Raw genomic sequence first — 113,212 nt, 5'->3', positions numbered from 1 at the left:
TTTATTTCTGACCCTTTTACTCATTCGGACCTCAAATAAAGAAATATTCTATTTGAAAATAACTTTGAGCAGTTGAGTTAATCAAATCAAAGGTTTTATGCAAAATAATCCTTGTGTCTTAGAATAATAGAAGAAACATTATGTTGAAGTTGTTGTTACGCTATAAAATTGGATGTATAACATTAGGAAATCCATGAAATATTCTTGGTGACATGAAATAGAATGAATTTACCAATGATACACATCCAATTTTATAGTATAACAACAACTTCAATAGAACTTTTCTTCTATTCACTAAAACAGAAAGACTGGAGGATTATTTTGCATAAAACCTTTGATTGGAGTAACTCAACTGTTCAAAGTTATTTTCAAATAGAATGTTTCTTTATTTAAAGTCCGAATGAGTAAAAGGGTCGGAATAAATTGTCAAGTTTGAATCACTATAAGAGTTACTCAATATTGTTGTTTAAAACCAACTAATTGCATCAAAATCTACTCTATTCAAGCTTCCTTTCGATGTATAATTTGGATGAGAACGGCTCTAGAACGATACTTAAAAGAAGGATTGAGTGCTGCAACGTCACCAAAGGGGATATTTTTTTGGGGGCTCGTTTATTTTTCACACCACTGTACATTGTCATTTAGAGTGGTCTTTAACTCGAGGGTTTCGAAGGCCTCACTCGCAGCCCTGTGCTATGTTTCTCTTTTGTAGCTGTCACACAGATTGTTTTAACTTGGTGCAACCTGATTTGTCATTGACAAGTGTAACAGTAAATTAGAAACCTTGTCAAATGCCGAACAACCATCCACAATGTAAACCAACTTGTTATAAAATTTCACTTGGTTTAAATGCAGCCAGCCGATGTAACCACCCTGCTCAGTTGAGTTTCGCCTTGAAATTATCCCCCATACCTATTTTCCTTTTCAAATTCCATTAAATCTATTTCATATGATGTATGTATCTGTACTACGTATGTACTTAATATAATTGCAGTACTCGTGCTATTATATTGACCCTTTTGACCGATCAAAATCTCCCATAAGCGTCCAAAACCTGAGTAAACTTTTTTGAAAATTTAGTAATCTAAATTTATTTGTACACGCAAGCTTTTTTGTACATAACCATCCATTTACATGCATATTACAACGACTGTCTATGTATGGTATGTCTATGTATGGTATGTCTATGTATGATATGTCTATGTATGGTATGTCTCTGTATGGTATGTCTATGTATGGTATGTCTATGTATGGTATGTCTATGTATGGTATGTCTATGTATGGTATGTCTCTGTATGGTATGTCTATGTATGGTATGTCTATGTATGGTATGTCTATGTATGGTATGTCTCTGTATGGTATGTCTATGTATGGTATGTCTATGTATATGTCTATGTATGGTATGTCTATGTATGATATGTCTATGTATGGTATGTCTATGTATGATATGTCTATGTATGGTATGTCTATGTATGATATGTCTATGTATGATATGTCTATGTATGGTATGTCTATGTATGATATGTCTATGTATGGTATGTCTATGTATGATATGTCTATGTATGGTATGTCTATGTATGATATGCCTATATATGGTATGTCTATGTATGGTATGTCTATGTATGGTATGCTTTGAAATATTCTTTTCAGTAGAGACCATAACACAGTTCTTACACCATGTTATTATGCCTGCTCCTTTATCATCGTCGGAGCTACTATAGTCATCACTTTTCTCATTGTATGTGAAATCTTCAGTTATATCACTATCATCATCTGAATTATTTTCATATCGATCAATCAAAAAATCGTTGATGCCTGCATGGGCAAAGAAAGTTTTAGATTTTCATTTCAACTTCTACCAAAAACAACCTGTCTTTTTACAGCTTAATGAGCAAACGACATTTACCAATAAAAGACATTTACATGTATGTCATTTTCCCAGCAAAATGATTTATATATTATAATTAATAACCTTATGCCGATAACTCAAGAAAACCTGAGCACTGGTAAAAGTTTCAACACTCCTCAGGTAATTGGAACAGAAACAAAGTAAATGTTCAAATTAGCACAAAACTGGTCACTCATCCGAACATATGACTATGTACACACAGTTGGAAGCCTTGTTCTTTATCAAGCAGTCATATAACTTGGGAACATGATCAGGCTGTTCAACACCTTATATAAGGTTAAGAAGGAATAATAACTATCAGGTCATCAGAAAAGCATCAAAAACCATGGATAGTTGTATGCAGTACAGCCGTTTAAATTGGTGTAGCATGTCATGGCTCACTCGACTGGTAAGCTCTGAACTGATAAACCCCACAAGACTTATTGCTCGTTCAATATATTGTTAAATTATTAATTTATTTCAAGTTTTAGAGTTGTTTTGACATTACGGCGAGTCTACGAACGACGACTTTATAGGGTTTCAAATTTACAAATATTTGTTAGTGTATTGGCACACTTCGGCTGCCCACTGCGTAAGACCCTCACATCCTATCCTATAATCTGGTTATGCAATTACCTCACGCACAAAGAAACTCAAATACTCAACCTAAACAATAATACTCAGGTTTGATATGAAACAATGCAATTGCTAATGATAGATGTATGTATATTGGTATTAAGAATGATAAATGCCAGCATCGGGCGCATTCTCCTGGTAGCTAACAATTGGTGCTCTAGACTTTCCGATCACTCATTTTCTTCAAAACATCTGGTCTGGCTGCGAATATATTGCTGATGCTTTGAAATTTTATGTTTCAAGTCTCCCTTTTAAAATATTTTGCGTTTATGACATCACATGCCAATACCTTCTCATTTAAGATTTATTCTTGTGGTACCATATGTGAAACATTTCTTTTATAAAAATGATTACAGGCTGCCCAATAAAAGTATATATTTACGGTATACATGTTTCAGGTTTGTAAAGTTATTTCGGAAAAAAGTGATAATGCTGCAAAAAAATCCTAGTTTTTAAACCTAGATTAAAAATGCTATTCTAACAACATTGTGCATAGCAGTTATTAGCACAATAAATTACTGCTTTGATTTGATAATTTGATGAGCAATGTGGCTTTTGCTTGTCCTGCTGATGTTATTTTTAACATTTAGTGATTGCTTAAAATAGTTCTATCATAGCAAGTTTCTGCCCAATCAACTGTCTTACGGTATCTTGTTGTTTTATTATTGTGAAATACCATGCATTACAAGTTCGTGAGAAATTGTTCTTGCCTGGCAGGAATCTCAACAGCAAGTGATCTGACAAACTTAGCTGCCATCAGGAGAGTCTGAAATATTTGCGGTGTAAACAATAAATCAAAAAATAACTTCATCGATACAAAACCAAGTTGTGACACTTTTTCCTTAGGGTCTACAAGCACTATGCCAGATCTGTCATCTACGGTTTCTCACCAAATGAACTGATGGCAGCGGCATGCTGCCGTACAGTCTGTTAAAGGTTTTCAAGTAGACCTATTCATTTTGTGCATCACTCATAAAACATGTAGAGGCTGGGAGACGTCAGGTTAATAGATAGCCTGTCCTTGGGGATTCGAGATGGAGAGACCCCTTTTACTGTCACGCTATCTCATTGTGACCATTGTGTCTTTAGAAGCATACGCAATTCAGCCATAGGTAGAAATGAAATATTTCAGGGGCCTACGCAAGGAGAATTTTGTGCTATAAACAAAATATTTATTTCTTTAGTGATGCAATGCTCACAAATAACATTTATTTATCACATTTCTTTAGACAGCCATGACAGATCTGCTTAAGGAAGTAGAAGCCAATCAAGTTTGATTACGTCTTCTTAATCTGCGCATTTTACAGACCCTAATTAAAACTTTCACTTTCTTCCACATTTTAAATTTAAGTTTTAAGCTGACCCATAATTAAAAACTACATTACACTTTGTATCTTTCCGTTTTGGTACCAAAATTACTAACATAGCTGGAGTTATGGCATCATGATTAGAAGTCCTCTCCCTGCATGGGCCCCGCTTAGTCATCTGGAATATAATTGACACATTCAATAATTGAACTTTTGTATAAATTGTTGTTCAACTTGCGCTCATGTAACATTTGTCACCAGAAGAGGCATGCTACCAACATATCAACCAGACCGCGGAATACTGCCATCGGCCATGGCTGCCAAGTTCAGCACGTACAACGTTTACCCTCAACACGCTCACACTTCCCATCTCCAGACTCACCAGGTCAGTGTCTTTTATACTTACTGGCTTCTTCTCATTTCCTATTCTATTTACTAATTACTTATTTATTCTTTCGGTCATCTTGGGGGTCATGAAACATTTAGAGGTCTTAACCTGTCAAATTATTTATAGCAATTCTTGCAATTTTGTGGGAACTTTGTATCATGAATGCATTTTTATTAAACCACGGAGTATTTTTAGCGATACATTGGCTTAACGCAACTGCATGAATGTGCCATGTCTTAGTAAAAAGTTCTGCAGAATTCTTGGAATCTTCTAGTGGTTTAGTCAAATTTATATCATGGTTCACCATAAAGCAGATCTCACAAACAACTAAGTTAGCTTATGAAGTAAAGCTATTTCAAGTTTAAAGTAATTGCTCATATTTAAAAGAAAATCATGTAAGAATAAATTTAATTCTTTTATTAAGTTCTTCGCTTCATTAGTTCTTTACTTTAGAGAAAGATAGTCTACGCTCTATCAACAAAGTAATTTGAAAATCAAAGAACAAACTCACCAAAATTGGTTGAGCAAAAACTCAGTAGGCTTCATAGACATCTCAGCGTAAATATATAAGCTATAAATATATATATGCTATATTTGTTCTGTGGTCAAAGAAAAGATGTTAATAAATGAAACAGAACATTGCCCCAAAATAACATTGCATCAAAGTAACAGCCCAGCAATCTCCTGCAAGAAACCACTTGCTAGTAACTTATTGTATTTACTGACTACACTGGCTAATACTTTAGTCTTCTAATTCATGTTTTATTTTAAGCTATAAACTATCTATCACGACACAGCAATTATTCAGTAATCAACTGCATGGGTTTACATCAAACTAAACTTCAGCAAAACAATTAAAACTGTAATAAACACTTTTTTGTTAACCGACTGCTGTAGACAGGTTTACACCGTATGAGTGTGACATCCTGCTCTGTTCCGCTGTTTAATAGAGACTTTGTACGTTGCACTGCAGTGAGCATCAGCATTAATAAATAAAAGTTATTAAGTGATGAGCTTATGCAATTTAAAAAGCAAATATTTTTAAAAACCGCAAAGTATTAGTCAATTTAATTTTAGAGATCGTTGTTTGAGGTGGTTTAAAAAAAAGAAATATAAGCTAATCCAGCCATAACTGACAGCTCAATTTTTATTAGTTTCCAATTGCTTAAATTGCTTTTGTTGTTCAAATAATTAATAGATTTATAGATTTGATTTAGGATTATCAACTCTGCGATGTTAGGATTTTCTCACCTTATATATTGAACAAACACATTGAAAATATTTGGAGTTGTCGTTTTTGCAATTCACAAAGTGCAGACAACTTTTGTTATGTAAGTATCTTAAAACTGTTACCTCAAATATTTGGTAGTGTTATTTATCTGTTAGCTTAAATGCTAAAAGTGTGTTAAACACGTTAATTTGGTATTACAAATTTAGGAAACTAATTTAATAACTAGGTTTTTTACGACTTTAGCATATGTTTTAAGGTTAATATGCAAACATCTTGAATGGACAATATATCGAGTTCAGAAGGGTTTGTAAAAACCATGCTACGTTTTGCTAATAAAAATGATTATCTTTAAAGCAAAGGTTTTCTTCAAATTATCTCATAATAAATACAGCTTCCAAATGTAAGTTAACAACACTAGGCAGAGTTTTTATACTATCATATGAACAACCAATCAAAATAGCTAAAATCTCTGTCAAACAAACGTATCTAAAACAGGCGAGATGAGGTAAGCAGAGATGAGTGTTATTTTTTATTTAAGCTAGATTATAAATGATCCAAAGGCAAAGATGAGGCGCCTCTCAGTGGCCCTGACTATTTCATGTTATTCAAAACAGTAGCTACCAGAAATTGAAATGAAAATATGTACATAGCATTTGAATTATTACTACAGTGCTTGAGAACAGCGTTTGAAATAAAATGACCGTTTCAACTCTGAAAGCTGCATGACCGTTTTCTTAAACCAACAATGTGTATCGGCATTTCGTGTTATGAATAGTCTCGAGATGTTATGAATGCAGGCTTGGTAAACATTGAAAGCGCGCCTTTGTTTACTTTTCTAGGCTTCATTATGTCAGCTCAAATAACAAGACTTCAAACTGCATCTTTCACACTTTTAAGCGTTTCTAGAAGATATTCGTCAAACACATGAAGGCTTTTTTTATTTTTCTGGTAGCGCCGAAAAGTCGATTGATTAGGGTGAAAGCGATATTCACTAATTAATGGATTCTACTCGGTCTCAAGTCTTGACTGGAGGTATTAGCATAACTCAAGTATTGGCTGGCATTAGTCTTAAGACAATAGAAGTATTGAACTGGTCTTCTGACTAGAAGCACAGGTGACCCGATACAAGCTTTTCCCAGCAGAAGAATCAATGTTTAGACGCAGTGTCCCTCCCTTCATTCTTCATTTCATCTAGGCCTCTTCTCGTAGGCACATTAAAATTTTAGCAATAAAATTTGAGTTAAAATGATTACCGGGCACAATTCTCGGGTGTCACATGGTTTTAGCGGGCCGTATACTCCGACCGGTGGCTATAGGCCTGATCCTCGCCAGACGCAGGTGGGTTACAATAACTGTCATCAATTATTCTTATACACGCGTATGAAGAGTCATTAAATATACATGTCCGTATTGTGCCAGTTATTCCGAGTGAATTTTTGATGGGACCACGAATAATACGAACAGAGAATGTGTTATTATGTCTGAGAGTGCTATAGTGTGTGCTTGCATTGGCTTCTAATCTTTTTTATTATATAACAAAGCATATGCACATTCCCTAATTACTCCTTTTCTGTATCAGCAGCCTTCTGCTGCTACACAATACGATAAATGTTGCTGGCAAAATGCCGAGTGACGGAAAAACTTACAAAAATATTTTACACGAAAATTGATAATTAATTATTTTATATGCATATGTATTCGCAAACGAAATCTGTATTTCATAAGTAAAAAATAATTATGCTGCCGTTGATCTTGTGGTTTTATTACTCATTGAATGCTTAAGTCATTTTAACAAATGTTTTTAAACATTTGTGACGACTATTCAAGGTTTTTCGAACTTTGACAACAGACTTCTTTTCAGCACATTTCTGAATTCAGAGAATCTACAGAAAATAATTTTTTTCTATTTGTTGATCTTGATTAGTAATAATTGATATGTAATGCTGCTGACAAATAAGAATAAATCAGCACATGCAAAGTATCACATCTAAAAATAACCTTTTTTAAATGGTGCGAAGTATTCTTACAGTTGAAATGAGCCTCCTTCATGACACCAGCTTTATTTAAATTTAAAAGTTACCTGACCATCCTTGTGAAAAATGTAGCAAGTCTTTGCTTCTTATTTTAGGCTAACATGTTTCATCCTATGGATGAGACAATGCTAGCAAGAGTTGAAGCATCTCTGGCAGCTGCTGCCGATATAAAAACACACCAGTTGCAGCCTCACCCCAGTCAGCAGTTTAAACACGACATGTACACACCAGCAGAAAGCATGGCATATATGAACCCTGTGAAACCACAGTTTGGCTTCAATGGTAAGCGTGAGCAGAGCTGCATGTTTATCTAGCCGTTTGTTTGTCACATGATTTCATTCTTTGTAAAACAAAACTGCAAATTTCTGATCTTTTAAAAATACAATCGTCACTCTGATGTTGCCTATGATGCTATCACATTTTGGTAGACATGTGATACTTCTACCGCAAGAAGGTATAATTAAAAAATACACATTTTCATATTACTTAAACTAATTTGAGAGGGACTTCAACTCACAAGATGTTACAATGCTATGATGATGCAACTTAGACTTGATTGCACACATCAAACTCTGGATTAAAAGAAGTCAACTTAGAATGAATCAATGCTAACGGTTATGTCCTACCATCCTTCTTTGACACCTATGACAAGCACCTGTAATACAAGCACATGCAATGCTTTCATGCATTTGTAATATATTTATAGCGGGTGATCATAGCATGGCAAGCATGAGCAATCCGGGGCCAAGTGGCCTGATGGCAGCCCCTAGCAGCCAGTTTGTCTCCCCTCTGACCCAACTCACCAACATTTCTTCTCAGTATAGTCCGACATCAGTAGAGCCTCCTCACAGCAGTTACCCTATGTACTCCCATAGCAGCACTGCCGCCAGCATGCTGCCACAAATGACCATGTCTCACCCGGTCATGCACAACCTACAAGAAGTATGCTTTAAAATTTGAATTTGGGACATTTGTTGAACACAGTGCAGCTTATAGACTTTATAGAAATCATTAATTCACGTGAACAGGTTTTTGATAAAAGTATTAGAAAAAAATTACATTTTGGTTTTCTTTTTGAAAAAAATCTTTTGTTTAACATAGTAACTACTAATAGAAATTTTCTTGTGTGAAAGATCTACAGCTACAAAACTCTCTTTTTATAACTGCTTATAAGAGAAAGCTGATGAATTGCATATAGGCCTACCTATATAGGCTGACTTTCAAAGTATCTTGTAAGAAACTTATATAAATATCTTTACTCACACATAGATTGACTGTGATCCAAGAGAACTGGAGGGCTTTGCTGAAAGGTTTAAGCAGAGAAGAATTAAGCTCGGGGTCACTCAGGCTGATGTAGGTGAGTGCTAACAAAATAAAATCTACAGCTTTTTTGCCAGAATAGATAGAGGTGAGTGACAATACTTGAAAGGAGAATTTTATAAATACTCAATGAAATCAAAACCTAACTTTATTACAACCACCCATATTACCGCCAAACAGCTCAAATTAAAGTGATCAATTGCTCATACAACACCTATAACCTGCTATGATAATATTTTTAGGGAAGGCTCTAGGAAACCTGAAGCTACCAGGAGTCGGGTCACTGAGCCAGAGTACAATCTGTAGATTTGAGTCTCTCACTCTCTCTCACAACAATATGGTCGCCTTGAAACCTGTTTTGTCCGCTTGGTTAGACGATGCGGAGAGAGTCGCGAGAGAAAAGCAAAATAGCCTGATGATCGACGGTCTGGCATTAGACAAGAAGAGGAAGCGTACTAGCATAGCCGCCCCAGAGAAAAGGAGTCTAGAAGCATACTTCGGTATTCAACCTCGACCTTCGGGTGAAAAGATTGCTCAAATTGCCGACAAACTTGATCTGAGAAAAAACGTTGTTCGAGTTTGGTTTTGTAATCAGAGACAAAAACAGAAAAGAATGAAATTCGCTGCCACCGGTCAGCAACATTAGCCTTTTGAAAAAAAGAATGTATTTTATTCGCTGACCTATTTTTCTACTGTAATTTATTGAGCACGAAAGCTTAAACTTTCTGAGACCTCGAATGCACAAGGAATGTAAAATTCCAGCATAATGATATTACTTCCAAAAAGTTGAATCAAAATTATTTCTTTCTATTTAATTGTTAAACTGCAATATTTATGTTTAATAATATTATATAGGCATATTAACTATTATAATTTCAGTTTTCCTGTCGATCTCCCTCCAGACTTACCTAAATGTATATAATGTAGTTTTTGTCATTTTGTTCCATTTGGAACATTTCATATGTAATTACGGACCGATCTAGTCACTTTGGCAATATCATTATTTCACGTAATATATAAATACTACTTGAATATCTCATCTGAATAATTATTATAAAGTATTTTCACCAAATAAATAGCGTAATAATCATGTACACTAAATATTCATTGCTTTTGTTTAATGGTGAGTATTTGAGAATTGTATAGAAAAACATTTGAGATAATTTAGAATGTTTTAATTGAATTAGAATAAACCTACGTAGAATTCTATGTAAGATGTAATCTTCAAAAGCAAACAATATTAAAACTTCATCTTTCAAGTTTCCTTTTATGTCTTCTTCAAACTGTTCAAAGCATATTCATCACCAAGCATGTCAAAATGACTAAAAAGATTCTATGGTGTGAATTACAAATGATTCAGCTCATCTAAAAAGCTTATTGTGATTGTCACACCCGTGACGCTTCCAGCTTGGCAATTGAGGAGTGGTTGTAGCGGGAATCAAGCTATAAGCGGGCTGCTATTGGATGTAAACTTTTGTACTCATCATCTGCCGTTGGTAACGCTTGATTACTATATTAGAACGTGTCATTATTATATTAAAAAGCACAAAGTTGCTAAATGCACTAGCTAATAACACCTGGTTCAAGGTCACCAATTGCTAGTGGTTTTAGGCAGTACCTTCGCTAACACTCGTAAGGCCAATAACTCATTGCTGCTTCAAATAGTTAAAATGTCATTTCTTGTTCTCACATTATTTCTGATTCTTAATTCTTATATTAGGAATGTAACAGATGCTAAGAGGTGATCATGATCTTTTACCAAGCACATTGCTTTCTTACCAATTGTAGACCCATTCTAAACACCTCTACTGCTTGGTCTTCTTATCTCACTAACAATATAAATCAATAGAACTTATTATTAGAAAGGCTTTTCGTTGAAGCGATAATCTCTCAAAATACTCAAAGATTACAGACATCACGTCACAGCAATGCTAGCTTTTTTACCAGAATGACGGAGAAATGCTAATGTAAGTTTTTTGACTAAATTAATTGATGGAAGGGTTAAAATTGTGGAGGGATTGTCAAGTACAAAATTAAAACACCACATAATACACAATGGTGGTACCCAAATAGAACACATAATGGTGCCACAAAAGAACATGTAACAACAGATATTGAAAAGAACCCATTCTTTTATCGAACACCAAACAACGTTAGGCAATTGTGATCCAAGTGATCTATTTTTAAATATATTTTCTTGTAAAGCTTTATTAACACATTTGCTTATCACTATAATGCGCCTTAGATGCGAATATTTAGCATGGATATAGATATGCGCTAATCGCAAGAAAAGAAACCGATTCACAATAGATGTCATATTTTTTCCTAGACATCTGCCATGTTTGCTTAGGCCATTGTTTGATGAGTGTTGGAGCGTGAAAGGCATGCCAGCCTCTACATTATTCCACAGCCGCTAGGTGTGCACATCGTATTATGCATTCGCGCAATCAATACTTTATACAAGACATTGACATCCTGTCTCAAACAACAACCGCTTAGCTGACTACTGTTGCGAATCCGGCCTCAACTTTATGACAATTTAAATTAATTTAATTACTTCCCGACTCCTTTCAGCTTCGACTATCAGCGCAGATAACCCAATAGTGATTGATGACATTATCGATAATTGGAAGATGATAAAGAATGGAAGATATTTATTATTAATGGCATTCATCTAGCCATTATTCTTGTGGTCATGCATATTTTATAAGAATTGTTAGCAGTTTTCTTTCGCTATATAAAAAGAAGTTTGGAGGCAAGAACAATCACTTGCAGTGGAACGTCAGAAGGGGCGCTTAGTTTGCTCGGCTTAAACCAAGAGTGAGTTACATTTCGTGTCTGTTCATGCATGTATGTACCGCTTTACTAAAAGGCATCTTCATCAAATGCAGCTCAGCAATAATAACCGCACTCATCTCTTGTTGAAGCTGCAAGCGTTATACAGAGAAATTGTGCATTTGACATTTATTTTAGAACCAATTTTTTGTTGAAATACAAATTTTCTTTATTTATAATCGATTAGTTTGGATTTGAAAATTTTTATAGAGTAAAATGAGGAGAAAATGCTGCCTAGCTCTGGCTAGAAACAGAAGCGTAAAAACGAATATAAAGATTGCGAGTTAAAGCCGAAGAAGCAGACGATTAAAAAGGCTCCTTGTCGACTCAGGAAGGATATTGATTCAAGGTATCGAGTTATGAGCAAACAACTATAGATTGAGGATGGAATTACCAGCTATACTCTTGTGGCAGCAAAATACTGCCTTATGATTGGATAAGAAGGTCAGCTATGACAGCACCACAGAGTCAGCAAACTATCTGACATCCTTTCTTACCTCGGCTGCTGCCTCATCATGTCAATCGCTGAGCAAACAGATGAACTTCTCTAGAGAGCCTCAAGAGCTGGATCATGGCTCTATTCAAATTTGCTGAATCATTTGCAAATGATCAATAGCTTGACATGGAAATCATTGGCTTAATGCAATTAAATTTTAGTTTTTGAGTTTATGTTTCTCTTATCTGGAGCATCTGAAAGCTGATTGCTAATAATTGTCTACTAGGCAGTGATGTACCGATGACACCGTCAGCGAGAAATGCTCTTCTCAATGTCATCAAAACTACCTATTCTACTTACACAGGCAACCTATGTCATTCCTATATAAAAAAAGTGTATTATGGCTTTAAAAAAACATCTGGTGTTGCTATATGGTCCTGGTAATGCTATGATGCTTTCAAAAATTAATGATTTTCACATCCGTGCAGACGGTGGCAACATGCGGAATATCCTGACCATGTACAGGCTATGGGCCATCTATAAAGGGCAAACCTTTCGTTGTTTGCACCTCTTCTGAGGAAAAAAGGTTTGTAAATATTGCCTTTGAAAGAGCGCTGCTGCTGTTATTAAACTGGCTAGCATAAAACATCGAATCAACCAGAATGTCTCTCGTTGCTTAGTGACTAAATGCTGAGCACCTGAAAGAATTGCTAATATACAAATCAACATCTTGCTGCAAAGTACAACAGGCGATTTTCTCTATAAACTTTCAACTTTCCTAGATTTTTATAATAGGATTTAGTTTCAATTAATAAAAACCAGCATCTTTAACATAAGCAACTTTATTTAAAAGCATCTTTGAGCTTAACCACTTACAAATCCTTACTTCAATAATCCTTCAATAATCCTCACTTAAATAAAAACTCAAGTCTTACCAGCTCTATGGAAAAGTATTAACTGTCAACTAGAAACCAAATTATAACATAGACAAATAATGCCTACAATAGCTTGTGCAACTACATATGCTAGAGTCAGGCTGAGCTAACAATTATTCTTAAGCCAAAAAAACCCAGTCTTATCAATCATCTTAGGAGTTTTCTTCCCAACTAGACTATGAATTCGAATGGAGAATGAAAAGCAAGCTTACACTCTTTGAACAATGACAGAGAGAGAGAGAGGGAGAAAGAAAGAGAGAGAGAGAGAGAGAGAGAGGGAGAGAGAGAGAGAGGGAGAGAGGGAGAGAGAGAGAGAGGGAGAAAGAGAGAGAGGGAGGGGGAGAGAGAGAGAGAGAGAGAGAGAGAGAGAGAGAGAGAGAGAGAGAGAGAGAGAGAGAGAGAGAGAGAGAGATATAACTGTCACTGAGAGAACATGTGTGGGTCTATTTGCGATCGGTTGAACTATGTCCTTTCGATGTACCTTGCTTTGACCTAAAATACATGTGCGTAAATAACAAACATACATTTGCAGCTTGAGATGGAGTTGTTTAAGATTAATCTGATAGCTAGTCTCTAAAGTATATATATTTTTATGTAGTTTAATTAATAATACTTTAATTTTGTTACAATTCATTTGTATCTCACCGGGTAACGTATGGAGTGAGTAATGTCACCGAAAGTTTAAAAGTTCTCAGATAGGTTCTATTCTCATGGAACGGTGGTGTCCTTTGGTGGTATTATTCATTCCTAGGTGGCATTGACTGATAAATACCCTTATATCTATTCTTATTAAATGTAGACAACTTGATTAGATTATAGATTGTGTGACATTTTTAGTTTTCTCAAATTAACAATTATTGCTTATAACTAGTGAAATGAGTTGGTCTTTAACTCATCATCTGACCGCCTCGTTAACTTAAAAATATTTATGCTGCAAGTTTTTAACTTAAATCCAAAATATGATTTATTTTGAGTTGAAACATTTTTGCTTCAAATTATGAAATGTTCAAGAGAAAGACAACTCCAAAACATAAGCATTAAGTATTAGGAAGAGTGCCTGAAGCTGAGTGCAAACTTCTAACTGGAATTTGAAAATTTTATTAACAGATAAATACTGCCATGCTAATGAGATATATGTGAGTGATAATATTACGAATGAGGTAAGTTGAATGTTGCCAGTTATGAAGTCAAGTACTTTTACCTGTTATCAGATAGCCATGAAGACCGATACAGCCCTCATCATGGCTAATATAAACTGGCACCACCCGCTCTAAGCTAGGGTAAGTCTAGGCATCCTTTTGGAAGGAAGTAAAATAACCAACAAAGAGTGACTAGACTTTCTAGAAATGATACCATTGCTATACTCAAGGCGGGAATATATAAACTTATCCTCCGGCTAACTGCTACAGCGGACTAACAATGCGAGCATGTCTGAACCTGTCCCTGTTCAATGAATTACATATCTGTACTGCCGAAAAAGATACTCCAGTAATGCAGAAGCTGGGGTTCCTTTATACCTTTTTTCATGATGCTTCATGAAGAGAGGAGCGACCCCAATTATGGATGGCTTTACTTACCTTTACTTACCCTTGTTAAAAAGTAATACTTACAGTAAGGTTGCTATTGCACCAGACCAGTGCTTCTTAATCTTGATGGCTATACTGAACCTATTATTATATGTGCTTTCACCGAACCCTTGCTATATTGAAAACTAAAATGAAATTTTCTTCACATTTAAGACAGGTATATGTCTTACTGGTGCACAAAATGGCCTGTGCATTAATATCACCGTTTTCAAAAAACAAAACCAATACAATACAAACTCACAACAAATTACATCTGTATATATAAATTTCAGTGTTTGTCTTTTTGTTGAACCCTGTGTCCAGTTATAGCAATTAAAATATAGCAATGAAAAATCAGCATGGCACTGGATTTGATCTCAGGATTTCTAGATCTAGAGGCGGCGACCTTTACCATTAAGCTACAAAAAAAAACAATAGTTTCATCGGGCAAATAGTCATTACATTGGTTAAGATACTCACGCTTGAGGAGCTTTCTCAATGCTATATATTAGCACTGTTCACCGTTACATGTAACAGTTGTTAAGCTGGCCTAAAATGTGAGTATAGTTTAGTATAAATTTTAGTAAAAATATAGTTTTCCAGGTGAGTTATTCAAACTCATTAAGTAATTATTCTATTACCCATGCATTTGGCTAGTTGTTTCATAAAGACATGATCGTGCAAATCAGTGTGACTTCCGCTATTGCCTCTGAGAGACCTCTATCAAACACTAAGCCTCTGGAACTGAATGCTTGGAGTTTGATCTAACCCAATAAAGTCAGATCAAACACTAAGATTCTAACTTACAATATTATGTTACAAAATGTTACAATAAAATTGTAACGTTTTTAAAATAAAGTTTTTAATTATTTCAATAAAAGTTACAAACAACAATTATTTGGAATTATTTTGTTTTGCTATAGAATAATCATATTACTGATTTAAATCAAATGATTTTTTTCCTGCAGGGTTTTGAATTCATGTGTAGAGCAAAGTTGCTTGAAGTTGTATAGCTAACCCTGACAAAGTGGCAAAGCAAAAGAACTTTTTACTGTTAAATACACAAAGAGATAAATTAATCAGACTCCTAGGATTGGATCAAACCCTATTGATCAAACCTTAGGCATTCCCCCAGAATATAATCAGAGAGTGACAGCATTGAACCAGTTTCTTGTCATCAGCCGAGACAATGAAGAGCTAAATGATGTTGAAAATGATCGACTTTTCAAACATCTAATAATTAAAAGACCACAGAGATATCAATTTGACAACTTTTGGCCGATATATCGTACCAGCCTAACAGCATAATATTGTGTATTAACTTAACAAAACACCAGTTTTCACCCAAAATGATCAACAGCTTTGAACAAAAACTAGTGAAAGGTAGGCAAAAATATCAAAATTGTATAGCTAACGGTGATAAACGATAAAAGCTGGCAATTTTTCCAAATAAATCTAAAAAAGAGATAATAAAAAATCCATAAAAAATTGAACAACTAAACAATCAATAACGGTTGGTATAGACAATCACACAGAAACAGTTTTTTAAAACATAGATTCATAACAACATAATACATAAAGTACTGAGTATGTGAGTAGTAGAACTGTTCACTTTGAATGCATGACGTATTTATTTTTTATATGAATCTGTTCCTCGTGCTCTACGCTGTCTTACACGCTGCCTCAGTTTTACTCCAATCTCAACAATTACCAAAGCATCAATGTTCCTGGCAACTATATATGTTCTTATCCTCAGCATAGCAACAGACTAGCAAAAGGCTTTCACAAATGTTGAAAGATGATTAGCTTTATAGCCTTATTTAGCTTATAAATGCTATGCAATAATTTGGAGTTGTAGACACACGATATGCCAGAAGACAACTCTGCATTTTTACAATATTTTATTTAATCTAGTTTGTTGATTTTCGCGACTTGATCTGCAATACCATATAAACTATCAAAGCTTGCAATTATATGTAGCTTTATCTGAGCACATCAAAGACAATTAAAGTGCACCGATTTTTTTAGGTGTTATATAAGGATTAAAATAAAATTGTAATATTTTTAAAATAAAGTTTTTAATTATTTCAATAAAAGTCAAAAACAACAATTATTTAGAATTTTATTGTTTTGTTATATAGTAATCATATTACTGATTTAAATTGAATGGTTTTCTTCTTGCGCGATTTTGAATTCATTTGTAGAGCAAAGTTGCTTGAAGTTGTAAAGCTAACCCTGCCAAAGCTAACCCTGACAAAGTGGCAAAGCAAAAGGACTTTTTACTGTTAAATACACAAAGAGATAAACGAATTCAACACGGGCCATCTGTATACTTGGTGAAGCTAGTTTAGTGGGAGTAGTGAATGAGTGTTAGATTTTTTATACTAAGCCGCTTTATTTGTCCAATCAAGTTTTGAACACAAACGAGAAAATTTTGACAGGATGGATACAATAAGTTACGATGAGTGGCTGATAATCTACTGCAGAATCTTTGGACAACTTTAATTGATGTTTTTGTTATTACATTTTAACAAACCTGTTATATCTGCTAAAAGCTTGGTTTGACTTATGCTCAATTTTTCCTCTAAAATTGATAACCTAGGACACAGGTGTCAATCACCTGGCCCGCGGGCCACATGTGGCCCGCCAAGCTATTTTATGTGGCCCGCGAGAGCTTAGCCATCTGAACCCTAACGGCCCATTTTGCGGCATTGCGTAAGGTGTGTCAGAAACTCTAGTGGCCTCAAAAGCGGCAATGGCACGACTCTGTTTACAAAAGCTGTATCTAAGTAACAGCGTAAACCAATCAAATTAATTCTTGGACAGGATGTTAAACTCGAAACCTTACTTCCATTTGTACCATTTATCAAATATATTTATTGACTTCCTTCGTTATAATGCCAAATCTTTATTAGGGCGCTATCGCAAAAAATTCGATACTAATTCGTTGGCAGGTAATAAATGATTGTGATAGAAAGAAACAATTTTATGATATTAGCTATAATTTTTTAGTATACTTTGAGACATGAAATGAGGATGAACATGTGCTCATTGGATATGATACGACTGTAATGTTTTACGAGTTTTATAAAAATTTTCGAACTTTTTAGTTTTAGCCCAAATAATGATGAAGTACTGTTTTTTTCTGTTCGATGACATTTTCTGTAGTTGGCTCAATTTTATCACAAGTGTTTGACCAGTTATAATTGTATTATCGGCACATTTATACTCGTATATATAAATTTAATAAAAGTTTAACAACTTCGGATCGTTTGACAAACTGCCCAGAGTTACTGACACGCATTGCCAAAAATAGCCAGGGTTAAAATGTCTGATTGTGTAAAAATAAATAGGTTACACGAGTGATTTAGCCATAAACTACAAGTCCCACAATGCCTTTCGATGCTGATACCCCGGATTGATGGTTTAGCGCCACTGGGCGGTAGTGTTTCTCTGCTGCTAAATGCTGATGAGTGGAAGTGCGATCTCAAAATGTCAAGAAAAAGAAAAGTTGATGCTGATGGAAGACTGTTTCAAGATAGATGGGAAGGTGAGTACTTGTTTGTGCTTCAAGGAGAAAGACCGGTGTGTCTTTTGTGTTATGAGGCGGTGTCGGTTGTCAAAGAGTACAATCTGCGTCGGCATTTTGACACCAAACACGGAGTGAAGTACGGAAAAGCTAGCCTGCAAGAAAAACAAGAAATTGCCCACAAATTAAAAAGCAAACTGCGGTTGCAACAGAGTGTGTTCACAAAATCCACAGCCAAAAACAACGCTGCAGTGAAAGCTAGTTTTATTGTGGCTGAAGAAATCGCTCGCGCTTCCAAGTGTTTTTCAGAAGGAGCATTTTTGAAGCAGTGCATGCTGAAGGTGTGTGAGCAAGTGTGTCCTGACCAGTTGGAGACATTTAAAATTATCAGCTTGTCAAGAAATACCATCGTGAGCCGAGTTAAAGAACTAGCAGACAGTCTTGAAGCACAATTGGCTGAGGAGACGCGCAGTTATATTGCCTTTTCCTTAGCTGTTGATGAAAGCACAGATAACACGGATACGGCGCAGTTATCTATTTTTATTAGAGGCGTGAAGCCGGATCTCACTATTACTGAAGAGCTGTTTGATGTAACTGCAATGCACGGGACCACAACGGGGCAGGACATTTTTGATGCGGTAGAGAAGTCTGCACGTAAAAATGGATTGCCCTGGGAAAAGTTGGTGGGATTAACCACAGATGGTGCACCGGCAATGTGTGGAGGAAAAGTCGGCTTGGTTGGACTAATCAAATGTAAAATGCAACAAATGAACTGTCACACGCCCTTGATAACGTATCATTGCATTATCCATCAAGAAGCTTTGTGTGGAAAAGTACTAGGGATGGATGGCATAATGACCACAGTAACGAAAACAGTAAACTTTATTCGGGCACGAGCCCTGAATCATCGTCAGTTCCAGCTGTTTTTGCAGGAGATAGGCTCGGAGACCGGGGATGTGCCGTACCACACAGAAGTGCGGTGGCTGAGCAGAAGCAGAGTCCTCAAGCGATTTTTTGAGCTCAGAGAGGACATAGCTCTTTTTATGCAGAGTAAAGGTAAACCCTTGTCTGAACTGTCAGATCCAAAGTGGCTGTGTGACTTCGCGGTGTTGTGTGACATAACCGAGCATCTCGCCCAGCTGAATCAGAGGCTTCAGGGACGCAAACAAGTTATCACACAGATGTCCGCCACTATTACGGCTTTCCAGCGTAAAATAGACTTATGGATGCACCAAGTGAGACAGGAAAATCTTGCCCACTTTCCTGTTTGTCAGAGTATGTCAGCTTCATTTCACGAAACTTTCTCATGTGCCCAGTTGGCTGCCAAACTGAGCCGGTTACAGACTGAGTTTGAGCGACGCTTTTCCGACTTCAGAGCGCAGCAGGCTGTCTTTGACATATTTGACAATCCTTTCACCACCGATGTATTAACTGCACCCCAACACCTTCAGATGGAGTTAATTGAGCTTCAAAGTGACAATGGCCTAAGAGCAAAATTCCGGGAAAATCCAATCCAGGACTTTTATCGTTTGCTGCCCTCTAGTTTAATGCCACAGCTTCGACTTCATGCTGCCGGTGTTCTGTCCATGTTTGGGAGCACTTATCTGTGCGAACAGATGTTTTCCACAATGAATCTGAACAAAAATAAGCACAGATCACGCCTCACTGATGACAACCTCCATGCCATCCTAAGGATTGCCTCAGCCCAGGACCTAAAGCCAGATATTGACACACTGGTAACAGGAAAACGGTGTCAGACATCAGTCATAAAACACAAAGGTGAGCATTTATCAACTTAATTAGAATATAGTTAAATTTTATTCAAACAAAAAAAAACAATGTAATGTTTGTGCTAGCATTTTGTTTTATGTTATTTTTAGAACATGATCAATGAATGCTAGTGAGGAGATCCACTTGGTGTGTTCAAGGACAGGCAGCATCTCCTCTTAAACCTGATTTGAACAATGTAGCTCTGACCTGAGTCAACCTTTTTGTTTTTTGTTTTTAGCTGATTCATATTGATTTTGTGTAGTTGCTGTTATTTAGTGTTTACTAAAAGTATGCCCATGTTAATGGGTATTGTGTTATTTTTCTGTTTCTTTTCCGAAAAAAAGTGTTCTGCATGTTTTGCTGTGCAACTGTTCTGTTTGCGACTTTAAGTAATGAAGTCAGAGTTATTTAACGTCAAAGAGTAGTTAAATTCATTTTACATTATTCGATTACATTTCGTTACCACTATAAGTTACATCTGGCCCTTTGATGACAGCCATTACGCTGATGTGGCCCTCGACGAAAATGAGTTTGACACCCCTGACCTAGGACATTTTTATTTTGTTAGTATTTAGTTTCGTGAGTAGCACACAGAGTAAAATTTAGCTGCAACTTAATTTCGCGGCTCCGATGAGTGCGAAAATATAGTGATATGAAAATAAATGCGGTGGAACAAACAGATTAGATTCCTCAAGTCCAGTTTGCTAGTGAGAAAATCTTTCAATTTGGGACTAGTTTGTATTTGTAAGCCGCAGATAAAAATGTTTTGGTGAGATAGATAATCCAATTTGGTCGCTTGCTGCCATTTGTTTCTTGAACTATCAATGACGTCTATATCCCTCTCATCGTGACTTTTACATGTCTTTCACACTCAAGTCCCAAGACGAAGAAAATAGATAACAACCAACTTCACAACCAGAACTGTATAACATGGTTGGTCCTGGTGAGGGTTGCTATTGTTTTTGGTTGGTAATAAAATTCATCACTACAATGATTATTATTCAATTTTATGACTTCACCTACCAGACTTTCATCCTCATCAGTTACAAATTCGGTGACTAAACTGATATCATCATCTTCTTCATTTGCCTTGGCTTTTCCAAAAAAACTTGTTATCTTAATTTGCTTTGCCATGCTGTTCATTCGGTGTATTAGCTATAACGAGTTTACCAAAATTTTCCCAATGAGCCCAACCACACACGACAATGACCTGCATTTCTAATATGACGATTTTATTGTGAATATCAATGAACAAAGTTATTTAATTTCGCGTTTTCGCTCGTTCGTTATGATAGTTTAGTTTTGCTCATGAAACTTTCGCGAGAGGATGACTCCGCGAAAGTGCGAAAGTTAGATGACACGAATACATAAGTGTCCTAGGGTAGAAGGCATGTCAGTTTAGTCACTCTCATCCCTAACCTTGACACAGTTAGTACTATAGTTAGTACTAGCTCATATGGCCACTGGCACCTGTTTTAGGAATTATTGAGCACTGGAACAGCTATTTCATTCTCATCAATCCAATTATGCCCTACTACAGAAGACAGAGACAACATCAGCTGATATTCAGAACGCACCTGACATCTATACAAAGTCACTTTTAACAATTTGTGAAAAATATATAATCAAAAACAAAACCTTCTCCTAGCAGACAATGAGAAAAAATGTAAAGCGTATGTCATAGAACTGCTCAGTAAAAGGTAAGTACAATTGCTGGTGTAGAACCATTAAAAATAGCCAAATAGTATTTCTGAGGCAGTGCAAGCCCAACCCTTGGAGTGGTGCTTATTACTTAAAAAGCTACCGCAATAGATTTAGCCCTATCACAATGTTATAATTTTTGTGATAGTCTGAGATGAGGCTACAGAGCACTATGGGAGTTATTAAATAGCGGACTTGTTGCGATTGGTTGAGCCACGATTGGTCTAATACCAATTAGTCTAAAGACAGAAATATGAAAACTGAAACGGAGACTTGTATTTGATGTGCATGAGTTAAAATAGCAAAAATTTCGTTGGATTACAGGTAAATTCAAGTAATTGTTGTGTCAAAACAAAAACTTTTAAAAATACAAAAGAGGTAAAAATTAAACATGATAAGTATTATTCTAATTATAATGTTAGTTCTAAATTTGAGATTATGTGTCAATGCTTGTAGAAACTCTAAAACTTGGTTATTGTACTTGACACAGTCAGGATTCTCTTTTCGACTTCAATATATTTTTTTGGAGCTTAGCATTAAATTTTCTTTTAATAATGGATTCAATCTGCTCCTCAACATCGTTTATTCTTTTTTCAATTTGGAAATTAGCCTAAAAAGTTCCAACAAACGCAGAGTCTACTAACATCTCTATCTGTCGGTGCCATGATTTCACTTTATTTTGTGTCGCACTAGCAAATTTACATTACCTAAACAAAATTACAAATTACAATGTATTGAAGAAATTTATTAAAATGTCTTGTATTATGTACAACAGGCTCTAGCCTAAGTGTAATTTCTTTCATGTAAAGGTTGGGGTATGGAGCTGGACACGCAACTAACTATCAGACAAAAGAGGTTTTATTCCTTCCCTACTCTTCTAAAGGTGCATGCAGTTAGTAACAAGCAGCCAGGTACTGGTAGAGTGCTATATTTCATGCCTTACTACTGTGTGTCGTTATACTAAAGTTGGTTTCCTCTTATACGTAGTTACATCCATGACATGTGTCACTTTAAAACCTGGTTGACAAGTATTAGCAATTGCTTCGAGGGCGTTATCAATATAAGCCCTAGAAAGATGTCTAGTGTTATTTTCTATGCCTGACGCTTTTATGGTAGTTATACTTGAGGGTTCAAAGCATGACACATGGTCTGGGAGAGGCTGAGTCTTGAAGGAGAGGGAGAGTCTTGAAGGAGTGCAGGGCATGCAGTAAAACACTGTATAGGCTATATTGGCCAAAGAAGATTCTTCAAATACATGTTTACAAGCAATTGATTTCTGAATGAATGAATGAGCCTCACAAAGAATCTACTAGACGAAAGATTTTATACAATCACGGGTAAGTTAATTTGTTATACTGATTTCATAAAAAAGAACGATATTGTTTCTTTTGCTCCTTACTAGTCTTTAAAGTTTAAAAGAAAACTAAATAGATGATAGAAATATTAAAAAAAATTAACAATTGATCGAGCATTTAGCTAATTACGGATGCTCACTAAACCTGCAAGACTCAAGTACCTCAACCCATACACCTGGAAATTGAAAACTGAAGAAAGTACATGAAGCCATTTACAATGGAAGTTTAAATGAGATAGCGGTATTTAATTACAGCTTCTTAGTTTTTTAATATTCAACAAGAAGTTGCACCTGCATGAATATTTTAACATTTAACAAAAAATTGAAAATAAGGTTTTCAGCCCCAATATAAATGTGCACGTTTTCAAAATGCTAATCCATGTCATACTGTGGTATAAAAAATGATTCTTCGAATAAAAAGTCAAGCTTACATTTTATAAATACACGACAGAATGCCCAGCGTTGCATGGTTAATAAAAAGTTTTAATACATAAATCTGGTTTATATTCAACATATACAGCATTTAGAATTTTTACTTTTAAATAATAGTGTTGGTTTATTTCTGTGTGGATCTGGCTAATGCATTATTTAAATATTTAAAAGCCCGAAGCATAGCTAAAACTGATTGTTGAAAACTATTTTTTACTTCTTATGCTACACATTTACTCAGGATTTGAAACGGCTTAAAAACAAGCCGAGTGGTGCAAGGGTTGGAGTGAACGATTGCAAAATGGTTGTTTCTGAGTTCAATTCCAGTGCAAAGTGTTTTTTTTGTTTATATAACTTTACCGCTATAACTGGACATATGACAGACAAACCAGCAAAAATGTGGATTTATAGATAAAGATAACTTAGTAGTTTGACTTTTGGTCTTAACCTTTGAACTCTACTGTTTGCATTATGCCAAGTTGTGTTTGATATCAAAGACCTTGAGCTCAGTTACTTGGGAGTTGAAACAAGAGGAAAACTTTCTTTTCGAAGAAAATATGATCAAAGAAAACATGGCGCTTTTGTGCTTCTTCATTAAGAAGCCATTAATTTTTCCATAAGTTTGTCTATAGACATGCCATGATTGCACCAGAGTTGACTGCCATGTAAATCGCTACTCAAATATTGAATAGGGATGAAAATTTTAGTAATTGCTTACTAAAGGGCTGTGCTGGGTAATCTACCAGACGCTGCTTTAGTGACACTCTAAGTTTAGGGATACATCTATGTGTCCCTCACGCTCAGAGTTTAGGAATTCTCTTAGGAGTCTCACAGCTATTTATAAAAAAGAGATTATATAGAGAACTTTAATAAAACTTCAAAATGTTCCTAAACTTCATTAGGTTTTTTGCGGCAAATGTCTACAGCGACTGTCGCCTTACCACAATTTATATCATACTACTACCCTAGTAGTCCGATGAGCTATGAGAAACTGTCAGGTGTAATAACTCTATGTACAATTAATTCATAATGTATCAATGTGGTTGATTGGTGGAGCTAATGTATCAATGTGGTTGATTGGTGGAGCTAACGTATCAATGTGGTTGATTGGTGGAAATTCTGCTGAGAGCATTTTATTTTCCTAACCTCTAAGCATGGTTTTAGACATACGAATGCATATAGCTCTTATTATAGCAGAGATTACCGCCCATGACACACGGAAAGTGTGTATAGCTCCGGAATGTCGAGAGTTGTGTTCTGTTGAAATTTTACTTTTCTCTCATTATAGTACTTACGAAACTGCAGTGCAAAAGGTTTCAACGACTTCTCTGGCGTAACTAGCTTGATCAATTAAACTGTAATCGGTCACAAAAAGATCATGGTTTCTTGCATTGCCGTTGTTTCTATGGCAACGTATGAAATCATCTGATTGTGAGAGCATTCACACTAGTAATTACACACAGTTCATGGAAGCAATAGCGTTGCGCACTTGTAGGTGACGCACGAGTCATACAGTTTCTGGTTCCGTTCAGTGTTCGGTTGAAGGTGCACTGGCACAGATTGGTACAATATCTTGATGGTGCTCACCAGAACTAGTCTGGTAAGCGAAAGATTGAAATAATACTAATTATCAAAGGCATTAAAGTGAGCTGAACGAGAATTAACTACGAAAGACAAAGGTGAGATACTTACTAGGATTTTGTTATTCTAAAAAGTGATGCAAACTTAACTAGATAACATAAAACAGTTGAGCCTCATCATTCCTACTGGTGATAAGTTATCAATGACAGTAACAAAGGCAACTGCTTTTGTACCAGGTTGTTTGTAATAAGCTTCCAACATTAGTCGGAGGGAATCAGATTTCATGCAGCTAACTAGCATCAGCTTTGAAACACCCGATGCGATGCGTAAAGCCAGCTAACAATAGACAAGAAATGCCATTTCAATTTACAGTTGTTTAGGTCTGTCTCACTATTTTTTACGCTATTATTCTTTACAAATCTGTATGGCATTAGGCAGGATGTGTTTCAGATCTCGCGCAGAGATTAAACACTGTCAGTTAGTACTAGTAGGTGTACAGGAAACAGTCTGCTGTCTATTATGTCATCAAACTATTATCTCTACTGACAGGTATTTACATTCTTACCTTTGTACTCAGTAGCTGATCTAGGCAAGGTGATACAATATTAGTCACCTAATTCAGCAAAAAACAAGTTTTTTATGTTTCCGCAACCATGATTTATCTCCTCGTGTTTGTTTGCGTAATACGTATTGATCATAACCAATCTGAGGTTAGTAATAATGAAGAAAAAAATACATATGTAAATATTTTATCAATTATCAGCCATGAAAGTAGTGAGGCAGGCCCGATGCATGATAGCATGGCTAATCAAGGTGCTGGGCCTGAAAGTCAGCTAGCAAGCCCCACGGTGGGCTATGTTACATAATCTAACAGACACTGCTTCAGTGCCACTAAATTTAACAATATATCAATGTGACCCTCATGTCTAGAGATTAGGAACTATTTTATTGGTAGTATAAAGAAGGGACAGAAAAACAGGAGAAGTGTGGAAGATCACGAGCCACAGCATTGGCTTGTGACTACTTACCTCTATTCATATTTCACTGGAATATGTTCAAGTTATACAACAGAGAATCAAAAGCAATTGGCAGGCAAAGCTATGTTACGAAGTAGTAATTTTTGCATTAGCTATTCATCAAAGATTCCAAATTTTATGCAATTATTACTAGTGGTGTAGTGAACGTCAGGCAGCATGCTAGGGTTAGCATCATTACACATTAAAGATTCTCATCCTACTTGTTCCTGATGACTTAATATTTAATCAGTGATCTTGTTTTAAATGGAACAATAGATATGAAATCAAAACTTTTATTCAGAGTGATCCCTCCTTTCATACAAATGACTGCTTCTTATTCTCTGCGGGCTGCGGCAGTTGAATCAATAGTGATTAAAGAACAGTGCCTTTCGAGTGCGCAGCAGAGCATCCATAGGCGACAGCGATAAGCATCTGTAGCCTACAAAAGAGATCTGCGCTGTCTCACGCGGCATAGGCTAGTGTTACCTCTTTACATAACTCTCGGGGTATTAACAAACGAATCATTGTGGATGTAAGCTGTGCTATTGTACGCCGGCACTAGATTACTGCGAAGCCGCAAGCTTTCCTATTAGGGCAGCTGGCATCTGCACTCTTCGTGTACGTACCAGTAAGTTGTTTCTAGTTTGTAAAATGTACATTTGATTGATTGGGAAAGTTTGGCATCATTATTGGCTTGCTTTATTGACTCTCTAAACATACAGTTGAGCTCTAGTATAATAATATTATTGACTGAATAGATTAGAGAAGGTGGCGTGTAGCATTCCGTATCATTCCTCTTGGCGAAAGCTGTTATGTAAGAGCTGACACCAGTTGGACTTCTCAACAGCTAGACATGCTGCGCAGGTACTCTGAGACGCGTAGCTAGTGACTCGTATAGGCTAGGTGACTCAAGCAGGTTTCCTCAATAGACATGGTAGATAATTCATCTGAGTCAGAGGTTCCTTGTTACAGAACCATGAGCAGGATTGCCTAGAAGCATTGAGTAAGTTTCCATGCAATATGTTAGAACCTAGCTTTCGTTTTCTGTTGCATTTGCTGGTTTCTCAGCTAATGGTATCTCACTACCACCCTTTGTTAATGTCAAGAAGGAAAACTGAAATCTAGCTTCAGTTTTAAATGCTCAAATAATAGTTTTGTATCTCATATCAAACAGTTGGGAAAGAGATGCTCCCAATTACCTCTAGCTAGTTCTTTCTGTCATCATTTGGCAGCGAAGCCTTAGTCTATAGCATATCAACCCCAAATAGGTTTAGTATAGTTTAATCTTGAAGCATCCTGGCAGCCAGACCACCTCAAACATAACAAAAATCACAAATAATAGAAAAATACCAATATTTTTGATGAAATCTACTTCACGTTTGGGTAAAAATATCTTAATGTGGCCACTTATGTGATACCTGTCACACAACCTCTGGTTTTGCCATGATGGTTCCATTATTGCGTTACTTGACCAGATAATCTATGATTGTAATCTCCTGCCTCCACTGTCAAACTATCATGCTTTTGCGAATATTCAAATACCAGAAAAAAAATAGCAAAACACTATGTCAGTTCCTTGGCACAAATGGCTACTATCATCAAACATCTTAGGAGTACTTCTGTTGTTGACCTTTGTATATGTGGCCATCAGAGCAGCTGCAACCTAAGATTATTGGAAGATCATGTAAACTGGTAGGCAGCAGGGTTCAAAGGTTGTTGAGTGATAAGCTTTCCCGCCCCAGCATGTCAGCATTCGTGAATGTTGATAAACGGCATTCGAAACTTGAGGAAGTATAAATAGGTTTAAGGTTCAACAACCCGCATTCTCTTGCCAACAACAGTACAGCTGACAACTTCAGACCACTTGTTAATACTTGCTCTTGCATACTATGACACCTACTTTGGTGGTATAACTCATTGCGTAGAAAGATTTATGTGGTCTATGAAGACTATTCCTGTTAAAAACGCTATCAATAAACATTGTGACTTGTAATGTTTTCGGAAAACTCTTCTGGTTTGTCAATAAGAGAAAAATTGCATCACATAGTGAGAGCTAGCAAACATTATGCAATAGTAATACATATAATACACTATAGTTTTTTGACTCTGCTAGATTGACTGGTGTCAGTCTCTGACTCTCTGGCCATCTGATACTGACTTACATGCTTGGGAAAGCCTGTAAGTCATCAATCAAGCGAGCAGCCGGGTTTGTAATCAACATCCTTCATATAATTACAGAGCGTATTAGCGGGTCATTGTTCTATGGAGACCCCCTCTAATCTAAAAGACTCCTAAGTGACGTGACGTGCCTCAGCTTTAAGAATTACGTAACATTTCCTTTTTTCTCCCTGTTAAAAGTTGGAGTGTAGATTTCATATGCTGCTAGTTATTTTCAGGAGCAGCATCACCTCCGGTAGACTCATCCTTTGTTGTTGCTAATCTGAATTAGGTGCGTGCGAAGGTAGCTTGAGAGATCTACTAGTAATATATTACTAGTTGCTGAAGTTGGCTGGAGCGTGTCTCCAGAAATGAATCATAGAGGAGACAGAGCTGTGACTTATCATTTCCTCTCACGGGCTAAATCCGCATAACTAGGTTTTGCGGGATTATAGAGTTGCCAAATGGTTGTTTGGAAATTTTATGAAGCGCTTCAACAAATCTACTGCCTTTTTGTCAGAAAACCTAGCAGGGTCAGTTGCAGGTCTGCTTTTAAACAGATAAATGCTAAAATGTTTTGAGCCTGCCTCAGATCATGCTTCTCCAACAAGTAGTTACTTTGGGACTGTCCATGAAACACCTATGACATGGCAAGAGGCCTTTTAAGGAAATGTGGCTGTTTTAATGACAAACAACAGTTCAGCTAAAATGAATTGAATTTGATGGTTCATCCAGCATGTAGCCTCACTGTAGCTTTATAACAGCGGGTCTGTAGCTGTAACCACTGACTCACTAATGACGCAATCTGAAGATTTGTATAATTACATTTGCATAATTTGAAAAAGCGTTTGCATGTGAATACAAGCTATAAAGTGCCCCTTTAGTAATCAAATTTAACTCTCAGCTTTCACACAATCCCTTAATAATAGAAGGCGTATAATGCTGGCTGTAACCTTATGCAGTCTGGAATTGCTGTTTTTCATTTTTGATTGTGGTTTAGGAATTGACACACAGATAGCTTGTGCTCTTGATGGATCTTCCTTAATACCTGCTTAGACAGAATGACAGACTTCAGAGTTTCATGAAAATGCATGAAGATAACCCATACCATAGAAATTTAAAATTGGGTAGATATCAAGGTTGCGAGGTATTCTTTTTTAAGTCATTTTTATAATGCTACAGCATACTCAATTTAGAACAACAATTTATGGAATACTGTATCTGTAGTTTCTGTGAAACAGTTTTCAGTGTCCATTGAGAGGATAGTGTCTCACGGCAGCCTAATTAATGGTGTCAAAAATTGGTTTCTGTTTCAATAAGTTTGCGCGAATGTAGTGTTTCTTATTTAGAAATGAAAAGTTTGAAAAACGGAGGCTTCTAGAATGTTTTAGCGTTCTAGAATGTTCAAGTTTTAGCGATGTGGTACGCCGTAGCCTGGCAGTCGGCAGCAACTAATTTCTCCAACTAGACAAATAGACATCTATTATTACTGAACTTTGATGCACTCACAGCTTTCAGTGAACAAAAAGAGGATTGTTTGTTTACATCCTGTACTAGCTTGGAAATTGAAATGCTTATCTGTAGCTGCTTTAGGTGTTCATCTGGGTTAATGGTAGCTTCAACAGCAATGCTATTTGGGAGTATTTTTAAGGCTTTGATTGGAGCTTTGTATATTTACTAAACTTGCTTTAGTTGCTTCAAATTAACATAGCTACAAAGACTCTATTGTTTGTGCATTTTTAGTCAAGGAGTTTAGACTATTGCTCTCTATGCAGAGTTAATCATATCAAACTATCTATGTCTGTGCAGTATATAATTATATTTATTGAGCTACTTTCAAAACTCGAACTAAAAAGATTAATATTAGCACTAATTAATAGCATCAGGCAAATCTTAAAGCGATCTATGACATGCAAATTGCCAAACTTTCTGAAAATTGCCTTTGTAATCACCTCTACAATTTTACTCACAATAATCTTGTAGCATTTCCTATTAACATATTTATATAATTGAAGTCTATATACAATTTCTTTGCTACAAAAACTCTGTTTTATAGAGTAACTCAAATACATTCGCAATATTACAGCTGTTTTATTTATTTTTATTCACGTTACGCCAAGCTGCTCACTCCAGCATCCTTTGTTTGCGTTGATAGCTACATGATGATATGCTAGGATTCGTTACGAGACATTTTTGCAACCACCAGTATATGCCCACATTTGTTCTGTGAAAAATCAATGATGGTGTTAAGTTGTGGGAGCATTTGTTCTTAGAGAGTTCAATGTTGGTATTCAGGTGTGAGAACATTTATTCTTTAAGAGATCGATGTCGGGGTTTAAACTGTGGGGACATTTGTTCTTAGAGAGATCAGTGAGGATATTGTACTAATAACTAATGCACTCATTGATAACTTGTGTCTGTTTGCCAGGATGCGTTTATTCTAGTAGGCGTGTCCAATTAGCGCTGTAACAAGTAGATTATACGGAGACCCGAGAGAGCTGCTCCCTTCCTTTTTTGTTTAGAGAAGCATTACCAATAGCTAGCCTAATTGTTACCTCAAGCCCACAAAGTACAGAGATCTTCAGATAATCTTTGGAGTTTAAAGACTTTAGTATGAAGCAACTGTTATGTGACAGTAAAGCTGCTTTGCCTTATAGGCCTAATGCTATCGCTGTGATTCCAAGAGCATGGTTTATGTAGTTCTCAGAGGATTGCTGTGTAACGCCCCGCTATGCGTGTATTGCTAAACTTCAAGATCAATAAATTGTAAGTCTATGCTATTTTATACATATTGTGTTATTTGCAGCATCTGGAGCTGAAATACATGGAGTAACGAAATATTGTTAAAACCTAAGCATGGCTGCCATTCCAAGGAAAGACAATTCTAAGGATATAACTATAAATGATATTGCATCAGCGTTTCACAGCGGATTCTTTCTTGTCACTGGTAAGTCTAAAAAACAGATTTTCCATTCTTATGCGTGAGTGAATTCTGCTTCCTACCACATGTAACTTTTCTGCCAGCTAGTAACATACGCAGGAGCAAATAGCTAATGGCACTATGCCAAGGTGTTTGGGATGACAAGGAATGCAATGCTTTGGCTAATAGAAAAATTAATGATTGCTAGTTACCAAAACAGCTACCGAAGATCTTGCATTTTATCTGTATTTGTAAAATAATTTTGTAATAAGTCAATTTCAATCTATCAAAGCTCTAATCTATTTTAAGCATCATTCACTCGCTACCATGACATCAGGACATCATTTGATTGTAGAAAACTTCTGATGATGCAAGCTTAGATTCTATTTCATGTTTTATAAAACCCCGAAATGTAGAGAAAAACTCAGTCTATCGTAAGAAATTAGTTTAATGACTAAGCTAAGGTGGGATGCTTCTTTTTGCCTCAATAGGCATCCATAAAAGAATGACTATTATAGCTTGCTTGAGCTCCTAGCTTTATTAATGGACTTGACCCTTTACCACCCATGAACTTAGCTAAGCTTTTGAGACCTAAAGCTAATTAAGAGCTCAGGCGTCATTCGTGATTTTCAAAACACCTAACAAAGATTCTCAATGTCACGGCATTGTCACTGCTCAGCCGATACCCAGCAAGTAACCAGTGTTACTACTAATACCGCAAATCAGTGGTTGTTCTCCCTAAAGAAAAGAATTCCTGGTGGTGAATACATTATGTTAATGGAGAATCAATGAATTTTCTCCTGCCTGATGAGATAGTTAAAATGATTTCTTGCCAGTTTATGATAGTATTGCTCATTTATTTGAAGTGCGTTGCACTTGGTATGCTCGGCCCTGAAGCCCGTGATGATTTGTAGAATATAAGTTTCTTCACGTAGTTTTATAGCCCTTGTCTTCGAAAAAACTAAACATTTACTAAAATTAGTAAACACTGACAGATAGATGTCAAATTATGCTCAATTGCTATGCTATCAACTTATCTTTGTCTGTGTTGTTAATTGTCAGTAGTGCTTACATACATGTAATATCATGTAGCCATGTGCCAGGCGAGTGTCAACTTTTCTTACATTCACCGTTTCCTCGCTTCAAATGGGCTGGGAGTTGCCCACTGCCGATGAATTCACACCTACTGTTTTAACGATTTGAAGCTGCAATATAAAAAGATATTTTCCAGACTTGCAATGTGTCTCTCGAAACAAAACAAGTTAAAATAGACTCGTTTTCAGGTTCCGGTCGCTTTTAAATTCATGCTTAGTCAACGAGTTGTACTAATAAGTGATTATTTCATCATCTCTGTACGAGCAACATATCCCTGGCATGCAATTATTAATGTAAAGGCAAAGAGTCAAACAGAAACAGTAGTGACTAGCAGTAGAACATTTTCGTAGCAGAGACCTGTTTTGTTGTCTGCTGAATTTTTTACTTCCAATGGGAAGAGCTTAGCCAAGTATTGTTGATTCGGACCCATCCGCACTGAACATTTTTATGATGTTGAAGTATTCTCACAGCGAATACCTTTGCACAAATTTAGCGAGGTGAAAAGGCGTCGAGTATTATAATAAGTTATGATTCTACCAATTTTATGATTTAAAGTGGAAGCAACTCTGAACCAATTTGAAGCATTGGAAACACAGTCGTTGTGAAGCTGTTCAGCTTCAGATTGTAGTAGACCAACCACTTGCATGTGTTAACACTACTCGTGACCACTAGCCATATATGTCGTTTTGGCAGCAACACTTCTAATTACGTTACTGTCAGTTTCATAAACTTTAATAGCTACAAATTAACATATTGATTATTGATTATAATGATAAATTGCCTTCATGCCTATAGGCAGTACCTCATTAGATGGTTGCCCGATAGTGATATCTCTTGATGGAGTACATCCAGAGCCTGATGAGGAACTACAAAAGAATTCGTTAATATACATAGGGAGTTTACCAACGTGAGTTGACTTTCACTTCACCTTCAGCATGGCTTAAACACATTTGTCAAATTTATTCTTATGCCATTCATCATGTGTGCAAGTGTCTAATCTAAGGACGTGATTAGCTGAGCGAGCTAGGAAATCTAAAAAGTTTTTGCCGTTTGCTTTGACAAAATAAACATTGACTCAAAATGGCACCGCATTGTCACTTCTAGTTCGTTCGCTCAACTAATTAGCGGTGTCTAAGTTGTTTGCGAAAGAGAATTTTCAATGCCTTATCAAAATGCAAACACAGGATTTGTCGCAATGTACGAGTAGTATTTGTGCCAACAATAAGTAACACGCTAGTTACATTTACCTCCATTATATAATGACAAAGGCTTATCAGGGACGATTGATGTTTGTGCCAACTAAGCATTGCCTAGCACTTAAACTGTTAGGAAATCCTTCAAATCAAACATACATTTACTGATAAAGTAAAGCCATTTTCTTAAGAGTAGATAGGCTTACTATGATCACTTAAGATAGTTTTAACAGAATAGTTAAAAGCGTTTTGATCAGACTAAATGAAGTCATATTGTGGGCTGCTTCAGCACTTTACATACTTTTAATATGACATCATTATTCATGGGAGTTATGTTCTTTACCTCTTTGTGAATAGCGAAAACTGCAGATATTGGATAGTTTACAAGTGTATATGATTGAGATTATTTCTGGTATAAGCTTCTTCCCAACTTCTTAGAAAGCTGGTTGTATTCATTAATATAGTACTTTTAGTAGATATAGTAAGCCTATTTATTTCAGCTGTGTTCAATAATTTCACATTATTGAACACACTGTTATGTTCAATAATTTCACATTATTGAACATAACAGTATAGTTTTGACAATGCATACGGTTATTTATTTTATTATAATAACATGACAAAATATATGAATTTAAAATTTTGATTTTAGTAATAAATTGCAAAAGTTACCTCACCCTTAAAAATTAAGCCTTTACCTGATATGAAAAAAGCTTGTTGTGGCATTTGAACACTTTGAAGGTTCTAAAGCATTCATTTTACAAAATAAACACGGATATCAAGCAGTATTTGTACTCGTATATCTAAGTAAAATTTTAGGCTCTCAAGCTAAGTGAGTTTCAGAACGTTTAAAAATTAGAAAACTAAGTGACTGAAAACTCGACACTTTCTCTTCGGACATTAAACTATGAAACAACAAATGGTTGAAGCGACAATGAATATTTGATTTCAGCTACAAATTTATTTTTTATTTATATTATTTCTGTAAAATCTTTTTATTAAACGTGATGAATATTTTTTATTTATATTGTAAATTGGAACTTATACTTTTTTTAAAGAGAAGACAACTTTAAGTTTTCATCAAACACATTCTGTTGGCAGCTTTCAATGCTATTTTATGTTTATTAGACTCAACAAACAAATAAAAACAATTTTCCAGAGCAGTAGTTAACAAAACAATAGAAGAGGCAACATATATGGCAACCAGCGGCTGGAGTTGAACCAAGATATTTGTTTAAATCTCATGCGATCTATGAAGTATTTGAAATGAGTGAGTTCATTTACTTTAGACAAGCATCTGCAGTGGCTGACAATACTGATGGGATCAACTTTGATATCTGCCAAGGCATGACCATGTAATTGGTTATTCATAGCATTTACCAAATGCTCTTTTGCTAGAGCTTTTTTCTGTTTCGGAGGAAGAACAGTACCGATATATTTACGAGTTTTTAACGCAAATAATTGCCGCAAAAAAAAACTAAGGGATAGCGCGCAGAACCTTTGCGAGCTCTATTAGCCAAGTTGGCAGTTATGTCACTCTGTTATAAGTGCTCAAAAACAAGAACAAAGTGCAACCTCTACTTTTACAAAAAATACAAAATTTTAATTTAACTTACAGTTGATATATAACGCTACGTCAACTTATTTTTTGTATTGTATCTACTTGAAACTGCTTTACTCATTACCTGCTCTGTATGTCAATATTCAGATAAGGATTCAACATATATACTAAAACAGCGAGTCCTTTGTACAGCTATTACATGTCCATCATTTTTTTACGTCATCAAATCGTTTGCACATGCGCTCGTTCACGAAAAAGCCGCCATATTTGTAGAAAACGATCGTTTTTCTTTTATTTAATAGTACTTTTTTGGTGTTGTTTTGATACTATAATAAAAAAATTGCGAACAAAAGCATCATTTTCCAAAGTTTATTGCAAAAGCATTGTTTTTAACAATAAAATTGTCTATAAAGATGGCCGACAATGATAAAATGATGTCGCGAAAAAATGAAGGATACCGTAATTATTAAATTTGCTGATTCCATAAAGCTAAGCGTGTTTCTTTGAGAACCTTTAGCTCTGTCCTCCTTGTCTACAGCGATGTACCTTCTAGCATGACCAATATGCTATTCAATGACATCTCAATATAGTTTGGTGTTTCATAGAGTAAGGAAAATAGCCTTCACCTATAACATAAATAAATTTTAGTTGCGAGAAGAGAAATAACACTTTATCTAAATAAAACATTGTTCTTTCATGAACTGTTGGTGGTTCATTTTCTAATTTGTTCCTTGAGCTGCAAGTTTATCCTGAAAAATCCTGGTTTTTGTTAATATTTAAACCCTAACTGCCACGAACAACTTTTATCGTTTTTCCTAGGTAAATCAGACAAGCTGATTTCGATTTTGTAATCAAAATAAAGATTAGGCCACTAACTTTCAGAGCAATGAAGGATTTTTATAGCGTTTTAATATCGGTCTCAAAAACAACACGATCGGCATAACAAGCTCCGCCCATAAATACGTGACGTAACCTAGCTTTTTTAGGAACAGAAGTTATGTAGGGATGTTTAGACCGATTTAGAATAACAGAGATGGGTGTTTTAAAATCCATTATTATCTAAATTCAGCCTTAAAAATAATCAGTCTTTTCTGAAAGGTAGATAAGCTATTTAGCATTGCACATTTAAAAAGCGTGATAACAACGCTAGCTTATGATAAAACCGCGCTTTTTGAGCTCATTTTTCTTGGCGTCCAGCCCATTTAAACGTCATGTAACAAGCTGCGAGCAATTTTAAATAGTTTATATCCCTTTCATAAAAAATGAAATTATTTTACATGCTGGATTTAGATAATTATGGGTTTTAAGACACCCATCTCTATTATTCTAAATCGGACTAAACATTCCTAACTTCCGTTTCTGAAAAAGCTAGGTTTCGTCACATATTTATGGGCGGAGCTTGTAATGCCGATTGTGTTGTTTTCGAAACGGATATTGAAACGCTTTAAAAAAGCCTAAATGACTTAGAAGGTTAGTGGACTAATCTTTATTTTGAGTACAAAATCGGAATCAGCGTTTCTGATTCACCTAGTAAATACGATAAAAGTTGTTCGTGACAGTTATGGTTTAAGCAGAAAATTTCAGCTGAATTTGTAAATTTGTTAAAAGGTTTGCGAAATTAGCTGGCTGTTCAAAATGAAGGGCTGCGGCTTCATGAAATAACTTTAATAGTGACAAATTCTTTTAATTCTAATAATGCAGATCAACAGTGAGACAATGCTTCTTGCTTTTTTTCGGCAAGGTCATCAAATACATCAAAATCATATTAGGTCATAGGCCTATGAGGTTATCAAGGTCGTATTTTGTCATCAAGGTCATATTAGGCAATCAAGGTCATATTTGGTCATCAAGGCCATACAATATCATCAAGATCAGAAAAAGGCCATCAAATTCATATTAGACCATCAAGGTCACCAAGTTCATATAGGTGTTACACGGTGGGAGTCTGTAGAGAAAAAGATGAGCACATACATTCAATTCACGTGCTTGCCATGTTTTATTTGCTTCCTTATTTGCAAATACAGGCCAAGACGAAACAAACGGTAGGATCGGCTCCAGCAGTGTTAACCTCACCTGTCTTGGTTTAACAGTTTTGGTTTAACCTGTTCTTATTTGCCAACTAAACTATGATTGGCTAATACTGCTTTGCGCTGAAGCATGATTGGCTTGAGTCTCATTTGCTGATATATGATTAGTTTTCCCAGCTTTTATAAACTAGGTTTGCATGAATATGCACCAATTTCATCACTTTTTTTAACAAGGAAATGCCAACTGATCTGCTTGCCTGGAATGTGAAGAGCCATGTTCAGCGTTTGAAGCTCATTGTTAACCTAGACATTCAACACAATTCATGGGTTATTAATACTCCGAATGGTTAGATATCAATAGGACTGAAGATTGTATGAAATAATATTCTTAGAGGTTCTTCCTTTCACCTGAAGACTGTAATATTACTTGTAATCTTATGATACTTTTAGATTCTCAACTGACAAAGACTTGCACTACTGTTTCATAATAGACCGAAGGAAATCCACATGGACTTGTATTAGAAAACTACTGACTGTGATACTGGTAAGACGACTCCTTTAACCCTTGAAAGGGTATTGTTCCGGCTAAGCACACTTACCTATACTTGCAAATGAGCAACATGCTATTATATTGTTTAATTGTAATTAAATGCATGCAGTGCAATTATATTAGGTTTATTTTTAAAAAACTGATATTAATATAGTCCTGCTCTTATAACGACAATACTTTTTTTTAATAATACTCAACACCTAATGATATTAATGCCTAATAGTACTTCATTTTTGTAAAATAAAGCTTAAAAATATCTAAAAACAAGACAGAAAAATACAAAATTCAGCATAGTGCTTTAAATGCAGAGAAACTTTAACCTGCGTGGTAGTGAAACATACACCTAAATTTGATATTTGTTAAACTTCTAGTGTGTTAAGTTTTGAAATTTATTCATAGCCAGACCTGTTAATCTAAGTTTAAAGAATTAACGCAAAGTGATGTAAGGGCCATCTATGACTGTGATTTTAGTTTGTTGAGTTTGAAATTTATAAAAACTTGCTCCATCCATGCTCAAGCTGTAGATTATATTTTTCGTTGGTAGTTGCATCATTACTCATTGTTTAGACTTTTTACCGAAGAAACTGCTGCTTTTCTGGATGTAGATGCACAGATTCATATTGCAAATGTCTTTCTACCACATTTTAGGATGAATCTTAAATTTACCTGATGAAGATTGATTCAATTTGATAGCTTTTTTCATAACTCAAGGTATCGCTATTGATGTTTAGACCAGATCTTACCATCTATTAAACTTTAAATTCTTAAACTTAATCTCTCTTACAATCTCTCTTAAACCTTAAACTTTTAGACTCCCGAAACAGTTGAAAGAACTAATTGCATAAAAAACCAAATACCAAAACTGTTGGTAATAAATCAACTGTGCTAAAAAAGCATTTCTTCACAAACATGCTATAATGTGATTCATATGCATTCCATTTTGTATTTGTGTAGGCGGTTAACAGCAACTCCCACCATGTTGCTAAGCGGGTTGCATCTCGTTAATGATTCATTATTGGTTTTGTCTATGTTTAGAAGCAATTATCCTGATTAATCTTGAAGTCATAACTAGGTTGTCTCTATGGACTTCGTGTTGGCAGCTGTGTTGTTGGACAGTTATGTTATAAATAGAAAATGTTCTTAACTGTGAATTGCTTTCAAAGGAGTAATTGGTGTGAAATTAACCATAAAAGAAAATAATATATTTTATTTTTAATGCATAGTCAACTGCAGATATTTTTCTTACAATATCAATATATACAAAAAGTATATGTTAGATGTCAAAATCTTGATAAAATTACAATGCAATCCTAGCAGCCTGCAATGACCATCTCATAGGGGGATTAATATTCCTTGATAGTGTGGACAACTCCATATGCAAACGGCTATTCAAGTAATTCATTTTCAACTTGAAACTTGTGTGTGCACTATCCATCAAAGCACTTTGAACCTAGACGTAACTGCATTATATAGTCTTTATAAGGCTAAGGTTTTGGTGTCCAAATGTTGCTTCTAGTAATGACATTGAGCCCTCTCACGTTCTCGCGTACCCTGTTGTCTGTTGTCAATTCCGATGTTTTTAGTATGCATCTCGTCGACTATGACATTCTTTTGTAAGTCTAAAAAAAAAGCTGACAGGAACAGCTTATAGTGCAATAAAAATAACGCTTTAAAATATATATAGGTTATAATATAATATAATAATATTATAATATATAATATATATTAGATATAACAGATATAGGTAGTCCCAGCTTTTCAAGAATACCTCATTCTTTTTGTAGACTTCTTTCGTTCGACCAATAAAAGAAGTTATCCTTCTACAACCGACAGGATTTTTCCAGAAAAGATACAGTGCAAGTGAATCTGTTAAGCTGCAGGCAGATTTCCCATCTTTTCAGGTAAAAGTTCCCACATGGATAGATGCAAAATGAAGTGTAGTTTAAACGCTATTGCTGAACAACTGTTTGTTGCTACAACCCATTGATGTAGAATCTATTTCTTGTTTCCAGCTAGCATTTATAGATAAAAAATCTTTTGCACCCTTTTTACATCTTTGTTATGTTCGATGACTGCCCTGACACCTTCCCAAAAGTACTTTCAAGTCATGTGATTCAACTTCCTCACTTGTTTTAAAGAAAGGAGAATTGAAATAGGTGATAGGTATTTGAAACTAACAGATCCAACATTCGGCTGGTAACATGGTCTGTACAGTACAGCAGTTTCTTCAACATTATTTGAAAACAGAGAACTAGAAGTCTAAGTATGACATATATACATGTAAAACATATAAAATCACATACTCTTTTTTGATGTTTTATGCTGTTTAACCACCTAATGAAGCTAAAATTGAGCCAATCAGAAAATACAATGTCTTCAAAGTTCAACTTCTTAATAGCAGATAACTTCAAAATTGGTTAATTTAATTCTGCCTTGGTCGCACATGTATATAGCGTATGTATCGATAGCAAAATTTTATATAGTCAGCAAATATGGTTACTATAGGTGTCAATTTTCTTATAACTCAAGACTCCAACGGTTCAGTACTAAAAGAGATAAGTTCATCTGTTAGCCTGAGTTTATAGTCTTTGCATTTCAATTATAAGTTAGCAATGAATCCCTCTGTCTGATAACTATCTATACAGACTGAAAAGAATTTGACAATAAAATTAACCATCAATCAGTGCTTGAAAGTGTTCAGCAGTAGGCAGATAACCCATGATCTTCTTTCGACATTCCATGAGCTTCCTTAGGAGAGTACTGGCATTGCTTCCCATTGCCTGTTTCAGGTTTCTCTCAGTGTTGTCTCCCTTAGCAAAATGGTGCAGCGGTACTTGTGGTTGGAGCAGAATGAGAATATTCTATCGTGTCATGATATTCCCTAGTTACTTAGATTAGATCATTTTATGAGGTTTCTTGGGAAGATACTGAGGTAGATTCTCCTAAAAAACTTCCTCCATAGAAAACTTGGTTCAAGTTTTCTACTAGGGTTGTCTTTCTTAGCACAGAAACAATTTAAAAATGAGCTCACACAAAATCCTAGTAGATGCTATTAAAAAGAGTTTGGTATTTTTGTATCATTTGACACTGTTTTTGATGTTTGAGGTGATCTGATTGTCAGAATGTTTCAACGTTAAAATCGACAAAACTTGATTGTGGTTAAAATGCTCAGAATAAAAGTACATGCAAGATGACATCACTAGTTGTTATCGCTGCTATAGTTCATATCAGCTATTGTGTTCAAGTTGCATCATTAATTGTCTCTATTCAGTCAGTCTCTTTGCAACTACAGACAATAAATCACAATTTTGTTTGATCTGAGCATTTTAACTGTAATCAAGTTTTATCCGTTTTATCTTGAAACATCCTGGCAGATAGACCACCTTAAACATTAAAAATAACTACAAATGGTAGAAAAATATCCGATACTTTCTGATAAAATCTACTAAAATACTAGGCTCATAGTCAGCTCATCTTCAAGGCTGATGCCTTTTCTAACATCTTTCGGTAGGCATTGAACCATTGACCCGCTGTTTGGCAGTCCAGAGTCCAAACCATGACACCGTGGCAGCACTCTGGGTCACCTCTACTTTTTCTAAATGATTCAGTAATGAAATTCATCTTGAGAAAACAAAGAATAAACATGCGTCAACAATAAATAAATAGATAGGAGCAAAGGTCTGTTAGAGATTGTTGAGCACTTCAAATATGTACCAGTGTGGCAAATGATACGAGAAGTATTTGATAGGTTAGATTAGATTTGGAATCACTTCAATAGAATTCATGCTTGATTTGATACTTTCCCTTTATTGTGGTCACCCGAACGCGCAGTAAGTCTATTAATAAATCTGATAGCCTTATGTGGTCTTACCAACTTTATTCAAAATTCCAATTTATGATTCATTTTTATATATTTACATATATTGTTTGTTTCCGCTTTTGTGATGAATTGGTGACAGATTTATCCTGTTGCAGGTGGTAGTACTCGATGATAGTGAGGCTCTTGTAAAAAAGTTTGGAACTGATAACCTCTGCGAGCAACTTGGAGGTAGCATTGAGTACAACATCAGTAACTACATCCAGCAGAGAATGGTTAGTCTTGAATACTTGTCTTTGACTAGATATCCCTTTACTTTACCAACTGCACTTCTGTGTAAGCTAAAGCACTGAGAAAGCTAATGATAAATATACAACTATATTTATATAATTATATAAGTCTATTATATTATATTATTGAGGTGAAGATTTGAAGCAATTCTGGCTATGTGATACAAGAGAATTTTTGCAAGTGTTTGGTACAAATACATGGAAATCTAATCCTTTATAAATACGGCTATACTTTATCATCTAATGTTAGCACTGGAAAATCCTCTTTCTCTTTTAAAGTGCTACGAAAATATTAGCAATGATGCGCAAAAATTGGTACTTTTTCTAGCTGAATTGGCAAAGATTTTTAACGTCCATGTTTGAATGATGATTTGTACAACTGCTTGAAACCTTTTGTGTAAGAAAGACTTACATGCACACAACACAGTCTAAAAATGTGTAAACAATTTTCAGGCCCTTTTTAAACATCTGGAGAGTGCTTGAGTTTAAGATTACATCATGCATTTTTCACTGTTTCCATGATGCGCAGTACTCCGATGCAGCCCCCTCCGAAGTCGAGGGGATTGTACATTTACATGCTGCGCAGTGGTTTTCAGCAAATTAACCAGAGAAGAGAAATTGTGTAAATCGAATGGCTGGATAGAGACATGGAATCGATCATGGATACCAAACATCAGAAACGGTCTTTTTATGCTTTTGTCATCATTATACTTGTATTTACAATACACATTAACAATGTTTTACAAACCTTGACACAATTTTTACAAAGTAATATATTTTTAATAAATATTTATTTAAGTAATATACTATTTAAATGTTACTTTAGGACTTGCCACCTATTTTTCGAAAAGTGTTGGTATCGATAACGCAATTGCTGTTTGCACTGTCTTTGCACTGATCAGTGCGCAGTGATTTCAGTGCGAAGATGTCGTTTTCACGATTCGGAGAGAGCGCAACTTCAAAGTACTGCGCATCATGGAAACCTAGTGTTTAATGTAAACAAACAATTTAATATTAACTAGAAGTAAGCTCAATGATGCCCAGGATTTATTTTATTATCAATCAGATAACTTGCAGATGGTTGTTTAAGAGGCAGGTTTTCACGAACCAGATGGAGTTTTGAGACTAAATAATTATCTTTAGCAACTTGGTGAAATGCGCAGAGCACACTCTTGATGTTTGGCATAACATTTCCTCGGACTAGCGGATATCCACAGTAACAAAATGGGGATTTATTATTATAGATTTGAAAGCTGGGTGTAAGTTTCTTCCCACGTAAACAAACAATTTATTATCGATAATGTTGACAGAACAAAGCTAATCCAATGAGCATGTAGAGTGAAGCACACTTATAAATTATAAACACGCTTATGACAGGATATAGCTTTACACCGACAGGTTGACTGTCTCATACACAAAGATTGTTTTACCATACAGTCTATAGACAGCCTTCAGAGCAACTGCCTTGACCTGGAGGAGAGGGTGAAGGATCTGCTACTGGAGGACGCACAGACAGATTATGACATTCCTAATGATGTGGCCTCCACAGAAGCCCTTCTTAATGAGCATGCTGTGAGTTGTGATTGGATATTTTAGTGTAAAACGGTGTTTGATTGGTCATTGTCATTCAAGTTTTGTCCAATTGAAATGCTGTTAAGAATGCATGAAGGCTTAAAAAAGGTTCGATCATGTAGCGCATTCCAAACACTTCAAAGCAAAGTGAGCTAAAGAATAATCAAATGTTGAAAGTTCAAATAAAAAAACATTAAATTACATAACTGAGCAAAACAATGTTTTTCATATAAAAGTGTTTTGAGCCACTAAAAAGACCTATGTTAAAAAACCATGATAGTATACTTTTATACTAGGCTGTCGTTTTTTAACCGCACTTACTCATCTTTTAGCAAACCACATATTTATTCCAGGGTGACTTACAAGCAAAATATCTACAGGTTTAAATTGCTGGAGCCGACATCTTTATTTACTTTCTGTACAGCTTTATAATCCTTACCACTTCAATAACTGACTAGCCTCTGCCTTTTTTTGAGTTGCTTAGCCATCTGATTGGTTACTCAGCCAGCTTTTGCGATTCTATTGGATAATTGGTCAGCGCTTGTTACTTGAATGGTTGACTGTCCACCGCCTACTTTCTACTGATTAATCCTTGAGAGCTTACTACCCTTTTACTAAACTGAACTACAGAAATTAAAATATAATTTATTATGTGTTACTGATTTACATTTTCACTAGCTTAAGGAATAGATATATTTCCGAAAAATAAAATAGCGAGGTGACACACGCTGGCAGGTGGCTTTTACTTCTGATTAACATAAAATTGCCAAAAATATTCACTATAGCCTAAACTTAAAATTCTTTTTTAGAAAATCAAAGATTTGCAACCTTTTCGCTCATGGGAACTTTTAGCACTCTGTAGAATAAATTTAAATAAATAAACTGTTCTATTGGCGGGGGATGTAAAATCTCTGAATAGCAATTGGGATAAGATTAAATTAACTCCCACACAGCTTGGGAAAGAGTTAAAAGCAAATGCTTTTCACTTGCTTTAAATGGGAGCATGAAGCTCGATACAAGCTTATCGCTGTAAACAAGAGAATAAACTACCCTACTTGCAGCATACTAACTACCGCTGGCCTGATAATCACTACAAAACAACTTGTTGCGATCTGTCAGATTATTGATAAACCTTCTTGACAAATTTTTTGCTTTAAAAGATGAACTTGCACAACATCTGGTAGACTTTATCAGAAAGTATCGGTACTTTTTTATCATTGGAATTGTTTTTGATTTTGATTTGATCTGACAGCCAGGATATTTCAAAATTAAAATCGTCAAAAATTGTTTGGGGTTTAGCGACTCCGATCAGCAAAAGTGTGATTATGACATCTATAGTTGCATAGAGATCTACGGCATAGAGACGCACAACGATGCAATTTAACGCTGATATAAAATATAGCAGTGATAGCAACTAGTTACATCATTTCAACGCACATTTTTCTTCTGAGCGTTTCAATAGCAATCAAATTTTTTTGATTTTAATCTTAAAAGTTTTTGGAAGTCAGATCATCTCAAAAATAAAAAATCACAAATGATGGAAAAATACCAATACTTTCCGATAAAATAATCCGCAACTTTTTGTAAGCTCAGAGTTGAATGCACGCATATTCATCAGAAAACAAAAGGTTATGAGTCAAAAGTGCCTAGAGGAAAAATAACTGGATGCATAATGCTAAATAAAACTTATCAGCAACAAAAACATTTCATAAATAGTTTTTTGGACTAGGCATTTGAAGAAATGCTACCGTTTGACAAGAACGATTTCAAAACACTCAATTTTCAAAAATGTTTTCAGAAAAAAGTTTAGAATAAACTAATATATATTTACAGGTAGCAAACAATGCTGTTTAACGTGTAAGTCTAGATTCGTGTCAAGGTCAATCATCTATCCAGTTGCCTGCTGATTAGAAGGTTATTGAGCATAGCTTGTGTACATAAAGTGGGCTGCCTTGATACAGACCCTGTACTTGGTGTTCGTGACTTCATGTGTACTCTAGTGCTGGTCCCCAAAGCCTTTTATCAATACATTCTTAGAAAGACTCATTTGTCTCAAAAGTTTAGCTGCTTTCTTGCGTTGATGCCAGGAAGTTTCATGCTCAAAATAAAACTGCTTTGGCTCTACGTACAGCTAATCTATACAATACTTCTTTAACATCTTCGCCAACTTTTTGGTTATTCATGTTTTTGAGAATTCATGCGATAACAAGAGACCTATTTTCAGAGTTGAACATTTTGTAGCCTTTACAAATTGACTAATTGTCCAAAGTGATTAAACTCAGTCACAGCTGCTCTGCTGATAATTTCACTGAAAGTGTTGTTAACACTAATATAAAGAAATTTAAAACTACTAATATTTCTGCTAGCATGTTATTTATTTTACCGACTAAAAAGACTAACAATGAACTTACGCTAAAAGTCAAGTATTTGCCATTAGGTTATTAAAGTTGACTAAATACTTACTAGCTTATGTCAGTCTTAAGTAAACACTTGTTACAATCCACCAACCACAAGTAAAAGCTTGGTACACTTGCCCAATCACAGATAAATACCTGTTAAACTTGACCAATCACAAGTAACCGCTTTTTGAACTAAACCCATCACAAATTAGTGCTTTTTACACTTGACTAATCACAAGTGATTGCTTGCTACTCTTGATCAATCACAAATGAACACTTTTATTGCTAAACGCAATCACACTAAGCGTTTTGTCGCATTTATATGTTTTCATAAAGACGTCGTTGTGACAAAGTCATAAAGTAAAACAAACAAGAGCAAAGCTACTAAGCGTGAAAAAATAATAAATACACAAACTTACTCAACCAAAAACTTTTTCTACCTAATTGTTGTATTAGTTATGTTCATGTCTAATATTGTTCATTATCTTCCCATGCTTAAATATTAGCTGTTGTCTTCTCATGCTTTCCATCATAATTTTTTACTTGTACTATGAATCTCAGACTAGTTTTTAGGCGAACTTTATGTACTTATGTGATTATCTGATTGCAAAATAAAGTATTTCCCAGCCTCGCAAACATTAGCTGATATATTTAACAATAATAATCTCTTGAACTGGCTGGACATGATAGAGCTAGGTAAGCCCTATTGAGCTTGTGAAAGCAAGCATTAATTAAAGAACTACATTTCTATGCACACTGATAACATGAGCGACATTTTTTAAAGATTAATGCAATCCTTGTTGCAAAGGTATAGCAGTTTACAATTAATTATGCATTAAAATATATGCAATCAGCAAAATACAGTTATTCCTTTTTTGAACATGTTATGCTGAACCCTTTATAGGAAAACAAGACAAACATATCAGATGAGATAATGAACATAAAAAGCCAAGGAGAGGTTGTGCTGCAGTGTTTCAGAGACAAGGTAGAGAATCTACCGGCTGCTCAGCAGGTGCTCCATATTCAAGAAGTGCAGAAGTAAGTAGTTATCTCTAGAGATCTCTTTGGTCATTCACTTTGATACACGAGACAGCATGACATCCGAAATTTGGTGCATCCAAGCACTCTGTAGTCATATATAAGGATCAATTCTGGAATCCTTCAGAACGTGTAGAGTGTAAGCTGTGTAGAGTGATATAACATAATACATAAACTATATCATATTCAAAACTATATATTACATGAATTTTGAAACCAGCTGAAAGCATCTACATTTTGGGTAATTGCTGTTTGTCAGTTTCAATCTATTTTTGTGCACAAGCAGACTTTTGATCTGTTAAAATACATGTTCATTCGATATACATTTGTTAAAAGAGAGTTATTTTAATGTCTAACTGCTTAAAAGGAAATCATTAAACTGAGTTTATGTTTAATTATAGCAATAATATTTTCAGGTCGATATGTTCTAAGCTAATGCTTTGAGAACTTTCTACATCCTTTAACAAACTGCGTTGTTTGCGTAGCCAATGCGTCGGTGATGCATCATTTTGAGACAAGCGTGTTGGTCGGCGTTGGTAGCGATGATAAAACTTAGACGTCTGGGATTGACAGAGATCGTTGACTAGGAGGATCTCGATTTAGTTTTGTTCCTTTTCAACTCATGATAGTTAAGTTCAGAAATAGCTTTACAATATCGGTGTCAGCAAAGCCTCTCACAAACACCTATTTATATAGGGACAAACATATTCCTAATCTATATAGGCCTTTCATAAGTTTCAGTGATTTTAGTGTCTGTCGTGTGTCTGGTTATAGCGATTACAATCTAGGAACAAAAAATCCTATTCACATTGGATTTGAACTTTCAACTTAATAGGTCTGCAGGCAGATCTTCTATTTACTAGGTCAAGCACTACATTGCTATACAAATAGATAACTTTGGTCATACTTATTACATTGGTGAAAACAAGCATGTTTGAAGCGTTTACAAAAATATTATTGCTTACTACTGTTGTGTTACTGGTAACTACGTTAAGAAGCGTAATGTACCGATGATTGAGCTGGCTTCAGGCACGGCTCTGATTAGAGCAAAGGTTTAGACTCACTTAAAGGTTGACTTGCAACAAAATTCACATTACAGTTATTTGGTATGAAAAGATTCACCATGTCTTACTCTGTTGTGTTGTAGGTGCCAAATATGTGGGAATGTGATTACAAGCTCTTAAAAGCTCAAAAACGAACAGTTAGTCGCAGCCACGCAGGACCGGCGTAGTTTGGATTCTCTTTCCAAAACAACTCAAATGTGACGTAGCTATGTTAAATGGTTTCTGTTTACACTTTCATGCAACCTTATTCGTCAAAATATTTCACAAATATACTTCACGCATTCAATAAAACCATGTCTATTGTTCTTACGCGTCTGTTTTGTCGTCATTTTAATGCTGTCACTTTTAGCAGTGATATCTTATAACTTACCGTAAAAATTCGTTTAATTTTTTAGTCTTAACTCGAAGGAGTACATATCATTGTCTGATAATCATGGCGAAACTGTTGGTCATTTGTGATAATCGAAAAGTGCTGCAGAAATTATTTGCGAAGTATTAGGTCACATGATCAGATTACGACTTGCCGATTAGACCAAACCGAAATAAAACTGTAAAAGTAGCGAGAATCTATATTTGATACGGGGTCCTCGGTAAAACCCGAAGTGTTTGTCATAAACTAGTGCTACAATACGTTTTATATCGAGCTTTGTATTGGCCTTTCAATTCACGTGAGAACATCACGTGACAAAACGATAACCAAATTCCATGGCTATGTCATCGAAATAAAGAGATTCCAATCTACGGCGGCTTTTCGTTTTTGAGCTTTTAAGAGCTTGTAATCACATTTCCACGTATTTGGCACTTACAACATAACAGAGTAAGACATGGTGAATCTTTTCACACCAAATAACTGTAATGCGAATTATGTTGCAAGTCAACCTTTAAGTTACTAGCCTAAGTTACTCAAACTCATTGGGTAGTCATTTTATTATTCAGGCATTCATCGTGTTGTAACATGTATACTAAAGCAACTAGTATAAACTGAAACTGTTGATGAAGCATTTCAGATAATTTATTTGCTTATTAAATATGCTAAAATACTTTTTTATATAGCACAATTAATGTCATCAATTTTAACAACTTTTGTACTTGGCTGTTTTTATAGTTAACATGTATCAAATTCTCTTTGAGCCGCATATAGCAAAGCAAATAGTTGCACAATTACTCTTGCTGTCACATATCGTTGATGATCCAAGCTACAACTTAAATCTCTTGATTATGCTTCTGTAATGTGCTGAAAAATCCCACAAGGATGTCATGGTCTTCACACGACTGTCATCAATTCTTATTGGTTAACCCGTTTTTCAACTTTACGCATTGTTAGGGGGGTCGCTGTGAGTAGCCGCTGACAGTTTGAGTTGGTGATGCATTTCATCAGTGTGTGTATCCAAGCAAACATATCTGGACTCACCAATTCTTGCCAACGTGGAAACAATTTTTTTAACTGGCTGCCATGATTAATAGGTTAATTTAAAAAAAAAGTTCATTTTTACTTGTTTTTATTTCTTACTTTATTTTTATTTATTTATTTTGTTATTATTTTATTATATGCTTCCAATGTGATTAACAGTTGATAGTGTACTGCTTGAATGATTGTAACAAAAATATCTGTCTGTTTCTGTATGTAGACTCACAACCAGGCTTGAGGACTTGCACGAAGCGATAACAGACTATTGGGAAAAGGAGGAACACAAGCTACAGGAATTTATGAAACTACGAGAATTTCATGAAGAATTCAAATCAGTAAGCAAATTATTAATTATCTTAACTTCTAACATTCAAATCTCTGGTTACTGGCAGGTAGAAGATTAAGTCCTGACAATAAACTCTTTTTTATACCATCAAATGCGTCTGCTAGTCATGACGGATTTAGAGAATTCATATTGATTCTGATGAAACATGGTGTGTATAGCCTGAGTACTTATGCAGTTAATGGTACACACTCATAAAAGCAACTCCATGTATTTGTGTGCAATAGAAATATGCTTCAACCGTCGTCAGCTGTTCCAGTTCTTCATTGGCCTCTTTAGTTCTCCTTCCCAAGGATTATGTTTTAGTAGTTACAAAATATTTTTTGAACTATTTAGTTCTGTTAAAAATAGATTAAACTAGTCCATATTACACACTTATTACCTTATTGTATAAACCAAAATACAACATGATGCCGAATAGACTTGTTTGCAAAAGGTAGTCTGTCTCTGAGATTAGAAGTCTACAAGCTATAATCTTGGCAAGAAGCTAGACTATTTATGAGATTAGGTTAGTCTATATAGGCTGAATTATATAAAGATTATATCGAGATTATTGAATAATCTGTTCTCACACTATCATTTCTTTTTGTACAGATATAAGCACTTTAGGGTGTATTAACTCTTTATGACCCTACATATTGATTTATTATCTACCCATCCATGCCAGTCACAGATAAATATGGCAACTCATTTTTTCATGCTTAGATAATTATACACCTGAGCTGATGACACAGTTATGATGTCACTTTGTTAAAGATAAACTTGCACAACATTTTTAGCAAATTTTATCAGAAAGTTTAGGTGTTTTTTTATCATTTGCGAATGTTTTTTATGTTTGTGGTGATATGATCACCAGGAAGGTTTGGAAAGGATTTGTGTCTTGTAAAAACAACTTAGTGTACTTTGAGTTTAATACATGTTGCTACGTTTATGATCATAGAATAAGACATTCGATAGTTCATAATCATAGATATAGTAAACCCTGTTATATCCATTTCATTATATTTAGTTATGTTTTCTATGTTTGGGTTTCTTATATATATGTTCATAATCAAGCGCAAATAGGCTCTGATCTTTCTCGTCTTGCCTGTACTTTTTATACAATTCTTCGCTAGGCAACCGGTCTCCTTATGTATGGACCTGGCTGAGCTGGCTTGAGCCAGGCTGTCTTGAGTCTGGCCGAGTTGGTCGTCTACACTGAGTCACCTTCACAGTTTCTAGGTTAAAATCGATAAAACTTGATTGCCATTAAAACGCTAAAATCAAGTGAACATGTGACCATTACATCATAGTTACAAAGAGACCGATAGAATCGAGACTCGTGTTGCTCAAATTGAACACAATAGCCGATATCAAATATCGCAACAATAACAACTATAGTGAATGTATTTCGTAGTGAATGTATTTTTAGTGAATGTAAAACTTTCGCATGTATTTTTTTTCTGAGCGTTTTAACCACGATCAAGTTATATCAGTTTTAATCTTAAAACATTTTGGCAATCATCAACCGCAAACATCCCAAACAATCGTAAATGACAGTAAAATGCCGATACTTTCGATAAAATCTACTAAAATCTTGTAACTAGATAACTAATAAGTAACACCAAAAACTAGATTCAGCCAGGCTTGATTTTCAATTTTGAAATATTTCAAGTATTAAATGAACAGTTTTGATTGTTTGTAAAAAGTCATTCACTTGATTTCTTCACAATTTATCACCAAACTAAACAATTTATGACATGTAAATCGTGAGTAGAGACAGTTGATACTTGATTGTCTAACGAGTGTTTAATAACATAAAATTGCAGCAGCTAACCATTGAGTGTTAGTAATACATGAAATACATAATGATGAACTGTATGCTAGTTTACTGGTTGAAGGCAATTACGTCAAATTAAAAATAATTTTATTACAAATTATAGAAATTTATCTATCATTTTTTATTTAGTTTTTGTCTTAGGTGCTTTCACCGCCAGGATGTTTCAAGCTTAAAATTGGCAAAAACTTGGTCTCAGTAAAAAATGGTCAGAGCACAAAGGGGTGCTCAAACTTCCCCAGAACATGATCGATGACTCGCATTGGTCAGTAGTTCAACATGAGTCATCGATTTTTCCATTTCATCTGGGACTCATGACTAATGAGAAAATAAATGAGTCATAAACCGAGACAATGGGTTCAATGGAAATTGAACCAAAGTGCAACTTGTTAAAACCTCTAATGACTGCAGTGCAAAGACATTATCTTCAGAGAAAAATATAGCTGATTGGGTGCTGAAAAATGCTAGATTTCAAAGAACAAAATTCATGGCTATGGTAATATACCACTGAGAAGTCAGGATGTACTATACAAAAATACATATTATTTTTTCTAGCAATATATTCACTTCAAGCAGAAACATTTTGTAAATTATGCTGTACAAGAATCTTAAACCAAAAAGAGCATCAGATAGTCAATAAAATCTAATAAATAGTTTGACATACAGTGTTTCAAATTTAATTGTATTTTAAGGTGGAAGATTGCTAAAGAAGCTAGCAAGGATATTTTCAAAATAATTGTTACAGGTCATATGCAATTTGTTCATATCACGTAAGCTGAACTGAGTTGAAAACTTGTAACTGTCATACAAAAATTAAGGTCACAAAGATAGGTAGTCTGTCTCTGACTTATCTTTACACCCTGTAAACAACATTCAGGGTGAGCTCGAGATGTAGAATAAACGCTGTAATTCATACAGATGTCGAAGTCAACAGTATTACAGGATTGCGGTGTGACTTCTCCTTGCTTTGTTTTAGTTGCAGCAGAATTTGAACAAACTTGCTGAAGCGCTATCTAATGTCAAAGACTTTGTTTCCTGCGTCAAAGAAGCACTGGCCAATACGAAACGACTGACCAAGATCGCCACAGACTCCCAGGTTTGGTCTTAGCAAAAGAGCTAACAGCAAAGCATTACCATAACGAGTTACGAATGAACTGTAGATCCCGGGCAACAGTGAACAACGAATTCTTTACGTACAAGATTATCATAGATTTAGGCAATGGAAAACCGATGATGGCACTGTTATGATTCAGTATTCATAGTAGGAAATTGTTTGGCGATTAAGTCATATCCATTAAGCTAACTGTACTCGTTCAGACTGGGCAGGTGGTAACCTGTACAAAAACATTCTCTTGTTCATCATGTATTTCAAAAGTTTGATCGCTTTTAGAGTTTATTGGGGAGGTCAAAGTGGATATCTCAGGTCTGGAGCAGCAAAATCACTTCGACTGATGGCCTCACTATCGACACAGTTGGACCAAAGTGTGAGGAACTGATTAGACTGCATGACCTCTGCATAGGGTTGCTCAAGTCCAAGCAAGACTTGGCATCTTGCCAAGCATCTCTCTACACACAGACAGAAGCGGTGAGTAAATATGGTTCTTCTTTGTGTAGGGTCTGGTAGTTTGTATGGTAACTTGTTCCGAGTAATGGACACGCTTGTAAAAACAAGGATGACTGGTCTTTATGATTGATTGACTGAGATTTCCAAACATCCTAACTGTAACCTCAATATATGAATAAAAAATCTAGATGTAGTGAAAGTTTGAAACCCTTCTGCTACTAATGCTACTATTGTACAAAGATGCCGAGTAGTAATTTATGTTTTCATAGCTAGAAAATCAGTTACCTACTCGCAAAAATTGTGATTTTGTCACTAGAGTTTACTACGACATCTTCTGAACAAAGCCAATTATTTTGGCTTTACAATAGTATTGTTTTACAATATTTGCCTCGTTGAAACCCCAGACCACTCTAATAAGATATTCATGGACATCTCACCAACGAATGAAAGCTTTTGTCAAGCAACATGTTTTGTAATGAATTACGTAGCTGTGGTAGCATCTTAAAATTGTTAAACATGGTGTTGTAATAACTCGTTTTGGTACTTCAATCAGATGGCACTAAAGCAATATTGCAACTATCCTTATACGACAAACGCATCACTTCCCGATCTTAAAGTTAGGTTTCATTTTGAACTCTAACCTGATTGATCACCTATGAAGTTTCTTTCCGGAAGTGTTTTATGCAACCTGCACTTATCAATTCATCATTCCTCAGTTTCGGTTCATAACCCCAGATCACAGTTCAGCTGCATCCAGATTTATTTTGTAACTTTGTACATATCCTAATGTATACTTAATTTCATTGCTTTGCCAGATTTTAAGAATTGTCTGATAAAACACTACGATCGCCTTTTTGTACAAATACCGCAGTGATAGCCACGTATGTTTTGTTTTCATCTATAACGTTACGGATACGCTCAAATGCTTTGCTGAGCTGATAAAGCAACATTGATTTAAACAGAGGGCAGCTTTCAAGCATGCTAATGTTTTTGCACTACGCTTCATAGAGAATAAATTGTCCGATGAAGCTATACACCAGCTATATAATAGCCAATCAAATTGAGTGTAAATAAAAAACTCTAAAAACCTATGCGAACAATTGTAATTAGACAATCAGGCGTGAGAGATGCAACAGCGTTCTAAATAAACATCGACACGCTGGATTCAGTGTTTGCACCATCGGAAGAGTGCGCTGTCAACACTGGCGTCAGCATTGGTGTCAGCATTGGTGTCAGCATTGGTGTCAACGCTGGTGTCAGCATTGGTGTCAGCATTGCTGTCAACATTGGTGTCAGCATTGGTGTCCGCATTGGTGTCAGCATTGGTGTTAGTATGGTTGTCAGCATTGGTGTCAGTATTGGTGTCAGCATTGGTGTCAGTATTGGTGTTAATATTGGTGTCAGCAATGCTGTCAACATTGGTGTCAGTATTGGTGTCCGCATTGGTGTCACTATAATTGTGAAAATAGCAATATGTCTGGCGATGCCCAAAAATTCTTCCATTATCAATCAGATAGGCAGCAGGTGGGTGTTTAGGAGGATAGTTCTCAGGAACAAGATGGAGTTTTGAAACGAATCCTTTTAGCAACCCGGGGGAAGGCATGGAGTGTATGTGTGTGAAATTTGGAGACAGCTGGCAAAAAGATATGGAAGCACATAGTTTGAGGACAAACGGACACACACAATGACAAATTGGGACTTAATAACATAGATAATGACCTGTGTAGATTTCACTTCTGTCTTCCTAGAATGATTTAACTGTAATCAATTGCATCTAATGTTCTACCTAGTAACTTGCACAAAACCTTAGTAAATTTTATCAGAAAATCGTTTTTGTGTGTTGTCATTTGCGATTGTTTTTGTTGTTTGAAATGGTCTGACTACCGGGATGCTTCAAGATTAAAATCGGAAAAACTTGATTGTGGTAAACTGCTAAGATTAAGAGAAAGTGTGATTATGACATCTATCATTGTAAAGAGACCGTCAGAATGAACACACATCGCTCTGCAACTGCAAAACAATAGTTGATATCAACTATCAGACGATAACAACTAGTTATGTCATTTCACACACATTTTTCTTCTGTGTGATTTAATGATGATAAGTTTTGTCGATTTTAATTTTGAAAATTCCTGGCAGTCAGATCCCGTCAAACTTTAAAACAAATCGCAAATGATAGAAAAATACCAATACTTTCTGATAAAATCTATTATAATTTTGTGTTAGTTCTTGTTGAAGTACATTTATTGGGACAGCAACTTCAACTGCAGACCTCATCTAGACATTACTCAACTCTATTCTGGCTGTATACTTTTCAGAGATGTTAGACAGAGCTTTTGTTGTCATTCAAATAAACGCTTCTGGCTTCTATCAAATTATTCAAAGTTGACATGGATGACAGATGATGCAGCTCGAGCTGTTGTGATAAAGCGCTGAACTTTGTAACCGACATGTGTCACGCATGGTTTCCATGGCAATTGAGTAATTGTTGTTGATGTCATTTGCTGGTTTAGGCTGAGCAATGGCTCTCAGATGAGTTGGAGCACCCGCTCAGAGAAGAAGTCAGGAGTGAAGACAGTGTTAGCATTTCAAGTGATCGCAAGTCATCAGAGTCAAGTATTTCAAGTCAACTCAAGCGCATAGACTTTCAGCTTACAATTGGAAAGTTTCTAGAAATACTGAACTTTGACGAGTTTATGAAGACTTATAAGTCTGCGCTGTCAGAGAATTCTAAGGTACACAGTCTATATTTTCCTTCTCTCTGTTAGGCTTGAATTTAACTTGGGAGAGTAGTATGTAAAGTTTAGAGTATTGCTCAAATAAATAACCTATATATCGTTTCAAAAAAGAAAGTTGTTAATGTCTCATCTTTAAAGAAACCATAATATTCTCTCTACTCCATACTCTGAGAGCAAGCATTTACACGTATATCTAAAATACTAATTGCTAAGAAATGCAGAATCAAATTGTTTTCAGAAAATAATTGTGTAATAATCACTGTGTTACATTAGATTGGAATATTATATGATATAATATTTACACAGTTAAATTTATACTTTTTCTAAAAGTAAAAAAACTTTTTATAACTATGTACTAAGTAGTGGTGCATTAAGGTAATAGCTGAAAAAGTGCTATCATTAATATCAAAATGTTTTTAATTTAACCAACTCTAAACACAACTTTTAAAGCTACCAAATATAATCTGCGGTCTAAATAAACTGATTGATTGCATAAACATCAGCGAAGCTATTGCTGCTTTATCTGTAGACCCTGCTGGCTTATCTTGTTTTCTCTAAACTTAGCCAGTGAGACATGTAGAAGATATAACAACCAATAATGATTAATTATCAAGGATTGATCCTATCTGTAACCAGAATTCTTGCTAAGTTGATTAACTTGGTGTAATGCTTGTCAATGCGAAGATACATGTATACTTTTCAGTCGTGTGAAACAGTCTTTCAGGTGGCTCTCAGAATAAATCACTTAAAATCCCATCTAAGATCAGCTGTTGGTATGAACCTACGAGTCATTTTGTTTAATTGCGATAATTCAATACCGATAAAACCTGAAATATTATTCCTTGACAAAATAAAACTGCAGCAATAAAAATCTATAAAAGATGTCAGTGAGTTACGCTCTAAGCAGCTGTTTACTCCTTTTGTTTCAACACCTAACCTGCTACAACCGATGAGGGTTATCTCACACTCACTTGTTTAGAATAAAACAAAAAAGCCCAAAACATAATAAAAACAGACATATTCAGAATATATAAAAAGAATATGTTATTGAAAGGTCATTCTAAAAAGAGTCTAATGCTTTCACACAGCGGCAACATATAAAAAGCAACTAACTTTAGGATCTTTGACTTTTTCCAGTTTCTTCTCTGCTATTATCTGATCAAAATGTAGTCCTTTCTGAGTGAGTGAAATACGCAGACAATTTTTAGGATTGATAGCGTTATGATATTTAGTTTTGATTTATAGAAAAAATAAAAATTGATTCTTGCATCTCCGCGAACAATCACTCTCACCCCTTAGGGAGATATTTCAGATAATTATAAAGTCTTCTGTCGGTGCACAACTATAGAGTTATCTATCGGTGCACAACTATAGAGTTATCTATCGGTGCACAACTATAGAGTTATCTATCGGTGCACAACTATAGAGTAAAATAGAGCTTCAACTAACTACTTATTTGCAAGCAAAATGAAAACATCAGCTATGATGAAGCGCATGCTTATCTCGCAGTCAAACTTTGAAAGGCTGACATCTGGAAACGATGTCATCAGCTTGATAAAAGATTGTTGATAATCAGTTCTGATCAATCACACTTTGACATATTTGTTATTGATTGAGATCTTTAGTTGATATTCTAGAGATCTCATTGTCTATAAACAAAGAGATAGTGTAATGTTACGTTCGATTTACATGTATTACACAGGGCCTAAAATTGACAAAGCTTTTGAAAATGGCAACTAAAAAGTTACCGTTGCAGAGCATCTTAGAACTCTCTTCTCGGCTCTCTTCTCAACAGAATTTGATTCATCTTGCTCCATGACAGAATTAGGTTATGTAATACGAGCAGTAGTCAGATAAAGTAGAGATGTCTAACTGCTATCATGTTTGGCAGGTGCATGTTGAGGAGCTAAGAAGGAAGGTTATGGAATTAATGGGGAAATATGAGTTGAGGAGAGGCCTGCTAGTGGAAGAGCTTGCTAAGCTGACTCAACCTTTTAAAAACCCAAATAAGGTAAAAAAGGGCAGCAATAAGCTTTCTGTCTCACTCTATGTGCATTGCAGCTTGCTTCACTAACATTGGTAGCTTTGCTTTTCCTGCCACGCAACTTGAATGACTCACCCTATCCGCATGAATCAACAGCAGGTGGTTTAAAATGTTCATTGGCCACCTCGCTAAATATTTATCTACTAAATTTAATTGGATAGTCAAGAAAGCGTCTGCCTCTGAGCTATGATTGTGACACAGAATCTTAAAGCTTGCACTGACAAGTGTTGATAAGTGTCGACAAGTGTTGAATAAAATGGTAGGGCATATGATGATGTGGTACCTCTTACGCATATAGCGCAAAATGTAAGATGCACAATACTCATTTCATATGTACAAGGTTCCTAGATATGAACATACAAGTTCTGAAAATTTTATGGCAAAGATTGTAGCGCGCTTTGCTGTTTCTTCTTGAGTTTAGGTAAATGTAACAGATAGTCTGATTCCAAACGTCTAAGAGCCAAGATACAAACTGCCAACTTAAAACTTATAATAAAACTATAAAAATGGGAACATTTGCATAAACTTTTGTTATAGGATGCTATTTTATGTTGTTATAACTAGCTCCTACCTATGCATGCAATAATGACTGTATCACAGGTGATGAAACGAAGAAAATCTTCCTTTGCCTTCTTTGGCAGAGAAAAAGCTCCAGCAGCTAGCGGCGAAGGAGAAACTTCTCCAGATGCAGTATTTTTAGAATCAAATGAAATGTCTCAGGTTAGATGACTGACTATAATAAAAGTTATCTTATCTTTCAACACATTTCAAGCCTGACATACTGGCATGTTTTATATTTAAGAAAATGTTGCTAAATCTCCCCATTTTGTTTACAATTTAACTTCCTTGCTTTGGTCTTGCTTGCTTTTGCTGTGTTGGCTCTACTTGCTCTTGTCCCAAACCATCTCCAGAATGCTATGCTTGGGTATCAGCTGAGCAAAGGTAAACTTTGAGCAAAGGTAAACTTTGCTATGAAAATCTCTGTCAAGGTAAAACGCAATCAACAGATCTCCTACATATGTTGCACTAATTATACTTAACAGTTCTCTACGTTTTTAATATACTTTATCAAGTTTGGCTGTGAGTAAGTGGTTATTTGTATTAACGGATGATGAATTGAGCTATATAAATTTGAAAATTAAAAGCTCTGTTTGAATATTTATTATCAGTAAAACTATCTTAAACCTATCTCATTTAAAAAAAAATTGTTGTACCTTTATATAGCAATTTTACTAACTGCTGCACTTCCATATAGCAGCAAGAAAAATCCAGACGAATATCTTCAAGACTGGCTAAAAGCGACGGACAAGGAAGTTTGAACTCAGAAACTTCTTCTACTGCTTCTTCAGAAGAGAAAACAGGGGTCAGCTATGGTTCGGTAAGTTCAAGGTCACGTACATCATTGCAGAACCTATTAATAAAATAAACTATACAAATATATACTCTTTGTACTTTGAAATGTGACTCATTGTTAAACTATGTACCTTTCACTCCCTTCTGGCAGCGCCAGAGCAGCTGTTTCCAGCATGTTGATGAGCTTTGTTTATGGCATGAGTACAGTTGTAAAATAATAATAGTGACGAGTATGGAATTATTATAGAATATTCTGAAATTACATAGAAAGTTGGCTTTTTCGTTATAGCTAGCAAATGCAAGTAATGCCCTCATGAGTGTATCATTTCCGACTAACATGTGGCAGCTCTTTAAAGTCAAGGGACTTGCTGATGTTAGCGGACCGCGCAATCTTTGCGATGTATAATGAGAGCTCAGTTTGTCTGGTATCTGTCCGTTCGTCTGTTTCCACGCCAAGAGCGTTTAGAAAAAGAATCTTTCACATGATAAATCAACTTGGGTATCCAAGTTTTGCAGCCAAGTCCACTAGCAACTGCCCCAATGGAACACTTTGGAACATCCTGGCATAACTACGCACATACTTATTACACATAATGGTCTGTCACGTCACTCAGGACTACCAACATATTACTGTAAATGTGATAGTAAGGAAATAATTAGGTTGTTGAGAAGTCAATTGACTCCATTACTGTACCACACCAATCTCAGAATAATTCGCAATGAAGTTGATAGATACATACATTTGTATATACGAAAGCCGCAACCAAATAAATATAGAGAAGGTGCGCAGGTGCTTTTGCTTGTCCTCTGTACGTTCTCCCTTTTATACATTGTCGAGAAATAAGGCAGCCATATTTTTGCCGAGTGCCAGGCCAGTTCTTTTCCATTCTGTGCCGAATAGCTTCATCTATCAGCCAAGCCTCCTAGCCTCGAGCTGATCTAAACACAGGCCGGCTGGCTCAGACACATTTTAATCTATTAACCATAGACTTTGAACCATTGGTATCAAAACTATGCCATGGTATCAGAACTAGCACGATTGAACCACACTTCCATAGCTTAAATCACTAGAAGAATTCTGATTTAGTGAATTATTATTAATGAAATAGAAATGGATATGATGACTCTCTCCTTTCAAATTTATTTAGCTTTTAAAGTAGTGTTCAATATTAAAAATATTTTTCACCCCTTGTTCCTTCTAATGTTTGCTGCTCATGTAAGTATTTGGTTATTAGAGTCTGTCAGCGTCCTTCTCACCTGTGAGTCCCACAAACAGTTCAATATCACGAGGCAGCAGCTACAGAGGGAGTGAGTCAAAAGGAAAGGCATCAACTTCTAATGGAGGTGTGGAACTAGCCTCTGAGGCAAGTGATCGGTTCAACCTGATGGCGAGAGTAAGTTACTATCAGCGGAAGTACAATTTTTACACGAGAGTTCAGGCTATGCATAATATGAATAAATAAAACTATTTAAACCATTGGAAGGAAACGACAAAATTCTGTAGAAGTAAATATTTTGCATTTGCGTAGCTACTCTTTTTTATCGGTTTATCTGAATTTATTTTTTAAATATTTTATCAGAGTCTAAAGCTTGGTTCTCATAACGAATGCGAAACTACGGCGGTAATCTCGCACAGCAAAACACTTGCGGCACTAGGCTTGGCGGCTAATGTTCACATAAAGCGGCGTCGCTGGTGATTGCGTAAAAATGGCTGCTAGCTATGCCGTCTCTAAAGTGCTGACCTTCACATGCACAGCGCATTTTGGGAAGGCTTTGCCTGCGTCTCTTTGCAAATGTTGAACAGCGCTGAATTCTTGCGCTGACCACCGGCGACTACCCGCGATACTCGACGCGTAGGGTCACATTTCACTGCTGATAGCCTAGCCGTGCTGTCGCTGGTGCTTGCGACGTGTATGGAAACCAGGCCTTAGTAATGTAAGGTCAAGCTCAAGTCAAGCTTGCGTTCAATTCAGCCCATTTTGAGTTCAAATGCAGTTAAGAGTCAATTCAAGATTGATTTAAGTTAAGCTTAAGTTCACCTAAATTAAATCTAAGTTTTTGCTCAACTATGTATGTTAGAACATTTTGTTTCTGTAAATAATAAGTATACGTATTTGGAATTTTTTTAGCAAATAAACGATCTGACAAATGATGGAAATGGAGATCTGCATAAATCCCTCGGGAGCAAAGGTCGAAGAGGCTCTATGAAAGCTATCAAGGTGAGTTTTGAATCAGTTCAAGTGACAAGGAAGCGTGCGTCAATAGTAACACCTGTCTTTTCATTGGCTCACATAATTTATTCTCGTGCGTAAACTTCATTACACCATTGCTGCAAATCACCAACCAGCTAAATTACACAGTGGTAAGGAACACATATGACGACTTACGGTAGGTGCTCCTCGGTGAATCAAATCACTCCCAAATTAGCCGCTTCTCGGACATGACCTGAGAGTGTACTCGTTGCAAGAGGTCATCAATCAGTTTTAGTGTAACGAGCAAATATTATTCTAGGGTATGTTCTCACGGAAGAAATCTAAACAAATGAACCAAGAAGATGCCAAATCAGAGAATAGCCTTGTTATAAATGGAGGAGTATTTGAAAAATCTCTGACAATGGAAGAGGAAGCTCTTTTGTCACAGGCACGCAGGTATTTTGGTGTAATTTAATACTTCTGCACATACTTTTACCTGCTCATCTAAAAAAATAACCCAAGAATACATGTCAATAAAGACTGAATAATGGTGTGGGTATAATAGAAAAGCAATGCATCCGTTTAACAAAAATTCATTGAAAGATCGCAATCAATTGTGACTGCTAAAATAAAACAAGCTCTTACAGAAGTGCATTAAACTTGCGGAATCAAAACCAGAGTTTTCTAAAATTGACTGCTATCAAACATTAGCTGTTATGTGTCCATCATCATGATTTTGCTAGTCAGAGTGCTAAAAATCCAGTGTGAATAATTGGAATGTTTACTACTGTGAGATAACTTACTTGCAAGATGTAATAACAACCTCTCATTATCACTTTGCCACACGATATCACCAACTGCTTTTTATGCAGTTTATGTGTGATTTATAGGCGTTGTCCTTCCTTGTTGATATAAAGAAGACAACTTCACAACATTTATCATCATGATGCGCATTGAAAAAAAACTAATGTACAAAGTTTTAACAGTTTCTTATTTCTTTATTCTATAACATGACAATAATGATAAACTAATGATTTTTACTAAACATTGCATAATTTTGTTTGCTTTAGCTTGCTCATCGAGAGTCTGGTGACATCTGAAAAGAAATACGTCAATGATTTGAGGCATATTGTTGAGGTGAGCCATGCAACAAAAATCTAGTCAGCTTCAACTCCTGACGTACTAGCTTACATACTTACTTGTATACATACTTACATTGCTTACACACATACTGTATGTATAGATTACTAAGTATAACCATGCATTTGTTTACTATAATATATAACTTATATTTCTAATAGTACTCTGAAATTCTCCAATACTGCCTTGTGCAGGTGCTGCCAGATTTATCATTAATATGGTAGACATTTTTGACATTATAAGGCTGCTGGACTGAGACTTGATTTGAATTTTTGACACTCTTTTAATAGAGTTATTATAAATAGTTTTATTGTATAGAAACCTCTCATATAAACAGCGTGAAGTAAGCATAGACTATAAATATACATACTTGAGATAATCGTTGAGGGTGAGTTTAAATCAGTTATTACTATACTTCAATTCTTTACAGTTCTACATGCAGCCCATCGTAGAAGCCGGGGAATCCGTACCGACTGAACTATATGCCAATCAATCTCTCATTTTTTCTAACCTTGAGGAGATTTACCAATTCAACAGTAAAATATTTTTGCCAGAGCTGTGTGACAGCAAAGACAGTCCTTCATTGGTTGCTGCCATTTTTAAAAACCAGGTGAGATTAAAAGATTATTTAAAGGATTATTAAGTTTAAAGTTTAGACTTTAATTTTGACTAACAATTTGACTAACAAAAATAATCATGTTTATTTTTAATCATATTTTATTACTTGTGAAATTATTATTTTATTACTTGTGAAACCCTATATAAATTTATATAACCATAATAATAATAAAAATAGCTTTAATAACCATAAACTTCTTCGTACATGATTTGGTCGAGTCTTTTATTAAAAACCATATCCGATCGTCTATCCATAGCCACAATTGGATATTGAGAAAGAAGGTTGCATCTTACAGGATTGGAACTTGTCCCAACCACCTTGGTAAAACAACCCTCTAACACCTGCACCAATCAACCACCTTTCTGAATCATTGTGAAGATAATTATTACATCCAGTACTGCCTGAGTACAAGTACTAGTACTAGTCTAATATAGTCTGGTGATATCTGCTTGAATTTGTTTCAACTCTGTTATTACAATAACGGTTAGCTTACTAAACTTTAGTGGTTGTAATCTATGCACAAGTATGCATAACTTCCAATTACTTTAGTGGTTGTAATCTATGCACAAGGATGCATAACTTCCAATTACTTTAGTGGTTGTAATCTATGCACAAGTATGCATAACTTCCAATTACTTTAGTGGTTGTAATCTATGCACAAGGATGCATAACTTCCAATTACTTTAGTGGTTGTAATCTATGCACAAGGATGCATAACTTCCAATTACTTTAGTGGTTGTAATCTATGCACAAGTATGCATAACTTCCAATTACTTTAGTGGTTGTAATCTATGCACAAGGATGCATAACTTCCAATTACTTTAGTGGTTGTAATCTATGCACAAGTATGCATAACTTCCAATCACTTTTGTGTCATCATTATGATTTAATGTGCAGCTGAGTTGAACAAATAAAGGTGAATTCCTTTAAGTTGATGGTACTTTGCTCGAAGAGCTCTACGATAGGAGACAAACACCAGTGAAGCCTTCAATGTTTTTACTTCATAATCGCCATGACTTGTTGGTATTTTGTTTGAGCAAAGATTTTAAGAAATATAAAGTATATGCTTTAGGAAATGGTGAAGAGACACACCCTGCTACTCCCTGTTGATGGGTTGAAAAACAAAAATTATTCAATGATGTTTTCACAGAGCACCTAGAGATTTCAGCATCAAACTACTGCAAGACTTGATGTAATTTCTAAACAGAATATTATCATAAAGATAAACTTTTGGGAGCTACTTTTTTAAATTCTTTTATATTTTATGCTTTTAGTATTTGTATTTACTAGGTTCAGATGCTGTCCAAATACAAAGATTTCTGCACAAGCAGGTCCAGAGCAGAAGTGCTCTTGAGACAGCTGGCTGATGATGAGTTTTTGGCAGAGAAAGTGAGACAGCAAGGACACGAGGCAACCCTTAGTTCTCTGCTACTGCTGCCTGCGAGACGCATTGTGCAATACCAAACATTCCTACAAGTATGTAAGAGAGTTTAATTTTGACAAACAAGCTTAAAAAATAATCTGTTTTCCAGGAAGCAACCATCATGTGTTTTGTGTTTAGGGAATGCATAACAACCTGAAAGACGACCTAGAAGTGCAAAGAGACATTTCCTTGGTGCTAAGTCTACTAGCGGATACAATCAACACCGCTGGTAACCTGCTCCATCAAGTCACCATTGATGGCTACCATGTAAGTTCAACTACTGAAATACCTTGTTAGTCAGATATGAACTCTTAGGTATACCCCTTTCATGTGCTTGTGAGTATTCTAATTGACTTGCTTGTATCTCAAGGACTCTAATCATGTTGCTTGTATCTCAAGGACTGTAATCATGTTGTTTGTATCTCAGGGACTGTAATCATGTTGCTTGTATCTCAAGGACTGTAATCATCTTGCTTGTATCTCAAGGACTGTAATCATATTGCTTGTATCTCAGGGACTGTAATCATGTTGCGTGTATCTCAAGGACTGTAATCATGTTGCTTGTATCTCAAGGACTGTAATCATGTTGCTTGTATCTCAAGGACTGTAATCATGTTGCTTGTATCTCAGGGACTGTAATCATGTTGCGTGTATCTCAAGGACTGTAATCATGTTGCTTGTATCTCAAGGACTGTAATCATGTTGCTTGTATCTCAAGGACTGTAATCATGTTGCTTGTATCTTAAGGACTGTAATCATGTATGTTTCTCCATAAATTGCAGGAATTCATGGCGTATCTTACAGAGGTATAACATTATGTGTGCTGCAATAGATATAATAAGCCTTTGCTAACAAAACACGCCATTGGTAGACTCTGGGTGCTACTTTGTTTGATGCTTCCTGATTGGCCGCTTTGCTCTGCCTTAAAAAACCTTATTTGAACCTTAGAAGCTATTCTTATAATATATAAAGCCACTTTTTTAGGTTTTATAGAAACTGAAGCTTAATTTTAGCCATATTCTTAAACTCGCTTGTCCCTAATTCTTTTGAGCTTTGATGAGAATCTAGGCTAAACTTCCATATATTTTTATAACTGACAAAAATGTATAAAAAGTTGTATTTTAATTTAGCTTAAGGTTTTCAAAATTTTGCTTGATACATAATTTTTAGATAAATCAGTACATAAAATTATTCATATAGTTTAATAAACTTAAAAAATAACTATTTGAATGTTTTAGGTCGACCTGCTCTCTCACGGCAGCCTGCTGCATCAAGGTAGAGTGCTTGTTGCGCACGATAAGAAAAGTCAACACACCAAGCCATCAGACTTCAAGAGCAAGCTCAAACCAAGGCACGCCTTTCTCTATGAGAAATGCTTACTTTTCTGCAGAATCCATGAAGATAACGATAGACTCAGGCCCTATAGCTACCTGCATGCCATCAAGGTGGGTGTGCAAGCTATTGTTTTTGACTAGCTGAAACATTTCTTTGGCTTAATGTATATTCAATGAATGAATATATTTGAAGTATAATTTAAATCATAAGCAAGAGATTATCCTGACATCTATGAGTTGGTCTAGCTCAGTGCTTCTTTATAATAGTACCCTACTAAGGGATCCTACTAGGGAGTCTCTTAGAAGCCTTACTAAGGGTTCCTACCAGGGGTCTCTACCAAGGGCTTTATCATAAGGTCCTATCAAGACGTCCTTAATAAGGAGCTCTATTAAGCGGGTCTTACCAGGGACTTTACCAGGAGTCCTACCAGGGGACCGTACCAGGAACCCAACCAGTCCTACCAGGGGACCTTACCAGGAACCCAACCAGGAGACATGAGACTCTGTCAATAGGTTGTGTTCGACCTTGGGAGCATGAGGTTTATTTTTTCGTTTTGATTTTTTCATTTTGATTTTTTCATTGTTTTAGTATAGCACGATAGCACTTCCGTTACATTAGCGATTCTTAACTGAGGCTACGTGCACCAGTATGGGTTGCAAACTGTTGATTGTGAAGGTACACAAATCAATTGAGAAAACAAAGAGAATGTATTCATTGTCATGATAAGCTCTCCTATGTGAAGTTGGATTTTTATATTTTCTATGTATCAAATACAAATATTTTAAGTCATAAACTCTAAGAGTAATGTACGTGTTTCACTAACCCACAAGGAACCAAATTTTGATCAGATAATACCAGCGAAAGGCCGAAAAAACACTCAAAGATCATAAAGTGAATTGTTTTTTATAAGTTGCCTTTTCTTAGAACAACCTTTCAGTTACATATCACTTTCATATATTCTGAATAAGTCTGTTTTTTATTGTTTCCAGGCTTTATTGTTTCAATATAAACAAATTGCCTTGAGCTTGCTCTCGTTAGTCAGGGGGGAGGAAGGAAGGGCGGGGGAGGGGAGGGTGGTTGGAGGTTTGTCGACAAAAACAAATAGGTAAGCACCTGATTAGGGTGCAGTGATGATCTAATTGTAAGAGTATGTGCAGGCAGCATTCACTCTCTGGTGTCAGAGTGTGTGCAGACAGCATTCACTCTCTGGTGTCAGAGTGTGTGCAGGCAGCATTCACTCTCAGGTGTCAGAGTATGTGCAGGCAGCATTCACTATCTGGTGTCAGAGTGTGTGCAGGCAGCATTCACTCTCTGGTGTCAGAGTGTGTGCAGGCAGCATTCACTCTCTGGTGTCAGAGTGTGTGCAGGCAGCATTCACTCTCTGGTGTCAGAGTGTGTGCAGGCAGCATTCACTCTCTGGTGTCAGGGTTTTGTTTGCCCTGATCAAGCGCACTGTGAACAGAGCAGGAGTATGAAGTGTTGAATCTTTTCTGCCACAGTTAATAAAGTTATTCGTTATAAGTTGGTCCATATTTATTTTTTTCTCTTTAATGTTAAAAGAATGCGGCGTTATGCGAATAGGTTCTTATAACACTTTTATAAACAAATAATAGTCTTTATCGTTGTGGAAGAAGTGGGTGGGGGGGCGATATATCTTTTTGTTTTCCAAGGAGTGAGGGCCTGAGAGAGGATAGCTGGGAAGCCTGTTTCTAGTGTACGTGTAGCCTGTCCCTGAGCAATGTTTAGTGTGACAAACATTAATTTAAATAATATTAGTGTGATAGTAATAGTAGTAACAACAGTAATAGTCATAGCAATATTAATGTTAATAACGATAGTAGTAGTAATAATTTAGGAGTGACCTTGCTGATACGTAAACACAGGCGTGGCACCAGCTGACAACTTCTTTTAGCAACCAAAATACTCAACTTATACCAAAACTGTATTAATGATTTTTCTGATTTTCAAGCATGGTAAGGAATTATTTTTTTTCAAAAAGTCTGAAAAAATTGTTCATGAAAAAAAGCTTAAAAACTGCCAGATTTCTAAGAGAAACACTGGCAAAAGTACATGTATCTTAATTGTTTCAGGCAGCCAATCAGTAGTTAGTATTTTGGATTCTGTTTTTTGAAACACAGAAGTTATAGCTGAGATCTGAGTTTTGCAAATGATCTAGTCAATTTTTTTAACAACCATATAAACACATTACTGAGTTTGGAAAAAGCTATGCTTAGTCAGCGTGGTAAAACGGCTTTCCAAAGGACCATGAAATCATTAACAATTTATTAATTCGGTGTATAAATCAATTCATCAAATCTTTTCAAATCTGAGACATATGTATAGTGGTAATTTTGAAAACACTTTCAAAGTCGAACCTATAATCTGAGGCATACTTGTTTAAGTTGATTTACCGTAATAAATTGACCAACAAAAAGCCAAGACTGATTTTAAACGACATGCATTACATGCAATACATACATTATATGCATTGCATTCATTAGATTGATTAGTATTATTGCATAACCATTTTTCCTTACATACAATTTGGATTGCTAATAACTTTTTTAAAAGGCAAATATTTATGTTAAGCTGTTGATCTTTAATTCAAATTTGGCTGCTCTACAACAAATTCTATTGACCAAAATTAGAGAAAACCAAAACTAAACAGACCGAGAATTTTAAATTGCTGACACAAACTGATGAATTGTATTGCTGTGTATCTGATGAATTGACAAAAGATGTTTCACCTTCAAATCACCTATTATAAATATACTCCAAAACTATGCTAATTGTCATGATAACTCCCTGGAGAAAAATAGTGGCTTTCAAAACATGAGGATTACTAACAATATTTAAAAACAAATATAGTGAATCTGCTCAAAAGTCATGTTTCAATAACACATTGAGTTGCTGTAGAATACAACAAAACACATCTACGTTGAAGTTCACCTGTTCAGGCTTACCTTTATGGTCTTGTAGGTTACCATTACTTACACCGCTGTTTTTATGTTAGCTTGCAGACTCATCTCTAGAGCAGGGCCTGTCTGAGACGTCTCACAAGTTTGTGTTTAGGTGTGGCAATGAGTCTTACCTAATCGAGTGCGAACCATCTGACCAAGCCTCTTGGTATGAAAACCTGCACTTCGCTTTACACAACTGTGAGACTGCAAAGGAAGATTTGTCACCTCGGCGGAAATCTAGTCCCAACATTGTTCCAAATGTGACAATTACCAAACCACGGTAAATTTTGAAAAGTTTACTTCTGAAATTTATAAGGCAGTTCTTTAAATTATAGAATTTTAATATGTGTAATATCACCAGTTATTTTAACTAATTAGACATAAGGTTTGGTATCATGGAGTACTTACTTTTTATTAACACAAACAACAAAACCAATTGCCGTAACCGCTTTTACAACAAAAACAATCGGCTTTGGGAATGTTTACACCATAAGGAGTTTGTGCTGTATTAAAAGTGAAATAGAAATGTACTTGTAAATAGCCTTATCCGTTTCAAGATTGTCTTGAACTCACTCCTTTAGCCCTTCAAATAGAAAAAAAATACTAGACTTTCAATTTAATGAATGTACCATAACTGTAGTATTAATGGTCTGTATCGACAAATTATCTTCTTTTTTATTACTCTCACTTGGTTTTTGGTCCTTGATTGCACAATAGTTAGTGATTTTACAAGAAGTTAAAAGGGAATGCACACCATCTCTGTCGATGTGCGTCAGTTTTTTTATAGACAGCAAGGTTTATTTTGCAAGAAAAAAATGATGAAAAATGCTTTTATATCTCTAAAATAAAGGAAAATAAAAAATATGTTTACTATAAGAAGAGTGGTGTTTATCTGTTCATAAGTCTACCTGTGGAAAGGATCCAATGTTACGATAGCAGATAAGCTTTGACAATACTCCAACTCTTTACATTTGGATCTATAGACCGGCACTCTTACCTCTGCACCAATCGATCGCCCAAATAATTGCGTCGCAAATAATTATCTGTGCTTTATTGAGACATCTGATGATCTTTCATGGTGAACTAGACTAACAAGGCTTTGGTATATATGATAGCGATAACCTAATGCAAAGTTTTCTCTCTCAAGTGCAGCAAAAGAGAAAAAGCGATATTTTTAAGGCTAACCACAATATTCGCATCCCTCAAATCGAATTTGAGAACTTGCCCCCATTTAACATTTTCCGATATAGGAAAGTTTTTATGTAGTACAAAGCAAAAACCGCTAACTGACGATAAAATGTTAAATCCATACTACTGCCAGTCCAGCAACTCATCAAACATGTTACTCAACACACAAAAACAGGTCGTAACAGCTTGCTTGCTGTTGAAAGGGTTTTTATTTGCTTTTAAAAGACTAACTACATACAGTTTGTGTTGATGTACATTGCAGCACATTCATGGATGAGGATGAGGATATTAGACTCGGGGAGGCACCTGACCTTAACATACTGGACTTAGATGACTTAGATCTAACTGAAAACTTCTCTCAAGCTCACAACTCTAGCGGTGCAAAACACGAGGTATTTTGGAATGCAGTGTCTATATATCTGAGTGTCCCCTTTTGCGTTCAACTTCATTGTGCTAGATGAAATGGCCCAAAACTCATTCTTGAAATAATAAAATTATACCGTAGCAGCTAAATATGTAATATGATTTCAGCTAAAACACGGCCCACATTTATCAGGCCCTCAGCATTACGCTCAGCGTTTACTTGACATCTTGTTGACCTAGTTTGTTGCACATTGTCAATAACCATCTTTATTTTCTCTGCAAGAGCCATATCTCTTAAAAGCGCCATAAAATTAAAAGATTAGCCCAAAGAACTACTAAACATGTTTATTAGAGAGTGAATTTCTAATTCTTTGTATCAAAAGTCATATTTTATTTCTGCAAGGTATTTGGGCTCGAGTTATTGCTAGCTTTTATTCACAAGCATAACACCATCTGAATTGAATGGTTTTTGGCGTAAACCTGCACACATACTCAACCTGTTTGTTAATTTCAAGGTTTTAAGAAAAACTCTCACTATGTAAGTATATAGGAACCTCCAAATATCGCAGTGCGAACTTTACACTGACCCGCACTTGGTGGACGTCAAGGCAGTTTTTAAACTTTCATAGTGGCATATTTTTAGTTTCCTGACGTTGAAAACCAAAATTAGACTAGCTTAAATTATAAAGTTAACCTTAAAGAAAACACTTAGACCATTGATAATTGATATATACAAAGTACACGATGTCTCTCTCATTGCTGTCTGACCTTGACTCTCTATATTTACTGCTAGATGACTGCTATAGTCTTTAAAATAAGGGTTTCATGCTAGAATTTCTCTTCCTATTCTTTGCAAGTTTGGTGCTTGGTGACTTCCTAGCAAAGTTTGATTGGTTAAGTGTAAAGTGTGACAGAGAGGTGAGTAGTTATCAGACTGCTTTGTTACTAGAAGTAAATCTCATCAGAATGCTATAAAATTTTAAAGTGCTGCTGCTTTTAAAATTAAAATATTGCTGCCAAAAATTATCAGGAAGTAAATCTTCAAAAGTTTGCTCTTTGCTGTTAAACTTCCAAAAACTTGGAAAAGCAAACAGCATCAAATAACTATACACTTGCTTTTTTATTAACTTCTTCGTACATAATTTATTTTTCCGTCTTTTTTTAGCTTGTAATAAAAAATATCATTTCGTTGATGATTATGAATGCCAATCAAAAGTTGCCCATACATCCAATAGAAATACTGCTGAGAAAAAGATCTAAAGAAATGTTTTGGTCGGTTCTGCTTATTTTGTATACTAAACTTTATTGATGAAACAAATTACATTGAAGAACCAATCAACTCTCAGGTATAATTGAAGCAATGAATTTAAAATAGATAGAGAGTACACAACTTCTGAACATCGATAACAAATCCATCAAAAGTATGAAAAGCTGTCTTTGAAATAAACCAATGAGATTAAATACCTGAATGAAAGATGTTTATTTTCGATACAAAAATATACGGAAAAATAAAATAATTACTTACAAGGTAGTCTGCTGATAAGTTTTACACTTTGGACATTTTAATTTTAACAGTTTGACAGTTAAAACTGTGATGCTGGTTATAAATGGCGGTCCTCTATCTGCACAGCGTTGAAATATCTTAGTCAAGGGCTACGGTGACAAGTATGCATTCTTTATATGAACCATCATTTGAGCAGCCTTTGCTTGGCACAACTTTAAAATAATTGCAAGATAACTATATATGTGTTTTTTAATTTGCTGGTAAAAAGGTCAAATGTGAGATTACAATTAATCTTTAGTAAATAGGGTTCACATAAAAACTTTTAATCAATTTTGGTTGTAAAGTTTCAGATTAAAAAGTAAATCTATAAATCACACCATTAAAACTATTCATGGCCATGCAGCTCGCCCTAGATCATTTGCCAAATCAAGAGAATATAAATCCTTGTTTGAATGTTTTTGTTTGTAATTAGAGATTAGAGACAAGCAATTCCAAGTCAATATATATCACAGCCATAAAACCCAACTAGTTTTTTATTTTGTTAAATAAATAGCTTTAATAATATGTATAATTAGGAGAAGTTTACTAGTATCTTTGATTTTTTTAGATAAATGGCAACTCTCTGAAGCAATATATATTAAATGATGACTTTGACAATGACCTGCTAGTAGGAAAAGGAGATATTGTAGAGTGCGTGACGATCCGTAAAGACATGATGCAGGTACAGCTGCCTGGCACTGGTATAAAAAGCTGGTTCCCATTGGACCTTCTTGTCCCCCAAGATTAATATTGTTTAATAACTATTCTTGTACATAAATATGTATATTATGTTACAATCAGCTCTACATATTTACGGAAGTATTTATTTGATAAAATTGCATTTTATCTAAATCAAGTGGAGAAGATAACTCCACATGTTGATATGCTTACATCTTCCAAGCTTACAGCTTGTTATATTAAGCTTACTGCTCATTAAATTCTCCCTGTTATTGTCTTTTTATCAAAATAATCTTGGAATTTTCCTCTCTCGGTGCTATGAATAGCATCACAGTATGTGATGTTTCGTTGTTTGTCAATGCAAAATCGTCTCTCCTCGCTCATATTTCTTTCTGTATTATTATAAGTGTAGCCACTATTGACTATAGAATTTGACATTTAAAAAAGACATTTGATACACAAATATACCATGTGATCTTTCCTGAATAAAATGCATGTAAGATAGTTTTATTGATATTAACCCTATTTTTCAGCCAACATTGCGTAAAGGTTTGTATCTTCATCCAGACAGGTACAACAACAATTTGGACTTTTGATGTCTGCAAATCTAACAACTTCCTTATTCATGCCTGAATGTTTTGATATATCAGTCAAGTGAGGAAGGTTTACAAAAGGGCAGCTTTACCTTGTCAACTGTCTTTCTGAGGCTGGACATGGCTTTTTATCCATTTTCTTGTAATTCTCATGTTATGCACCATGCTATGCTATGCACATTATAAAACTGGGTTGAGGGTTGGATAGGATAACCCCGTTTGAAGGATCTAGTCTTAGTGACTTATTTTACTGAACTTTTGAAAAATTGTTGACCTAGATTAACCTTTGTTCAAGTTTTATTTTAAAATATGATTTCTAGAGAAAAACTTGAAAAATTAAGATATTCGTAAATTTGAATTTGACTAAGTTTTATCACTCTTTGAAATGTTCTTCACAGTTTAAACTTGTATGCAGATGTCTAACATATAAAAAATAAAATATTTTTACATCCCATTTTACATATTTAACAAACCAATGATGATCTTGTTGATATAACTTTAAATAATTTCCACTTAGTTCTACCAATTATGCAGTTCTTGAAATAAGCTGCAATGCTTTTGCAGTGACGAGAAACTATTGAGAAGTTGTCACCTCTTGTTCAAGTAATACGCAACTTCTTATAACATTTTGTTGATTTATTATTAGCTATTTGTCATTTTTAATCAGAGCAGAAACAAGAAATCAACTAAAATTGTCTATAAATCTATCAACTATGCATATGCATGGTTTCAAAGATTAGTTCTTCCATTTTATTGAAAGGAGAAATTCGTTTGGTCAAATGATATTTTTTTTAAACCAGCATGTCATTTTTGCAAATATTTATACTACTGAAAATACAAGATATGATCATCATACATACTTTTGACTTATTATGCAAATAAATATTGCAAGTAGTTGCAGTGTAAAATAAACAAAATACTTGGCTGCAGATTTGTAAGTGACAGAATAACTTTTAGCTTATTTATGGTTTGATGTTTCGAACATGAGCAATAAAGGCAGGTGCTCTAGTTGCTACCAAGGTGATAAATTCTTGTATGGTTCTATGATTCATTTTGACCATGCATGATTTTTTAAACAAGGGTATAAATGTAAATAAAATATTTTTGAATAAAGATAGAAGTACCTGAGCTATCATGTTATGACATCACATTCGAGTTCCTTCAAGTGATATGACTAACTATGAGACTAACAACAAGAAACATTGATTTTCTCAGAAATTAAGCTACTAGTTAATTAACCTAACATTGAGACAGGACCATTTTAAAACAAGAGTGGGTGATATCACACTGCGTATTTGACAGCTCCATTTGCTATTCGTGGTGTTTACCTGTTTACATAAAACTCTGTTTCTTTTAATATTCAATGTGAAATCTTATCAGGCTTGATTATATATATTTTATTAATTTAGGTGAAACCACTCACCTGGATGCAAGCTTAGTTCCGAAGTATATTAATGATTTATAAACTCTGTATATATATACGCTAAGTGTATTTTTTATTAAATTTTTGCAAGAGCACCATTCAAGGTACAAATTATACCTTGAGTGCTGTTCCTGTACAAGATATTCAATTTGTACAGGAACAGCACCCAAAGTAAAAAAATTAAAAATAGTCACATTACCCACTGACCCATATATTCTATGTGAAGTCTCCAGTTTGGATTATCTTTGTAATCCTCTTAAATATAAAAAGAGTGTATAAATTAGTAAGATACTTTGGAGCCGAGCTTTACATCCAGGTGACCATTTTCAGCTGAATCAATAAAATATGTATGGTCAAACCTGATAAGATTTTACATGGAGGATTAAACAAAACAGATTTTTATGAAAACAGTTAAATACTCCGAGTATCAAAAAGAGCTGGTTATGTAGAAGCACTTGACCAATTCACATTGAGTCTACATGACCAATTTCTATTATAACTAGTGGGCGAGAGAGAATTGAGACTACTTGGGCAATGCATATTGAGACCATTTGGCCTAAGCATTTTGCGACCACTTGACCAATACATATTGAGATCACTTGACCAATGCATATTGAGATCACTTGACCAATGCATATTGAGATCACTTGATCAATGCATATTGAGACCATTTGGCCAATGCATATTGAGACCATTTGGCCATTGCATGTTGAGACCACTTGAACAATGTATATTGAGACCACTTGACCAATGCATGTTGAGACCATTTGGCCATTGCACGTTGAGACCACTTGAACAATGTATATTGAGACCACTTGACCAATGCATGTTGAGATCCCTTGAGCTAAACGTAAGCTATAAAAAAGGTAATTTCAAACACTAAACAGAGTATCATGTCACTAAAGAGGAAAGAGTATAATTTGTGTACTAATGAGATTTAAAATGCTCGAAAAACCACACAAAGATGGTGTTCAATAAGGATAAACCTTCATAAGATTTACCTGGCGATATAAACAAGAGCTCAGCAGGGAGATGTAAAACTTGATCAGCAAGACATAAATGTCTTGAACTGCTGCCCTCTTTCGGATGTTAGCAATACTAGATAATTGAAAGATGACAAGAGAGATAACTGATTGAAATATCTGCTCACGTTGATTACCTTTCCTTTTGCTTGTGAGTTGGTTTTTGCAATTTGTGTAACGATATATACACAGTCTGTGGTAAATGTGGTATGCATGGATGAGTTTGCTGTACGGTGTATGCAGCGAGTACCAATGTTTGCAATGGGTAGTTTATGTGGTATAAATAAGTGTGTGTGATACATGGTTTATGAGATATGCATGTATGTTGGTGGTGTGTGGTGTATGTGATATGCATGTATGTTGGTGGTGTGTGGTGTATGTGATATGCATGTATGTTGGTGGTGTGTGGTGTATGTGATATGCATGTATGTTGGTGGTGTGTGGTGTATGTGATATGCATAGGTGATGGTGGTGTAAGACATAATTATGAAATATGTACAGGTGTGCGCGATATGTAGTGGATGTAGTATTCATAAGCGTGTGCAGTTTGTGGTGTATGTGATATGCATAGATGGACGCAGCAAGTACGATGTGTGCAGCTCTAACGGTATGCGTGTTAATCAGCTTCCAAAAAATAAGAATTTTTTTCAGAACATCAACAGAGATTCAGTTTTAAAGATAAAAAGTTAGATAGCTCAAATGAATAATTAAGTACTTGCAGCTATTCTACTCTACAAACTGTGGTTGGTACCTTCTTACTAGTTTACTTTTGCTAAATTTATGTATATATGTATGGAATGGCTGTCAATAGGAAATAATCAAATATAGTTCTGCAATAACAAAAATAAATATGGTCTTACCAGCTAACCGCTACATTAAAAATCAAAATATGCAAAAAGTTATAATCAACATGTTAAACAAGTAAATTAAAATAATGACCAATAGTTGGTTAGAAAATTAATGACATATTTGCCTTGAGAGCTATAGCAGCTTGTCAAAATAGGTTTTATGTTAAAAAACCTTTTAATTTACAGACAAATTAATGTTGGTCATATGTTGCTCAACCTATTATAAAAAGATATCTGCTATAAATAAAATTGCAGCAATAACAGATCAAGAGAGCATACATGATTAATACACCAAATCTATTTGAAAAAAATCTTTGGAAAAGTTTAAAATACCATCACTAAAAAAGCCAAAAACAAAATTGTTTTACATGTAATATTATAAAACATATCACCGGGCTAAAACATGGAATTTATGACATAAATAGTTTAACTGTTACAAATGAATAGAAACCAAAAGGTTCGCAGCTTTATGCCATCATATAAACCAAAAAGTTAAAAATTGTGAATAGGAATATTACTCAAATCTTTTACGTTGACCCAAATAGATACCAAAGTTTTAAACCACCAATAACATATTTTCGAACATCTACATTAAACCTTAAGTAATTAAAACATGTAGATTAAAATTTAATGATCAGAATATTGTCCACATACATTTCTGATGACTCTAACCGTGAATAAAAGGTTTACAAAGAAATTCAGACAACATCAAGTATGTTGTTTATACTGTTAGGTCTAATCTTCACAGCTGCCATAGAAATGGTAAGAAACTAAACAATACCAAATACACATGGTTTATTATATGAGACAGTTGATCATTTGGCTCAAGTTTTTTAGCTGTAAATACTGGTGGCAGCGTAGAACTCTCTGTAAAAAACAGCAACTATCAATAATAGTTTAAATATATGAATAGCAAGTTGTATTTCGGAAGGGTACATTAAAGGTTTTAGTAAAACAGACCTCAGTTGTTGTAAGCTTTAGAGTGCTACCTCTATTATAGGCTGAAATAGCGATTTTCTATATTCCATGTCTATTTAAAATGCCCAATATTTAAGATGCAATAAGCTGGTTTTTCATGATTGCCAAGGTTTCATTAAAGAACAACTAACTGATTCAAAACAATTTTTTCTTGTAGATACAATAAAAACTAATATGGTATAATATAACACTATAATATAATTTGATATCATCTAGTGTTATATAATACAGCGTATTTTGATATAAAATAATAAAATATAACATAACAAAATATAATATATTATTATGTAGCATAAAATTATTAATTATAACATAACATTATGCAATCGTTGAACTCCTATCATAATAACCAATTATCTAGACTATTGGTGTCAGGGTGGCCTAGTAGTAGCATTGTCTGTCAACCATGAAGCTGGTGGTTTGAGTCCTGCTTAATGCTGATCTGACAAAATGCTCTCAGCAAGATTTCAACCCTAAATTGTTGGGTTTTTCGGATCTAGACCTTAACTTGGAGGCCTCGTGTACCACACTGACAACGTGGGCACGTTAAAGAACCACCTCTGTCTTTCACACATCGGGCAAGTGAAATGGTTACCTGGCTCTGTCAGACTGGACGTGTTGTGAAATGCATCCCTTCAAACTAATCTGACAGTTCAAGAACTGGTAGATACTGAGACCAGGGTCCCCCTACTCTACCATACTGCTTGATCCAAGCAAGCATTGCTAAGGTGCAAGTTATTGTCTATTTCGACGGACAGCCAATTGTTATCATCCAGACTAATATTAGACAGCCTAGTGTCTGAGATAATTAAATATTCTCATATGACAAAAATAGTATTATTGCCAAATCTATTATTTTATCATTTACTCTAAAAATTAGGTCTAGAAATTTCAATAATTTAAAAATGTGAAGACTAGCTGTCAGTTAAAGAAAACAATAACAATCAAAAATGAATGTTGCTTAGAGTTAAACTAAGAAGTAAAAAGGAAAGCACATGTTACACAGCTTTAAAATGATGCCATCTCATTCATCTAGTATTTTTAATGCCTCCTCTCATTTTTGCCTAATATTGTTAGATTTTACCTTACCGGGCTTATGCAGAGGTATGCTAAGTTAAATGCTATGCATAATAACATATACATGTACCTGCTTTATGCTGTGTACTATTGTTGGCATAGGAATAAAAATGATTTGTTTTTGAAATTTCAAAAACTTTTTACTGTTCACTATTTATAAATCATGTAATAACTCAAGTATAATGCTCTCTTACGTGAACTGAAAAATTTGCTTATATGCCATATTTTTTGGGCAACAAAACGTGCCAGATTATAAAACACCGCACTGATTATTATATCAATTTCTGTCATTGTCCACATATAAAGTCTTTTGTTGTTGTTAGATGCGTTGTAAACCAATCGAGAATAACTCTTACTAATATTCAGTTATAGACAAGCTAAATAATAAACCGAAAAGTACAAAACACTTAAATGGACTCACATTTTTGGAAAAATGCCTGGATCCGTCCTTTAACACCCAAATACAACAATGTTGTAGTTGCAATCGGCGCATGCACATACAAAAAAGTCAGTAAAGCCAATTTGTTTATTTAGCTAGTTTCTCGTCCACATATTATTCAAACTTCATATTTACTGTTCGAGTTAAACACACAATTTTGGCACTGAATACTCCCAAATCCTTTTTGTCACTATCTGAGCCAGTCTCACCGCTGTCACACGCTTGTTCTGTAAAAACTTGAAACACACTAGAGACTAATAGTTTAATCTCATAACTTCTCTGATACTTTGTCAGATAAGTGCATAACATGCCCAAATAACAAGTGTTGTACTTGAGTGTGTCATAAAAGACTTTTTATTTATTTAAAAGGGTTAGTGAAAGTATTGTACTTGAGTAAGAATTATACTTGGATAATTACGATACTTAGCAATTGTGATTTTAGAAAGTGGTAATGGTTGCTTGTGAAGAGCAGACTTTTAAAAAAGAAAGTTTCTACTGCGTGGATCAGAATTAGGTGACTGCAATATCTGGTGTAAGGTCTCAGCTAAAGTGCATGACTTTGTGTGCGTCGGGAAACATCACATGCGTAGCATGTGCATATGTAGGGGAGCAATGTTTCTTGACATGGGCTTTAAGAATTAAGTGCCAAGCAGATGTTCCTCTCAACCATGGTAATTGTTAAACACTATTTGTTCTTATTATTTACATTGTCAACCATCTGGTCCTCAAAGCAACTAGTCTGAATATCCTGAACAGCAAGTTACAGACTCGCTATTCTGTCAATGTCATGAACCATATTAATTCAATTGATTCGAATTTGATATCTACTTTATATTAGGAGTTCAGATTATTCTGCAGCTATTGAAAGTTACAACTCTATTCACGCACACACGCACACATGCACTCACACAATCACACACCCACACACGCACGCACGCACACACACACAAGACAACACAACGCAACACTCACGCACACACACACAAGACAACACAACGCAACACAACACTCACACACACACTCACGCACGCACACACGCACACACACACGCACGCACACACGCACTCACACACACACACACACACCCACACACGCACACACACACAACACACATTACATACCGCACACCAGACAACACACACCACACACTCACACACACAAAACACACCACACACACCACACACACCACATACACCACATACACCACATACACCACACACACCACACACAACACAAACCACACATGGCATACCGCACACCGCACACCGCACACCGCACAAAGCACACCGCACACCGCACACCGCGCACCGCACACCGCACATCACACACAAAAATTCAACATATTCAGGACTTTTATTTTGTTTTCTCACCTCACCGGTATTAATTGTATCATTACCAAATCATCATTTAGGGTAATTGTAGCAAAACAGACTTAATTTAGCTATTACTTGCTAATTATTTCACATTTACATTTAAACTCTTTAATAGCTGTTTCTTTTTCAATTTATTTGACCTGCACTAAACATTTTTTTCATGTTATGAAGTTTAAAAGTTACAGTTGTTTGACAAAGTTTGAAAACATTTACCGCTTTTTTTATTTTTTTCCATTTATTTCAACTAAACAAAACACTTTACTTATAATATGCAGTTTGAAAGTTAGAATGGCAAATGTTGTTATATGTTGAATAAAAACAAATTTTCCTGTCCAAAGACTTTTTCATTACCCGGGCAACGGCGGGTACTACAGCTAGTACATATATATAGCACATTATGATCAACTAGGATTTCTAATATCTAACGAATGTGAAAATAATTATTTGAGAGTGAGTTCAACAAACTCTGCAATGATTGATTATAATTTGTTAGCAGATAAATTAAAAAAGTTTTCATGTAATGTTTAAGTTTCAGCTATTTATGTTTCTTAACCGTTTGATAATTCCACCAAATTTTTTTCACAATTTCCAAATTTCTCATTGCTTTCTAGTTAAATGTAGCTTGAGTCAAAATTTTTGTTTCTAGTAATTTCATTCTTGGCAGTCACAAACTAAAATTAAACAGGCATACAAGTATGTACGTTTGTTGATCACCTTAGCAACTTAACACATAGTCGTTTCTCTTCAGCGTAGAGAAATGGTTAGTTCCACTCACATCAGTCATAGCTGTCATAAAAACTAGAGGCTAGTGCGCATTACTTTTTTATTCGCCAAACTAATTCATTATTAGTGTGTGAAAAAGTTGACAAATTTAACACTTCATTGAACTTCATAAACTGAACGCATAAGGTAACATGATAATATGTGTTATAATCATTAAATAAGGAGTATGCCATTTTAAACAGGTGAAAGTTCATATGAAATGTACATTCTGTTATAGACTTTATTTGAGCTGCCAGGTAAGACCTAATTTTGTTTTGCAAAGATTCACTTACCGAAAGGCACATGGATCTTTAAGCTTTGAGATATTTTATGAGTGTTGAAGACTTGTTCTGGATTTGTCTCCCATCTAAACAAAAAATTAGCAACATAGTTTCTTGTCTCTATTATTTACCCAGCAAAACCTGTTGGTAATACAGAATTGCTTAGCAATCTCAAAACACCTAGATTTTCAATACTTGTAGTGTTGACAGTTTGAGGCACTAAATAATATTTAACCCTGTTTAATATTTACAGAGAAAGAGTAGTACATGTATATAACTTTTTGATTGTCTCACAAACCAAAGCAAGCAACTTCATTTTTATAATTTCAAATGGAAATATCTTAATAAACTTTTTATTTATGTTTAGCTGTTTTGATACTTGTATACCAAAATAGATTAACACTGACTTATCCATTTTTTAGAAGTAAACATAATTAAATGTTATGAAATAATTCAACATGCTCTAACCAGATGATCAAAAATCAGTCAATAATTATTTCTGTCTTGAATCCGAAATACTACTAGTAAACCTGATTGCTAACAAAAAATTATTGTTTAATGAGCTAAAGCTGCACAATATATTTTATTCTCTGTCACAACCTCAAAAGAATTTGTATACATGTATGAGAACATTGCTTAGCTAAGTTGGAGTAGAATATTGGTGGCATATTTGACGTGTTTAAAATTATAATAGACAAATAATCAGCTAGTAGCATTAAAATTATGAAGAGTGCACGAGAGTGTACTTACCTCAACCATGAAAAATAAACAAAACACGATGCCGTAACTACATGTAAATGTAGATAGTTTTTACACTCTGTAATAAGGAGTTGTTGCTACAGAAATATAAGGGGACACAAATCCAAATTCCACAAACAAGTTCCAAGCATTGAATGATGATACTGGTTGATGACTATAAAGTGAGTAGTTGTTAATCGTTGTCATTTGATAAATATTAATATTAAATAATAAATAACAATTATAAATATTACAATTACAATAAAAGAAGTTTAGAAAGAATTGCTTTCTCATCTTTTGAGGTACATATTTCGATTAAGGTATAAATTTATTAAAAACTTGAAATAAATTCTAACAGCTTTGCCAAAATGGAATTCATAATGTAACCAGGTAGTAGTTTTTATGATCATTAAAGTAAAAAGTTTGACAATATTGGATCAGTAAAATTTTATCTGAAATGTGCATTCTGTTATAAACTTGTTTTAAACTGCCTGGATATGCCTAACTCAGTTTTGTAAAGTTTTATTTTACGCAAAAGCTAAAGGAATTTTAAGTTTTGAAATACAGTAGATGCTCTAATAACATATATCTTCTATATCTTAAATTCCAAATAACGTAAAAAATTTATGTGAAGTCTTTGCTTCATATTACATAAAAAATTCCATATATTGTAAAATGATAAGCCGGGCGAGTTTTCAAGTTTTATTTGAATGCTAATCTATCTCGTCGAGCTTGCAAAAGAAAAAGATATTTTTGAATAGCATTATACCTTATATATACAGCTTCCTTGACATTATATTTCATTGGGATAGATCATCAGATGTGTTGACAGAACAGAAATAGGTAGCTGCGCAATTGTTCATAAATACATCATTCAATTGTTCATAGGCGGTCAATTGATGCTGGTGTTACAATGTCGGTAGACCAATCTGAATGTCACGAGTTCAAGGACCATCAAAAGTTCTCTTTTATCTTGACCTTGATTTTTAATTCAGATAAACAATGAACTGTTAGTACTGCTTTTTTAGAGTAAAAGATTTTGTTTTGCTTTATTTTAATGTATAAAATATTTGTTATTAGTTTTACTTTGCAGAAAAAACTTTACTGTTTAGAAAAAAATAAGCAAATTGGTGTAAATGAATGTCGCAGATGTGTGCTTTCCATCAACTTATGGTAAATTTACTTCAACAAACGTCTATAAAACCAGTGAAATTGATCAGAAAGAGGAGAAAAGTTGTTGATGCGAATCAATAATATGCAGTTATGTTACAGCCCATAACTTGAAAAAGTTATGTCAAGTTTTTTTAATTGTTGTATAACAAAACCAAAGGGTGAGTTTATAACGATCTTGGAATGGATTAGACAATTTAAATGTACATTACTGCTTGTATAATATAAAAGTCCTATAACATAAAAATTCTTGAAATGTGTTATTTACATTGTAGCGGCGCCTACTGTATGTTACTAGTATTTGAAAGTTGTTCGAGATTTGTTTGCCATCAAAACAAAAAAATAATGTACGAAAACGCAGCAACATACTGTAGATGAAATTTCCTACCTTTATTATTTACCCAGTATGAGTATTAGTACGGAGAACCAAATTAAGATCTATGTATGTTAGTACTATTGAGGCTATAACTAATGTATCTTGCACCACAATAAAAATAATACAACGCAATTCAGTTGAAGAAACAGAATAATTTATTGTTAGTGTAAACAGGAGCAGAAAAGCAGCAGAAAATATGCAATAACCAGATAGTTTATAACCTTTGTAATTAGGAGTTCTCTCCACAGAAAAAAGGAGCACGCAAATCCAAACAATAGAGTGAAATCTTTTTCAATCATGAAATAATTGTACAGGTTGATGGCTACATGTACAAAGTAAGTAGCTATAAATATTTTCATTTAATAAATTTTCCAAATACTATCAAAAGAGCTTGCATACAGTTACATGCACAGTTATTAAACAGTTGGATTAGCACATTACTATCCTATCTGAAATGAAAATGAAAATTGTTTCTTTACAATTTCACAAAGAGTACAAAGAATTGTAAAGGAGGCCAGTAATTTGACTTACTAAGGACACTTTAAAATTTTTTTTTGCGGGAATATCAATTTAAGATTTACATTTTTGGGCATTTGAAAATTTTTTTTCTCGTAAAATATTACTTAACAACCTTCGATAAATAATGTAGCTTGCATAAAAATATAACCAACTGATTTTTAAAGTTGGCTTACTAATATAAGTTTTGTAATAATATTGTCAGTTGAAATATTTGAACATGACAAAGTTTCTGTACATTTACTTTGCTTAAACCTGGCTTTATATAAGTGTGATAGTTGCAGTTAATTACTAAAATAGTTCTCAGTACTTATTTTCTGTTTTATTGGCAAAATGTGTTGCCATACCATGCATAATTGTGAGTAAAAAAACAAACATGATGTCCTGCAGCACATATTTGTAGCTACTAAGGAGTAAGTGTAATGAAATGTTTTTGCAGTTACCAAGGCCAAAATATTTTGCCAGCCAAAGTATATAAGCATAAGTCAGAGTGAAAAGGTTAAAAACAGTAGATTAGTGCCAAAGAAAATAAATCGCCGACAAGTTGATACTGAGACATTTACAGTTTCTCATACCGAACTGTAGATTTATATGATTAACTATTCCTGAACAATATCATATGTTTTTCTATCAGCTAATACTGATGAAATTGTTTAAAATGGTCAGAGTAGTTGCAATCAAAAGACTTATGAGTTTGAAATAATTTTATGTGTCTTTTACCTGCATGCTTAGAGTATAGGTTCGTACAAAACTTTGTTAAATTTTAAGTAGATTCAATGCATACTAAACTCACTTAAAGTCATAATTTAAACATAAAGTCAATTAAAGACATAAATAGAAATTTATTGCGAGAGTAAAATAAGGAGTCCAACAAGGCGTATTTGCGACTGTTAAAGCACAAAACAATTTTTAAATATTGTAGTACAAATACGATCATCCAAAACATATTTGTAGCTGCTGTAATGGATTGCGTGCAACTGCCTTTAAAGTTGTACCCAGTCCGTTACTACCTGTTGTTATTGACTAGGTTGGCCACTGAGTGTTGTGTTGCGTAGTCCGGACAACAGCCCTGTAATATATTGTAGCCTGGTTTTTGTGTCCTTAGAATAGATACCGGGTTGTATCAAATTGCTCCGGGATAATAATCCGGTTTAATAAATAAGACTGGTTGCGAATAAAATAGTTGTATTGTATCGTATCGTGTCCAAAAACCAACTGCCCGCTATAAAGCTTGAGCCTCTTTTATATATTAACAATTGCGGGCAAAACCCGGGTAAACATGCCCGGACACGGAAAAGCTAACAAAAGGCCCTGTCGGCCATAGTCCGTGTTCCGGGTAAACAACAACAATAATTTTGTTAGTTCAATATCAAAATATATACCGAGTTAGCATAACTTCATGAGTACAATTTATAATATAATTTAGATACTATTATTAATACACAAACAAAAATAATTGGAATAATAAGAATGAAAGTGTTATTGTGTTCATTTAGCTGCGGTATTTATTGGTAGATCGGTGGCTATTGAGTTACACAGTTCATTACACTGCCTTGATAGAAGTCCTAGTTTAGAAAGGCGTGTTAGCAGCTATCATACTAAAATTTTAGGATTAATATACAGCTTCAAGTTGCAGTTAATTACCGAAACAACTTTTGATTCATGTTTGTCATTTTATGGAAAAATATATTTATCTATACAGTGCACTACACATTTGTATCTGAAATATTATAAGGATAAAGCCATGCAGTACATATTTGCAGATACTAGAAAGTAGGAGGGCAGAATGTATTTGTAGTTGCCGAGGTCAAAATATGTTGTCAGTGAACAAATACAAGCAGTAGTCACGGTGATAGGGTTTAAAAACAATTGATTACAGTTGAAGGAAATTACTCTCGGACAGATCAATAGAATTACCAGCTAAATCAATTTTTGAGCCACAGATACTAATAAGCTATGCAATTAGAGATAAACAAAGAATTCATAGTTGACGTAAAGGAAGTTCTCAAAGAGTTGATCTTAAAAGTACATTTACTTACTAAATCAAAAGCAACAGATTCACCACTACCCATAATACATTAATTCTGACATTTCCTTTATATATAAGTAATCAGATACTCTGCTAAACAACATATATCACTGCAATATAATAAACAAGTTTAAACGCATAAGTTTAAAGCAACAAAAGATTATAACCTTTTACCAATGCTGATGTCAAAGGTAAGCAGTCAAAATATTTATAAAAGAAAAACCAAACACACAATTTTGTTTTGGATTATATGTAATCTAGCTGGTTCAGTTGTTGGACTTATTTATATAATCCAAATATACAACTATAAAAATAATCTTCGCAGCATTTAAAATTTAGTATGAAATACATATGCAGTACAAGTAATAATATAGCAAAAAATAGTAAAAAAAACATTTACTGACTAGTCTACAAAAAATATTTTAATTACATATGAGATAAGTAGTAGTATAAAAACTAGCTAACAAGAATTAAGTGAGTGCCATAGTAGGTAGAACTTTTGCGACATCACAGTATAAACTCATTACCAGTTTTTCTTAAATGAAAAGTTTTTTTTTAAAGCGCAACATAAAATTTCAAAAAGTCTGAAAATTTTCAGCGAAGAACACATTGACCAAAATATTGTGTGTACTGTTGATAGAGCAGCAGCGATCTGTCGTAACAAAAAGACAGACCAAGTTTTACCACTAATTAGAAGGTTGACATTAAACTAGCTGACATCGAGTGGCTGACACATCAATATTCTAAGCGCGTCAGCAGCTCTAGAATGTCCGTAACATGACACAACGGTTAGGGATAATCGGCTCATGAAGTGTTGATATCATAATATTGTTGTTATAAAAGTGATCAAGTTTCAACTCAAATACCTGTAACATGATACCAGAAACTAGGAGAACAGGAAATGAAGCATCGATGAAGGTAATCAATAAACCAGAGAGTCAGGGCTACTACAGTATGTTAAAACTATTTAAAGCGTTGTTGACTGATACTCATACAAAGAGAAATCTCATCTGTGCAGCATTTAGTATGTTGCTTTTGCTAGATAACTGCTCCGTAATCGTTATAAAATGGCAAGTTAAAGCTAAATTATTTAAAGCACCAATCATAGTGTTAGTGTAATCCTTGCTATGAATCTCAGCTGTTTCATGATTAGGTGAAGGAAAAGGCAAGATGAGGTGTTTCTAAATAGCACTTTGAAAAATGCTAGGAGATGTTTCATTACATTACACATTTTTAATATAGTCATATCAGCTTGTTAAATCTTAAAATGTATCACAATGAATTTTCTTAAAATATTCTTTAGTTTTTGATGGTTGCCAATTAGCATCTGCATTAAGAAGATAAGATCATTGATGCCGTAGAGAGTTTTTGATTCTTCTAAGCAAAAACCTGCAATTTTAAATTAAGTAGCTACGGAAATTAATTAAATTACTAATTTGAGCTATAGTTAGTACACTTTATATTTACTTTCATTACTTGAAAAATTCTATCTCTGCCAAATGTTTGGCTTTGTAGTGACAAGTTTTATTACGCCATGCATGATGCAAAGTCTACATGAAGGCAGCTAACTCAATTATTTAGTTTTTTATTTGAACTGTAGCAATTTACAAAATTACCTTTCAATACTGAACAAAGTTTATTTCTACTAAACCTGTAGTGTCATAATAGCATCATACCTAGACAGATTTCTTTTATGATAGACAAAATGTTAAATTCACTTAGTACAACTAATTTATTGACTAAGGTTTCTATGATGTTTCATTTATTTCGCTTATGAACCCACAATAGGTAACCTTCTGATTAGTTAGGTCAAATTTTGTTGATCAACTGCACTAAGCACAGGGTTAAATGTCGTTTTCCCTTGTCGATGTACGATGACTAGAAAAGCACCACAATGACTAGAATAGACATGAGCCTTGTTGTTTATTACTAGCCAAAATATTATAAATGTGTGTATTTGGCTGTTTCTACAGTAGAATCTTCCAATGTTTAGAGAACAAATCAGGAATATTATCATACTAATTAGTAAAAAGTATATGCTAATTATGTACTTTACTATATATATCAGCTGCTGTGATTTAGCCACACAACGCAACCATTTTCAGCTGCATTGAACAGAGAAAAAATTTTATTAAAACAAAATCATAGACTAAGATGCCAAAAATAGTAATATAGTAATTTAAATTCATTACAAGAATTTGTAATATATGATATCTACACAATTTTTGAAATAATATTATTACAATTTTATTAAAATAATTTTAATGTTTGATATACAAGCTTTAAAATATCCATATATTATGTATAAAACTTAGTAGAATCTATTTTAGGCAGTAATGGTGGTCACCTCAAAGCAGCTGATGTTCAAAAGGGTAAATTCTTACCACCTGGATGAGAATGTAAGCGAGTTGATACCAAGGGTAAGGTCTCGGCAGAAGTGTCTGATATTGTGTGCATCACACATCAACACTTGTATAGCGTGTATATACAATGATCTTGATCCGACATGCAGCGTAACTGGGAATTCAGGATATGTGTGTTCAGGGTTACTTCCAGCATTTTGTGGTAAGTTGATGAGCATTTTATTATTGCTCAAAGTTGTTCTTGATATTTCAAATGAAGTTCCTAAATTCCAGCAAAAGATTTAGCTCTAACATGAACTGCAATAATAAATATAGATATGCACGAATAGCAACATGTTTAGTTGTTGTTGTTGCCTAAGTTTTCAAGTTCTACTGAAGTTTACGACAGACACTGGTCTCTGGTTAAACGTTTTTATCAAAATTTTTTTTACATAAATTTTGGCTAAATCCGTTAAGATTACCGACGAAGCGACCGACATAACATCACAGCCAAGTCGCATAGATGGAAGAGAACAACTCCCTTTCAGGGTAGCTGATGCATCAGGTGCAATGCGTATTGTGACAAGTTGAGGTTTTGCTCACTTCGCTCGACGCGGGATAACTCCGCAAAAACAACAGTTTGTCAAGACAGGCTAAGTGTATGACACACATAGTGTATGACTTACATGACATATGACTTACATTATAGTGTATGACTCACATAATGTATGAGTCAGATATTTTATGACACACCTAGTCTATATCTCAAATAGTGTATTGCTCGCTTAGTCTATGACTCACATAGTGTATGACTTACATAGTGTATGACTCACACAACATATGACTCACATACTGTATGACTCACATAGTGTATGACTCACATTGTGTATGATGAGCATAGTGTATGCCTCACACAGTGTATGACTCGCTTAGTCTATGACTCACATAGTTTATGACTCACATAAAGCATTGAATAACAAGAAACTTTGTAAACTAAGTATTCTGATTTGCTAGTCAAATGTTAATTGGTCCTATTAATAGACGCAGATCCACATCGTTTAAGAAGTGAGGAGACAAACAACTGCTAAACTATCATCTCTCTCCATTAATAACAGTAAAGTTTAATTACCATCTCATGAGCGCATGACAATTTTCATAATATCTAGAGTAAATGCTAACTATCTAGTTGAAAACCATAAAATGTAATTCAAACTATGCTTACTGCTTTTCTTGTTATAATTTATAATTATTTCAAAATTTTACATGTAAATAGTAAAACTGAAGCAAACATAGTTTACAATTATGTTAACCCTTGTTCAAGTTTAAAAAAAACTATAGATGACAACGTAAATTGATAATTAGCCAGATATGCTTGCAGTTTATGGGAAAAACATATTCTAACTTTTAGACAAAAAAGTTGTAAACCTGCACCTTATGCAGTTTACTTTTTCTAAACTATGTTATTTCCTAAAGCATTAAGATTAAAGAGGTTATGAGACTAAAAATATAATTCAGTAAAATAATGAAATTTTGAAGTTCTTGAAGCTTCCGCAACTACAGAGTTTAAAAACTTAACAATATTTTGTTTGTTTTAGCTATTGGAGTCTGTTCAGAGAGCTACATTTAAAACCTTCATTAAAAATGTATCAGGCTGGTAGAAACAGCACTGAACTGGTTTGAAGCCAGCAGCACATGTCGTGATGCTGGAGAAAATCTGGTGACATTCTCAATGAGTCATTCATCAACGTGGCTCAGAAACTAAGAAACAGAACTTTCTGCCAGCAAACCCTGTAAGATCCGTCTTCAGATGACCTTATTTCAAAACCCTTTTGACTTGTTACCAAACAGTACTAGAAAAATTTTATATTGATTTTGTTTGTATAGAAAAGTGTTGTATATAAAAACAGGAGTGGAATACACAAAAACAGCCAGTTTCAAAACTCTATTTTTGCATAAAGATCATCCATACCTTTATTCCCAGTTTAAAATCTGTAAATCCTGAAAGTAATTAATGCTGATCATTTAAAAGAAATTCTTTTGACGACAACTTTAGTCAACATATATTTGCAACTTAATTTGAGAACTGCACTAAGTTTCTTTTTGGTGATGACTTGAGCTATCAATACCTTTTTGAGATAGAAGACTACTCCATAACTAGATACATTAAAATAGGGCCACAATACAGGTAATATTTTAGAAGGGTTGACTTGATTGCGGTAAACATCACAACCTAAGTAGCTACTGGTAGTTAACTGGTGACATCTGTATCAGACTTACAGTTTAAGTGGAGCTTTAGTTCCTTTATGGACTTAGCTGAATCATTGTAAATTTATCTGTTCAATCTTATCTTTTAGAACATCAGATGTAGGGTTTTGACAAAAGATAAATTTATTAGTGTGTACCTCATGCATTTCTTTAGACATGATGTTTGTGATCTAACTCTTCAATAGAAAAAAAAGATGCAAACTAAAAACTTTGAAAACTAGCAGTAAAATTTTAGTTAAAATGCAGTATACCTTTACTATATATTCTCTATCATTTGTAATAAATATCAGTTGTTGTCACAAATGTTTGTAACAAGATAATTAAACATTCTTTACGACTAATCTGCACTTCCTGTAATGTGAAGTGTTAAGAGAAACACAAAAATTGCATTTTTGTTAAACCAATTATAAAATATTTTTACATACATTATAAACATATTTAGACTAAATCCCAGCATATAAGTTTAATGAGTTCTACAAACATTGTATCTGGTATGGAAGACTGTTTATCATATAATCACTAACATGTACAAATGTTTTTGTCATCACTTGAAGTATGTCGCTTGAGCAAGTTCGGAACTTAAGTTCTAATATCTTAAAAAACTTTCATATATACATGTATATAATCATATATCTTAAGTAGAGGTATATGAAGGCTCAGTGTATTAGATATGATTCCTCCTAAAACACTTAAACTCATTGTGAAGTTTTGAATGCACACAGTTTGCTCCAATAAGACAAGCTGTTTTAACAGAAAGAATGGTTAATTTGGAAAACAAATTAAAAATTGTTTTAAACGTTGGCACTGTTATATATGGTTACTTCAAGGGCTTTATTAATTTTTACTGTATGTATAGTCTTATTGAAAGTTAGAAAAAAATGCTATAAGACCTTTTTACACACAGTAAAAATTTTTTATTACTAATATGTTAACTTTAAACTATATAATTATTAATATAACATTTTTCTACTTTTTTCTATATTCCCTATTTGGAAAAATAATACTGAGTCAAAGAATTCAATTTGCTTCTTAGACAATATATTATTGAGTGTTTTATTATTTGTTTTTGCTGACTGAGGTTGTGAAATAGTCAGGGATTTTCCTGATTTTATCATAGCATAGATTCAGTATGCTTGGATTGGAGGAATGGAGGAACCAGAATAAGGCTACCAATGAAGGGGATTAAACACTCATGATGTTCTTAGCAAAGGTGAACTAGGATATGGTTGGGCAGCTACTGAACCCAACTCAGATAGCAAAAATTGCATGGCTATTGGAACAGCGTACAGATGGCTTGATGCAAGTTGTGATGTACACCCAATTGTGTTTTTTGTGTGAAGGAAAGTAAACATTTGAACTTGGTTCTATCGGACACTGACATTCTTACTAGACAATACATGTGTATAGTAAAAATACAAATATATTGGTAGTTTTGCAGCAGTGAACCTCAAATATAGTGGTAACTCAGTGGGTGTCACTTGATCATTATGGTTTACAGACTTTCAGACTGCTGTACCAAATTCTATAGAAACTGGAATATATTTTACATGACCCTTTATTACAAGTTTTAGATATAATAATTTTCCCAATTTCTGTGATAGTGTAAATAAACTGTTATTTTATATAACTGATATAATTTTTTTGAGAGTGAGAATTGTCATATTAATGCTTTGAAATGCCGTTATATGACAACCAATTTGTTAGGTACCTTGAAATAATTATTATAACAAGTACGCTTGCCTGTCTCATGCACTGTGAGAGATTGTCACGAGTAATCAGGATGTGGATAATTATCTCATCAAATAGTAAGGCAACCAATAGGTTTAGTGGTACCAAACTTTCTTTATAAACTGACACCCAGGTTTCGAATCTTGTACGAGGCAATTTTTTCCCAATACTAAGTGTATCTAGGACATACAGGCAGACAGATCAGTACTGCTCTTGATATAGTTCAAATTATTATTTTCTAAACAGCACAAAATACATTTCACTCAAACGGTAAAACACCAGTTTTTATTTTGACACATTTTAACAAGCAAAATTTGGGACAGTAATTGAAGAATCTCAAAAAGCACTCCTCAAAAAAATGATTTGATGTTTTTGTAAAAGAGTTTGTTTTTTTAATTAAATATGCAAAAATTTAAAAACTGACATCTGTTGGTTTATTACCATGTTTTAGGAACATTCCTCCTGCCTGAATAAAGCTGCCATTTGTTTAGCAAAATGAGAATTTGAATTTTAGACGACTGAAATGCTGCTCGAACCCTCAACAATTTATGATCTCAACTAACAAAAACACATGCAAGAAGGTTAGCAAAGAGCAAATAGGTTTACGAGATCAGCATACTAGTAACAGGATAGTTCAAAAATCAATGCTTTGAGTGTAGCTATTAGTTAGCATTATTGAGTTTGTACAGCTTCAAATACAGACTCAAATATCGGTAGCGTAATACAGCAAATTAAAATAACAGAAAAGAAGGTATTGATTTAGATATTTGATATACGAGCAATACAGGGTCAGTGTAATAAAGACAATTCAAACACTGTTGATGATTTCATGTAAAAACTGGAAGTTCTCATTACAATTTAGCAGTTAGCATGCTGACTTTATTAGTCACCTGCTTTCTGATCATTAAAGAATAATAAGTAAAATTTCCAAATCCATTCTAAAGTCTTCCTAAGCTCTCCTTATAGCCTTTCAAATGTGAAAAAAAACAACTAGTTTACATTTTTAATTTGTTAATTGTACAGTAACTGAAGCGTTAGTTGTTAGTGCCAACAACTATGTCTGATCTGTCTATGGAATTGCTACTCAAGATAATACATTTTCCCATGTGAACGTTTTTTAGCATTTACAGACGTAACAATAAAACCATGAGAAAAACAGGAAATAAGAGTGTAACGGCACATTTTAAGTTGAAACAACACATTTAAAAGTTATGAATTAAAAGAATAAGTAATGGTGACAAAAAATAGCTTTTAAAAATTTTAAATAAATTACAAGCACAAAAATAATATTTATTAACAATAAAAAATGCACTCTTAGCTCGTAAAATTACTAAACAAGTATACAGTATATGGGAAAAGCGATAGGAATGATAAAGATGGCTTAGTTTTGTGGTTATGGGTGCTTGTTAGAAGACTTGTAATTTAAATGTCGGGAGTTCAAAATCCTGTACGGAGGTGAATTTTTGTGGCTAAAACTTTATCACTGCAACTGGACAGAGGAACGACAGACACACAGATATATATCTATATAATATATTATATATACTTGTATACACATTATATATATAAGTCCGTGAGGCAACTTAATTGTTTCATGGCAGGAAATCCACTCTCATTGGTAATAGGATTTGTCTCCCTTGCCTGCTTTGAGTTGCACAGATGAGGCTTCAATAACCGAAACAGTACTGTCTGTAGCGTGAGTATATGCTCCCTCACTTCGGTTTGGTTGAGCCCTCTGTAAAAGGTGCGGCACTACTAATCTTTGTGCAAAGCTCATCACTTTTGTGATTTGAGCACTCTGGCGGCAGCACATTGACTTTCTTAAAGTCTGTGAGGCAACTTAGTTGCTTCATGGCAGGAAGTTGACTCTCATTGGTAATGGGATTTGTCTTCCTTGCCTGCTCTGAGTTGCACTGATGAGGCTTCAATAGCTGAAACAGTACTGTCTGTAGCAGGAGTATATATATATATATAAATATAAATATATATATATATATATATACATGTGTGTAAATATATATATATATATATATACAGTGTATATATACACAGTGTATATATATACAGTGTATATATCTACAGTGTATATATATACAGTGTATATATACAGTATATATATACAGTGTATATATATATATACAGTGTATATATATACAGTGTATATATATACAGTGTATATATATATATATATACAGTGTATATATATAGCGGATAAAAGAGGGAACCTATCGCATCTGTGTACTACTGTGTTAGCATCTATACATTGTATGTATACATACATAATATTGTAGTAATGCTAAGTTGCATCATTGTTGAAGCAATCTGTAACTTTAGGTAACTCAATTGTTGTTCCTACAGATTAAAGCATTGAGTTAATATAAACAAAAATAAAGAAGTGTATGCAAAGCAATAATTCTATATTATATTCACACATTAGTAGAAATAGGTAACTAATGTAGAAGTGCTACTAGAACAGAAACATAAAAATGGAGTCATTTGGCAATATTGATGAGTATAACTTCGATTTGTTAAAATGTTGCAATCATATCAGATTAAATAGGTTAGAGTAATGTGTGACCAAAATTAGATCAAATGTAAATATATATTTTTGTTTTAGGTTAACTACCAGTAGTCTCTGACAATATATTTCAATAGATTTGCTGATAGCTGCCTCATACCATTGTAACTGCCAGCACAGACAGATGACGTAAAGGTTTATTTTAATTTTTCATGGTCACTTCATTAGAGATTATTAACTAAACTAAAACTGAACCATAATTTTTTATAAAATTGAACATATTAATTGCATACTAAACAAACACAGTAAAATATACTGTTTGAACGTATGCCATGCACTGACACACTGTTTTCCGCAGCTACCAAAGCACATGAGCAGCGTAAGTTTCTCACTTTTGAGAAATGAACTTTTTAATACAAAAGAGTTCTCAGAAGCAGAATAAACTCTTGAATTCTATTGGATAGTTAGCAGTGTCATCACCATAAACAGTAAATTCAATTGGTTCAAACAAACATCTGTTACTTTATATGGCAGTTGATGAAAAATTAGATGAAAGTAAGAAGCAGCTTTTACCACTAACTTTTAGCAAACATCCCTGAGTGAGAAACATCAATTTTTGGTTGAGGTTTTTTGGTTTATAACGAGTTTTATATACATGTTCTACTTTCAACTTATAGCGGAATGCTTATCAATACGTACTGTAGAGTTGGTATGGTGAACTGTATATGTAGTTGTTTAGGTGAAAGTGTGTCTCTAATAGAAGTATGCTTATAAGTATTTGTAGCCATAAAATTAACAAAGAGAAGAGTTCAGTTCGTCTAATTTTGAGATATTAATTAATTACATTGAAAAATAAATGACTCCATGACACATCAATAAAATTACTAGCCAAATCAATTTCTTTAAATTTCCAAACTCCAGCGAGTCACACATAGAAAGCTACAAACTTTTGCTACATTCGCATAAAAACGAAGTGTTCCAAAATTTTATCTCAAAAACAAATTGGCTTATTACATTAAAGCTTTGATTTGTTACGCCATGAAAATATCAATACTGACATTTCCTTCTATTTGCAGCAATCAAATACTTTGTTAAGACCAGATAAAACTGCAATTGTTTAAACAAGTTTGGTGTGACGTATGATTTCAGAAAATCAGTTCATGAAGTGTTGAAAGTATAATTAATAGGTTTGCCAATGATCAAGTGTCAGCTCGAGTACTCGTAACGTGATACAAGGAGTTATGACAACAGGAAACGCGCCATCAATAAAGGTAATCAATAGCTCGAGAAACTAACGTTAGATTCAAACGTTGTTGGTACCGTTTCACATAAAGACTGAAATTTCACTGTACTCTTTAGCAGTTAGCATGCTGACTTTATTAATCATCTGCTTTTTGATGTTTAAAGAAATGGTAAGTTGAAAAACAAAATATTATATACACACTTCTTTGCTTAAAGTTGATCATTTCTTTAATTTTTGACATCTTTTAGAGATAAATTATTAATTATTTAGTTCTGTATTGATAATAAATGTTGGGCTAGCTATCCGCTTTGTGATAATTAGAGAATTAGTGTGCCGAGCTTATATATATACATAAATATCAAAAATGGTTTTTCCTTTGTTTTCTGTCATCGCTGTGTCTACCTGACACTAGAGTTGAACTCATAATCATTGCAACCGCAGCTTTGCAAATTCTCTCAACTAACAAGCTTGACGGCTTTGCCTTATAACCACAATACCAAACTGTTTTTCCATTCTTTGCTGTTTTATTTATGATACTCTTATCGATACATGAAAATGTAATTTTTATTATTACTTAGTGTTACCTTTTTGCATTTGTTTTGTTTTACTAGTTTTCTCTAAACCCTATATATCCTATCGGTAAAATTATTCAAGTGTGCTCATTTATTTTTCTCATAGAAAAAACTCAGATATAATACCTTTCAGAGAATGAAACATTCTGAGAGATGCTGATCTAGGGTAATACAATTAAATAAACTGTCTGTTTTATACCTCAGACATCAACCTTAGTTTCATTTATGTTAGATGTCTAGAATGTTTCACAGAAAATTACTGTTACTGTCTAAAAAACTGTGAATTACTTTGATATAGCAGAATAAGATAGATACTCTAATACGTAAAATAAGTCCACATTAGAGGTTTGCTTCCCCATGTAGACTGTGTTAACCAACAATCAACATATAAACAACTTTAGGAAGCATTGGGAGTTGACTCAAAGGAGCAGATATTCCGCCAAGAAGATTACTGTCTGAAGCAGGATAAAATGAGTCAACAATCTGATGTAAAGTCTGGGTTGGAGTGCAGGTCACTTTGTTTGTCAGGAAACAGCACATGTGTAGCGTGTGCGTATGGTTGGGAAACCTGCTTCTTGACAGACTTTTTGGGAATTGAATGCCAAGCCGACATTCCCACATACCGTGGTAAGTATCTATAAATTTAACATTGATTAACATAGCTTATATTTGCTTGTTGCAACTCCCTACCAGTTCTAATTTTATAGGATTGGGTAAAACTATCAAGGTATTATTTTACAATATCTTTGTGTTATTCCAGAGAAAAATTTGAACTCCAATAAAGCAGATTACTTCTGAAGAACTCTATTAATATTTTATGATTAAAATCATGTAAGCATTACATAACATGCCATAAAATGCCTGCCCAAATTCATTAAAAATAAAAAATTAAAATGAAATTATCATTTTGTGTGGATTAAATATGGTGTTTTATTTAATTTAAATTATCAACAGCTTTATAATGTATAAACAAGAGTTGAATAAATTTGTTTATAATTCACCAACGGTAAGCTTTTATTAGAGATACACATTTTATTGTAATTGCAATACAATCTGTCAACAAAATACTGACACAGTTATAAAACTTGTTAGCAAGCCATAGAAAAAAATTATTTTACTTGATTGCAAACCTAAGAAATACTACAAGTGTTACGAGGTAAGATAACGTGTGGGATTTTCCAAACACAATAAAACAGCTTATTATGACTTTAATACTTGTTTACTCTTGGCAAATAATATTTTTTATTAGTAGTTGTTTAGTAGCTGCAGAGCAAATGCCTTTAAAAACTAAATGCTGTTGTTTTCTTTAATTAATCCTGAAATACACAATAAAGGTAACATGAAGGCTACGTTTTCATTTTTTAAATTAAATTAAAATCATATTTTTAAAGAAAGCATGTAGAAAATTAAAAATTGTCAAACAAAATTAGCTCCAAAAGCAATTAATTTATACTACCTCGTTTTATGACATCGGAAGGTACTCAAAAAGATTATGACAAGCATGTATTTAACTCGTTCAAAGTTTCCAAATTTATTGGTTTTCTAAAATTTTATATTTATATTGATAAAGATTATCTTGCATTTACCAGTTTTCGGTAGTGAACATCAATAATTTAATAGACATACTTTATCTGTTTCAGCCATTGGCGTCTGTCCGGTTAATTACATTTACAACCCTCATTCAGAAACATGTATCAGGCTGGTGAATACTGGAAAAACTTGGTTTGAAGCCAACAGCACATGTTATGATGCTGGCGAATATCTGGTGACATTCTCAACTATCGAGTCATCACAGTGGCTCAGAAACAATGCAGCAGAGCTTTCTGAAACAAACTCTGGTAAGCTTATTCTATCATGATGTCTAATAAATGGCTGGGCAGTTTGGTACCAATAATGTATTGCTACCAACTTTTGTTTCTAAAGCATACTCAATAATTACTCCCAATTTCGCTCTGTGAGCAATGTTAAATTGTGACCACTAATAGTGTCTGACAGACCAGATCTGCTTTTGATGCACAAAAGTCTTTTACAAAATTAGAGGCTTCAAGAAATGGTGTTCAGAGTATAGCCTGGCTGAGAACTTACAATAGGATAATGATAACGAATTCCAACAATAGATATCAAATGATTAGCTGCAACTTCATAACAATGCTGTGTTTGGTAATGTATAATGGTTATCATACCATTGATTGCATCCTTGTTTAACAAACCAACCGATACTAAATGTAGATCTGTAATGAATTATAGCAAAGAGTATAAAAATTAGATTAGATTATAGAATAGATTAGATGTGGCAGTATAACCAAACAAACATTAGTAGTAGTTTGAGTAAACCAACAATGCTTATTTGATTTATATAAAGGAAGAGAACTTATGGAATACACTACAATTTTACACAGTTACACTTTGAGGAGAATTATAATTAATGAGCGATACGGATATTGATCTCAAAGCTGCTCTGAAGATTATGGCCAAAGTATTATCAAAGATGTTTTAACTGGAATGTAAGGTGGCAGGAGCCCTGATTGCTACATACATGTAAATGATACATGTGTTTAGCTTGGGTTATAGAAGGCTTGGGTAAACAGAAAATTTTTGCCAGAAGATGTACATGAACATCTGATAAAGATTTGTAGACAAAAATCTAGTTCAATTATTAAGAAACATGAGTTCAAATGATTGAGGCAGCTTGCAGTAGGAAGTGCATAAATTAGTAGAAGATGGGTGATTCTGCTCCTCATTTGCGAGAAGGTTAGGATACAAATAAAATTCTTTTTGCTCTAGGCCATCAAACACTCTCAAACTGCCTACTGGTCATTTGCAGTTACCCTACAGGATGAATTTATTCGCGGAGTTATATTTCGCGAAAATTGCCAGTTCATGCATATTCGCCGATTAATTTACTCGCGGCTGAAAACTGTCACTCTCTATGAAGAGTTAACTATATTGCGTCTTGCAATAGAGGTAATCCAATGCATGTGCACATTGCGTGTTTCCGTGTGCGCATACACCGAAACGCGGTATACACTACAGCTTGCAACTACGAGTCGATCATGCTAAGCTATGAATTTTTTGCCGCACTCAGAGGTTTTCACGAATATTCATCGATTTGGAGGCCTTTGATGAACCAACGATTTGTGGTAAGTAATGAGTTTTTTTCAAAACCATTTACTAAATTAGTTGAATTTTACTTTGGTTCTTTGGTAAAACGCAATATTTATTTTTTCCATCCCTACCGCTTCGTTATTTGTTTTACTGTGAGAGAGATTTTTCATCATACACGGCAGCAAAATGAATGTAAGGGTGGTAGATGTCTATCTTAGAGGATCACCAATCATTCAGGGAGGTCTTGAAATTGGGGTAGACTGCAGCTGAGGTGACTAAAGTGACTGAAGTGAAGTGACTGCAGCTGCTAACGAGAAGAATATATCTGTTTTAAAAAGGAACAAAAACGCCTTTACGAGCACAAATTTTTGGCCAACCGGCAGAACTTTGCAATTGTAAGCCACGAGGAGAGTTCTGATGATAACTTCCTTACCAGTCATGTAGTAGCGGTAGAATCGCCTTTAACATCTACCCAAGACAATGAGAGCAATATAGAGGTGCTATTACCAAAATAACTAGTCAGAGAGCACCATTACACGCTAGTATTCACTTATCAAGAGTACCAGTTTAATTTTATTGTTAAACAACCGCCATATAGACTAAACTGTATATATTTACTCCATTCATCGTTTGTAAAATTTTATTTGTATTTGAAATATTTTATTTGTACACTCAAGTTTGTAATAAATTATAATATATTTATACTCAAAATAAAATATATAATATAATCGTGTTTGTTGCAGCGATACCAAAGAGTTGTTGTCGATAAAGGGGTCTAGGTTGACTGGTTGCTTCTCTGCCAATATTCCTGCCTTTATGAATATTACTACTTGTCTCTAGTTTTCATAATCAGAGTAGGTTGTTTCATTTTCAATCTGCAGTAAACACAAAAAAAAACATATTAATAAGTGCAAAAACGTGCTGTGGTGCAGAAGTGCAAAAACAATAGCTTAAGTATTTAATGAAAGCGATCAGTTTTTAAACAAAAGAATTAACTAATGCAGTTAATTATGGAAACACGTATCTGCACTGCAAATCAAATACATACCATAATGACCAGATCAGAATCATGATTGTCCTCAACTTCGGTATTAGAGATTGATGGAGTTGATTTCAATGTAAAAAGACTAGAAGAGATTTTTTGGCGATGACGAAGCCATGCCGAATAACTTGTGAAAACCTTGAATAATTTTGTAAAGTTTGATGCAATGGCAATAAAACTCGAAGCACCGGCGATGATTTTAAAAAAGTTTTGAAACTCGGCTACGTTTAGTACTTCTGCCTAGCGGCTATTTTGCGATGACGCCGTTCTGCATATCTGGTGACAATCTTGAATAATTTTGTAAAGAAATGTGATGTATTGGCAATGGTGTTAGCTCAAAGCCTAGGCAATGGTGATAAAAATGTTTTAGAACTCAATTACATTTAGTATTTATGCCTAGCGACTAGTTTTTTCTTTGATGCAGTAGTAATTCTCTCTTGTGATTAAAAACAGAACTAATTATTCACGTAATTTAATAATTCGCAGAATTGACTGTTTGCGAAATCGCGAATTTTTATAACCAACAAATATTTTCATCCTGTAGGGTATATGAAGCGGGCAGTAAAAGCTAAGCATTGAAATTATGCCTTACTAAACAATGTAGCAATTATGATGAAGGAAGTGCGACACAAAGCATAACATAAAGATTTATATTAAAACTAGAAATTTTACTGTCATACAGCCCACAACTAAAGAGATATTGGAAAAAAGAAAGGGTACTGATAGTTGAGAAATTCAATATTAGCAGTCAAATGGCACTGCGGTGCAATAGGATAACTGCAATGGTAGCTGTAATGTACTGGGTGTTATTATGTATAACAAACAGCAATAATGAAAGGAAAAGATTATATGTTTATATCTTTCCCCTGCAATAGGAGAAATGTAATATTAGAAGTAAAATGCACTGATATTATTAGAATTATTAATATTATTAATATAGTAATACAGTAATAATAGAAAACTAATGCACAATTGTTTACATTTCAAAGCATCATAACAACCAATATCAAGAAGCCGTGATATTTATTTAGATTTTTAGAAAATTTATTTAACAAAATTATTTAGAAAAAGTAATAACAGTAACATATTGCCCAACATCGGTCACTATATACTTCGATCTTGTAAATTCCAATGACAATTCTTATAATTAAGCCTTATAAAATCGAATGATTATTCTTATAATTAAACATCGTAATGATCTTATAAGATTCGTTGGAAAAATATCATCGTCATTCCCTTTACTTTTACTGCTCTGGACTTCAGTTGGAATACCAAAGTACTCAACGTCAGTTACTTTGAAATCAGCAAAAAAGAAACGATTGTTTTTCTGTACTTTTACGTTAATTACAGAAACATCCGACAAATAGACAATGCCATAGACTGGTGAAATGTGCATGTTTTTCTTGTGATATGTGCCCGACTTAATAGTTCTACTATTTGTCGCACGACCTTATTGGCGTTTTGTTGGCCGGTCTTAATTTTGATTAGAGGAAGCTTGTCAAGTTTTTATCGCAATTTTTGGCCAAATTAATCTGTCTATTTATGTATAATCCAATCAGATGGGTTAGTTTTAGGATTTTGCTTTCAAAGACTTGGTAACATATTTAAATAGGTTTATACGTGTTTCGTATCATTACTATACTTAAACGACTTCACAGAAAAATGGTTAAATTTGTTGATGAGATATCGGTACAACGGTTTGCGACTGCCTTTAATGGATAATATTTCGGGAGTTGTGTGCACATGTGCTTTTATCATAAATCTCCCAACCAATCGCTCCGCTCGTGTTTGGTCGTGGGACTAGGAAGGTGAGAAGTCAGTATAAACAATCAGTTTCAAGTGTCTTGTAATGCTAACAGCATTGTTAATGGCACAAGTTTTACTAAGCCATGAATATGTCAATGAAGCAAAAAACAAAAAACTGACTCAGTAATCATATATAAACAATTAGGTAAACTCTGACACTATGGATAGTTTAAGAAATAGAGTATGTGGATTTCCAAAAGTGATAGAAAACAGTTTAAGTTATTCAAATAATTCTCCCTTGACTTCTAAACTAACGTACCATTGGCTTGTTTATTGAAACCAGTTTTCCGAAGTATCAGTGATATACGTAGCATTAAATATAGCTAAAAAATTAAACAATGCAGATTTATAATGCAGATAATTACTGACTAAACCGCTGAACTTTTGTATTCATAAAACTAAGTTGTTACTTGTTCAGGTCTTCCTTTTTATGCTTCAGCTTGGAATGGTTATGTCTGGATTGGAGGAATGCGAGATCCAGGGAAGGCCTTCCAGTGGAGAGGGCTCAACGCTCATGACGTTCCTGGGAATGGTGAGCTAGGATCTGACTGGTATTCAACAGAACCCAATGGCGACACAGAGTATTGTATGCGCATCTCTGCCAATAGAGGATGGTTAGATCACACCTGTACTGCAAGAAACATATTTTTTTGCGAAGGAAAATAAAATTTCAGACAAAGCTCTAATTTTGACAATGTTAAAGGTATAAGCAAAGTTAAAATAGTAGTATACATGTACTACTAAAACTGGGCAAAGACCTTAAGAGTAGAGCTCGACGTGTTAGGCTGATATATCACACAACATGATGAATTTTGTGATAGAACTTTGTACACAACCTGTTTCTGAGTTTTTGTAGCAACATAAGGTTTATTGTACCATAAAAGTAACATTTGCAAACTTCCTTTATAAACTTTTGAACAAACTAATAGTTAAACTTTTTGTAATGTAATATCGTAGCAACATGTTTGATGTAGATAATGCATTTTTCACAATTTCTTTATTTGCTTTTGTGGGTTCATCGAAATTTGTTTGAATAAAACAATCAAATGCGAATTTCAATGATTATAGTGAAGCTATAATCATTGAGGAATTGCGTTGGGCGCAACGTCACGACAGGCTGCAAAAATTTGTGCTTTCTCTGTTGCTTTTTTAAATTTTGGAATAATTTTGAAAACAACGAATAATAAGTGAAAGAGAAAAAAACCATCTTCTGACACTAATAAAGAAGGGCAGATAGACAAATTGGACAGTCAGACTTCTGAAGAAGAAACAAATAGAGTAATAAAATCCAATCAGCTGCTATACATCTTGTCCAGGATCAAATCTCTTCCCAAAAATGGATCATACCAAAAGGACTAAAACTACATACGACATTCTGGATAAGCTTGAAAACCCACAGACAGTCATAAATTGTACTGTAGCCGGTTATGAGGTTTTTAAAGGTAGTTCCATGATTCACCTATCATCTAACTATGAAGTGGAATCAACCAAGGAGAATATAGACCATTCTGGTCTAGTAGTGAACTTGAGTGTTATAGCCTTGTATACTTTGCATTTTTACAATACTACAAGTAGAATACTTGTGAACAAGCTTACTAATCTTGAAAATCTTTTTTCCCACTATAAACATATACTAACCACCTTTACAGAAGATCAAGAGAAGGCTCTTAATGTGCAAATAAAACAAAGTGCATTGATGAGCTTTCAAAGCTGGCTTTATCTAATTCTCCATTATATATTCAATCAGTACCCTTGTGTCTGTCTACAATTGATCATGAAGCCTCAACAAGTGCTTCATACACTACTTTCGAAAAAACTACAGAAACATGTAAAAACTGCTCAAAATTCAGTACTACGGTAGATCTCTTAATCAACAGAGTTGTGAGTTAGAAAAAAAAATTGACAAGTTACTATCAACATTTATTTCCACAGAAAATCTTGCGGATGAATTCATTAGGTATTCATCATAGTCATCAAATCAGTTTGATAACAAACTTTTAGCTATGCAAAAATCAATATCTGATGAGCTAAAGGAACAACAGAGTTCTTATGCTGAGACAAAAAACTAAATCTATATTTTCAAGATCAACCACCAAGGAAACATTCAAATAATGCTACAGTGTGTTCAAACCCAGAAAGTAAATCATGCAACAAACAAAATATGCCTTCAACTTCAAATCTTACCCTAATGGATGTTGATTAGCGTATTCCAGCAACAGCTGTCAAACAACCAGCTCAATCTAAACAACAGAAAACTGCTTTTGTTGGAAACAACAGCATTGTGATTTCAATTCGACCAAACTCTTCTCTTCATAAATCATTTAATCAAGACATGATACAGAAAGCTATAAACAGTCAGTATGGGCCAACCATCATTGAACTCGTTACTCGTTACAACTTCAAATCAAACAATCCTCGGGTTATGATTCAGTTCCGCTGAAAATCTGATCTGTTTGATGGATCATCCTGTAGACTGTTCATTGATCTAGAGTCTCTTAAAGAGAATGTAGTTATTGTTAAAAGTGTCCCACTCGATGCAGATGACAATAAAATAAATCAAGATATTAAAGATACTGACCCTGATGCCTCCATAGAAAGACTGTTCAAAGATGGTAAAAGATTGAGGTCCTTGAAGATTAAGTTCTCCTCCTCCCTATTTTACCAAAATGCCATCTCACATGAAAAAAGTATACCATCACCTCATTTTTTATGTCATGCTGAACCTCTTAAATAATGGATCTCTCTAAAAGGATTTTTCATCACCCATTTAAATATAACAGGTTTATCTTCCAAAATGAATAAAGTCAAGTACTTGATTTTTAATTGTAAATCTAAAGTTATTTGTTTTTCAGAGACATTTCTTGGAGCAAGACAAGGTGATGATTACTTTAAAATTTATAGTTACAATATGATAAGAAATGATAGGAACTATAACCAGGGTGGTGGCTTATTATGCTATATTCACCACTCCAGTAATTTCAAGCGTTCGGAATTTGCTATTAACAAAATTGGTGCTGATAGTCTTACCATTAAAGCTATGGCAGTTATTTCGAGACCTTTCATAGTGTCTTCTGTTTATAGACCTTCAAACTCAACAGTAGATTGGATAACAAAAATTTCAGACTTCGTGAAAGAGTGTTACAGCAACACTGAAGAAATTTTGGTACTGGGTGATTTCAATATCAATTTGTTGAACACCAAAGAGAGTTCCAATTGGAAAAGGAAAGGATGTAATCCCCTGTCTTCAAAACAGCTAATTAGCAAAACCACAAGAGTAACTGAAAACTCCTCAACATTAATTGACCATGTGTATACAAACCTTTCTAATCACACCAAGTTTTCTGGAGTATTTAAATTGTCTATGAGTGATCATAATTTAGTATTTATTGTAAAAAGAAATGGTGTTGCACATAAATCATAATTTAGTATTTATTGTAAGAAGAAATGGTGTTGCACATAAATCATTTCCTCGGACAATCACTCATAAACATTACTCTAGATTTGTTCCTGACAATATGTCAAATAAATTTTCCTCCATCAGTTGGAATGATATTTTGATTAAACAGAAGACTAATGACATAATTAACCTCTTTAATAAAAATTTTTCGTTGGCTGTCAATAAGTTAGCACCTTTTAAAATTACAATAGTCAAGTCAGAATCTTTACCTATTGGGCTTGACAAAGAGGTGCAGCAAAATATAAAGTTAGGCAAAAAACTGCAAAGATTGGACTGCTTACAAAAAGCAGCGCAATTTAAAAAAAAACAAAATGTATCGAGGGACTTGTTAAACGATCAAAGCTTGGTGGTACGCGTAAACTTTGGCAAGCTTTGAATGTAAAAGATAAGAAACCTCAAAGCTGTGACACTTGTTTGTCAGCTTCAGAACTTGACTCACATTTTGTGTCTGTTGCAAGTAAACTTTCAAATTCAATTTTACTGTCATCCAATACTTATTTGTTTTTTCAAAACACTTAGTTGAAGGCCACATTGAATGAGCTTCCAAAATTTACTCCTCATGATATTGTAAAATATATCAGTAATACACCCGATTCAAAAGCATCAGGCAAAAACAATATTTCTGTAAAAAATATTAAAGCAACTCTTCCATTTATTGTACCCATTATCACTGATATGTTTAGCAGAATATTGATTGATGGCTGTTTTCCTTCGGCATGGAAACATGCGCGAGTTACTTCATTGTTTAAAGGAGGAAATAATACCAACCCTTCAAATTTCTGCCCTATCTCAGTACTCTCTATTCTATCTAAAGTTTTTGAAAAGCACTTAAATATCCACATCTACTCTCACTTGTCCAAAAATAATATTTCATATCCTTATCAGTGTGATTTCCAAAAAAGTCATTCATGCGCTGATGCTGTTCATAAACTATTCTCAGACTGGTTGGATATAAAAACCAGAGGTGAAAAGATTTGTTTAATGTTTTTGGATTTAAGCAAAGCTTTTGACTGTGTCAATCACAAAATATTATATCGTAGACCGGAATTTGCTGGTCTTAGAAGTAAATAATTGGAAATAGTTCAATCTTATTTTTACAAAAGGTGTCAAAAGGTTGTCATGAATGACAAGGGATCATTGACACAAGAAATAAATGTTGGTATTCCACAGGTGTTTCAGTATTACTTCTAATATAATTTATATAAATTATCTTCTTAGATTTATTCCGAGAGGCTTTGCTTACGCCGATGATACTGTTTTTGTAAGTTATCACAAAGATGATCAACTTCTTGAGGCAAACTGCAATCTCATCATGCAAATTATTAGCAATGGGTGTACTTCAAATCATATGACAATCAATTTACAATAATCACATTTTCTTCTTAATAATACTGATGAAAACCTTCAAAAGAGCTTTACTCTTAAGTTTAGCAGTCAATCTATCAGTTGGAGACATGATATATAGTTATTAAGATTTGTTTTGACAGATCGACTCCCTTGGAGTAACCATGTTGACAGCATTCGTAGTAAGGTCACAAAGTCATTGACTCTGCTCCAGTTTTGCCGGCCATACATTAACTCAAAATCTGCTACTGCATTTTATTACCAGTTTATATTTTGCCATATTAATTATGGTATCCAGGTTTATTATAATCTAGCTCCAAGATATGTCACTAAGAATTTATTTTTGTTGCAAAAAAGAGCATTTAGACTCATTGTAAATCTACATCATATTCCTGCATATATTATTCCCATGAATGATCTTTCCAAATCGTTACATCTTTTTACTCTGCCTACGCTAAATATTTATTTTACTTCAATTCAAGGTTTCAAGATTTTTCACGGCTTTTTTCCTTGCTTTTTACATGATGGTTACAAGTTCTCAACTCATTTCAAGTTATGTGATATGAACAAATTGCATACAATCATTAACAATCATTTTGAAAATATCATTGCCATCTGCTTTAACAATCTTCTACCTAATATCTGTTCTTTTAGCCAAGAAAGGCATTTTAAACACTATTTGTCAAACTATTTATTCAATTTTAATGACTAACTGTTGCTTTTTTTCCTTTTTTTGTTTTACTACTATTGTATGGCCTAATTTGAAAAACATTTTCTATTTTTTACATGAAACTATATATATATATATATATATATATATATATATATATATATATATATATATATATATATATATATATATATATATATATATATATATATATATATATATATATATATATATATATATATATATATATGTATATATATATATATATACAACTAACTAGAGTGTGGAATAGGTTAATTTTACTTATCTTTATTCCAGATTGATGTTTTATTCTGGGGTCACGACAGGTCTGTTTCGGGCAGTAGGCCTGACCACTTATTTATTATATATATATATATATATATATTTATATATATATATGTATACATATATGTATATATATATGTACATATGTATATATATAAAAACTAGAGCTCATTACGAGTTCTCTTAATGTATTTTTCACATGCAAAGTTGATATAGGTAGATGGGATCGTCATGAACATTTGTAGGAGATAACAGAAGGGCTTATTTTAAGGGGTTTTTATAACAAACATCAGATATTCGTAGTGTGAATTCACAGACAAGGAAATAGGGAATGAATTTAAGAAAGTAGGCAACAACATATACGAAACTAATATTAGTAGATGAGGTAGTCATTAACATTGACTCAACATATGCTTCATTCAGCTGGGCAGTGCTGTTGTAATAAATTCATAAATTAGTAATGTAAGAAAAAGAGAGTGGAGGTACAACCAAAACAGACAAACCAGAAAATGAAGTGAACTGGAGGAAGATTCAGCGAGTAAGACTCTCATCCTAAACTTTTTATATTGTAAAATTCAAATTGGAAACAATCGCTATAATACCCAACTTCATTTAAACCAAAGTTTGATAAAGTTGTACTGTTTTATGTATGATTAGTATATTATAAACAGTGTATTTGAGTGGTTCCGCTGTCGAAAAAATATTATTGTACATACAACAGAAAAGATCAGCAGTAAGAATCTATTTCAGTTGGAAATATTTTCGCACAAATTGGAAAATATAATCATCTAATATAATTATATTTGTTTACCTAAATCGCTACCCGTAATGAACACCTGATTACTGCATTTTACTCACTGCAAACTATTGATTGTCCATCGTGCATTGTGCATTGTGCTATGCATTGTTTTGGGTTGTGTCCTCTTGTAAATATTAGCAGTGGTAAATGGACATGAGAATGCAATCTACAAATTATCTTGCTAAAGCTTTTTGTTTGTGATTTATTCACCATGGATGTAAACCATCTGAGTAGTTGATAAGTTGATAAAAACAAACAAAATAAGATATTGTATTAGAGAAAGTTATCAAGGGTAGTAAACTAGCTCTTTAAGTTTTATGAATGGTCTTAAACTTCATTTCAATAACCAAGAGCACACAACTACCCAAAATTCTCAACTATTATTTTTCAATATAGATACACTTAGAAATTGAAGATTTATACAACCATATAAGTAAATTCATTCTATAGATAATGAATTTTTACTTTGCTTAGTCTAGATCTTCATGTACATGTATTTTTATGCCTGTTTTTAGTTTTCTGCCTTGTACTACAAGGACTGTAGATGTAGCCATGTAAAATAGAAAATAGTTCTTTAAAAACTTTTCGAATTTGAACACACTACATTTTAAATTTTTTGGTTATAAAGGAAATGTTTAATACTTTTGAGTTGCCTTCGTTTATTAAAATTTATGCCTGGGCTTTAAAAGTAGGTGAGTCACATGACCCTAACATCGATACTTTCTTAGTTATATTTTAGCTGCATTGTTTGTTTTTTGGCACATCATTTTGATAAGCGATGCTTATTAGAAAAATTATTTTGATAAACGCTCTTAACCCTCTTCAAAAATAAAAACACTTGAAAAAATATTTAAATTTGTAATTGTAGAAAAATCTCTGAAACCTTTGACATGGGGTTTACATTAGTTAGTATGGGTAATTTATTAAAGCGTCATCAACTTTACACTAAGTATTTATAAGTACTGTCAAACGATGTACCACATTGTTAAAACTTAAACCCCTGTCATATATTGCCATTGAAGAACAGTCACACAAAAGTTTTAGTCTCACATATATTGAAATGATATAAATATAACTATATGAAATAATTATATGAAAGATTAAAAAATATAAATAAGATTTTTAATAATAACTATTCAACCAGTTTGAACTAACTGTAGAAATGCTAAAGTGCTAAAAATAATTTATTCAACAATAAAGCATAATAAAAAAAACTATTATTTGCACAGACGCAAAACAAGTAATCGGTTTTGGCCACTGTCAAGGGAAATTTTTAGCACTGGTTTTTATTTGTTGTTTTGCTTTCAATGATGCACAAACTCTCAAATCATTTCAATTGGTAGTTCCTAAAGCTATGTTTAAGACTATGATTTCAAAACTGGCATCGTGTTTTGCTTTTCTTGATAGTATGTGTTACAAAATGTGTTGTTGATTTGATGCAGGTTCACTGTAGAGTAAGTTACCGAAGGCGAAAAATGTGAGAATATTCATTGGTTGACTCGTCAGCCAATGCTTGGGTGTGATAACAAACAGAGGCAGCAGACTTGGTAAATGACTAGCCCGGCTAGGTTAAATTAATTGTGTTATATGGATGGAAAAGTCTTATAGACACTGTTTAGTTTTAACTCAAAAAACCGCCTTAAAAATGAAGGGTGTAGCTCCTACATGTACATGGTGGGGCTTATACATTAGGATCTACGGTGCTATAATAGCTACGCAAGCTACCAAGTGTATTACAGTACAAAAGCAACTATCATGTAACATTCTGAATAGGCCTTTAAAAATGCAACCTAAATTAAAAAAAGGCAAAAGTTACCAAACACTATGTAAAGAGCAAAAAAAATCAAAAGCAACCGACAGTAGAGTGATCCTTATTATTAGAACTTGACTAAGTAGGAGAAACAAGCTCACTAAGATAATGTATGAATGATGAAATATATGATGCCCCAAAACAGTGTACTATACTACATGCAATCATTCGATGCAGGTGTTACAGTGACGGTCCACCAACCTGAATGTCATGAGTTGGAGTATCATCAAAAGTTCTCTTTTATCTTAACCTTGACCTCGGAATTAAAATAGACAATGAACTGTTAGTACTGCTTTTTCAAAAAAGTATTTTGTTGTTTCGCTCTATTGTGAATGTAGAAAATATTTCTTATATTAGTTTTACTTTGCAGTATAGACTTTGCTGTTTAGAAAAATGAGCAAATTGTTGTAAATGAACGTCGAAGACAAACGCTTTCAATCAACTTATTGCAAACTTACCTCAATCATTGTCTTTAAAATCAGTGAAATTGATCAGGAAAATGAGAAAAGTTTTTGATGCAAATCAATAATAAGCAGTTATGTTACAGCTAACCAATTAAAAAAATTATGTCGAGTTTTTTGTTTGGCCAAACTAAAGGGGTGAGTCTGGAAAGATCTTAGAATGGATGAGACAATTTACATGTATTTTACTGTTTGTATAATATAAAATACCTACAACATAAACATTGTTACAATGGGTTATTTACATTGTAGGAGCGCCTATTGTATGTTCCTATTATTTGAAAGTTGTTCATGATTTGTTTGCTATCAAACAACAAAAGGTTCTACAAAGACACATCAACATAGTTTCTCTCCTTTATTTTTTACCCAATACACATGCTGATAATAAAATCATGTTTACCAATCTCAAAAGAATATGAAATTTCAATATTAGCTGTGTTGACAGTCTGTGGCGCTAAAAATATTAAATGTTTTACATTTACAAAGGAAGAATAATATAATACTCTTTGATTGTCTAACAAATCTAAACTATCAACTGCATTTTCTTAGTTTTATTTTGAAAATATTTTAGACGATTAGTTCAGGTAGGTTCAATTGTAGTGGTGCTTGCACACCAATATAGATGTACAGTGCATGGTAAACAAGATATTAGCAAGCATGGGCAGATGTTGTGGTGGAAGTCAACATGGCTCACATATAGCGTCAATAATCAGTCAATAATATCTTCTGCCTTTAATCTGAAACACTTCAAGTGTAACAGATTGATATAAATACATGGTACGGAGAACCAAATTAAGTTCTATGTAGTAGATTTGAGGCCATAGCTGACATATCTTACACCATAATAGAAATAATAGAACACAACTCTGTAAAAAAGACAGAATAATTTTTTGTTGAGTGTACACATGAGTGGAAGAGCAGCCAAAACCTATAACTATGCAATAACCAGATAGTTTATAACCTTTGCAATTAGGAGTTCCATCTACAGAAATACATTAGCACACAAATATAAACAAAAGAACGGAAGGTCCTTCAAGCATCAGATGATTGTACAGGTTGATGACTACATGTTTAAGGTAAGTAGTTATTAAATATTTTCACTTAATAAGTTTTACAAATACTATAAAAGGAGATTGCGAACAATTACAAGCTCACTTATTAAAAAGCTGCAATAGCATACTATTCCCATTCGTGAAATGAAAATGGTTCTTTCACAATTTTACAAGAAGTACGAAGAATTTTAAAGAAGGCCAGTAATTTGACTCAATAAGGACGTTTTAAATTCTCTTTGTGTGAATATCAATTTAAGATTTACATTTTTGTGTATTTCAGAAAAAATTATCGTAAAATATCACTTAATGGCCTTCGATAAATAATGTAGCTTGCATGAAAATATATATATAACTGACTTTTGAAGTTGGCTCACTAATATAGGTTATTGAAATTCACCAATGTCATGATGTCGGATGCTAATCTTCTGATTATTATTTTCAGTTGAAATGTCTGAAAAAGCTACCTTAAAAGACATATCAAAGGTTCTGTACAGTTACTTTGCTTACATTTGGTTTTATATAAGTGTTATAGTTGCAATTGATTACTGGATTAGTATACAGTTCATATTTTCTGTTTTATTGACAAAAATATGCTGCCATACAATGCAAAATAATTGTGAATAAAAGAAAACAAACATGATGTAACGCAGCAAATATTTGTAGCTACTAAGGAGTAAGCGTAATGAAATGTATTTGCAGTTGCCAAGGCCAAAATATGTTGTC

General features: G+C 34.2%; 3 protein-coding genes across 8 annotated transcripts; all 3 read left to right on the top strand.

Moving 5' to 3' along the window:
- The first annotated feature begins 8,314 nt into the window (after window positions 1-8,314).
- Window positions 8,315-9,449, top strand: LOC137406271 (POU domain, class 4, transcription factor 1-like). Its single transcript, XM_068092812.1, has 3 exons — window positions 8,315-8,425; window positions 8,753-8,840; window positions 9,046-9,449. The coding sequence occupies exons 1-3, from the start codon at window positions 8,345-8,347 to the stop codon at window positions 9,447-9,449; spliced, it is 573 nt and encodes a 190-aa protein (XP_067948913.1). The 5' UTR covers window positions 8,315-8,344.
- Window positions 9,450-17,976: 8,527 nt separating this feature from the next.
- Window positions 17,977-19,902, top strand: LOC137407175 (general transcription factor II-I repeat domain-containing protein 2A-like). The gene has a single exon (XM_068093777.1). It carries the CDS (start codon window positions 17,977-17,979, stop codon window positions 19,900-19,902), a length of 1,926 nt encoding a protein of 641 aa, XP_067949878.1.
- A 4,981-nt stretch (window positions 19,903-24,883) lies between these two features.
- Window positions 24,884-72,839, top strand: LOC137405792 (guanine nucleotide exchange factor DBS-like). Of its 6 annotated transcripts, none has more exons than XM_068092196.1 (28): window positions 24,884-25,036; window positions 30,918-31,058; window positions 32,922-33,033; window positions 36,905-36,922; window positions 37,358-37,451; window positions 39,242-39,358; window positions 41,433-41,549; window positions 43,002-43,136; window positions 46,440-46,573; window positions 49,266-49,380; window positions 52,181-52,300; window positions 52,595-52,789; window positions 55,282-55,503; window positions 57,398-57,517; window positions 58,151-58,270; window positions 58,806-58,928; window positions 60,139-60,297; window positions 61,033-61,122; window positions 61,415-61,551; window positions 62,166-62,232; window positions 62,666-62,845; window positions 64,151-64,330; window positions 64,416-64,544; window positions 65,060-65,083; window positions 65,516-65,722; window positions 68,626-68,852; window positions 70,023-70,152; window positions 72,235-72,839. In XM_068092196.1, exons 2-28 carry the CDS (start codon window positions 30,968-30,970, stop codon window positions 72,412-72,414), a joined length of 3,543 nt encoding a protein of 1,180 aa, XP_067948297.1. In that variant the 5' UTR covers window positions 24,884-25,036; window positions 30,918-30,967; the 3' UTR covers window positions 72,415-72,839. The 6 variants fall into 6 exon arrangements, with proteins under 6 accessions (XP_067948297.1, XP_067948295.1, XP_067948298.1 ...); XM_068092194.1 differs by having other exon boundaries at window positions 64,145-64,330; XM_068092195.1 differs by lacking the exon at window positions 24,884-25,036 and adding an exon at window positions 26,543-26,572 and having other exon boundaries at window positions 64,145-64,330.
- The last annotated feature ends 40,373 nt before the right edge of the window (window positions 72,840-113,212 follow it).

This window comes from Watersipora subatra, chromosome 10 (genome assembly GCF_963576615.1).
Source record: "Watersipora subatra chromosome 10, tzWatSuba1.1, whole genome shotgun sequence".
In the NCBI taxonomy this organism is placed as follows: domain Eukaryota; kingdom Metazoa; phylum Bryozoa; class Gymnolaemata; order Cheilostomatida; family Watersiporidae; genus Watersipora; species Watersipora subatra.
The sequence above is the reverse complement of the archived record's forward strand: the minus strand, read 5'-3'. Positions and strand labels throughout refer to the sequence as shown.

Coding starts and splice junctions, on each gene's coding strand:
- LOC137406271 (XM_068092812.1), top strand. CDS start 8,345: ATGTACTCCCATAGCAGCACTGCCGCCAGCATGCTGCCACAAATGACC. Junction 8,426..8,752: donor TCATGCACAACCTACAAGAA/GTATGCTTTAAA, acceptor ACTCACACATAG/ATTGACTGTGATCCAAGAGA. Junction 8,841..9,045: donor GGTCACTCAGGCTGATGTAG/GTGAGTGCTAAC, acceptor TAATATTTTTAG/GGAAGGCTCTAGGAAACCTG.
- LOC137405792 (XM_068092194.1), top strand. CDS start 30,968: ATGGCTGCCATTCCAAGGAAAGACAATTCTAAGGATATAACTATAAAT. Junction 60,298..61,032: donor GGTTCAACCTGATGGCGAGA/GTAAGTTACTAT, acceptor GAATTTTTTTAG/CAAATAAACGATCTGACAAA. Junction 62,846..64,144: donor CTGCCATTTTTAAAAACCAG/GTGAGATTAAAA, acceptor TGTATTTACTAG/GTTCAGATGCTGTCCAAATA.
- LOC137407175 (XM_068093777.1), top strand. CDS start 17,977: ATGCTGATACCCCGGATTGATGGTTTAGCGCCACTGGGCGGTAGTGTT.